Raw genomic sequence first — 120,562 nt, 5'->3', positions numbered from 1 at the left:
AGGATCTGTAATTTTTATGTACCAAACAGAAATCCGAATTTAAGTATGTTAGACTGGTTAGGCTGGTTAGGAAATGTGCTTCTCTAGAGGAAGAAGGTTTTTAAAAAAATTTTTTTAGTATCTGCACAATTAATTGCAAGCATGCCTCTTTCATTTTAAATGTAAGTCAAAGTGTCTTGTATTTATACCAGCGACTGGGATGGCTTTGTACAGATTCAAGAGGCATCATACCTATGGACTCTAACATATATCTCTGATCTTTGACATGTATCTCTGATCTTTGACATATATTGAATTTCCCTTATCAAGGCTGTAATATCTCTGAAGGACCCCAGCAAATTAGTCAGGAATGGTTTTTCCTGCCAACAACTGAGGCTGTTCTCTGTAATTAAACTGCTTTCCCAAGTGTTCCCTGAAGAGGGTTTCTAAGATTTTTCACTGTTAGTCTCTAATTGATAGCTCTTTAGTTTGTTTTTCACTCTATAATGAAAGAGGGGTACTTGCTTTACCAGTTTCTTTTGTTTACTCCCTAACTTAATATCTAACCACAACATAACTTAAAGCAGAATGTGTGACCAGTGGGTCAATTAAAGAAGTACCACTTTTTAAATAATCTACACAGTTTCTTAAAGGTAGATCTGCTCACCGAGACGTTAGGTTTTGCTTTCCTGATAAAAGGCACAGATGTGGCTATCACTACTGCTTTCTCTTCTATCCCCACTTTTTTCCTTGAATGTGGTAGTGATGCCTGTAGCTGTAGCAGTCATCTTATAACCTTGAGGCTATGAGCCCTTGATGCTATTCAGCTGTGGGCAGTCATCCTTATGAATTTGATTTCAAAAAGATAAACTATCATTTGTTTCAGGTTTTATTAGCTAAAAGCATTCCTAATTAACATATGATAGTCATTGACTACTCTCAGTGAGATAGAGGAGGACAGAGATTTCCACGAGGAAAGGGTTTCTCAACCTCAGCATTATTGACATTTAGTATTGGGTAAGTTTTTATTGTGGAGGTTGTCCTCTGCATTGTAGGGTTTTAGCAACATCCCTTGCCTCCTGTATTCCTTAGATGACAACAGTAACCTTACATACCTTTCATAGTTCAACTGATGAATTATCAGGTTTTGTTTGCTTGGAAATGTCTTTATTTGTCCTTCATTTCTGAGAGGCAGTTTTCTTTCAGCACTTTGAATGTATCATCCCACTCTTTTCTGGCCTGCAAGGTTTCTGCTGAGAAATCTGCTCATTGACTCATAGGGGTTCCTTTATATGTGAGGAATTATTTTTCTCTTGCTGCTTTTAAAATTCTTTGTCTTTGATTTAGATAATTTGGTTATAATGCATCTTGGAAAGGATTATTTTGGATTAAAATTTTGGGTGTGGTTTACCTATTCGCTTTATGAACTTAGAAATCCAGATCTCTTCCCAGATTTAGAAATTTCTTAACCCTAAGGGGGGGTAATCAGAAGGGGGAATGAAACATGAGAGACTATGGACTATGAGAAACAAACTGAGGGCTACAGATGGGAGGGGGGTGGGGGAATGGGATAGACCGGTGATGGGTAGTAAGGTGGGGAGGGCATGCATGGTGCACTGGGTGTTATACACAACTAATGAATCATCGAGCCTTACATCGAAAACCGGGGATGTACTGTATGGTGACTAACATAATAAAATAAAAAATCATTATTAAAAAAAAAATTATTATACAGTCAAGCAGCTCTCCTTAGCTGCATTATTCTCCCTCCCTACAGTTCACCTCACCCCTACCTACCGTTATCAGTTTGCTCATTTTAGGCTATCATCTGGACAACTTTCTGAATTTTGTTTTATACTTACGCATTGAGGGCATTGACTCTTGCACATTTTAACTTTATAGAACTTTAAACTTCTTTAAAAATTCTTCTACAACTTTCCCTCCCTCTTTCTCTCCTTGTGTATGTGTATCTGGTTCATAAGTCTTCAATTGTCTTTGATGATTATAAAACAATGTACACATTTTCTCACTGGTGGATACTTAGGCTGCTCCAAATTTCTGATATTAAAAATGTGTCATAGTGAAAAGTATTGCACATGTCATCTTCTTTGCAGGGGAGAGCGCTCCTGCTGCCTTCCCATGCACTGAAGAGTGCGTGCGCTGAGAGGACTATCCCAGCCCGTCTGCAACTCGACCAGGCAGCAGGAACGACCTCTGCAAAACACGGGTGCCAACTACAGTGCCACAAGTGGCTTGGGTTCTGATGTTCTACACTCGTCCCCAAATTTGAAAAGAGGAAATAGTTTCAATTTTTATTTTTAACAAATGGGGTTTAAAATTACTTACCCTGGATTTTATTGGTAACTAGAAATGTTGGGCATAGGATTATTTTTTGTGAATCATGTGGATTTCCTCCATACTGAACTGTCCTATCATATTGTTTGGCCTTTTGGTGGGGGGGGTTGCTTTACCTTATTAATTTTTAGTTCTGTGTGCGTTCTGGATACAAAGTCTCTGAATTTACATTGTATGCGAATAATGTACTTAATTCCTTGTTCACAATTGTCTCAAATCAGTTTTCATACAGTCAAATTCACCCATCTTTTTATGGTTTCTGTTTTCATTCTCCAATATTTGGTACTAAAATACAAACCTGGCTATGATATGTTTTTATTTATACATCTTGGATTTGATTGCTAAATTGTCAATTTAGGGAATCAATGTCCATAAGTATATTAATTCTGTAATTTTCCTGTTTTACATTTTCTTACTATAATAAGACAAGGCAGAGTTACACAATGAGTTTGAGAGTGTTTTCTAATATTTGCTTCTCTGGCAAGTTCTCTTGATATTAGACTCTACGATCGGAACTGCCTGTCAGAAGCAGGGATTGAATGAAACATGAGAGACTATGGACTATGAGAAATGAACTGAGGGCCTCAGAGGGGAGGGGGGTGGGAGAATGGGATAGACCAGTGATAGGTAGTAAGGAGGGCACGTATTGCATGGTGCACTGGGTGTTATACGCAACTAATGAATCATCGAGCCTTACATCGGAAACCGGGGATGTACTGTATGGTGACTAACATAATATAATAAAAAATCATTTAAAAAATGTTTAAATTTAAGAAGCAGCATTGTTCTAAGCAGCCCCTAAACTGGAAGCAAACCATAAAAACCAGAATTCATAAATAAATTTTGGCATATTCTTAGAACATTGTACATCAGTGAAAATAAATGAACTATAGCTACTCAGAACAAAATGGCTGAATCTTAACTATGCCATGTTGGGAGAAAGAAGCGAAATACAAAAAGTACATAGATTATATCTGTTTAAATAAAGCCCAGAAATGGTCTTAAAAAAAAAAAAAAAAGAATCAGGGATTGGTCAGGGGCAGCCTGTCAGAGGGGGCTGGGCAAACAGGAATGCACGAGGAGCTGGAAGTTACATCCAAAGTCAGGCAGCAGAGCAGGGGCACGGATTCACCAGGAGAAGAGGCCCCTGCCATCCACTACCCCACTAAGGCTTTTCCCTTCACTCTCATCCGGTTACATTGTGCTGAGTCAACAGAGAAGGAAAGAGTCCAACCTCACTTAGCAGATGGGTTTGCTCGGTATGGGGCACTGCCACTCTATAGTCAAACCTCGAGTAGTTCTGAGGGCAAAGCCTAGGAAGGTCCACCGGACGGACATGACTTCATCACAGTGTCTGAAAATAAGGATGCATCAGAAAAGGCTGTATATCAACTTATGACAGTTATGAAGCATGTGGGTGGCTGTTCAGTGGCCTGGACCAAAAATGTCCTGAAAACTGGAGACAAGGAAGGCTTGGGGAGCAGTCACTCTGATGCATTAAGAAGTAGAAAATGTCCTGAGTGTAGAGGACAAGTTGTCCCAAGGCGAGGACATTTGTGTGATCCACACCCAAGTGAGGAACTGAATTTCCCTCCCGCCCCGTCCCATGCCCACTCCCCAGCCTGTTCCAAGACCGGAGAGGTCCTGTGAGTGTTCAAGTGTAAGAAGTGCATTTCAGTCTTGACTGTGATCCTCTGTCCCCACAGCACGGTCACACGGCACACCGTGAGGGGCATCACAGATGTTCCAGAAGGACAAACACCGCAGCCCCAGACAGAAATGAATCAATGCCAATATCGCTAATGGGCCCGTAACGATTCTAAGGTAACAGTAAATATGTTCCTACCTTTCCTCAAACATCACATTGAAAACTGAGTTTAAAATTTTGAAAGGAAATGTTACATAAACATGTTATTACAATTATATAATTAAAGTACAAAGTAGCAAATCTTTAAAGAAGAAATAAGAACTAAGGTAAACTATTTTCAGCAGTAAAATCATGCACAGCCTTTACGAATGACAAGTACTAGAGTTAGATGCAGGATTCTATTATTTCATATATGAGAAATGAATAAAAGCATGTGTTCTGGAGAAGAATATCAGAAGATTATGTGCTTTATCACAACAAGTAAAGGTAGTTAATAGATTTCTTTTTACTCGTTTTAAGGTAAACTATTGACATTAAAATTCAAAAATTGTTGCACATTAGTGCATTACAAACAGTATTCACTGGAATAAGAAAATTTAGAGCTGAGATCCGATACATGAATCTATGAAAGTTTGTACCTCTTCCCACACCTTTCCCCAGAAACAGTATAATTTTCCCTAAGAAAAACGTTTTCCAATATTCTGTATAGTTCTCTTTACCTAGTATTTTGAATTACCAATGAATCTTAACATTCACAACATGATAGTTCTCAATGATCACTCAGGATGTCTCCAAATGCCACCCCAAGTAAACTATAAAGAAAGCCGTAATTACATCCCTAGTCTCACAGAGTGCAGCAGACCATTAAGGTCAAACAGCTCTCCAATGCACTGAAGAGCCGTATTCAGAGACATTCAGGGAACTTCCTACTCTCCGCCTTCAGACGCTTACACAGTACCATCTACTACCATGTTTAAGATGGCCTGACACTTTTTGAAATGTTAATTAAGCTTCTATAATAATTTAGGCCATTCTGTTGGATTCTTAAGTATGGGCAAAATTCCGTAGTGCTGTTTTCCTCTCAGCCAGTAGAGGAAATGATGAAGGAGAAAACAGAGAAATGGCCAGAACACAAAACCACAGAGGGTATGAACAGATTTTTACAGTCTGGCAATCCTCAGGCCAGCCGTGCCCAGTGTTCCCCCATCATCAGCAACAGACTGATCATGCACAATGCCAGTCATGCTCCCAAGCGTGGGCATCAGGTTGTCTAAGAGTCACTGCCCTCCCTAGTAGTGAAGTGTGAGTACGTGAGGGTCCTTTACAAACATAACCCTGCAACAGGTACTCAGATGCTGCGATGCATGGATTTCTGCCGGAACTCGAGGACCCCTCGGGGACAGTGACACGGTCTATCCCGGTACAGGCTCTGCAGGAGCACTAAACCCTCAGCATGTCTCCAAACTCAGTGAGCTGGCAGCTATGAATCAGTGCTGGCATGAAACACATCATTGGTCCTCAGACTTTCCCTTTCTCGACAGTGTTTATTCTGTGATTTCCTACTTACAAGTCCTGTGACACCTACACCTCATTGTCATCATATGCCTTTTCTGGCCACGAACAACACATTGTGCTAACAAGTACAGGTTCCGTGAGCCACAACATTACTGAGCTGTAAACAAGAACTGTTCTTATTTATGGAAGATAAATATAATGAAATATAATATTAGCTTTTCTCCCATAATAATTTTAAAAACAGAAGTTCAACTTCACTTACATTTTAAATAAGAAATATGTTTTTGTTGGTAACAATTACTAATTTTTAAAAAGCTCAATAGTTGGGTTTTTTTTAAGATACACTGGGTAGCTCATTTAGAAACAGTCTAAAAACGAGATAATATGCATTTAAGAAAGAGCTCAGATAATACTTAAGAAATAACCCAAAAAGTTGAGAATACTTTCACAGAAAAAAAAAAACTGAGAAATTAATCTTTAAGAAGCAAGGTAAAAGTCTAAAATGACCTTTGAAAACTGTGAAGTTAACAATTCTACACATCATTAAACATTTTATATAAAATTTATTTTATAACCAAGTCAGGAATGTACATGCTACACTTTCAAAAAACTGGATTCATATGAAACCCTTGGATTTTTAGAACCAGCCTCATTTTTCCCCTACAACACCAACCAAATTTCATCACCACACCAGCTTGAAAATCACCTGGAATTGCTAGAATATATTTATCCAAAGTGGTCTGCATTATACTTTTGAACAAGACAAAATAATGGTAAGTTCCATGATTGATAATTATGTGGTGTTTTCCCCAGATATATTAAGTACTGTTCTCTGAAAAAGCACATTCTAGAACAATGTGACTTGAGGCGGCAGCAGATAGGATGTTTCCAAATATCCCGCTGGATCCACGTATGACAGAAAGAAATTCCAGGAACTGAGTGTCACTTGATTGCCCTAAGATCGGTCTCTCGTGAGGTATATTTTAAATCAATTATCTCATGGGGACAAGAGGAGAGAGGCATGTATTTTCCCAGATACCAACAGCTGCCACTTTTCTCTCTTCTTGAATCTAGGAGTCAGTTTTGGAGGACGAGAAAAAGAAAAGCAAGTAGGGTAGTTAATGAAACAAGAAATTAGTTCCAATATTATTACAACTTCAACATCTGCTAGTTACAGAGATTGCCCCAGTTTAAAATTAATTCTTCAGTTAAGATACTAAATGCCATTTTGTGATTTTGAGTCAGGGGGGCCTCCCAGAATACTCAGAATCAACCTTTTGTTAAGTCATTAACTGACCGAACTTTTTGCATTTGTGCTTTTCAGTTAACATTATAACCCATTCCCCCACAGACATCCTTTGATTTTCTGTCATATTCATGGGGCTCTGGTTAGACACACTTACAGTCTCAAGGTTAGTAGCAATCATAATTTTACTTAACAATGCATCATGGCATTAGCATTTTAGGGCTTACTCTTCCAAGTAGGTGTTATAACAAAGCATTTATAAACACAGAACTTCAGCTTGGGTGAAAATTTATTAACTGAATGCCACTGTTGGCCCCAATTTGCTAGTTTACACACTGCTCATTAATAAAATGGAAATAATTTTATCCACACAGTTGTTCTAAGGATTAAACCAGATATTTTTTAAGTATTAGAAATCTACATGATAGAAAAAAACTTGCAACCTATTTTTCCACGTTTATATTTATAGACGTCTCAAAACTTGTTTAGCATAACTGAGAGTCCATTTTTCAGAAAATAAATGAGAGGCATTATGGCGTAATAAAAGTGGTTTAGAATCAAGTAGACCTGTATTCAAAACCCAGGTTTGACACTTAGCCAAGTAATACGTTGAGCTTCTAATGGGTATGCCTGGGAATATCGGGTTGCTGAGACATTTAATTAAGATAATATGCAAGAAATCAGTGTTCAGCAATAGGTGGGCAAGAGTAAACAAACTAAGTGATATTTATAAGTAAAAATCAAAAAGACTCAAACAATAGCAAATAAAACTATTTAAGTGATATTTAGAGATTAAAATAATGGAAACCGAGTAGTATTTAGACTCAAAATTGAAAGGACTTTGTGAGGAATGATATGTGTGAGGAAAACAGAAGGATGCATTGGTTTTTTGGTTTATATAACTGGATGAACAGTGATATCATTCATAGAAATACTATAAAAAAGCCTGGTTTAAAAGGATGAAATTATGAGTTTGGCTTTGAACAAGCTGAACTGAAAATATCATTAAGACATCCAAGAGAGGCCATTGTGTAGCTAATGGGATAATCTGAGTTAACACATTAGAATTATTTAGAAGGAGTTCTGGCATATTGTAGTTGGTTTAATGCCATTTATTATTATTATTGTCATTCACAGATTCCAAGCTTAGAAGAGAAACTTGAACAGGAAATATAAATTTCTGAGTCATCTGCACACAGCCTCCACAAGGAAAAAGTATAGAGCAGCTAAAACAACCCCAAACTGTCCAGCACCGGACAAAGGTGATGAGGCCTTTACACCTGTTCTCCCTCAGTCACTGCACATGGGCTTCTCTGAGATGGACGGAATAGGCAAGGCAGCTCTCTACTCTAAGGGATCCCTGGAGGAAGGGGCAGGGGCTGACATCTACAGAATGTCTGCAGACAGCACTCCTTAACACGAGGGTGACCATCCTTCCCTGAAGAGGGATTGGGACAAAGAATCCCCATGCCCCCCTCCAATTCCCCCCTCACCTAGTGGTTTACCGTGCTCAGGTTAATATTTTTTAAACCTGGTTGCTCCTAAGCTACTAATATCCTGTGTCTATGGAGTATACTTTGGGAAATACTGCTCTATTTTTTTTTTTTTATTTTAAAGACTGTGTATGATAAAAGGTATTCAGGTTTAAAAGGAAGAAATACAACTGTCTTCATTCATAGACGGCATTATCACCTATGGGAAAAGTCCAAAAATACTGTGAAAACTAATAAGCAATCCAAAACAAGGTTTTCAAGATGTAAGGCTAATATGCAAAAATAAATCCTTTCCTATACACCTGCAATAAACAAGTATAATTTGAAATTAAAAACAATACTATTTATATTAACAACTAAAAAAATAAAAACAAATATAAAGCTAAGAAAATATGTACAAAATATATGTTTTTCTGTGTGAGAAAAACTAAAAACTCATGAAAGATCTCAAAAAAGCTTCAAGTAACTTGACAGCTGTTTCATAGTTCATAGAAAGGAAGATTCAAAAATGTAAAGATGGCAGTTCTTCCCAACTTGACCTACAGACTCAATGTAATCTCAAAGTCCAATAAGTTATTTTGTGGATATGGAGAAACTGACTTTAAAGTGTACTGTAAAGTTTTATAAGTGACAAAAGACCCAGAACAGCCAATATGATCTTGAAGGGGAGGAGCTAAGTTAGAAGACTGACATCACCCGACTTTCATAAATGCCATAAAGCTGCAGTAATCAAGACAGTGTGGTCAGACAAAAGAACAGAAAAACAGATCAATGGAATGTAAGAGAGTCTCAAAATAGACCTACATAAACTGATAGTGATTTCAACAAGTGGTACCAGAACAACCGGGCATCCAAATGATAAAGAAAGAAAGAAAGAACCTAGACACAGATCTGACACACCTCACAAAAACTGGATCGCAGACCTATATGTAAAACACAAAACTATGAAAATTCTAGAAGATAACATAGGAGAAAGCCACATGACCTGATCTACGGGCGTCTTTTACATTAGAAAACCACAAACACAACCTATGGAAGAAATAATTGATATGCCAGACTTCATTAATTAGAATCTTCTGCACTACAAAGAATGCTGTCAACAAAATGAAAAGACAAGTCACAGACTTGGAGGAAACATCTGAAAAGGTTACAGCTGAAAAGGACTGTTATTCAAATTACATACAGAACTCTTAAAACTCAAAAATAAGAAACTCAACAATAAGAAAACAAACAGTTAAAAAATGGGCCAAAGACCTTAACAGACACTTCATCAAAGAAGGTATACAGATGGCAAATAAGTGTATAAAAAGATGCCCCACATCATATGTCAAAATGCAAATTAATACAAAAATGAGATATCACTACACACCGATTACAATGGCCAAATTATGGAACATGACAACAGCAAATGCAGCAGGAACTCTCTCATTCTCTGCTGATGGAATGCAAAACTGCACAGCCACTTTGGAAGAAAGCTTGGCAGTTTCTTACAAAACTAAACATACTCGAACCATACAATCCAGCAATCATGCTCTTTGATATTTGCCCAAAGGAACTAAAATATTATGTCCATACAAAAATCTACACATAGATGTTTATAGCAGCTCTATTCATAATTGCCAAAACTTTTGGGTTCAACTTTAGGACCAAGATGTCCTTTAGTAGGTAAGTGGATAAATAAACTGTAGAACATTCAGACAGTAGAATGTTATTCGTCAGCAAAAAGAAATGAACTATCAAGATACAAAAAGACTTAAATGCATCATCAAGTGAGAGAAGCCAATCTGAAAAAACTACCTACAGCAGAATTCCAATTATATGACATTACGGAAAAGGCAAAACTATAGAAACAGTGAAAACATCAGCGGTTGCCAGGAATGGGAGAAAGGAGGAATAAATAGGCAGAGTCTTTTTGTCTGTTTGTTTTTTATGGCAATGAAACTCTTCTGGATGATATTATAATGTTGGACACACAATTATACATTTGTCCAAACCCACAGCATGCATAACACCAAGAGTGAAACTGTAACATAAACCACAGACTTTGGGTGGATAATGACATGTCAATGTATTCATCAACTGTGATAAAGAGGATGTTGATAATGGCCATACATGAGACAGAGCAAGGAATATATGAGCATTCTCTTCACCTTGCACTCAAAGTTGCTGTGAATCTAGAACTACTCTAAAAGAGAGTCTATGAAAACATTAGATATTAATCACAACACTTCTTGTAATGATGAAGAGTTGGAAGCAACCTAAATGTCCATCAATAAAGTGAATGAACAAAAAATGATTCATCCTGTGGCAGATGGTAAATTGGGTCACAAATTCTTCTCCTCCCTGCCTCTACAGCCTTCCAGTGTGATGCCACCAACAGCCCTGAGGTTCGTGGACGTCTGTTCCCCTGCTCCTTGAATCTGGTCTGAATGTGTGACTACCTTTGGATGGGACACTAGCGATATGAAACAAACAGAGGCTTGAGAGATGCATGAGACAGCTCATCAGAAACCAATCAGAGTGGTTAGAACAGAGGAACTGTGCATCTGACCTTTTCAAGCCAGTTTGGGTGTGGCTTGAGTCACAGCAACAGACAACTATCTATAGCTATCTACAGAATCACAGAGCAGTTTGAAAGAATGAGGGGAACATATGCATATTAGTATAGTTACATGGAAAACGTGTTGAGACAAATTAATAAGAAAACAAACATATAAAAACCAGGAAGACTTTTTAATTCTACAGGCTATCCTATAACCTTCCAATAAATTCCTTTTCCTCTTACAAAAAATATGATTTTACATGGGTTAGGGGTCATGAAGAGAGTAGAATTATCTGTGCAGAAGGATGCTTCAATGCCTTCAAACAGGCAAACAGGCAAACAAAGACAGGAAAGTGTCCATTTATTCACTTGTGGAAATTTAAATTCTTTTTTTTAAAAGCAAACAAACAAATATTTCCAAGTTGTACTGAAAGACTCAAATACGTCTTTGATTTTTCTTACAATTTCCTCAGAAAGAAATAACAGAAACAACCACCTCAAATGGAACACTGCCGTGAGAATATCTTCAGATCATTTTGTTCTGTTGCTGAGGAAATATGGGCAATTTATTATGTTCTACATTTCCAAAAGCAGTCCTATTTTTCTCAAAATAATCTATTTTCAGAAATAGGAAAATACGAACTTCAGAAAAGCACAGTAATCAAAATGTAAACTCATTCAGAATAATCTAAAAGCATGAACCTATGTCTGTCACTGTCTATGAATCATCACCTAAATACTTGTAAACGTTTTTTAAACAAAAGATTACTCTTTTGAGGCAGGAGGGAAGACAAGAATAATTATTTAGGGGGGAAAAAACTTATAAGTTAACACTGCCATTGGGGTGCCTGGGTGGCACAGCAGTTAAGCGTCTGCCTTTGGCTCAGGGCATGATCCCGGCATTATGGGATCGAGCCCCACATCAGGCTCCTCCGCAAATTTAAAAAAAAAAAAAAAAAAACACTGCCGTTGTTTACGATTAAACATGCTTTTTCCTAAGAAAGCAAAAGCTCAGAATTAACCAAAAGATAGATAGATAGATAGATAGATAGATAGATAGATAGATAGATAGATAGATTTTAATGGGAAAACAGTTCTTTGTTCTCAAATATGGGGTAGTAAGAAGAAAATTTCTCATCTGAAATTTTTGCAGATTGTTAAATTGTTCATGGCAATGGTGCGCTTATGAATTGTTTCTCTTGTTTCTTAAAAGTACTAGAATCACACGCTGCATTCCTTTGAGAGTTTTATCTGTAACCACCATGTCAGGAGAGGACGTGGTGAGTGAACATAAAGAGCCACTATGAAGTAAACAAACACTTTAAAAAGGTTCTTCAGTAATTTTTAAGAACAAAATCATTGCATGTGAGCTAATGCTGCTTTCTCGGTAGTTTGGAGCTGGTCTGCATAGGTTTCCAATACTGCACTAGAGTCTAGTAGGCATGGTATCCAACCTAAATCTTACTATACTTATTTTATTATAAAAATATTAATTTAGTTTAAGATTGTGAAAGGTTTGATTAATTCTAACATGATAAAAATATTAATTTACTTTAAGATTGTAGAGGTTTGATGAATTCTAACATGATAAATTGGCTCAGGAGCCAATTTTTTCCTTTAGGAGCACATCTCGGAAATTACATTGTCAGTCACTAGGAAAATATGGCTTGATATTCAGAGAGCATAAAGTCTGATTTATACATGACTTTTAAGAAAGCTTTGTATAAAGTAATATATATTTACTTATGCTGGGAATATAGTGATTTATACTACAGTGTGTAATTTACCATTATATATGTGTGTGTGTGTGTGTGAGTGTGTACGCACGCACGGTAGTAAATATGTGGGCAAAGCAGAAAATGTCTTCCAATGCTACCAATTTCCATTCAGACCTAACACAAAGCCTGACTTTCTTAAAACAGATTTTTAAAAATAAATAAATAAATAAATAAATAAATAAATAAATAAATAAATAAACAAAAACAAAAACATACTTCATTTTTGTCACCACTTCCTTATTAGCTAGCTGATTTGAACTATTTCTTCTTTCAAAATGACATTATCTGTTTACCATGGTATTAACAACAGCAATAATCATAACTTTCAGCTCTTTCTGATACGCTAAAAAAAAAACTGGCAAAGGGCACTATTACAAAAGTGATACCTAAAACAAAATCCTCTAAATGGTTTTCATGCAAATAAATGTGAGTTGATTAATAAATTCATAGTTCTCATATAAATACGAAATGAATCTTAAATATAAAAACAGGTAATGAGCAAATATCACACGATGATCAGGTAATGCATCTAGAACTGTACAGAGAAGTACTTCCACATAGTACACAGCAAAGGACACCACGGAAGCTTCTCACAGAACAGCAACTGCAGCGAATACCTTCACTACTATCCCTTCAAAACGACTTATAAGGTAGAAAATCATTATTATTTTGTGAGTAGCACACTGTCCTTGCTTTAGGTGGAAATCATTGCACATATGAGAAAGCTGCATACCCTAGAACGTAAGTGTAGAGAGATGAGCGACAAATAGATAAACATGAAAATAATGAGGAAGCAGGCAGGAGCTGGACACAGACATTCCAGTTACACAAGCCTGAGCATAATTGTTTGTGCCAACCTGCCCTAGATTTTTAAAATTTATATTTCATTATCATATGCATCGTATCTTTGCAAGGTGATAGAAGTCAATGTAGGGAAACCAAGTGCGACATATGTCCACCAAGATATAATTCACCTGCCAATGTTCTTGTTCTTGCTATAAATCTCCCCCCAAAAATTCTGATTTTAATTAAAATATTAAAATTAAAATTAAAAATATCATTTATTCTTTTACAATATTATACATATATTACAATATTATATGAAGTTGCAAAATATGTTCAAGGAATAAATGTTAAGGAGCGGATGAGGAGAGTTAGATAATAAACAAGTACAGGATATATCGTAGGGACTTCTGCTGTGATAAAACATAATGCGGGTAAGAAAAGAAACAGTGACACAGGTGGCAAAAGTAATATCTCAGATACCTGAGCAAGTGGGTTCCCTTTTAGCAGAGAGCTGAGTGAAGTCAGGGAGAAGGTGTGCTATTAGGCAAAAGAGTGTCCGCACAAGCGGCAATGATGACATTTTTTTTAGTGTTTTTTTATTATATTATATTAGTCACCATACAGTACATCCCTGGTTTTTGATGTAAAGTTCGATGATTTATTAGTTGCATATAACACCCAGTGCACCATGCAATACGTGCCCTCCTTACTACCCATCACCAGTCTATCCCATTCCCCCACCCCCCTCCCCTCTGAAGCCCTCAGTTTGTTTCTCAGAGTCCATAGTCTCTCATGCAATGATGACATTTTAAAGTTCCAGAATGGGGACGCCCGGGTGGCACAGTCGTGCAATGATTTCCACCTAAGCGTCTGCCTTCGGCTCAGGACGTGATCCCGGCGTTACAGGATCGAGCCCCACATCAGGCTCCTCTGCTAGGAGCCTGCTTCTTCCTCTCCCACTCCCCTTGCTTGTGTTCCCTCTCTCACTGGCTGTCTCTATCTCTGTCAAATAAATAAATAAAATCTTAAAAAAAAAAAAAGTTCCAGAATGGTGTGTGTTTGCAGTCCTTGGAGAAGAGAAGATCAGCATGGCTGAAGACAAGAAGTATAAATAGGAAAAGACATCGGAGAGGCAGCTAGGCTGAATGCACTGATGTATGGTGTGACGTAAACTCATTTTTAACATTTTCGTAATTATTAAATTGCATCTTTTACAATCCAACCTGAGGGAGAAATGCACTGTTACTAGGGGCAGAGGAGACAAACACCTGTCTCGAGAGAGGAAGCGCCACCATGTAGCAGGGAGGGCGCATGCTTTGAAAGCATAAGGCTGCAGCTGGGGAGGTAATGAGTTTCTCTCTTATTGCTTCTTCATAACTGAAAAAGAGCCGAGTAACACGTAGATGATGAAAATTCAAAAATTTTAAAGAAACAAAGGTAAAAGTCATTAAATGGCAGGAGGGTTCAGCCGCCACCCAGCAGCATGGCTGAACTTGAAAGGAACAGGAGACCAACTGTCATGTCCACTCCCTTGTTTTCCAGCAGGGGATGCATAGTAAATGTTGGGCTGAAAATATAGCGAGACACCTGGGTCTGGTTTCCAGATAAAAGTCCTCAGACCCCCTACACTCAACACCATTAACTCCAACAGACATCCCTTGGGTCCTTCACTGAGTCTATGGAATTCTATAGCCTCACTAGGAAGCTGGCATATCTGAAAATAATGAAATGTAATAGTTTGTTCCAATGTTGTTAATGTTTTAACTATTTACACAAAATAAAATCAGAATTAACAATATTTTTCATATGAAATATCAAATTATATGCTCCCTTGAGAGGCATATCTTTCAACACTAATGCTAAAAAGGGATGCTTACTCTTTTGATAGGCTTTTGTTTGATGCTGTCTCCTGCCATGAACACACTCTGAACCACAATCTGTGCAAAACAATACACGTTCTGCGATGTTTCCATCTGGCATCTGAAGTCAATGATTTGTAATATTGTTTTACCTACTGTGTGTCAAGATAAACATAACACATTTACTTTTAATATACTAATAATAGGCTAATGTTTCCTATGAAAATCATTAAATGAAAAACAGGTTAGCATGACATGGTATCCTTATTAATGCGACATAACATTGCAGCAAGATTGGAGATCTCTCCTTGGTGTTGTTGTAACATACAAAAAAGTAAATTTTCACCACTATGGAGATAAAGAGACACAGAGAGATCTTGTTCTGAACCTTGGCTTTCCCACCATATAATCCAAATCCCATTATCACATTGGAAATATACAAAATTCCAAAATGTGGAATCAAATCACAATATAACGTCAGGGTGCTATGTATGACTAGTTGTCAAACTCTACAACTGTAATGAGGAAAGAAAGGGAAAACATGGTTACAATAGTTTTCACAGCACCAGCAATGTCATGGGAAGGATCTCCTGCCCCTGGGTCAGTGCAGCTGCTGTGACAGGTACCTGCACTTACAGATAAGTCCCACATACACTGGTGATGGTGCGGTCACATGGGTCTTCTTGTTGTTACACCTCCAGTCTCCTTGACAGTACCTCATGAAGAGCAGACTTTTAGTTAACATCTACCGACTGCATGACTGAACCCAGGAGATGTGTGGTCATTTAAAAAGCAATTATTTCCTATCTATACTTCTAATAAGTCATTATTTAATGATAAAAGACATGATCCCTCCAAATTATACTCAACTCGGAGTGCTCACTCAAGAAATCAGAGCTCCTCCTGTGCTCTCTCCCTTCACCTCTGGCTGTAAGGATTGCAGTGGGAGTAATTAAGCACCATTTATAATGATCTGAATGAGTCTAGTAATATAATAGATTCCTATAGCAGCATGGCTCGCTGATATTTGAAACAGCTGAAGTCATATTGCTCCAAACTCGATCCTTCCAAAGCAAATGATTTCAACTAATTCATGATTAATATATTGAACTTACAACTTTATAGTGACTTATAACCTATCCTTACCCCAGAGGTGAAAAAAGATTGATATTATTTTCATAAAAAATCATGCAGGTTGAGTTAATGTCAGAAACTTCCCAATGTAGAATTATTTGCCAAATAAAATTGGAAGTATATAAAAAAAAAAACTTTATTTTGCATTATTTGATATGGTGATGTTAGAGGTGTGGCCAGGTGATACCATTAATTTACTCCCAGACACTAATCTCCAGAGAAAAATCACATCCATAGTTGGAAGTGAAGCACCTATAACAGTATTCTTTGCAGGACTTATTTCTAATCAAAGAGCTGAAATATCAATAAATGTTAGCACTCCCAAAGCCGGAATTGCCATTTTCTGTTCAGTTGTCAAGTGTACCTGAACAGTACATTTCTCTTCAAGATTTTGTTTTCCTTTCCTGAAAGCAACAAAAACATACTGCACTTTACAATTGTCAGACACTTGAAGAATCACGTGACCAACTCTCTTTGCATTAGAAACAGACTATGATACTTGAATATCAGCATTACTTCTTCAAGGTACTTAGAAAAGGTCTTCCATTCAGAAAAAACTAAACCAAATAAAATAGACTTTCTTTGCAAGTTGTACTATCTCTTCACCATGTAACATGCCTGAGAACAAGCACTCACTCGTAGGTAGTATGACCAACAGTGAACCATCCACATATACTCTGCTCCCCACCTACCGAACACCCTTGGTTCATCTGAATTGAATATGTTACATTTTGTGATAAGGATAACGTGTGTTTGCCTGTTTGATGCAAATTAAGACTTCGAAATGTATTTAATACTTAAACTCAGTAATGGTAAAATTCTCTGTAATATTTATAATCACAATAACAAATTCCATTCATCTACAGGAAGATATTTTCATTTTCATATCAATATAAACCATTTTAAAAAGAACAAATGCTTTCTGGTTGTTATGGACTGAATGTTTGGATTCTCCCAAAATTCCTTTGCTAAGATCCTGACTCTGGACGTGATAGCATTAGGAGGTGGGACGTGAGAGGTCATGAGGGTGGCGCCCTCATGCTGGAATTGGTACCCTTGTCAGAAGAGCTCCCAGAGCTTAATCCCTCTGCTCTCAGAGTCCTCTGTAGACCAGGGGAGCCTCCCACCAGCACCCCGCCATGTTGGCACTCTGATCTCAGGTTTCTCAGCCTCCACAATGGTGAGAAATTGATTTCTTTCGTTAAGTCAACTCATCAGTGGTACATCTTATTACAAAAGTCTGAACTAAGACCAGGATTATATGGATTTTGTCCCAGGCTATCGTTTCTATACCTAAATAAATAAATAAATAAATAAATAAATATAACAGAAGCCTCAAAAAAATGAATGCTTCAAAATGAAAAAAGCCAAAATGCCCTTCGGCAGATGAACGGATAAAGAAGATGTGGTCCGTATATACAATGAAATATTACTCAGCCATCAGAAAGAACGATTACACAACATTTGCAGCAACATGGACGGGACTGGAGGAGATTATGCTAAATGAAATAAGCAGAGAAAGACAATTATCATATGGTCTCACTCATTTATGGAACATAAGGAATAGCAGGGAGATCGTTAGGAGAAGGAAGGGAAAAATGAAAGGGGGAAAATCAGAGGGGAAGACGAACCATGAGAGACTATGAACTCTGGGAAACAAACTGAAGGGTTTTTGTGGGGAGGAAGTGTTAGCCCGGTGATGGGTATTAAGGAGGGCACATATTTCATGGAGCACTGGGTGCTACATGCAAATAATGAATCATGGAACACCACATCAAAAACTAATGATGTACTGTATGGTGACTAACATAACATAATAGAAAGAAAGAAAGAAAGAAAGAAAGAAAGAAAGAAAGAAAGAAAGACAAAAACATAAAAAAATAATGGTGGACAAAAATAATGAATAAATGATCTATTATCTAATTTTACTTAAACTCCCTTAAAGTATGCCCTATTCTCATTTCGTCTCCAAAGGAATTACAGAATTTTCAAATCTCTCATAAGATAAATCTATCATGTGTGTGATTAAATAGTTCTAAGTATATTTCAGAACAAAAACTTAAAAATTATTCTGAAAACATTGGGGACTGGCTAAAATTTATTCTTCACATTTGATTTTCATACATACAAATATATGAAGATCAAGAAATATTTCATATTTAATATTTAAATATTGTATTATACTAAATTCTGTGGGGATACCTAAGAAAAAGGAAGAATAATTATATTAAGTCAGTCATTATGAGTTTACCACTTGTTCTAGCTGTACTCACAAGAACTTGTATTCTATTTAATAGCATGTATATTATTATTGTCTCTGTAGTGACTATTTTGAAGACTGTTTATAGCATTGTTTTATATGAAGAAAAAACATTGTTCTGGGGGAACCCCCATCCTCACACAGTGAAAGACAAAACAGAATTAAATCAAGTTAGATGCGTCAACTATCAGTGGTTTGAATAAAAGTAGATTTTTCAGGCAAGGATTAATGTTAAATTCACCTAGAAGACCAATCCACATAAACTTTCTCCAGCAATATTTTAAAATATGAATCAGATTGTTAACTTGCTGATATTTTGCACACAGAATTAAGTATAATGGAAGAATCCTGTCATGCAGTCAATTCAGTAACTGTACAATTTCTAAACCCTTGAGAAAAAAGAAACTTAAGCCTTCCTTAAAGAGTCAACCTTGTAATTAAAGTAGCACTAAAGATATAGGAGGGAGAGAGTATGTGCTACTTTTTCAGTCTTTTGCGATAAACCATAATGAGTTAAAAGTGAAAAGCCACCAAAATATGTTTAATTTTATGAATCTACACAGGTAAGATTAATATCACTCATGATTTCAATAGACATGACAAGTAATTTAGGATCTTCTAAATTGCCCAAAATTATGGAATAAAGCAGCATTAAAAGCTCAAATGACCTTGGAACACAATACTCTTCAAGTGACAATTCCCAACATGTCATTAATTATATGGGGTTCAAGTATACAAATGATGCTTTCACTGCTGCTGATTTTCAGTTTTATCTGTGAAAACAACAAATGAACTATTTTTTTTTAATTTCAGATTTTAATTCTGAATTATGTTTATTTTTCCAAACGTGTATTTTGGTAGCAAAAGACAATCACCAATACTTTTCTAATTTTATCATTTTCTTATATAGCAGGTGTTAACATAAAGAGATTTGCTTGTTTATTTTTTTATATTCAGCCGATGAATTTAGAACTTCAATACAGAGAATTACATAAAAGTATTGTATCAGTATCACAAATATCCTTTTGCATTTTACTTTTAATATGGAAACAATCATAAAAATAATTATAAATGGACTTGAGATTAATCAGTGGGTAGATGACATCATCACCAGAGAAATAATGGAGATTTTAAACTACTGCAGAAGGATTAAGAGATAGACATCTCAGCCCTGAGCTTCTGCAGAAGTCACTCCTGTTACGTTTCACACGCCCCTGGGGCTCAGCCTTGGTCCTCGGTGCCTCTCCTCTGCTCATCTTCATAACTGCACTGAGCCTGTTTCTCCCCTAAGATCCTGAGAGATGCTCTCTCTTGTGCCTCCTTATCAGCAACAATCAAAGTGCTTAGGGCTGGCACAAAACAGGCGTTCACAGACTACTTCCAAAAGGAAGTGAAAATCTGTGTGGCTAAAACTAGTAAATGACTAACATGTCCAAAGTATCCATGATGACGGCACAAACATTCTATGAAGAATCTGTAATCAATATGCTTTCTGTTCGTTTTTTTTTTTTTTAATTGACTTATTTATTTTTGTCATCTCTGCCCCCAACGTGGGGCTGGAGCTCATCACCCCCAGATCGAGAGCCGCGCTGCACCGACTGAGCCAGACAGGCGCCCCAGTAATCAGTACGCTTTGAGTTGATGTCGCTTTGTTAGTACCCCTCACTCCTATTTCCTCTCCACCCACAGACCACCGTTCTTTCGTATCAGATTTGTCTCTTTCTGTTTTTAAGTTTTCTTGCAAAATGTGTATTGTTGTTTCACACTGCTATTTGTATTCATTCCATTTTCTCAACTCTGACTCTACAACTCCTTGTCTTTCCCGCACCCATGCTGACAGGGCTGACGTGGAGAGGACTCCCAGGTTGCTGGCACAAGCTGCCAGCTGGCTTCCTCCCCAGGGCAGTGCTGTACCTCCAACCAGCCCGCGCCCCAGCCGGCTCACCCCATCCCCAGCACCGCCGTTCCAGAAGTTCTTGCCTTTGCTTTCTGTAATCTTAAGAGGGCTGGAAAAAGAAGACTCAGCACCCAGTCCGTCCTCCTGAGCACTCCAGCTGTCCTCCAACCACAGAAACGCCTTCTCTGTCCCTTTACAAAACCAAGGTGATCATGCACATATTATCATGCAGCTTATGTGATGCAACCAGATTCAGGTTTAGTTTGAGTGAAGAGGAATCGAGTATAGCATGTGACTTAATGAGGATTACCAGAAAAAAAAAAAAAAAAAAAAACACAGGGACTTATTTATGCTAAAATGTAGGGATATATTTATACTAAAAAAAAAAAAAAAGGAAGGAAAAGAACAAAAAAAAGTGAGAGTGGTTTATCTGAAATTAAACTGGGCATCCTGTATTTTCAAAGGTAAATCTGGTAAATCTAACATTAATAGTGTCTGAACCACAGGTTAGCAAGCCAAAAATACACTTATTAAATGTTCTCTAAACACTTAAAAATGAGGATTTGAAGAGTTAATACATTTGAGAGGCAGTGGCTATCCCAGAATGATGTCTCCAGTAATGTGACGTGATGAGAAAGTCATTGATGGATACTTCACTAATGATCTAAATCATATTTAAAATTGAACACAGATTAAGGTTTTGATAGTTTAAATATAATTGGCATTAAAATACCCATGAAATATTATTAGGCATTTAAATCATTTCTAATAAGTTATCATGAACAACTGACATAAATTAAGGCGATGGATAGCAAATTCTTTCTCCATAAATTTCACCATCACATCTATAATACCAAAATGTATTTACATTTTTCCTATAAATAACCAATCTTTATTAGGAAAAGAGGTACATTTCTAATAAAAAATTATGAATCTTCATGAATGATTAAAATGGAATTATAAAAATTTAACATCCACTCTTACTATTTTGCACATTAATCACTGTGCAAACATAATGAGTATAACAAACATTAAAACCAATTATATGTTTATAATAAACTGGAAATATTGAGGCCAATGATTAACGTTTTCGCAGGAGAAATTATGCAAATGTAAAGAGTTTGCATCTTTAACATGTTCCATTAATTTAAATTGCTTCAATAGAATTCAGTCTGACCCAAAATGCTTCTCATCAGCTCCTAGTTCCCACAGTTTGTGTAGTGAATGTTCTACATACAGAACACAACCCTACTGACAAAGGCAATCCCATATCACCCATTTCATAAACCCAATCTTCCTACCATTTTCAGAAAAATTACAGTAACAAAATTCTGAAACTATGTTATGAGCATCTTCTAAAAAAACAATGTTATATATGTTTATATATGTTTTCTAAATATAGATGCACTTTTTATTATTTTTTAGGGGATGGAGTTTGTCTGACTCTACAAGTTTTGGAGATCTTCAAGGTCAGGCCTCAGTAGATGAGCAGGAGAAAATCATATTAAGGTAAACAATAAACACTGTCAGAAGTGTCAAGTTGGAATTTTAATTCAGGTACTTTCCTTAGAAAAAACAATTAAAATTCCAAGACTTCAGCTTTCTCACCTGTAAAGTAGGGAGATAGATACACATATATAAGGATGTAAATTTGCATATAAATGCCCTATATTTATTAGGATATTATTGAAGATCAGAGTTGAATGTATTTCAGATTTTGTAAAATGTTAGGTTGCCAATATATGGGTGATTATTACATTAGTACTTAATTAAACATAAATAAATTATTTTAGGTACTTGAAAATAATATTTTGACTCATAAGCAGTTTTATGACATCCCTGAAAAGTTCTGACATCCTTAATTCATTAAAAACTTATTGCTTAGCAAGATAGAGTTGATCACAGAATATCAGGACAATGGTAAGCACGCATCACCCGTGTCGTTGGGACTCTGTAAACCAGCTTCTGTGATCTGTTTCTATAGAACTTCTGTCCTCATTTTTCATCCTTCCTGTGACCAGCCAACTGGAAAAATGAGCAAGAATTTGGGAGGCACTGAGACGTGGTAACCTCACAGCCTATCATAGCATTCCTGGGAACACTTCTGTTCACTTTTCCTGGGGTAAAGAGTTAGTGCGAGAACAGAAACCACATGTCCGTGATAAACATCCACACCTCCCCAGACTGACAAGAGTCATATTCTCAGCTGTGTCTTCCTTTATGGACGCGGACGCTACAAACCGCACATTACCCAGATGTGAACTTCCAACAGCACACTTCACTTCTCTCTGGGGGCAGTTTTGTCGAGTGAAAAAAAAAAAAAAAGCTTAACTACTGTTCTCTTTGTCAATTCCTGATCTTAGTCCGCCACTCCCATCTTTTGGGGTCTTTCTGTAGCACAGGTCTCTGCATTTGGGTTTAAATGAGAAGAATCTCTACCCAGGTCACACTTACGTGCCTGACTTCGGCCTAATCTGTCTAGGCACCATCATCATCATCATCATTGTCACTGGCAAAATAATAACACTCCCCTTTACCAAATACTTGCTGTATTCCCAGTCTTTAATGAAGGATCATGTGATTCAGTATGTACAGAAATCCCATGACATAGGTACTGGGGTCACTCCCCTCTCATAAATGTGAAAAGTGAGACTCACAAAGTTACTCACTCAAGATTACATAACTAGAAAGGGACAGAGCTAGTTTTTGAACTCTCATCGGACTGCAGGCCTGAACTCAAACATTATTCCAGCCTACATTTAAAAGGAGTTGATTAAAACCCATTTACCTTGCTTTCTTTTTCCATGATGAATGCAATCGACCAGCGCCTGGCCAGTCTTCTCACTGAAACCCTGTGGACTCAAAATCTATTCCAAGTACTTAACTTTCTTCTGCAAATTCCCTCATCTATAAAATTGAGAATGATGATAATTGCAGAGATGCCAGGGAAATTTATAATCATTAATGAGCTAAGCCTTTTGAAAATATAAAGCAGCATTAAATGTTAATATTACTAATCTTCTTAATTAGGGGAAGTGGCAAATGTGTCCAAAAAGTCTGTAACTAACTTCATTACTCTTTCATTTATGTAGCTAAGTTTAAGCCCTTCAAAATGTGTTTTATGTTGATTAAACATATGGTTGGCTGCATTTATAAATGTCCATTACTAATATGCTATACTATGGTAATTCTGTTTCTGCTGTTATGAATAGAGAATGATGAACTTTGATCAAAATTTTACATCTCAATAATTATATGCTCTTCTATTTTTATTTTATTTGCAATAAACATGCATTTATGTATTTATTCATACGTTGGTATTTTTCTTCAGTTAAGGATTTGAAGGAACTTACACTGAGAATATAGGCATTTGAGGACAAACAGGATCTAAACTAGAGTTTAAGAATCTAAAGTAAAGTGAAGTTAAGGTGGGACAGAAATACAGTGATGACAAAGGCCAGTGCTTTGCCAGTGCTCAAACTAGGATTTCTTTGTAAGCTTCCTGGCTGTTGAAGACTTACAGGCACATGCCCTTTGTGGTCCTGTTAGCTGGGAGGAAACACACTAATAGAAAGCTGTTTTATATATTATACTTGTCATACATAAAACAAAGATTATATAGTGAAGATAAACATTTTTATAATCACAATTCTTCACTATAAAAATGCTCATATAGTAAAGATATAGGTCGTATTATCAGACTCTCCTCATTACCTACTTTGGTGTTCCTGTTAAAATTAACATGAATGGTAACAGTATTCATATTGAATACCCCTTAATTATTTAAATGGGTTCAAATTCACCATATTCAGGACTGACAATGAGCAGCATGTTTTATTTTAAAATCAAATTGATTTCTATCTCTTGATCTGGATTGCACAGAGAGAAGGCATCCAAGCTGTTGTGCTGGGCACCCTCACACATATCTCCTCACCAACAGTCAGGGATATGGAATGCATAGTGTATTTGATCATTCTTTCACTATAAGCAGAGGAGAAACAAACAATGGGATGAGATCTAGAACATTCCTTCAGCAAAAGCTATTAGTCTACTACCGGGGCTTGTTTTTACAACACCATAAAGGATTCCAATGTAGGTATGTATTTATTTTCTGGTTTTATTTATTTATTTGACCATGTTTTTAATTGAGCATGGTTGACACAGTGTCATATTACTTTTAGGTGTACAACACAGTGATACAACATCTCTATGCATTATGCTGCACTCACCACAACTGCAGTCTGTCACCACATGACACTGTTACAATACCATGGACTCTATCCCCTGAACCGTTCATCCCATGACTTACTCATTCCATTACTGGAAGCCTGTATCTCCTATTCCCCTTCACCCGTTTTGCCCATCCCCCCCCCCACTTCCCTCTGGTGACCATCAGTTCATACTCTGTGTTGATAGGTCTGTTTCTGCTTGGTGGGAATGTAAATTGGTGCAGCTACTGTGGAAAACAGTATGGAGTTTCCTTAAAAAATTAAAAAGAGTGACCCAATAATTCCACTACTGAGTATTTACTCAAAGAACATAAAATCACTAATTTGAAAAGGTACATGCATCCCTATGTTTAAGGCAGCATTATTGACAATTGCCAAGATAAGGAAGCAGCTCAAGTGTCCGCTGAGACATGAATGGATAAAGAAGATGTGGCATGTGTACACACACACACACACACACACACACACACACAGTGGAATATTACACAGCAGTAAAAAGGATGAAATCTTGCCATTTGCAACAATACGGTTAGCTTAGAGGATGTTATGTTAAGGAAAATAAGTCAGCCTGAGAAAGACAAATACCATAGGGTTTAACCCACATGTGGAATCTAAACTACAAAACAAATGAGTAAACAATAGATTCAATTTCATATTAGAGATCTGCTTGTATATTTTTTATATTTAAGAAAACAAATTCATTTTTTGTTTTAAAATTAATTTTGGGGGCACCTGGGTGGCACAACGGTTAAGCGTCTGCCTTCGGCTCAGGGCGTGATCCCGGCGTTATGGGATCGAGTCCCACATCAGGCTCCTCCGCTGTGAGCCTGCTTCTTCCTCTCCCACTCCCCCTGCTTGTGTTCCCTCTCTCCCTAGCTGTCTCTCTCTGCCAAATAAATAAATAAAATCTTTAAAAAAAAATAAAAAATAAAATTAATTTTGCAACCACATCAAAAGCTGAATGATCAGTTATGCTTTCTACCAACTATTTGCAAGAATTACTTGTGAAGTCACTACACATTACACTTATTTCAATGGTGGTCAAGATTGTAGAATCTACAACCTGACTATGTAGGTCCAAAATCTGGCTCTGCTACTTGGAATCTGGACCAAGTTATTTGAACTCTGTTGCTCAATTCCCTTGTCTCTAGAATGGGAATAACCATGGCACTTACTTCAAAAAGTAATTAAGGGAATTGAATACATAGTACAGAAGGGGAAGCTGAAGGACTCCGTGTGAGAAAGGCTCTGTCTCTGCTCTTTTTCTGCTGGTTCCCATAGACTCACGTTCCATAGTCTGCCTCTGAATAAGCCCAAGAAGGTATGTTCCCTCCTCAATGGGGAAGCAAGAAGGTTCATCATTCTCTGAGTTTTGTCCTAGGCCCCAAACACCTGATGACACCCAAGAAGAGCCAGATCCCAAGCGTGTTCCAGGATATTAGCTTCAAGCAAACCTCTGCTAACACTGGCATCCACACCCCCACCTTCAGTTATTTATAGAGTAACACCTCTTGTTCACCTGACACTTGCCTTTTATTGGACACTACCATGGATTCCTGGATGAACACAGACCCTAGACTCCTTTCCAATATAAATCTCTAACCCCAAACGACGACTAGACTCATTCTTCTCTCCTTTCTGAGTCTCCCAGACTCTTCATCTGCTATTCTCTGTCTGTCACTCACACTATTCAATAAACTCTGTTTTCACTTCCTCTGGCTCACTTTTGATTTCTATCCTGCACGCAGCCAAGGACCCTTCTGGCTGGACCTGTGGGACCTTCCCCTGGGTTCTCAGATCCAGCTTGCCTGCCTCAGTACTACCTATGGTCGGATCGCCCAGTGCCTGACATACACTAAGTGTTAAGTATATGATTCCTATCAGCATTAGCAGTAATTGGCCCTGGAACTGAAAAGATATGAATTAGCTCCGTCCTTCAGGGATTCCATTAGGTGCTATGGTCTCACGTTTATGCATGCCTGCCTACCTCTCCCTGCTCTTGGTGTCCATAATATTTCAATAGTTATCCTTCAGAAATAATCCTGGTCATCCAATAACCAATGCATCAAAATCTTATAGAATTAACACAAGAAAAAATATCAATAAAGATTATAACTAAAGGAGACTTCTCAGTCTTAATAACTTTAAAGACTGTATTTCACAATGTGGTTTAGATAAAACGATCATTTAGATCTATTTACAATGCAAAAAGCTTATTGAGATTTAAAGATTTGTATGCTATGTTAAATGTTTTCCTCAAGATTTTTTTCTGTTAAGGGGTCATTTGGTAGCTTTCAGGTTCCTTGAGACTTGGATCTGGCAGACAACTGATGCTCAGAACACGTGTGCGGGACATGTTTGTCGAATTGAACTGAAGTCATGTCAGTCACATCCAAAGAAGGTTAAAGAAAAGGAAAAGAAATAAAGCAGAACAAAAGACAGCTCTAATTCTAACACTTCACAAGTTCTGAATCCACAGTATACGGCCAAGAGATAGGCAATTACATGAGTGGGAAAGATAGATTAATTGGGGCTGACCTTTTCCTATGGACAGAGCAACTTCAATCCTTGATTTTAAAGCTCTTCCTTACTTTTGATGGAGGAGGCGTTATGTTACTTGGTGCTGCCTTGTCATTGGCCTCTGATATCCTATGAGCAAAAGCCAAACTGGTTTTTCTTGACCATCTGCTAAATATTTATGGCAAAGACATCTATAAAGTAAGAATTTCATAACAAAAGTTGCTGACATCTGAGACTGTTTTATTATCTAAATGATAAAAAACACAAAAGCTTCTAATGCTTTCTGTTATAGAAAGCCCATATAAATTTAGGGTAACTATTATAGCTGGCCAACTAGCTACTCAACAGCTGATGATATGTATTACAAATTAATTAATTAATAGAAGAAGAAAGCCTACCCAAATGCTAGAAGCCCATGGGAGTATATTTTTGTTTTAGTCCTGATATTATAAGAATTTATTTGAATTTCAATTTACAACTACATTAAGATGAGAGTCATAATGATTATGTACCATGTGAAAACATTTGAGGATCTCAAAGAAAACACAGAAGAAAAGACCACTAATATTACCAAACATTTGCCATTTTATATTTTCTGGGGAAAAAAAAAAAGTCTGTAGAGTTAGGGGAAGTAGGGACATTCTAAGAGGGGAAAAAAAGGGAAAAATGAATATTTGTCCTAATAGCATTATGAAATACTGTCAGTAATAAAGAAGTAAAATAACAAAATCTCACAAAAAGGTTCCATTTCCTCAGTTTGTCCAGTTAAATAACAACATTTAATTTCCCACTAAATACACAGAAGACAGATTTCTTTTTAGAGATTGGTTTCTTCGGCATTGTACCTACATTACTTCAGAAAATCTTTAAAATAATCTTAGGCACTGCCATCATTCACATTTTTTTCAGTAAAGAAAAAAAGCAAAGGTTCAACAATAAAATTTCAACCAACAGTTAAAATGTAATCAAATTTATTGATTAAAATAAAGTGTAAGATTTAAAGGAGTAACTTATTTTTAACCAGGGGTTGATTCTTTGAAAAGAGCAACAAAATTGATAAAAATTTAGCCACTTATTTAAAAAAAAATGACTCAAAATCAGAAATGAAAAAGGAGAAATAACAAGCAACACCACAAAAATACAAAGGACTATAGGAGAACATTATAAAATATTATATGTTAACAAGCTGAACAACCTAGAAGAAATGTATAGCCTTCCAAAACTGAATCAGGAAGAAACAGAAAATTTGAAAAGACCATTTACTAGCAATGAAATTGAATCAGTAATCAAAAAACTCTCAACAAATGAAAGTTCAGGGCCAGAGGGCTTCGCAGACTAACTCTACTAAACATTTAAAGAACAGTTAATAGCTATTCTTCTCAAACTCTTCCAGAACAAATAAAAGAAGAAGGAAAACTTCCAAATTCATTCTGTGTAACCAACATTACCCTGATACCAAAATCAGATAAAGAAAGGCACTTCAAAAAAGAGAATTACTGGCCAATATCTCTGATGGACGTAGATGCAAAAACCCTCAACAAAATGTTAGCAAACTGAATCCAACAATACATTGAAAAAAAAAGTCATTCACCACAATCAAGTGGGATTTATTCCTGGAACGCAAGGCATGGTTCAATATTTACAAGTCAATCAACATGATACACAACATCAGTAAGAAATAGGACAAAAACCATATTACCATTTCAATAGATGCAAAAAAAGCATCTGACAAAGTATAGCAGTCAGTCATGATATGAACTCCCAACAAAGTAAGTTAAGAGGAAACATACTTCAATATAATAAAAGCCATATATGAAAACGCACAGCTAACATCATACTCAATGGTGAAAAACTGAGAACTTTTCCTGTAAGATCAGGAACAAGATAAGGATGTCCACTCTTCACCATTTTTATTCAACATAGTACTGGAAGTCCTAGCCACAGCAATCAGACAAGAAAACGAAATAAAAGGCATCCAAATTTGTAAGGAAGAAGTAAAACTTTGACTATTTACAGGTGACATGATACTATACTAGAAAACCCTAAATACCTGACCAGAAAACTATAAAGATAAATGAATTCAGTTAAGTGACAGGATACAAAATCAATGTACAGAGATCTGTTGCATTTCTATACACAAATAATGAAGCAGCAGAAAGAGAAATTAAGGAATCAATTTCATCTACAACTGCAACAAAAACAGTAAAATACCTAGGGATAATCCTAACCAAAAAGGTGAAAGACCTGCACTCTGAAAACTATAAAACACTGATGAAAGAAATTATGACACAATAAATGGAAAGATATTCCATGCTTATGGATTGGAAGAACAAATATTATTAAAATGTCTATACTACCCAAAGCAATCTACACATTTAATGCAATTCCCATCAAAATACCAACAGCATTTTCATTTCTTAAAATTTGTACAGAAACACAAAAGACCCCAGATAGCCAGAGCAATCTTGAAAAAGAAAAGCAAAGCTGAAGGCATCACAATTCTGGACTTGAGATTCTATTACAAAGCTGTAGTGATCAAAACAGTATAGTACCGGCACAAAAATAGGCATATAAATCAACAAAACAGAATAGAAAACCCAGAAATGAACCCACAACTATACAGTCAATTAATCTTCTACAAAGCAGAAAAGAATATCCAGTGGGAAAAAGACAGTCTCTTCAACAAATGGTGTTGGGAAAACTGGACAGCAAAATGCAAAAGAATGAAACTGGACCACTTTCTTACACCAAACACAAAAATAAAATCAAGATGGTTTGAAGACCTAAATATAAGACCTAAAACCATAAAAATCCTAGAGGAGAACATAGGCATTAACTTTTTTGACATCAGCAGTAGCAACTTCTTTCTAGTTCAGTAAAGGACACAATCAAGAAACTAAAAAGCAACCTGTAGAATGGGGGAAGATATTTGCAAATGACATATCTAAAAGGGTTAGTATCCCAAATATATAAAGAATTTATAAAACTCAACATCTAAAAATGAATAATCCAATTTAAAAAATGGGCAGAAGACATGAATAGACATTTCTCCAAAGAAGACAACCAGATGGCCAACAGACACATGAACAGATGCTCAACATTATTCATCATCACGGGAATGCAAATCAAAACTACAATGAAATGTCACCTTACACCTATCAGAATGGCTGAAATAAAAAACACAAGAAGTAACATACATTGGTGAGGATGTGGAGAAAGAGGAACCCTTTTGCACTGTTGGTGGGAATGCAAACTGGAGCAGCCACTCTGGAAAACAATATGGAGTTTCCTCAAAAAATCAAAAATAGAGCTACCCTAGAATCCAGCAATTGTACTGCTAGGTATTTACCCAAACAATATAAAAATACTGATTTGAAGGGATATGTACCCCAATGTTTACAGCAGCATTATTTACAATAGTCAAATTATGGAAAGAGCCCAGATGTCCACTGACAGATAAATGGTGAAAGAAGATACAGTACATACATACAATGGAATATTACTTAGCCATTAAAAAGAATGAGATCTTGCCATTTGCAGCAACATGGTTGGAGCTAGAGAGTTTTTTTCCAAGTGAAATAAATTAGAGAAAGACAAATACCATTTGATTTCATTCATATATGGAATTTAAAAAACAATAAATGAACAAAAGGGGAAAAAAGAGGAAACCAAAAAACAGACTCTTAACTACAAAGAACAAACTGTTGTTTACCAGAGGGGAGGTGGGCGGGGATGGGCGAAATAGGTGATGGGGATTAAGGAGTGCGCTAGTCATGATGAGCACTGAATAAAGTACAGAATTGTTCAATCACTATATTGTACACCTGAAACTAATATAACACTGTATGGTAACTATACTGCAAACGAATGAATGAATGAATGAATGAATGAATGAATGAATGAAAGAAATTTTAAAAAAGAAAGAAAAATCCTATTTTTACCAACTTTTGCTTTCCTTTTCTGAAAAATTTCCCCCTGAAAATAATGGATGAGTTTGTGGAATGGCATAAAAATGAATGGGTAGGCAGAGCTGCCTAGAGGGGCTTCTGTTAATATCTAATTTCACTTATTTTATAAATAAACATAATAATCTACCAGGATATGATGTGCAGGCTTCATCATCTAACAGAAATTGCCATCAAACTGACATAGGTCCTTTCCACTGCAAATAAAGACATAATACATTAAAAAAAAAAAACTAGTAATATGTGCTATATCCTTAAATATTGGGGTTGCATATTATTATTTAGGTTATTAAAATATTTCGAGTATACATAACACACATATATTAGATGTACATATATGTCTTGTCTTTATAGATGATGAGTTCCACCTACGCAAATTCAATTGATTAGGATTTTCAAAGTCTCACTGAAAGTAACAGCCATGAGAGTAAAAATCATATACAAATATATGTAAAGTATTTCAAATAGGAACATGACCTCTGTCAGTCTAGAAGCAGTCATGAAAAAAGAATGTAAGGAGGAAAATATCTGCTGAGAATCCCTACAGTGCAAGATATCTCTCATGTCTCTGCCCCAATCCCATCACCGTGTCCCTCACACCCACTCTCCACACTCAAGAGGTGAAATATAGCAACTACTTCTTGGGCTCCTCTGCTGTGTAACTTGGGCTCATTCAGCCCATGGGAGGCACCAGCAGAAGACCCCATGGGGAGAGAAGTACCCATGTGGCTTTCCTATAAGATCGCATATCCTTGTATGTCACAGCATGGAGCTTCTCAAATTACCTCATTTGATTGTACCAACAGTTCCCTATTAGGAATCTGAGTGTACTCCTGCAATATCCAGAAATTTAAATACTTTGTTCTCTGCATTTTTATTTCTTTTATTTATTTAGATTCTATTTATTTATTTGAGAGAGAGCGAAAGAGCATGAGCAGGGGGGAGGGGCAAAGGGAGAAGGAGAAGCAGACTCCCCACTGAGCAGAGAGCCCAACATGAGGCCCTATTCCATGACCCTGGGATCATGACCTGAGCCGAAGCCAGACATTTAACTGACTGAGCCACCCAAGTACCCCTGTTCTCTGCATCTTTAAAAAAATTACTTTAGGAACTGACTTGATAAAGATCTACCAGAATACTTTTTGGAAATATCATTAAAACTGTATCAACCTATTATATAATAGTTAGGTATCAAAGCTATTGTTTTATCTACTTATATTTATATTTCTTGTGTATGGCATGCATATCAAGACATATTCCATGCAACTTATGACACAAGACATACATAAAATTGGTCCATTAAAAGAACGTACATTTTCTAAAGGGGATTTTAAACATGTAAGTCAAATGCCTTAATATTTTTAATACCCTTCTAAGAAGTAATACCACTTCTGAAAATGTGCTCTAAAGAAATAGTATTGGATGTGTGGTTAGATTTAACTACAACAAAGATATTCAATATAACCATTCTTTAGAAGTGAATAATTAAGGGGCACCTAGGCGGCTCAGTCAGTTAAACATCTGTCTTCAGCTCAGGTTATGATCCCAGGGTCCTGGGATCCAGTCCCCTGTTGGGCTCTCTGCTCAGCGGGGAGCCTGCTTCTCCCGCTCCCTCTGCCTGCTGCTCCGCCTATTTGTACTCTCTCTCTTTCTGCCAAATAAATGAATAAAATCTTTAAAAAAAAAAAGGAAGTGAATTAAAATCAATCTAAATGTCCAACTTTATTATTGCTAGTTATGGAATACCAAGGAATAAAACCTATGCTTTTAAAATAGTTCTCAGTTGCCCTAAATACATGTTCAAAATAAGTGAAGAGGAAACAAAAGTATGTTCTTAGAGCAGATAGGATTTCTTTTTGAAAATGTATGTTAATATGAAAGTTATGACATTCAAGGAAACTAAAAAACAGTGTTAGGTAATATTTTCATTAAAATAAAATTCTTCTTTCTTGCAATTGTGTGGGTTTTTTTTTTTTTTTTACTTTTCCCACTGTTTATCTATACTGTATACACTGAACGTGTATAATTTATGTATCAAGATAAAATCAGTAAGTTCAACTCTTAAAATCAAAATGAAAAGCCACATAGAAGAGGAGAGGAGAGAAAAATGAGTTCTGCTCTTCTCATCAGATGAAAAAGAGTGCATGGTTTACAAAAAGAAACAATTTTCCCTCTGTTTCCAGCTCTAAGCTATAAAAGGAATTTGTTGTGTAGATTCGGAAATAAGAGGTACTGAATACCTAACACACATTAAGATAAATAACTGTTTTAGCTTTTTTTGACAAAATAGAAATATTGCATTATCACTTACTATATCAACCACTGGAAAAGAAAATTTCAAAAAATTATTTAAAATTGAAGAGTTGTGTGATTTTGCCAAAACATCGAAAGCCATTATCTAAGATTAAGCAAAGAGCTTTCCAGGGATCTTTCTATGGTGCCTACATCTACCTTATGTGATGCAATTAGGACAATCGAAAAGATCCGGATGGCTGGATTGGCATTTGGAGACTAACACCATCATGCAGCTCAGTTTACAAGTTTCGCTCATGTATTTAGTATTCACTGGGAAACATACATGCACACTAGATGTCAGATAGGAGGATGACGTAAATATCTTCAGAGTGCTTGTGTCCTAGTCTGAAAGACCTGTGTTAGGAGTCTGGAATTTCAAGTTGCTTCTTCTCTATGCTTGCCAAGTTCATGCTATTAAAGCTACTGCTGAAAATTGTATAATATAAATACAAATAATAATGAAAAAACGATTTGAAAATATGCTTCCACTTCATAAATAATACTTAACACTCTTTAAGAAAGGATTGCGTGTGATGGTAGGGTAAACCTCCTCCCTGCTGAATCATTAAGAGTCAATTCTAGATTTGTTAGCATTTATTCAGATAGGTGGTTAATCGTGCATGTTCTGCTTACAGTTGTTCGATAGGAAATAAATAAGAACCAATTCAATTTTTTAATTGAACTTCAATTCCAAAAAGGATGAAAGGAAAAATGAAGCCATAAAATAAAATATAAATTAAAATATTTCAACTGAAAAAAAGTTAAGCTATCTCAGACAATGTTGGAGGGTGGGGTTGGCTCATACCACAGAAAAGCTGCTAATTCTCATAAATAGTCAAACAGAGATATAGATATTATACAGGCGTGACTGCAAGAAACTGGGATTAATCAAAGAACCCAGCATTTTCCATGCTGCAAAAATTACAATTGTAAACACTTTTTTCTACTCTATCAAATGTTATGTGGATAGTAAATGAGTTTGAATAAAATCTACTGTATTGAACAGAATTTTTACTGTGGATCACGACTATTGCAGAGGCCAGTTATTATCTCCTTTGTGGTGCACTTGACCCTGCCCTGGACTGGGGACGTGACAAGAAAGGTCTTCTGCTAGACGGAACGGCCATGGTAGGGAGATTGTGAAGACACTCCACCCCTGGATTCTGGAGCCTTCTTCAGATGGTGGCACAATGTCCAGATCTAGTGGGGACTGGTTCTTTCACTTAATAAAACAGTCTTGGCAAAGGAATGATCATATATATCATCCACGGATTATTGATTTTTAGTCATTAAAATTCACTGAAATATGTTGAACATGAAAATTATACAAATATAATTTTGTTACATTAGAGTATCTTTCAGATTCTCCAGAATTTCATTCTAACCATCAACCACTATAGTATAATATTGAAAAGGTTAACATATACTCATAGGTTCAATGTTCTGAAAGGTTTATTTTTTCTTTATAATTATCTTAAGATGATCTTTCTTCTATAAAGTGTTAGTATATCTGGTCAGTGAGAGTCTATTTACTTTACAGCAATATCTGTATTAACCAGCTTTATATGACCAACAACAGCTCCCAAATTTAAAACACTATATATTAATACCTTCTCTTTATACCTGGCCTCATAACAAAACACTAAAGTTGTTCACAAATTTAGGTTCACATTAGAATAAATTGGAAAAAATTTTTTAATTATTTATCTGAGAGAGAGAAAGAGAGGAAGAGAGAGTGTGTGGGGTAAAGGGTGAGGGAGACGGAGTCCCAAGCCAACTCCCTGCTGAATGCTAAGCCCAATGCGAGGCTCAATCTCACGAGTATAAGATCATAAACTGAGCTGAAACCAAGAGTCAGCACTTAACTGACTGCACCACCCAAGTGCCCCTTAAATGGAAAACTTTTAAGATCATGATGAATAGGCCATATCCCAGACCAACTCACACCAAATCTCTGGCCCTAGCACCCAAGCATCAGTATTTGTTTTAAATTCTGCAGGTATAATCACAGTTGAGAAACACTGCACAAAATAATAAATGCAACTCACATGTGATTAAAAAAAAAAAAAAAACATTGAGTTGATGCCAACGTTTGTACAGATAGTAGCAAGCTATGGCAATTCATCCATGTGTCAAGAATTCATCTCAGAGCCGAGATTATAAAAGACCTGGAAATTGAGGTGTTTGTATATACATTCTCCTGTAAATATCAGAGAATGCTGATATTCATCTTTATTTTGATTCTTGGGAATATAAATAAAAATTTTACATTCATTTCAAAAATTCTAAACTTATTTTAAACATACAATTCTATTTTTGTTAGCTCCTGTCCATAAAATAAGTCTTCTGTTTTGAAGTAAATAACTTCGGGGATGCCTGTGTGGCTCAGTCGTTAAGCATCTGCCTTCAGCTCAGGTCATGATCCCAGGGTCCTGGGATCGAGACCCGCATCAGGCTCCTTGCTCAGCAGGGAGCCTACTTCTCCCTCTGCTTGCCACTCCCCCTGCTTGTGCTCTCTCTCTCTCTTTCTCTCTGACAAAAAAAATAAAATCTTAAAAGAAAAAAACAAAGTAAGTAACTTCAATCAGGATTTATACTCTAGTGCCCATTACACAAGTCTAATTCTAATAATAATGCTTATACTGCTTACTACTAGGGTGAAAACATGCATAGTTATTGATCCTAACTGCATAATCAACAGCCATCTAGAGATGAAGGTATAAGTACAGACACAGGAACTGAAAAATTGTAAGAACTGTTAAATTTAACTTCTGGTCAAATCTTACTCTAAAATTATGCTGGATGATTGTGATTAAACATGTGTGATTAGAACTACCTGATGTGTTTGTTGATTACACCATCAGGCAGAAATACAAAAACTAATACATTTAGAAATCATGGAAGGAAAGTAATGTAACATTTTTTGGGCTACAGGGAATTTTTTGAAAGCCTAAACCTACCAAAACATTCTGGCTTGCCTAATTTCATCCTGTTTATTTGTGTGTCTGTTTGCTTTAACAAAAAAATAAATCAATATCTTGAGAAATGTCTCAGGAAAACTGAATATTACACTCAGTCCCCAGGCCTCACTTTAAAAAAAAATGAGGTACTGAAAATAATCAAGTTTTAGGTCTATAGTGCTGTGGCTCAGTAATGCAGAGAAAGGCATTTAATGTATCATCCTCATTTTGAGCCTGCTTAAGACAGGGAAAATCAGGGGCACCTGGGTGGTTCAGGCAGTTAAGCTCTGCCTTTGGCTCATGTCATGATCCTGGGGTCCTGAGACAGAGTCCTGCATCGGGCTGCCTGCTCAGTGGCAAGTCTGCTTCTCCCTCTACCTCTGCCCCTTCTCCTGCTCATGTTCTTGCTCTTGCTCGCTCTCTCACAAATAAATAAATAAAATCATTAAAAAAAAAAAAGACAGAAAATCATATCTACTCCACCTACCCCATAAGATTATTCTAAAATATACTGAGATAGAAAATCACCTTATAAAGTTGACAGTGTTGTTTTAAAAATAAAGTATGATTACATTTTCTATTAATAGTAGCTTTTTATTCATCAAATAATGCGTTCTCTAATGCTCTCATAAACTTTAGGAGTTTCTGTCAGTTTACCAATTCATGCCAGGAGAAAAGGCACCATTATATTCAGGAACTTGAAAAATCACTTTATCTGAGATATCAACTTGAAGCAAATTCCCATGCAAGATGACACAAACTTGCTTTTTAAATAATTTACCATTTTTTTCTAAATACACTGGAAAGCTTGAATTCAATCTTTCTAACAGCCTTAAATGCCATCACGAAAATGTTTACCAACTATTTCTTTCATTTATGAATGGGCATAAAGATAATGGAAGTCACTTGGCTAGTCCATGAGTTTGTGGGGCCCGAGTCTAGGTCTCATGAGTTCCAGGCTAGCGAGCTTCCATGCAGATACACAACCCTTCTCCATTACTCTCAGCCCCTAATGAGAGAAAGTCTCATCCTGGGAGCTATGATAAAATTGAGGCCAGGATGTTTTCATACATATTAATGGCAGTTTCCCACCTCTCCTGAGGTCTGTGAGCAATGAAAGTACAAAGCTGGCTTCTTTTACCTTCTCCATGACCTCTTATAGTTTCGGTAAACTATGCAGGGCAATTTATAATGCCTTACGTTGTGCTGTGTTCAAGGACTTCACAGAGGAATTACACAGTTCCTCCCTACAGAGAGCTCTTAGTATAAGAGGGGGACCAAGTGGGCAAAGAGAATATCGATAAAATGCAGAAGTACTAGGAGAAAGTTGTGAACAAAATGATGTGACAACATATAAATAGTATACTGAATTCCATCTAGTGATTAGGAAAGATTTCCCATACGAGATGACATGTAAACTGGATCTTTTAGGAAGAGAAATTTAACACGAGAATTAGAAGAGGATTTGATGGAAACAGGGTGACTAAAGTTGCCTTCACACAAGTGATTTTGGTGGAAAGCCACGGGTTGAAGGAGAGCCACAGATGGGAATAATGAGAGAGACCTGAGCTGGGAGAGGTAGGTTTGGACTAGATAATGCAGATTTATGTGCAAGACAAGGATTTTCATGCGATGTGTTGTAAATAATGAGAAGTCAATGAGGTTAATCAAGTGGGTTGTAATAGCAATGTCTAGAAAGATTAAACGAATAGATAGGTGATTAATAGAGCATGGCAATGTCATGGAGAACAGAGTAGAAAAGAAGTGTTAAGGACATCAGCAAGATGGTAGAGTAGGTAATACCAGCTATCTTTCCCTCACATAAAACAACTAGACAGCTATCTGTGACTGAAAGTAGCTCTGGGAAAGCTCAACAGTCCAGTTAGGAACATACAACAGCACAGTGAGCACAACATGGAGAATTACCTACGTTAAGGACTACCAAGGATATCAGTTTAGCTGAGTTGTCTGGGGATGGTCAGGAGCAAAGAAGGGTGGATGTTCTCAGTGTCAGCCACGTGGCAGATGCCACTGTGGTCCCTAGTGGCCTGCTCTGCAGGACCCTGGCAGCTCGCATGACAGCCATAAGCTATTTATAGCTCTCACAGTGGAGGATCCCATAGTGTTCACTGGCACAGACTCCAGAAGCCTGCTCTGTAGGGCACATGGGCAGCGTTAGCAACTGAGGAAGCCAACAGCCATTGCTGCCACTCACCCCCCAGAGACAGAAAAGCTGCTACATCCCCCAAGAATGAGCTGCTATTGCACCACCCCAGGACCAGGGCTGCCACCCCAAGCCCCCTACATGTCCTAGACTCCAGAGCTGTAGCTGTTCCATGTGCACCCATGCTCCCGAGCCCAGCTCTGTGGCTGCTCTATGCACAGTTGTGCTTCAGAATCTGGCCTCACAGGTGCTCCACATCCACTCATGTCTCAGGCACTGGACCCACCACCTTGGTGAGCTAGGTAAGCCCAGAGCTACTGTCACTCCATAAGCACTTACTCTCCAGAACCCAGGTCCATGGCAGCCCATGGGCATGTGCACACCAGACGTCAGTGTCATCACTACTATGAGGGTACCTGTGACCTGACCTCGTGCCAAGGCGGGATCCCTCTGCCACGACAACTCTCCTGGGAGAAAAACATCAGAAAGTTCCCAGCAGCCATCATCACTGAAGACCCAACAGCCCTCAATACCACTGTAGATACACATAGCCTCGGCCCTGAGAATCCCTGCAAGCTTCACTGACTCTGACCTTGGCTGACTGAGCTACATGGACACTATGTGGTCGGTCCTCTCCTGGAGCAGAAATCACCACACTCTACCCAGCTGGCATCCTCACACCCACTCATAGGTAAAAGTATATCCCCACTGAAACCAAGCCATAAAGTCAGGAATAGGTGACTGTTCCATCAACTATGCAGACATCAACACAAGCTACAAGAAACATGAAAAATCAAGGAAACATGACACCTCCAAACACAATAATTTTGCAATACCAACCACAAAGAAATGGAGATCGACAAATTACTGGACAAAAAAAATAATTCAAAATAATTGTTTTTAAGGAAGCTTAGCAACCTACAACTAAATGAAATCAGGAAAACAGTACATGAAGAAAGGAGACATTTAAAAGAGGTACAGGAATGATAAAAATAAAGTAGCAGAAATTCTACAGCTGAAGAATACAATGAATGAAATGAAAAAAAAAATGCAATAAAGTTCATCAGTAACAGACCTGAATGATCAGAAGAAATATCTGTGAACTTAAAAACAAGTCACTTGAAATTATCCAACGGAGAAAAATGACCATAAATGAATAAATAAATAAAGGAAGGAAGAATGTTGAAAGGCTGTGAGAATTATGGAACAACATCAAGCATAACAATATTCACAATGTGAATATGATACAGAGAGAGAAAGAATGGGGCAGAAAACATATTTAAAGAAATAATGGTTGAAAACTACACAAATCTGGGAGAGATATGGACATGTAGTTACTCAGTACTCAAAACTCATAGGTCCCCATACAGATTCAACTCAAAAGAAAGAGAACTTCACCCAGGCACATTATAATAAAACTGTCAAAAATCAAAGATAAAGACAATTTTGAAAGCAAAAACAAAACAAAACAAACAAAAGCCTCATTTCTTACAGTAATACTCCCATAATGTTATCAGCAGATTTCTTAAAAACCTTGCAATCAGGACAGAATGGACTGATATATTCAAAGCACTGAAAGAAAAGACTGCCAAACAACATATTTTACTTGGGAAAGCTCTCCTTCAGAAATGGAGAGAGAAAAACTTTCTCAGACAAGCAAAAGATGAGGGAGTTCATTACCACTAGACCTGCCTTAGAAGAAATGATAAAAGAAGGTCTTTAGAAGGAAATGAAAGGATGTTAATTAATAACATGAAAACATTTGAAAGTATAAAACTCTTTGGTAAAGGTAGGTATACATTTAAAATTAGAATATTTCAGTCCTGTAATAGTGGTATATAAATCACATCACTCTAGTAAAAAGGTTAATTACTAAAGTATTAAAAGCATATACCAACAATAATTTTAATTGATAGAAATAATAAAAAGACATAAATTGTGACATCAAAAACGTAAAACGTGGGGAAGGGATAATTTTTGTATATGATTACAGTTAAGCTGTTAGCTTAAAACAGATTGCTAGTATAAAATGTTTTATATAAGCCTCATGGTAATCACAAAGCAAAACCCTACAAAAGATACACAAAAGAAAAAGAAATAAGTCAAAGCATACCACCAAGGGAAATCATCAAATAAGAAAAGACAGCAAAAGAGGAAGAAAAGAATGAAAGAGCTACAAAATAGGCAGAAAACAATTAACAAGGTGGCAACAGTAAGTCCTTACTTATCAGTAATTACTTTAAATGAAAATGAATTAATATCTCTAATAAAAGACACAGACTGGATGGATGTATAACAAATAGCAAGACCCAACTCTATGCTGCCTCTAGAGAATCACTTCCAGCTTTAAAGACACATGTACACTGAAAGAGAAAGGATGGAGAAAAACTGTGGAAATGGAAACCAAAAGAAAGTATGGGGAGCTATATTTCTCCCAGACAAAATATACTTTAAGTCAAAACCTGTTCTTAAAGACAAAAAAGTCACAATATAATGATAAAAGAGTAAATTAATGCAGAGAATATAACAATCGTAAATATATAAATACCCAACATCAGAAGGCCTAACGTATTAAGCATGTTAACAAATCTGAAAGCAGAAAAAGACAGCAATGCAATGATAGTAGTGAAATGCAATACCCAACTTTCAACAGTGGGGAGCTCATCCAGACAGAAAATCAATATGGAAATACTGGATTTGAACTACATTTTAGACGAAAGGGAACAAACAGACACATACAGAACGTTCCATCCAACAGCAGCAGAACACACGTTCTTCCGAAGTATGCGTAGGCATTCTCCGGTATACATCTCTTGTTAGCTCACAAAAAAGTCTTCACAAATTTAGGAAGATTAAAATCATTATGAACAACTTTTCCAACCTCAACGGTATGAAACTAGAACCCAATAATATGAGAAAATGTGGAAAATTAGCAAATATGTGGAAATTAAATAATACTCTTGAATAATCAAGGAAGAAATCGAAAAATATCTTGAGACAAATGAGAACAAAAACACACCGAAATGTGTGAGATGAAGCAAAAGCAGTTGTAAGAGAGAAGTTCATAGCAGTGAACATCTAAAGAAAGAGAAAAGACCTCAAATAAACAGTCTAACTTTTCACTTCAAAGAACTAGAAAAAGGAGAACCAACCAAGACCAAAATTAGCAGAAGGAAGATAGTAACAAAGATCAAGCTAAAATTGAAAAAGGAGATGTAAAACTGATATTGCAGAAATATAAAGAATTCTAAGAGACTACTATAAATAATTATATACCAACAAACTGGATAACTGAGAAGAAATGGGTAAATTCCCAGAAATTTACAACCTACTAAGATTGAATCATGAAGAAAGAGAAAATCTGAATATACCTATGAATAGTATGGAATCAGTAATCAAAAGTCTCCCAACAAAAAAGGTCCAGGACCAGATGACTTCACTGGTAAACTCCACCAAACACTTAACAAGAAGTGATGTCAATCAGGGAACATTCCCAAACTCCAGTGAACATGGGAGTGCAGATACCTCTGTGAGATTCTGACTCCTGGGAGTCAAGAAACGGTTCCATTCTCACCAGCTCGTTTTCTGTCTTTCTAGGCTAGTTACAAATCAGATCAGTTTTCACACGAGTAGATTTCAAAATATGGATATTCATAACTAATACACACACATATTATGTATGTTAAGTTACCCAGATATTTTGTATATACTTATATATAATACACACACAATACTTGGGAGGCTTTCTTTTCTGAACTTATGTTCATTTCCAAATTCTTCACAATAGGCTATTCTAGAAGATAAAAATTAAATCTTAACTGATTGCGAATAGGGGCAATTCTCATATATGCAAAAGACATGAGGGAGATTTTGCACTTTTTCAGATGACCTTAACCAACCTAAATTTACTGCACTGTATAAAAAAGACACTATACCAGATTTCAAGAGATGTGGTTCTCAATGGCAGCTCTGGGATTACTGCATGAAATGGGTTTATAGTGTGCTTTCAACCTTGGTCCTTATGTCTATAAGTAGGCATAATCATACCTGCCCTAACAACCCCACAGCTGTCCTAAGAATGATGTGGGGCAATATATGGAAAGTGCTTTGTCATCTGTAAAAGTCTGCTAGGTAATTACTGAAAGCTGTACTCACTGTCCAGACCTTGATATCTCCCTGTATATCGAACCATTGGAATCCCATGTCTAAATGAAAAGCATCTTCTTTTACATATATGTGTGTGTGTGCGCACGTGTGTGTATATATATACACACATATAAAATCATAATCACATATTTAAGCCAGATATTCACTGCCCATACATAACATGGATTATGCAAGATTAACACTTATGAAAACCCTTTAGACATTTAATCATGCTATCTCTAAACAGTATGATAGTATGCTTATGCCCAAGCATATGTATGATACAGTAAATAATTCATGAAATGAACTCACACTTCGCAGTAAATAATCTTGCTATTCTGCACAGAAGTTTCATGTGTAGAACTGCTCTGTAAAACTAAGACTTGGAAAATAAACATCAATCATACTTTGTTAACTGATACAGAAGCAAGCAGGAATGGCTCTATAAACAGTATTTAAGCTGTCATAATAAGGTGCAAAAAAGTCACACTATCTTTAAATAATAGGCAAAATAGGATATGCTCTTCAAACATTATGCGCTTTATAGTGAAAACTTCTGGAGATATCGCTCAGGTAATTATAACACCAAACATAAATGAGCAAGCAAAATTCCTGGCTGAAACTTATCACTTGGAGATTCCACGGCTGACTCTAAACCAAGAGGAAGTGGCAGCTCTGAAATAAACCTTGGAAGGCCCAACAGTCAATATCAGGGACTCCCCAAAACTGAAGGAAAACCTGTTCAAATGTGTTTGGCAAAACCACATTTTCAAACTAACTTTAATTTATTCCTAAGAGGTCGGTTACACTTGTTCTTTTTAAAAGGAAACTTCTTAATTAGAACTAAATCATTCATTATTCACTGTGATACAGGTTTTCTACCCTGAGGTTTCCTGTGATTATTCACATGTGCAGCTAACTGAAAGGGAAAAAGCTATTCTGATGACTGAGCTTGGCTTTAACTCACTGGTTTTTATCTCCTTTAACTTCCAGTCTCGGTTACAGATGGTCTTAAAGCTGGGGAAAACAACATTCTGGTAGATGGTAAGGGAGAAGTACAAGTCATTTCGAAGTGCTGAAGCTTTCATTAAATACGGCAAGCTCTTTCAAATCCTAAAGCTATTTAAATGGAGGGCTAAGACTTTTCTGTTGGTTTTACTTAAGAGCATAAAAGGTTCTGTTCAGAATCCAGCAGTCAACCTCCTGAATGGTGTGATTAGACATTTATTTTGACAGTGCTCAATGACAGCTCAATTATGCCCCCAGAGTCAGCCTTGCACATCATCAAAATGTCTAATGATTTGAGTGTTTATGGGGTAACAACAACCCACATACTCAACAGTTTGCCAGAATTCTGTCATTATGACATCTAAATGGAGCATTTGAGTGTTTGTGTAATATACCTAAATCTAATATGGAATTTTAGCTGAAAGAAGTGAAATCATTCCTAAGCACTTCATGCAAGTTACCAGAAGAGAAGATATTCTTGAATAATAAAATGCCTATTTGTAGAATCAAAGAATGTCAGTATTAGAAGGAACATGTTAGGTCATTTAACTCAGTCTTTGTATTGTTTCATTTTGGAACTGAAATTCAGACATTTTATAGGGCTTATCCAAGATTAGAGAAATGATAAAAAAACAAGGCTGAGCCAAGAATACAAAGCTTTTAATTCAGACTTTTTTACTTTCTTTCATTCATGCCAAAGTATTTCCTGGAAATTAAAAATTAAATATAGTATCTCCAAAAGAACGCATCCCCCTAAGATAGGAATTTGGGGGTAGTGCTGCATATAACCTTCTATTGTCTAATCAGCTACGTATGATAGTACCAGAGGAAGAAAGTCAGATATTCTAAAACCTTCAAAACATGGAGTTCGATTTAAGGTGAATGACATATGCACAAGGGTGTTTGTTAAATTCCTGAAACTAGAATCTGTCAAACGAGCAAAGGATAAGTATGTTTTAGGCTCTAGTACTGTATACAAAACGGCAGAATTGTCTCAATGAAAAAATATTACAAAGTCAGAAATCTTGGTATCTCACTCATGTCTCTATAACTCATGGTAATTTGCTTAAACTCTTGGAGCATTGCTTTTAATAAATCTGCATGTTTCCCCTTTGATTTCATTGATTTCAAGTATTCCCACTTTATACTTTAAAACAATCACCTAAAGTTCATTATCAAATAAGCTACGGAACAATGCTCTCAAGCTATCATATCACAGTAGTTTCTCTCTATGGAGAAAGTAGAGATTCTCCAACACATATTTATTCCCAAAACAGAGTTCTCTTGGAATCCCCAGATGGGTCTGGTTGGTAATCCATGACAAGTGTTGCCTTGGGTGGCCTCGCCTCCTTCTATCTTGATCTCCAGGTAAAGATAGCTCACGGCTCATTACCTACAGCCTCTGAAGGGAGTTGGTGGCACCACAGACTTTGTCTGGCCACCACCTCACCATACAGGGTTCCCAGGCTCCCGTGATCTCTCTCGCCAGAGTGTGTGGGCACCACAGAGGCAGTGCCAACAAAAAGCGTAACTGGGACGTATACTACTTTCATACTTTGGAACATGTGAATAAGTAATTCAACTCTCAAACAGGTAAGCTCTATATGAAACAACAATACCTTTCCTCTCTTTTATCCAAAGGATTTGGTAGAAAGCAAAATGTAACACACATTATATATATTAGGATAATTATTTGTGGTAATTGTGACAATGATCTTAATTTCTCCTCCTGCTTTTCTGAACTTGCAGACGCTCTGCAAACTAAGTGTCTTGCTGATATAACAGTTCCCATTCTAAGTCCCTAGCATTATTCTTCCCTATCCTCTAGAAGGTCCTATTCAGGTAGCTCCAAGCAGAATAAAAAAGACATGCATTATTCAAAAGACAAATGTTAATGCAAGTTTCAATTATTAAATGTATTTCCCGCCCATTATTGATATAAGTGGTATGTAATCAAGGCATGGTATATATTTCTATTCCAATAGGAAAGGTAAAAAAGAAAAAAGAAAATTATTTTTTAAACTTTTTAAATTATTGAAGTTTTATTTTAATTTTGAAATGCTGAAGGGGTACTATTTAACAGTGAATGAGTGTAAACTCCTCTGAGTAGATATTACCTAAAATAGAGATGTGTGTTTTCCTAAACTCATTTTAGAATAGAGACCCAGCAGACAGAGGGAGCCATTCTTTGTACAGATTGTAATGAATTCAAACATACTCATTAATTTTATAGCAGCTCTTTTGGTTTCACAGAGAAACATAAAAAGGTCTACCTTATTGGAAAGAACACCCAGTAGTTACCTTGATACTTGATAAGAAGGAATTTGTTCTACTGTTTTAAATGCATGGGTGATAAAGCAAGACTTAGAAATATTTTTGTTAGACAGTTTCATTCTAATATATCTTCTTTAACAGAAATGACCTATACTAAAATAATTCAAAATACACTCTTCTGAAGGTGATTTCCACATAAAATTTGAACACAATTTTAAATAACCATTACTAGGAAATGAATTTGAATGACCTTTGAAGGAATAACATTTTCTGCTGATGTTAAAATTTGCTAATATATATTTTGTTAAAAGTGGTTTGGTCATTGTTCCTGTATGATCGACCTCAAACCATCAGTGTTTAAATAAACCAAAGTGCTCAATCTATTTCTAACAATCATCCTGGGGGAATTCTATAGCTTTTTGTCAAGTTTGACTTAATAAGGAGTACTATATTAGTTGTACAAGTTAGTGGGACATCCAAGGTTATCTTGGTAGGAGGGTGACATAATGCCCATTAATAAGAGCTGATAAAATACACAAGATGTCTTATGCAAATAAAAGCAAAGTATGCCTTTTAAAAGAACATGAAATAATTTTCCTCTTATAGGAAGCCTTCACATTATTTTGTAACTATATTCTTATATAATTTAAACTATTCCACAAATGGTCATTAGCTAATTGATTATTTGGAAATTTTTTAAAAAATCAGATCCCTATAATAGCTTACATTATAATTAACCCAGTCTGTAATGAAATAAAAACAAAATTTAAAAATAAAAGACATAAATGTGAATATTCAAATAATTAAACAATAAAAGAGCTCTTTATGCAAATCCTGAAAGGTAAAAGTAATAGAAATATTAATAGATCTAACATAAAAATCTAAACAATAAATACATTCAAATATACCAACAAAAGTTAAAGATGTCAAATTGTGAAAAACAGTAATAAGAAATATAAATAAATCGTTTGGAAAACTTCAAAATTGTATGAAGTCATTTCAAAAATAAATGTACATAAAAAAATTATCATATATTTAAAATCAATCTCACCATTAAAAGACACAATGTAAAATTGCAAAAAATTGGGCAATATGTTAACCTAGTGAAAGTGTAAATTGCTCCCTCTCTTTGTATATTCTTTAAGCCAATAATTTTCTACCTCTAGAAATATAGAAGAAGAAAATAATTGAGGACATACACCCAGTGATATACAGATATTTCTAGAAGCAATATTTCTAGTACTGTGAAACGAATGCCGCGCTAAGGAGGGGTACCTAAGACCAAGGTGGGTGGTGACGGATGTAATATGGAGAAGCATGCCCCTGGCGCAGCATCTCCTACCCTGCAGCAAAGCTGACCGACTATTTCTGAATCTTCCATATTTTCAAAAGAAGAAGAAAACTCCAAAAATCTTCAAGTTACAAGTATCAACAGCAAAGACAACTTTAAAAAAAACTGTGAACGGTAACCACAAAATCCATCATTGGATCTAATTCAGCCCAACACCAGGTTGCGACCTCAGATCATGGGACTGCGTAATGTGGTGCGACAGAAAAATATTGTCATAAAAATGTTCATAGTAAATTTATAAATGACAAAAGCCATCTATTTTATTTAAAGGAAAAATGAGCTTGAGGCGCCTGCATGGCTCCGTTGGCTATGCTAGGATTCTTGATTTCGGCTCAGGTCATGATCTCAGGGTGGTGAGATCCAGCCCCCATCCTGGATGTGGAGCCTGCTTGGGATTCTCTCTCTTCCACTGACCCCCCACCCCCACCACCATTCCCCACACTAGCTCACTTGCATGCAGGCACATGTGCTCTCTCTAAAAAATCAAATCAAATCAAATAAATAAAAATAAAGGAAAAATGAGTTTGACAAAGAATTACAGGCCACCAGAAATGAGCAAGGATATCTTTCAATGGTAGGATTGATAACATATTTTTTTCTTTATTTATTTTTCTAGATTTCATTATTGGGACGTATTATTCTGAAAGTGGGAGCGGGAGGAAGGAAAATAATACTGTGAGTGATACTGAACTTGGTACTGAGAAGTCAGGTGTGTTGTAGCAAAATCCCATCCAGGAGTCCGCAGGCAGAAAAGCAAGAAAATCGTTTTGGAGCCTGGGAAGGTGACCCAGGGGGCATGGCGAGGGACCACTGAGCCCACTGTGCACTGAGACAGCATTGGACGTGAGCCCTACCTAACCAAGCCCTGGTACTAGAACTATGGGGAGGTCACAGGATCTCAGTAGTGCAGGACAGCCGGCACCTGCACTGGGAAGCTCGTACAAGGAAGAGATGACTCTGGGAATAAATGGTCAGTTTGCAAGCAGGAACCAAATGGAATATCCCACAAAGATCATTGTCTGAGACGCATCTCATTCTTTTTCTTTCCAAATAGGGGTGTTTATTCTATTTAATCATTTGTCCCTATTTCATATTATACTTTGAATGTGACGTAGAGCAGATAGATTTTATCTGTAAGTTCTAGATCAAGAGGAGACTCCATGTAGAGACTTATACTACAGAAAACTCATATTACTAATGCTTCTCTAATAAAAAGGTATAATCACTACAATTACTGCAAGCAACAAAGGACTCCAAAGCAATAGGTAATGTGTTCATGAAAGCCCAATAAGGTGCCCATATTTTTGCTGTTCAGAAATACAAAAAAGCAAATTATTAGTCTGTAGATGAATGAGTGCCAGCGGGATTACATCATCAAATGTCTCGCTGGCATAATCAGTCCCACGACAGTGCAACCCGTTGCCCTTACAATCTCTCTCTAACAATTGATGCACACAGAATCAGAGAAATGGTATTGGTCCCATATTGTTTTAGAGGGAAGCAGTCTAATAACTTCTCTAATGTTCTGCCTTTTAATTCTTACCCTCCTAATTATCTGATAATGACCATTTAAATTGGGAAAGCTTTGATTACATTACATCCTTCCGTTCAGCATGGCCCAACTCTTTGGCCCCACATTCAAGGCTGAAGACTTCACCTGAGACAGGAATCTCTCTTGGGGAGTCATCAGCTTTTAGAACTGAACACAATTCTAAGACTTTGTTTTCCTTCTCGACTTTTAAGTTAATTCTATTCTAACTTTTAATCGATGCTACTGAGTAGTAAAGAGGCCTGAAGGCCACTGTTTTGTTCTGAAAAACAAATGAACAAAGAAAGACATGTAACTCTAATGAAATCAAGGTAGGATACCGAATCCTTATTTAAAAAAAAAAAAAAAAACACAATTATTTCTAATAACAGTGCTTTCATTTCAGATGGTTTTCAACAAGGATAAGGACACCGAATAAATACAATCCTAGGAAAAAGCCAGGTTGCTTTTTTTTTTTAATTGCTTTGTATTTATTTTTTAGTTGCAGCTACTCAAAGCCAAGGAAATGCTGAATGCCCATAAACCTGCCATCTCTGCGTTCATCGGTCTTGTTTTGTTGTTTCATTTTAAATTGAACCAGTCATTCACTATGAATATTCTCTTAGGTAAAACTTTTTCAAGTATCTCTCACAAGAGCTAAGGTCAGGTGTTATTTGTGGTAGCTTTTTGTCTGTGAATCTATTTTCCTAATGCTGGAAAACTTCTTATGCCTGAGACTGTCCAAAGAGCAAAAGCAAATAAACAATAGCAATTGTATTTTCAATTAAATATATAAAAATACACGTTTTCCCTTTTGGATCATGACATGCATTTTTATTTGTAAGATGATATTTCTTTTTTTTTTTTTTTTTAAGATTTTATTTATTTATTTGACAGAGAGAGAGACAGCCAGCGAGAGAGGGAACACAAGCAGGGGGAGTGGGAGAGGAAGAAGCAGGCTCATAGCAGAAGAGCCTGATGTGGGGCTCGATCCCAGATCGCCGGGATCACGCCCTGAGCCAAAGGCAGACGCTTAACCGCTGTGCCACCCAGGCGCCCCGTAAGATGATATTTCTATGCACATAAAACTACCAGATAGTCATATGTGATATTATACTTTTCTACTATACTTTTCCAAACACTTGTTCAAAATGTTCGCCTTTCAGCAGCCTGAACTGTGTGTCAAGCATGGCCATAAACACGTTCCTTGAATTATCTCATTAAAGTCTGTTAACACTCAGGAGGTCCTGTCAGGAAGAAAATGAAGTAAAGACGCTTTCAGGAAAAATGTCCAGTTTCAGAGCAACTAAACAGCGGAGCCTGGAAGTGCAAATACCCACCCTGTATTTTGTACTGACCCAAAAAGGCCCAGAGAAGGTGAGTCTGCTAGGACCTGTGCCATCCAGAACACCACCTGATCTGCAGGAGCCGGGTCTGGATGAACACACATGTAGAGAACATGCCTAACGTGAGGACAACAGAATCAGGATGAAGAACTTGTACTGAGCCTTGGGAAACAGAAAGGAGCTCAAGAGAGTTCAGAATTAAGTTACAGATCAGATACCAGAAAACACTAAATGTGTGATTGTCAACATACTCTGGTTGGTGAAACTTTTTTTTTTTCAGAAAAAGGTATTTATACCTTACAAAAAAAGGCACACACATAATGTTGATGTATTGAATTCAATATTCCATGTTACTTAAATGCTAAAAATAAGAATTTCCTTCGTGAAGAAAAAAAAAAGGAGTCATACAATTAACCTATAAAATACAAAACACAGAATCACAAGTTGAGGGCAGTACTTTTTTTCATATAATAAACGTGAAAACTGTATCAGAATAGAAAAATCCTCAAAGTAAAACGGGTGCTGGCAATCAGCAGTCACACACTGCTCGAGGTGAAGTCGGCAGTGTCTACCAGCAGTGTTAAATTGTGGCTGGTGGCATTTATAAACACCATCAAGAACCGTGAGGTTGCAGACGTCAGGAACACGGACTCTTGATTCAAACTCCATCTCTTACTGGCTGACTTCAGCCCAAGGTCTTAACCTTACTGAGCATGCATTTTCTTATCAATAAATTGGGGAAATAATAAGATTTACTTTATGAAGTTAATAGGAATTAAATGAGTAGGTAAATGTAAAATTCTTAAAATAATAACTGGCATAAAATAAGTTGTCACATGACAATTTATTATTACTTTTGCTAATCTTATAATTTATTGTTTAGGCTAAGCATAGTTATTGTATGAAAATAAAAATATTACATATTTTTTAAATTTCCAAAGTGTTTTTGACTACTTATTGTGCAGAAAAATATGGCTTTCTAGAGCAGTATTTAATGTAGGAGTTACATGTAATATTTATTTTATAAATACTGGAATGCCATAATTTTTAATCAGTTACAGTATCATTACAGTAAGTCTTCATTGGGCAACTTTTTATTTATTAAATTTTGCCTAGAGCAATTAGAGCCCTCCTAAGATGAATTTCTAAGCATATGGTCTTTTTTTCCCATTAGAAAGATGAGTAAAAGTACTACTCCACCATTCTTTTTAATTAATATGTTCACAATGAACACAGACTCACTGCATTTTTACCAAACTTAATCTGCTATTTTTGGAAACAATGTTTATAAATGGATTTGTAATTCCTTAATCCATGCCAAATGTCATCAGTATGTCATGGCCGGATGGATTCTAAATGCCAACAGAAAACCAATACCTAGAGCTAAGCACACATCATATATTTTAGATTTTGAATAACTGTGGGGAGTCTGGTGACCACGGGCATTCTTTAGAAATCATTATTTGTGCATGTATATGTGTGTGTATGTCGTGCATATCTGCATAGGGTTATTATTTTTATACCTCTAGATACCAAAGTATAGAATCAAATTATATTCCCTCACCTTGTCACACAGTGACCAACAAGAATAATGTATATTTGTACCTTAAAAATTTACCATGGCATATTCAATAAGCCAGTATAATACTTTTTAGAGGAAATGATATCACTCCTCAAAAAATGGAGTATTAGGTCTCCAGGTTTATTGCTAAGTCATAGCTGATATAGAATTTAGCTGTCAGCGCTCCTGGGTGGCTGGGTTGCTTAAGCCACTGCCTTTGGCTCAGGTCATGATCCCGGGATCCTGGGATCAAGTCCCGCATCAGGCTCCCTGCTCAGCGGGGAGTTTGCTTCTCCCTTTCCCTCTGCCTACTGCTCCCCCTGCTTGTGCTCTCTCTCTCTCACTTTCTCTCTGCCAAATAAATGAAATCTTTAAAAAAAAAAATTTAGCTGTCGTATAGTAATTAGTATGTTATTTTTTCAATTATATTAATTTTTCAGGATTCAACACCTGTAACACTTCTGTTGGCATTAATTTTTCAGGATTCAACACCTGTAAACCTTATAAAATATAATGCAAATAATGATATCAGCTCAACTTTATATATACATTTTTGTATGTAAAGACCCTTTTAATAATTTAAAATTTTAACATTTATAAACTCATTTAAGAGAACATAAAATGTTATGCAGATGCTAATTTTATATATACTGCAGTACCTAAAAATTGTTCTGAATAATGTATATTGTGTTAATGTTACAGTATTATTTTTAAAACAGTAATACTGTTTTAAATAGTTATGTACTGTTTCAAAAATGCAGATTTCACTGATCCATCAAATGATTAAATCACAATATTGGTGAATTCAAATTATTTTTACTCTTCCAAGTACACTGAAATCTATCAGAAAGTACAGAATAAATAATTTGAAGAACATTTGACTTACATGTTTTAGCAGAGTTAAAAAATAAGAACTGGAACATTATGGATTTTTAATTTATACCTATTTGATTATTAGTTATTGCTTTAAAAATATTCTTAGAAAGGAATTTTGAATCAAACCATTAGATTAATCCATAATTGACTATTTAATTTCTCAGAGAAGTCTGTCCTTGATAGCAATGCGGAGAGGGCTTCAAATGAAAAGGGATAAATATGGCAATGAGAATAAAGTTCAACAGGAAAGTTCTACATACATATATATATATACATATCTATATTGGTATATATTATATATATATATATATATTATATATGCATTTCTAAAATATATATAAAATCTTCTTATTGTTACCTGAAGCATGTAAGAAGAAAAACAATATTAGAAAATAACTTTAAGAGCCTTTTTTTACATTGTTCCTTAATATCTTGGATGTGCTTCCTTTCTCTTCCTTGCTTCATTCATGAAAAGATTCCATCACTGAGAAGAGGTAGGTATTTAAGGGAGTAATTCACAAATAATAACTGTAGGAATGTTAGAAAACACCTAAGTCACAGAAATCACTTCTAATTTTTTTAAGTTTTTTTTTCTTTTTCTTTTTCTTTTTTAAGATTTTATTTATTTATTTGCCAGAGAAAGAGACAGCCAGTGAGAGAGGGAACATAAGCAGGGGGAGTGGGAGAGGAAGAAGCAGGCTCCCAGTGGAGGAGGGAGCCAGATGCTGGGCTCAATCCCAGGACCCTGGGATCATGCCCTGAGCAGAAGGCAGAGCCTTAAGGACTGAGCCACCCAGGCGCCCCACTTCTAATGTTTTATTCATCTTTAAAACGGAAGCCAGCATTTCTGTTTTACCCTACTGTGTGCAGCTATAGGACACAGTCCGGAGACTATTCTCACACCAGTTTTAAGACATTTTATTTAAATGAAGTCCTTGACCTACCACAGCCATGTTGCTCTATCAGTAACCAAGGAGATGCAATTCTTAGAAGACATTTATGTTAGGATTTTAAGAATTGAAGAAAAGAATGAAGAATTTCTTTTATCAGGAATGAAACTTGCAGTGGCCATCCTATAAGATAATCTCTCAAATGTCTGGCAAAAGAAGACTTGTAAGATACAGGTACACAAACGTCCTCTGTCCACTCTCAAAGACAATACGGACTGGATCAGACACGGTAAGTTCTCCTGTGCCTTCCATTTGTTCTTTCTTCCATAGTTGTGTCTTCTAGTGTGATCCCACTGACAAACCATGCCAACGGCAAACCAAGAAAGACAGGATCTAGTATGTGGTCTCCCTAATGTGTCCCTAGTCCCTGGATTAGTGGTAATGGCCCGCCTTTCTTGTCCACATCTCAGCAATGTACCTAACTGGTTTGTTGTGTGCACTGAAGTCTCTGGGAGGCTCTGGCACGCCGGTCATAAGATGACCAATAGGGAAGAGGCTGTAGAGCTGGCCTCATACACCTGTGACTGTGGTCTGATAAGCATTAACTTTTAGGAATTTTTGTCTAAAGACCTGAAAACCCTTACGGGAAACACGTGTTAGGATTTGTCTTCTTCTAGGAGACCCTCTATTAAAATGCAAATGACCTGTTAAGGTATCCATTAGGTCACTGACTTAGTGTGAATGGATTTTTTCTGGTAGCACAGAGGAATTTGAGGTAAACACAGATGGTGTGCAAAGAGGAGCCATTCTGATATTAAGAACATAGAACAAAGATGAGAATATATTTAACATTGTAGTTGACGAGAAAAGTATTTATCTAGTATATGTGAAATCACTCTAAGAGATAATATCTTCTATCTATGGAGTGGTTTACATCAGAACACAGGGCAGGAGAGTGGAAAAAATATAGGAGACATGGCTTCTAGGTTTTCTTGGACAGAGATTGGGAAATGATTTTTTTAAAAGGCCATCCTTGGCAACAATGGGCACTCGGACCTAATAAATAGTATGTTTACTAGGACAATACTGTCAGAAAATTTATCATTAGAGAAAAGTCCAATGTCTCCATTGCTATATGTGTAGCTAAAGACAGTTCAAGGGTAGAATTATGTAAAATATTATTCATCACAATAGTGCCATCATGTGGGCTATTCTCTCTTTCATCCCATGGGGAGAGGGGCTATATAAGAGGAAAAGAAGTTTCCAGAACTTTCTAAGTAAAATTCCACATATTTTTTAAACACGGAAATAGACTGTCTTTGCTATCAGTGATGTGATCGTTTTACAAAAAGTCTTTAAAATGTGGCAGGAATCCTGAAACATGTGGACTACATTTCAATCTCTGTGAATCAGTCATAACATCTGTGATTTGGGGCTAATATGAAGCAAAACCACAGCTTTCTTAGGTTGAGGTTATCTTGCTAGGATGAAACTAGTTCTGTGATTTCCTTCCCAGATTTCCCCCATCTTAGCGTGTCATCAACCAAATATCCAAAGAGGTTGTTGGAGTTTCGACAAAAAACAAAAACAAAACTCAATTCAAAAATTAACATATAATTCATATTAATCTCTGCTGTAAATCACCTGAGAGGTCATGTGTTATTAAAACATGCAAGCTGCATTTTCAAAAACTTGCAACATGTACATAATTTAAAATAGTAGTCAACCCACATATATACACAATTGGATAAAGAGGTTTTTTAAAGAAAATAAGCAAATACAATATCCTCTTCCTTTAACCATATGTGATGTTGTGCTTTTATGCTGCAAACTTTTTAGTAATAGAAAGCTCTAAGTGCTTACTAATGTGAAAACGCGTTCTTTACAAGCCACATTGTAGAGAAAGTACGATAAAACACACACACACACGTGAGAACTCTGATAACAAAATGTCAATGAACACCACACATCTTGAAGACCATGACAATGAATGATCAACTTGCTCTGGCTGCAAAGAATGGGAAAAATTAAGAATTTCATGGAAATGTCACTTGCAAAATAAGACTTTAAAAAACGACCAATTTTTTTTCATTTTTCATTTCCTTCACTTTTATGTCCTTTGTTAAGTTTTATTAATGGAGAAAGTAGAAAACATTGATTGTAGAGATTTTTAAGTTCACTTTCTCCCTTTATAATATCATGTAAGCTACTTGAATTACTTGCATTACTAGCAAAAAATGTAAATATGTAAATATATGAAATAAAAAGATTAACATTTTAAAAAGTGGCCTCCCTCTGGTGAAGAAGAGATAATCATGTTTACTTAACCAAACCATCAAGTACATTGTCTTTTTTTAGACATAATATCTTAATCCTGAAGCATTTCTGTCACCTCAGTGACAGAGGCACATTAGTGCCTCCTGGTTTTAATCTCAAATGGCCACCATCCATCATTTCAAATCCACAAACAACGGAAGTTTGATATTTGAGAACAGCCATCTCCTAACAGGACAGATGTGACCAAAAAAATGACACTGATAATGGGAAACAAGGAAAATTCAAAAAGATAACAAATACTAGGAAAAAACCTCAGATTAACATGATACCCTCCCTAAAAGCAAGTTCATTAACGCTAAGCCTGTATTTTTCACAGAGTAATTCTTGAGCTAGAGAACTGGAATCACCCACAGTGTTAAACATGCAGTTAACTGGATCCTCTTGAACAAATTTCTCATGTGTCTGGGGTCATAAATCTCCATTTTTATGCATCCTTAGGCACTAAAATTTGACAAAAACTGTCTTAGACCCTAAGACTACAGAGTTTATTTGGAAGTCCGTAAGTACAAATGAGAGCCCCTTATTTCCTTGGGATTCCCAGTTCTTTTGAAAGCATTTATCAAGCAAGGAGTCTGACCTTTGCGATGAACCTGCTCATGCAGATCTAAGATAAGACTGATTCCTGCTGAGAATCCAACCTCCACACACACACACCCCTCAAATTCTAGCTCTATTCCTTCCTGTCTGCCCTGCCCCCACTTTCCTTCAGTATGACCCATGCTCCTAGCTTAGTAGTGCTGTTTCCCCTCGCCCCCACCCCACACCTGGCATAGCAGGACACTTGCTGAGTACACAAGCGCACACCATCTACTCCTGGGGTATCAACATTTCAGTTCAGAGCAATCCCAGCTCAGGGCTGCCCTGCGAGAAGGAACGCACTAGGGACAGAGCTTTACTACACAGACATTGAGGTTCACACTGGAAGCCACAAGTGCAGAGAAGCAAGAGGGGGAGGAAAAGCGGTGGAGGAAGGAGTGGGAGAAGCTCCAGATTCCACTGGTGGCAGCTCCTGTGAAGGATTCCCTGTAGTGCGGACCTGGCAGTGTGGCCTGGGGCTAGGTCCTGGACCTCAGCTCTTCCTGCAGGACATCCTGGCATGGACAGCACCCGGGCGTGAGGAAGTAAATCAACCCATCCAACACAGTTCTATTCCCACAAATGAGGTCAGAAACGAGATGCAACAGCAGCCTTTCAGGTACTGCAAGCTGGGAATACTAACTGATCATTTATCTCCCTGACTACCATCTGTAGATAGGAAATCCCAGTGATTGTCAAAGAAACCACCCTCTCTCTGCAAGTTAACTTACCTTTCTGGTTTCCTCTATGCATCCATATTCTTGATATGTAAATTTTGAGAATGATTTTTTAAAATTTCCCCACAGTCCAAAAACACTGTTTGGCAAAATATCAAGGGCTGTTTCTATCCTCATGCAATTTATGTCATTAGTTAACATGCAACTATAGGGATCAAATACACACACAATATACAAAATCTTACCATGCTGAGTTACACCCCAGATACTAGTTCAGTCTTACCCCAAATTACCTCTTTTAACTAAAAAAGATCAGGTATTTAAATAAAAACTTTGGGCAAGGCTGGAAACAGCAAGGTATTTCATCATTCCTGCAGATTGTAAAAGTGTTCCATTCTCTCTACGTTCATAAGCTTTGTTACATGGGCAGCATAGGGAAAAGGGAGGGAAGGAAGGGAGGAAGAGAGGTAGGAAGGAAAGGAAGGAAGACAGGCAGGCAGGCTGGTTACAATGTCCTTGACGTACTGCACTTTAAAAATAGGGGAGCCTCCTCCCCAGTTTTTCTGTAATAAAGCAAGCCAAGCCTCCATGCATTACATCCGGACATTAGGAAAACTTGCATGGGGAAAACTTTTGGGGTAAAATGAAGGTGATTTCTCAGCTGGATTGCAGTTGTATATGACACTGACATTTATTTCCCATAATTCTTGCCCACAGGAAACACATCCTTTAAGAAACTGAATGAAATCAAGTTGGACCTTCTCAAAATCTGCAAGCTTTCAACTTCCCCGGGAAGCCCACATACCCCCAACATCCAGTGCCAGGAGCGAGGCATTCAAGCGAGGAGCGGTGGAAGGCAATCCACCTTGAGAGTGATTCCTGAGCCTGAATCCGACGCGGGGAGGGCGCGGTGGTAAAGGAGGGACAGGGGAAAGCCTCAGCTGGAGGAAACTAGACACCGCTTTGGAATCTAGGCTGAGCGCTACAACCCGGATGCCACCCCCTAGCCTACCTCCAGGCTCCAGCAGCATCCGCGGCGTCCTCCCGTTCGCTCCCTCCGCAGCAGCGGACACACGGATCCCGAGCAGCCGGGAGCTTGGGTCCCGCAGAGCGCTCGTGCCAAGCGCTGGTCTCGATTAGTTACCACAAGAGAAAAAGGGGATTAAATCCAGTTTCCAGGCACCCGCGTCCCAGAAGATTCCAGCTCCTGCTCAGCGCTTTTCGCAGCTCTTTCTCCCGGCGAGGGGTGACCGAGGGGCCCGGCAGCAGCTCCTCTCTCCTGCTCTGGCTGGCTGATCGCTCCGGTCTCCGCCGCCGCCGCCACACGGAGCGCCCCACTATCCACTCACCGCGCAGCAAGCAGGCCTGGCCGCGACCGCGCGAGGGAGGTGGATGGATAGAACCCAGAGATTTTTCGGGGAAGGAAGGGAAAACTTTGACGTTGGAACCGCACACGCAGGACTGAGAAGACACCAAAACAAGTTGCAGGTGCCGGGGCGGAGAGGACGCTTTCACCAGCTCTGGTAAAAATCACCCCTCCCCAAAATCCAGGAGACGAAGCTCCCTGCTCCTTGGGCCATTCCCGAGCGCACCTCGTCAGCTCTGGTCCTCGAGCCCACCGGAAAAGCACAGGGCTGGGGAAGCACCGCGAGTCCTCTCCTGGGGTGCAAATACCAAACGCGCCACCCGCTGGAGAGGCTGCCGTGGACGCGGCGCAAACAGAGAGAGGGGAGCAGGAGCGCAGAAGCGACTCCCTTCAGGCAAAGTAACTGCTACAAAGTGTGCTCCCTCCTGCGCAAGGACCCACACGTTTAAGGGCCCGAGCGGACGTCAGCACCAGCTGAGCCGGCGGGATGAAGCGCCCAGACTGCCCGCCCCGCGGGCTGGAGCGCGCAGATCTGCTCGCGCCCGGAAAGTCGCTGTCTTCGGGGAGTACGCAGGGCTGGGGGCGCTGCGGAGTGTCAGCTCCCCAAGCCCATCATCACAAACCGTCTTCCGCTGGCATTTGTGCTGTGGGTGCTCTTGACGAACTGAGCAGAGCCTGAGCTGCGTGCGGAGCGATCTGACCACTCTGCGCGCGCGCACCCAGGATTGGGTCACCGAAGCGCTCCAAACCTGGTTTTTAGGGAAATCACTCTCCTCTTTAGCTGTGGTCTGAGTCATCATTCTGATTCATTTTGCAAAGTTAGTTGAAATCCACGGGGACGCCTGTTAGGTGAACGGGATTGGATTGCCCAGATTCGAAATCCCAATCCTGACAATCTCACATCTTCCCCTAAACCCTACAGGCTTCCTTCCTGATTCAGAATCCTATGAATACACGAAGCTCCTCGAAAAGTTCCAATGATCCTTACTCTTTTCTCTGAGATGATTTTCATGCTTAGATGCCCATTGGGAACCCACGAACCTTTCTTTGCACAGGGAAGTAGCAATTCTTAGACTCATACGTTACTCTAAGTGGCATTCTCTAAGATTTTTTCTTATTTCCAGGTTGGTGTCGAGGAATTAAATTCAAACTCAAATATCATGGGGGGAAAAAGGAGTTTGTTTCTTCATCCTGTGTAAGATAACTGATTCTGTCCCCAGCTGAGTTTTCCTTTTTTTTTTTTTTTTTGGCCAGAAAAATGATACACCGACAGTGTTTTTAAAAGTATAAAGTAAGATGAAACGGAGGGGGAGAAATAATTCCGAAAACAGGAATCACATGTCCGCGGCCCCTTCCTAAACTCTCCTTCAGGACAGAAAGAAATGACAAACTGAGCACACTTGTTAGCAGTCCTGGCTGTGTTCAGAGCACGCGGAGACTTGCAGTGTCCAGCTCAGTGAAGAAAGGGTAACAGAACGGGGATCCCCAAGCCCAGAGAAACCTGCGGCTGTCAATGGCCAAGAACCCCTGTATTCCCCAGCTCTGGTGCGCTCCAACCTCACTAGGGTAGACTCCCCTGGACCACAATCACTCGAAGTCTTTTTAAAGTAGAAAACTGAAACTCCGCCAGAGAGCTACTCCATGTTTGCTCCAACTCGCGCGGGGGCCCGGCAGCCCTCCCTCTAGCGGCCGAGCGCGGGAAACACGCAGGGTGCGTGCGCGCGTGTATGCGTGCTGCGCGCGCGCCTGTGCGTGTGTGCGTGCCGCGCGCGTGCGTGCCTGTGTGCGTGGGGCGGGGGGGGGGTTCACCGTGAGCGCTCCCGGACCTCTGCGGCTCCCCTGACCCCGCTTCGCCCCAGCGGGAACCGTCCCCCTAGGGCCCTCGGGTGGCCCTTCTGGAGCGTCCTCCTCCGAGCGCTCTACGCTGCGCGGGTCCAAGCAGACCTTATGGAGACGCGTCTGCATCAAGGCGCTTGAAACTTTAGAAACTAGCAACGACCACAGTGTGTGTGCTTATTGTAGTGAATATACCCAGAAAGAGCAGAGACCTGGGGATCGGGGAGGAGAGCAGGACGGGAAAAGGCTTGAAAATATCAGTAACAGAGATCAACTATTTTTTTTCTGCAAATAAACAGGCTTCCCGTGAAAATCCCTAAGAAGTCAGGGGACAGAGTCATTTGTTGCTTTGGCACCTGCACCCTGCACTCCCGCTAGGTTCCGGGTCTTCCAAACTTAGGGCTCCCTCCAAATGCTTTTGGGATCTGGGGAGGGCTTCGTCACACGGTCCCCAAACCCATCTCCATGATCTGTGTGGCTTTCTGAGCGGCCGGTGACTGTAGGAATCACCACTTGTGACCAGGACAGGCAAGCGTAGGCAGTCTCCCGGTTTCATTCGTGACTCAGGGTACGGAGAGGGGGATGAACAGGGACCCGGGTGGGGACGCCGGCGCGCCCACGTCTCCAGCACGGCCCGAGCAACCGGGGAAGGCGCTGGGACCCCGTCCCTGCCCGCCGGGATGCTCGGGTGCCAGCTGGGCTCGGGGGAGGAAGGCGGCAGTTCGACGCTCTGGAGACGGATCCTCACAGGCCCCACGGCCGGGCGCTTAGGGGCCCTCTGAAAGGTGGGCGGAGAAGGGCGCCCTGGGCCGAGTGGACCCAGCGCGCACCCGCACGTTCCGCCTCCGGGTGCGAAAGCTCGACCCCGCGGAGCTGCCGAGCCCGCAGCTGCGAGCTAGGGGAGCCCAGCACCCGCAGCCTCTGCGCGCCCCGGTGCCCGCGGCGGCCTCCGCACTTCCTCCCGGGCAGAGACGAGCGCGGGCGGAGGCCGGGGCGCCCTGAAGCTTCTCCCGCGGACCGAGAGATGGCGCAGGGCAAGCGGGGTCCCCCGGGAGGCGCCGCCCCGGGAGCACAGCCACACGGTGCCAGCGAGGTACCCCCAGGAGGGCGCGCCCCCCGAGCACAGCGGGAGGGCTGGCACGCCGGGCCCGCGGGTAGCCCCCCGGAAGAGCGCGCCCCCGGAGCACAGCCGTGCGGGGTTAGCGGGGTCCCCCCTGGGGGGGCGCGCCCCGGTAGTATAGCGGGAGGGCGGTCGCGCCGGGCCAGAGGGGTCCCGCCGCGAACACAGCCGCAGGGGTTAGCTGGTCCCCACGGGAGGGCGCCCCCCCAACACTGTCGGAAGGATGGTACAACTGGCGGAGGGCGCCCCCTAGCGGCGCCGGGCGGGCGGGGGAACTGTGGCCCGGGGTCCCTCCGCCAGCCACAGCAGGGCGGGCGCTGAGGAAGAGCGCCTGGTGAACGCAGAAGGCCCGCACACCCGTGGTGCCTCCTCCCGCATTTCCCTCCGGGGAGGCCAGTCTGTTCCCCAGAGAGCTTCCCCGCTCCTGCTGGTTCCTGTGACTCTGACCTGGATTCACGTGCACCCCCGCCGTGGTAGTAGGAGACCTTAGGGTGGCACAAAAGCAAGAGGAAACAAACTTCTTCCTGAATAAGCCCCCGAAGATCAACTTTCTCTGAAGGTGCCATCAGAGCAGAGCGAGCTTCACTTAGCTTTTGTTATTCTCATGCTTTGACAAGTCAAAGATGCAGATCTGTGGTATTGGATAGACTCAATTATTTTACGTTCTATAAGCTAATCGATACCTTTTATTTATTTTCTGTCCTAAAATAGTGAAACTATCTTGGTGTGATACATAGAAAAGTTACATATTAATATTACTTAATTAAATTGGCATGATAGTAAACAATATTGAATTGCCATCTATTATAACCTACTTTTGTTAAAATTTAAAAACAAATCATTTCCTTGGATCTAGAAAAAGCTCACCTAGAACATTAAAATAGAAATACTATTTTAAAAATATCATTCAATTAAAAATACATTTTATGTATATCGATATTCTTATAGATTAAATTATAACTTAGTGATCCAGATTTTAAAAATGCTAAAAATAAATCTCAAAAAGATTATTGGAGAAATGGCAAGGAATTTGGAGGAAAACATTTAGGGAAATATTATACAACTGAAAATATGTACTTGGATTGTTTATATAGAAATTTTTTTACAGTTGATAAAATGATTAACATTCTTTTATTTTTAATTATGGTAAATACATATTACATAAAATTTGCCATCTTAACCATTAAGTGTACAATTGAGTAGTACTAAGTTTATGTACATTACTGTGTGCATAAACAGATCTTCAAAACTTTTCCATCTTGCAAAACCACAAGTCTATACCCATGAAGCCCCTTCCCCTCTCCCAGCCTCTCTTACTCTGTCTCTTTGCACAAGCACAGAAGAAAATCCATTTTTGGATGCAGCGGGAAGGTCATCATCTGCAAGCTGGGAAGAGGGCCCTCACCACACACCAAGCCAGGTGGCCCCTCGGTCTTGGGTTTCTCAAGCTTCGGATTTGTGTAACAGGCTTCTGTTGATTAAGACACCCAGTCTGCTGCATTTTGTTATAGCAGCCTAAGCAGACTAATAAATATGCAAATTCTATTTTAAATTTTTATTAGGAAACACATTACTGTTTTCCACAGCAGCTGCACCATTCTGCATTCCCACCAACAGTGCACAAGGGTTCCAATTTCTTCACATTCTCACCAACACTTGTTATTTTCTGTTTAATTGATAATAGCCATTTATCAGGATATCTCATTGTGATTTTGATTTGCACTTCTCTAATGATTAATGATATTGAGCATCTTTTCATATACCCAGCCGTTTGTATTTCATCTTTGGATAAATGTCTGTTCAAGTCTTTTGCCCATTTTTTAATCTGGTTGTTTGTTTTTGTTGTTGTTGAGTTGTAGGAGTACTCTATTTTTTCTAGATTAATATGAAAATTTTGTCTTAACTTGTTCTATATCTTAAAACATTATTTGGTTGTGGCTTATTTTACTTATTACTGAACTGTTGATGGTAATGATCTCATACTTTTTAAAATTTTTTGAAAGTTTAATATACTTCACACAGAGAAAAGTAATATATTTGTATAATGAGAGATCTGATTGTTTTTAAAGTTACTGTAAAATATCCTACATATAAAATGAAATATTTGTATTTTTTATTTTTACTATAATGAAAACTTCAAGCAATCCAAACTTTTTAAAGAAAGGAATGGTCCATTTGATAAATAATAATAATAATAATAATAATAATAATAAGTACAGTTTATCTATGTTGAATTGTAGGCCTAATTATTCTTCCAAGTGATCATTCTTTTGCATTCTTAATTGTGCTGCAGGCATATATAAAGTTCATATTTTAACACTTTCAAATCCATGTAGAACTAAGATGTTCTTGACTACACAACCTGGTGTTCTCTCTAAAGCAATTCTTGTAATCACTAATTTTATGTTTTTTTTTTTCAAAGCTAGGTAATCTGACCATATGAATGATTATATAAGACTTAGGGCCCAAATTAATGGATAAGCATATTTTATGTATCTTTTATAATTCAGTTGTGTTAAATATATGTATATAATTCTAGGAGGAGGAAAGAAGTAGAATATATTTATCAATTCATATTTAAATATAAAATAATTTACTTAAGTTAATATTTTCTATTTAAGAGATCCAGCTAAGTTTTGATTGAAGTATTAAACTATTTATAGGTTTACATGTTTAAAATAAGTTTGGATTATATTTTGTTGAAGACTTTGCTTTCCCTAATTTTAAAAAATACAGCGATCTTTGCCAATCTATTAATCTATGTGTTTAGTCTCCTAATTAATGTCAGGTTTTTCAGGGACATCCTTAGACTGTGAACAGCAGAGTCTGACTCTTCTGGTGAGAAGCAAAATAGGAAGATCTGTGGGCAACCACAGGCTGTTGTAAATGGCACTTTTAAAAGTCTTCTGCAGGCATTTGCATGTTATCTTTCTTTTTTCCCTGCTTAAAGTCCTAACCTGTTTTCTTTTTGGACAACCATCATAGATTTACTATCTCCAGCAAAGGCCAGAAATTCTTAGAGAAACCAAAATGTTATGCAAGCTGATACAGATGCCGTTACTAAAACTAAATATAATCAAGAGGAATCATTATTGCAAATCACATTGACAGCAATAGCCATCTTTGAGATGATTAAAAGGATATTGAATAAAACACTAGATGTAGGGACTGTTTGCAGTAAGTATAATGTGCAAATAGAATGTTACAGGAAAGTTACCTTCTGGCTCACATTGGGTGCTTAGGAGATCTGGTTCAGTAGCAGTAAGCTCTATCAAATTAAAGGGAAAATAATTTCTTATTTATCAACAAATGTCTCATACCTAAATCTGCTCTCTCCTCTTTATAGCTCCTGGTCAGTTACAAAGTTTGTGTCCACGTGTGCAGCCATTCTCCCATTTGTTATTTTCAGAATGTTCCAACATTAATGGTGCCCTACGGTTATTTTTACATATCGATTATGTGGACTGGGTGAAATTTTGAAAAGCTACTATGGCAGTCCAGCTTCTACCCAGGACTGATAAAATCACTTCAGGAAGAGCCCCTGGGAAAATCAAACCTAGCTAGGATTTTCTCAGGTGCTTGAGAAGCAGACTGTCTTTGATTCTGTTGAAGAACTCCTATGTGGTTGAACTAACTTACCAAGGTCATTAGAAAAAACCAAAAAACAAAAAACCTTTAAAAATTGAAGGTACAGTATTAATTTATGTACACATATCTTACACAAGCTGCATTTCAAGTACACAATAGATGGTAAGTTTGGTCAATAATTGTAGCGTTAAGTTTTACAATGAAAGAACTGTTATTTCCTCTCTTTTTCCTTTTGCTTAAAAGTATTATCCCTTAGAATTCAATGAGAGCAAGCCATTAGAAATCAGACACAATACATGTATTCACAGGTAAATCAAAATAATATATTTCTCGGTTGCTAAAGGTGTGTATTTCCTATAAATCTCATCTCTTACAATAATTTTTAAAAAGTGCTTTGACAAACCAAATATGTTCTTAAATATGTGAGCAGCTTGCGTTGATTTTTTTTTCTGCCACCTTCAGTGACTGTCACAGAAAACAGATGCAAATAGCATCTGCTTCCATGACAGATGCCAAGGTGGCATCAGCATCCTCGAGATGTCCACAGGGTCTGTCTGGACAGTGATTAGCTTTCATGCTATTAACTCTGCAGTAACAGAAATATTGTTAAATAATCTAATGTTTTTATGATTATCAATTTTGTCTAAAGTACTAAACTGCAAAAAACAATATTAATGACATACTTCTCCAAATTATATTGAAGCATATCCCAAGTACCTTTACACTATTTACAGCTAATTAGCAAATTACAAAAATTCAGGAGGAATAGATAAAAACATGTATACTCTTTTTTTTTTAAGATTTTGTTTATTTGACAGAGAGACACAGCGAGAGAGGGAACACAAGCAGGGGGAGTGGGAGAGGGAGAAGCAGGCTTCCCACTGAACAGGGAGCCCGATGCAGGGCTTGATCCCAGGAGCTTGGGATCATGACCTGAGCTGAAGGCAGACGCTTAACGAACGACTGAGCTACCCAGGCACCCCAAAAACATGTATACTCTTAAGGATATTTTTCTTTTTTCTTTCTTTCCTTTCTTTCTTTCTTTCTTTCTTCCTTCCTTCCTTCCTTTCTTCCTTCCTTCCTTCTTTTTTTTTTTTTTTTTTTTTTTGTATTTTTTAATGACCAAAACAAAATAGATCTAAATCTGCAGCTTCTGGAACAGCCATTTGTTGGAGCTGGTCTTGCACCTCTCCTCGAACTTGACCTTGGCCCCTCATTGGGCCTCCCATTTAAGAGCAGAGTCTCTAAAGACATCCGTGTTGACCACGGTTTTGTCCAAGGGGATATCCACAGAGTACCTTGTGGGCATGAGGTGATTGTAGTTACAAACTTTCACAAAAGATTTGATTTTTTACTTCTAGGCGATTTTCTTCTTGCCTATGGCAGCTGTCACCTTGTGGGGATAGTGGTTAATTCCAGCCATCAGAGTGTGGCTATAGGAATGGTCTGAGGTGCTGTCATCAATGCTCTTCACGATTTGCTTTGGGTCCGAAGTAGCATCTGGCGAGGAAAAGCACCACCTTCCCAGGTTTCAGGAACTTGCCCAACTTATCCCGTTACTTCCTGACAACAAATAAGCAATTTTACAGATAAGGAAATTGAATCTTTTAAAGAAACAATCCTGTGGACAAATTCTAAGAGCTGGAGCCAGGATGTGATCCAAGTCTGAAGTCAGGATGTGACTGGTAGGTCGAATAATCACCCCCAAAGATGTCTGCCTCCTAATCCCTGGGACCTACCTATATGTGAGATGACATGGCAAAAGGGATTGTCATTGGAATGAAGGCTGACCTTAAAATAGGGAGATCATCCTGGACTAGTGGGGTGATCTTGAGAAAGAAGCAGAAGAGGAAGTCAGAGCAATGCTATGTGGGATGGACCCAACCTTCTCCTGTAGGCTTTGAGGGTGGAGAATGAGGGCACGGGCCAAGGAATGGTGTGGTCTCTAGAAGCTGGAAAAGGCAAGGAAACAGGGTCTCTAGAGATCCTCCAGAAATTAATGTACCCTGCCAAACTTAATTTTAGCCCAACAAGATCCATGTCAGATTTCTGATCTATAGAATATGAGATTAGAAAGAAACGTGTGGGGCTCAGTCAGTCAAACATCCAACTCTTGATTTTGGCTCCAGCCATGATCTCGGGATCGGGAGGTCGAGCCCCGTGTTGGGCTCTGCGCTGAGCATGGAGTCAGCTTCAGATCCTCTCTTTGCCTTTCCCTCTGCCCCTCCCCACCTCTAAAAAAATAACGTGTCCTGTTAAGCCACGAGGTTTGTGGTGATTTGTCACAGCAGCAACAGGAAGACACTACACGGATCCAGGTCTTTCTGCCTCGGTACCTCACTTTTAACATCTACATTTTTCAGTCAGTGGCCATCTTTTTGGTATGAAGAGGGTTATCTATAAGGACCAAGTAAGAAATTCTCTGGAGATAAAAGAAAAGAATCGGGGAGGTTTGACACCAATTCCATTTCTCCTACACTAGCGAATGCACATACATTTTGCGGAAGATAGAGGTCAACAGTACACTTATACACATCCTTTGTGGTCACTTCACACAAAAAAATCACTTTATATAAAATCATCTGGGTTATTCAATCATTTATCTAGTTAGTTATAAAACTGGCTTATTCTAAAATAATACATATTTAAGCACATAACCTAGCAAGCAAAACAAACTGTCGAAGTCAGGGAAAGATCAAGGGGAGATAAAAATTCAAAATTAAGGAGTTTATAGTATAGTAAGTAAAGTGCATAAATCACTAAAAAGAAAAATAATCACAGATTTTAAAAGGGGGAGGACTTCTTATGTTTCTTGTAAGAATCACACGTTATATATAGGGACCGTAAAATGTTAAAAATAAATAAGTAAGTTATACTCCAGTCAGGACATAGAAAATCACAGGAGACCACTGCACCACACCTAGCAAAGGGGGTAATGGTAGATAGGCTGTCAATTCATAGTTTCAGGGACCCCATCAGAAGTATGGTGATGCAAGAGATCAGAAAAAACACTAAATTGCAAAAAGGATGGGCAGTTCTTGGAAGAAGTGAGTTCCACAGTGGTGACATGAGATTAGGAAAGGGAGATATACCATAGAGGAGGGTGAGAAGGAACACCTTACATTTCAGCACATTTTTACTGTGACATATGAGCGAGCCTGTAGGATTAGAATCCAAAGAAGCCAAACTTATCTGATGTGAATACACTTGCCAGTTCTTCTCAAATGGCATTTATGAGTGCACAAGAGTAGTGTGATAAATGCTGGGCGAAGAGCAAAAGACCTGAGAAACACATCCCCACAAGGTGTAGGGTTGTGTTCGTCCTTCTGAGCGGCTGTAACAGAATACCACAGACCAAGTGCTTCTCAATGACAGACATATATTCCTCACAGACCTGGAGGCTGGAAGTCCAAGATCTGTGTGCCAGTGTGGCTGTGTGAGGTCACGGGCTTTTCATTATATCGCAGGTGGAGGAAGGGAAAGGGATTTCTCTGGGATCTCTTACAGTAATGGATGCCTCCTCAAGGAGGGCTCAGCCCTCAGGACCTCATCTCATACCAAAGTCCCCAGCACCTAATGTAATCACTTTGGGCATTGGGTTTTTAACATGAATTTCGTAGGGACACAAGCATTCAGACCATAGCAAGCATCTTCAGGAGCTTAGTATAATGGTGCCCTACAGGTGGGCTTAGGACAAGACAGTGAGAGAAATACCAGATAAGAGCTCAAGGCCTTCGCTGAGTCAACAGTGGCATACCAGCTGGGGACCTTCGCCCTAATGTCTGGAAACAAGTCATCAGATCAGACAGAATTTTTTTCCTAGGTACAGAAAGAAGGGGGCTTCACTAGAGAAAAGACAGAACCCCTCCCAGCTGCCCAACATCTGGACTAAAAGTAGAGCTAGAACTCTGACATCTCCCTGATGATTGGATATCAAACATTACCAGAGTTTTATCTGCCCTTGAAACAGCTGAATGGTGGTGAACGAACGTCCCAACAAGGCCTAGATCCCACTGAACGACGCATTCGATGGACTCAGCCTGACCGAACCCGAGTCACCTAATAGGACTAAATGCACTTGGCATTCAGTCCGCAAACGCTATTTACTGTCCTTTCTACTGTCTTTTTCTACATATCCAGAATGCATTTACAAAATATAATACTTTAGGAAAAAATAAGCAAATATATAATCAAGGGGAAAAAAGTAGTCAGTAGAAGCAGGTTCACAAAATACCCAGCTATAGGATTACTACACGAGGACTTTAGAACAGCTATTATAAATATGTAGAAGGGATTAGTAGAAAAGGAGTCAAAACGTGTGAACATCCGAGGAATTTTCTAGAATATTGGAAACTTAAAAAAAACTAATTGGACATTCTAGAGCTAAAAAATAAAATATCAAAGATGGATATAGCCACGGACTGGACTTGGCTGCAGAAATCAGGGCACCTTGAATACTAGTCCATACAAATTAACAAACCACAAGCACGGAGAGAAAAAAAGAAAATTATGTCTAAGACATATGGAACAATATCAAAATGAAAAATAAAATTCTAATTATATATCAGAAGGAATAAAGATAGTGAGTGGGCAGAAGACCTATTATATGAGATAATGCGTATGCCTTTTCCAAGATTGATGAAGCTCAGCAATCTCTAAGTGGCACAAATGCAAAGAAAACCACACTGAGATACATCACAGTCAAACTGCTGACAAAGATAGAGGAAAACAGCAATAACAGGAGTCTTTGTGCACTGCTGGTGGGAATGCAAACTGGTGCAGTCACTGTGGAAAACAGTATGGAGGTTTTGCAAAAAATTAAAAATCGAATTACCCTATGATCCAGTAATTCCACTACTGGGTATTTACCCAAAGAAAATGAATACACCCATTCGAAAAGATATACGCACCCCTATGTTTGTTGCAGCATTTACAGTAGCTCTTAAAATATATATTGACATATTCTGTATCCCTGCCCTCATTCATCTCCCAGTCTTGTTGCAACAAAGGAAAGATACTTCTTAACCACCTACCTCTGCAGGCACAAAATCTGTGAAGAGCAAGAGACAAGGAATGTAATTCTCTTGTGTAGTGAGCTATCCTGCAACATTATAACATATTCAATATTTAAAGACCTGCAACTCAAAACAAGTAAGATAAATAGAAGTGTTGTGATTTAAGTGCAAATTAAGCTCTCAGAAGTTTTAAAATATAGGTTTTGTATGTAATTAATGAAGCAATGAGAGTGTAAATATTATGTAGTAATTAGATTCGTCAGTGGTAAAACTGAGGTAACTGGCGATTTATTCTCTTATGTCAGGAACAAATTTTAAAACATATAATAAACAGCAATTACTGCTTTGTGATTATAAATAAAATCATATATTTAGGATTTGAAGCCTCACTTCACCATTCCTAAAAAGCCGTTTCAAACCTTGAGTCTCTCAGGAGTACTTTAGTCTGAATTATTACAACTCTCCAGTTTAAGAGCATTTCCCACTGATTTCAGGTTTAAGTTGTCCTATAGCCCTATTTTCAGGGGCAACCACTTTTATGTTTTGCAAAATTTAAGTGTGGACAAGCTATTTACTAATTGACAAGTTTATAAGATAGAATTTTGACAAAACAAGGCATGTTGTGATTATGTGGCTTAAAAAGGTCAATTCCTGGGGCGCCTGGGTGGCTCAGTCGTTAAGCGTCTGCCTTCAGCTCAGGGCGTGATCCTGGCGTTCTGGGATCCAGCCCCATATCAGGCTCCTCCGCTGGGAGGCTGCTTCTTCCTCTCCCGCTCCCCCTGCTTGTGTTCCCTCTCTCGCTGGCTGTCTCTCTCTCTGTCAAATAAATAAATAAAATCTTTTTTAAAAAAAAAGGTGAATTCCTTTTAAAATCATAATAAATCAATCAAATACCTTACCATCAAAAATAAAGAGTACAGTTTATGTGCTTTTTTCAAGTGAATGATCCGTTGTTAATTAAAAGAAATAAGAGGAGTATGATTTTCGATTAGAAGCCAGGCATTTTCAGCTTTTCTTCTTGTTCTATTAGGAGCTGAAAATTTACACTAACAAACATGCAGACCCTTAGTTCTGTTTTCTCTATTACCTCCATGTCATTTCCAACCTCTCCCTCCACCCATGCTGTCCCCAAATCACACTCAGCCTCTGATGTGGGATTCTCTAATACATTCTCCATCACCTGTGCTCCCCATCTTCTCTGCGAGGACAACCTGCCCTCCTTCTTGCATCTGATGGCTTACCGTCTCATCTTTCTGGCATCATCTGAGCAGGCATCCCCACTACGTCCTGGACTCCCCTTCCAGCGCTTCCTACACACACCTATGTGAGCGTGTGAGTGTGCAGCAACTAGTATACCAGGGTGTGTAACCGAATGCGAAGTGAGATCTTTGGGGGGGCAATCAGGATGAGAAGGGTGAGCGCAGCAGTGAGTGTTAGGGTTTGGTTTATAATACCAGGTGTATTCCATTATCCGGCATAGCATACACAGTAGGCACCATATGTATACATTTATGGAACGTAGGAATAACCAAATATATAACATTCAAACTATGGACCTTTGGTTTGCTTCTTATAAATCAGTTTCCCTGTTTTGTGTCATAGTTCTCTCATAGACTTCGTGAAATTTTCCTGCTCTCATTTCTTTGTTTTCTTAGGCATCCTTAGGTCCTTAACATTTGAGAGAACCTGAAGGGACCCATGAATCTTACTCTCAGAAAATGTATATACCCAATATTTGCATACATTTTTTTTGCAAAATGTATGGAAAGCATAAGGTTCCAGCTTTAATCATTCTTGGTGGGTAATAGCATCAGTCCATGTCTTATCATTAATCACCTTCCAAGAGTCACCTGATAACACTGATATATATATATATAATTTAGAACTCAAAATGAGGTGATCATGGCAGTAAAGGATTGTCAGTGAACACGGAAAGATATAATAAGCATTTGGTGATCTGATTAAAGAATAGCCTGAAATGTGGTTACAAAATTGTAATATCAAAAGATAATCTGTTTAGTCAATTTATGAAAGAGGTCCTTCCTGGTCAGGTTAGCAAACACGGAGCTCTCTGTGATTAGCCGTGCCCACACTTTCTGTTAAATATAAAATGCGGCGTTGGGTCTCAATGGCAGCTGTGTTCGTGATCTGCTGCTGTACAACAAATTGCCCCCTAAAATGGAGCGGCTTCTAAACAGCCACCACAGAACCGAAGGCTGATGGTCCCAGGAGTACAGGGATACCTCGTGCTGCACCGCCTCAAGCTGGAGGAAGTTCCCTCACTCGCAGGAGGACCAGCCTTTTGTTCTCTTCAAGCCCCAGCTAACTGCATGGGACCTGCCCACATGAGGGAAAATGAACATTACAAGAACTATGCATGCTATATTTACTGATGAGCATGTATTATATTTTAATAAGTTTATTTCATAGTAAGTTTAGCTTTTATCATTTTCAAATTTTAATAAACTGTAAACTCTTTTCAATGAAAATAAAGGTTTTCATTAAAAAGCACAAAGGAGGGGTGTCTGGGTGGCTCAGTTGGTTAAGCTTCTGACTCTCGGTTTCCGGTACGATCATGATCTCAGGCTCAGGTCATGATCTCAGGGTCGTGAGATTGAGCTGCCGGTAGGGTTCTGCCCTCAGTGCAGCTGAGTCTGCTTGAGATTCTCTCTCTCCCTCTCCCTCTGCCCCTTCCCCTGCTCCTGTGTGCTCACTCTCTCTCTCTCTCTCTCTCAAATAAATAAATAAATAAATCTTTAAACATGCACACAAAGGAAAAATTACTACCACTGTATGACCAGCATGTTTTGCATTTCATTTGAGGTTCAGGGTTAGAGACATCTTGATGAAGAGAAGACTAGAACTAACTTTGCCTTTCCTGACTTTAACACTAGGCAACACATTAGATTATAGAGAGGCAGCGTGGTCAGTCTCCATGGTGATTAAAATTCTATATTTTGGATACAAATGACAGGCAAAAGGGAAAATGTTATAACTATTCTGGGAAGAGATTGTAGAGAAAGCACCTGGATTATATCAAATAAGAAGGACCATCCAGGAGAGGGAACCAGCAGCGATGGTCTCTTGAGAGATGAACCTCAGTAATACCTACGGTTGAGTTTAGGGCCTAAAACATGAAGTGGGGAAGTAAAAATATCCTCCTCAATGTTCTAGAATGCATTTGATCATTATATGAAATAAGTAGGCTGGCTCTCATTGTCAGAGAGCAGGGAAGAAACTTGGTAGAGTATTTGAAAAGTAAAGATAACTCTATCAAAATGCTATCCCCCTCGATTTATAGGTTTAAGTGCTTTGCAAGACTAAGAACTTACCAGGAGTGGAGTAGTCCGACACGGATCTCAGTCAGGACATCAGTGAATCCTGCCTCTTCACATGCTCCAACTTTTCTGAGTGCACTTTGTAGGGTCCTATCCAGAATAAGGCCCTGCTAGCTCTTTTCCGGGAATTGGGAGGTAGCTGGTGTTCTTCCATTTCCAAATAACCCCTCTCTTCAGTGCCTACTTCAAAACCTTGCTGAAATTTAATTACTCCAATATACATGTAAAGGGGTTCAGAAGAAGCCCCCCCAAAAGATGCCACTTTGGCATGTGGATTATTCTGAGCTGAAGGCAAGCACAGCCCAGCAGACTCTCCCTTCACTGCCTATGAGAATTTAGCCAGGGGGCCTGGACCAGGAAGACCGGCTATGCCAGAGATAACTTCTGTATCAGAAAGACTTATGGCATTTATTTATTTATTTATTTATTTATTTATTTATTTATGCCAAACACTTGCTCTTTTCATCTTTCCATGACTTGTTTTCCTCCCTTTGAAGCCCCCACTCCTTTTCCTTAGCTCAGGATGGCCCATCACCTCAAACGCCTGACTGCCTGTGAGCCTCAGGTCCTTATGGGGCTCTTGTATGTCAGTAATTGGATTTGTTTTTCTCCTGTTAATCTGTTTTATGTCAATTCAATTATTAGGCCCGCCAAAGTACCAGGAATGGAAGAAGAGGGAAATTTTCCACCCCTACACATTTATAACTATGTCTTCTAAATTTCTTTAGCACTGGTTTGAAATCACAAACAGGATATTCAGAGATAGAAATTCACTTCTGCTTTTGTGAACTCATTTAAACAACTAACATTTATTTGGTACTAAGCTTTATTCTTTCAAAAAGAGTTCTCACAAGCACTCAGGGAATGGATCATTCAGTCAGAGGAAGGGTTTATTCCTGAGTGTTTTGCAATAAAACTTGATAGCTCTGTTGAGATGTAGACCTGTATAGACAATATTTCTCAAGCATCTACTATATACTTAACATTGTGTTTGCTGTTGAGATTACTAAATAAATAGGTAAATAAAGAATCACTTTGTGAAGATCCCCCAGACTCTTGTTAGAGAGAGGAGTAACAATACATTAAATAATTTTAAAACTTTATAGAATATAATTATATACTATGTCATTATAATTTAGAAGGAGAAAATTAATGACAGATACTCTTTTCTTATATTCCATAGACCTTGAACTTCAAATGAACAAATATTACATATTACAACTATAACTATATATGTCATTGGTAATCTGCACCTTTACTCACAGACATATCTCTGGTAATCTGCACTTTCCCCAGTACCAGGAGCAGCCCGCCACAACTGCAAAATCACACTGTTTTTACTGCTGTTCTTAGCTTAATATTTTTCCAAGTCTAAAGTCTTTGTTGCATCCAAATCTAATGTTCTAAGTTAGTACATTTCAAAATTTCTGCCTTAAGGCCTCTGGGAAAATATAAAATTCTACTCATAATATAAAAATAAATGCCTCAAATGTCTAAAACTTCCACATATGTCCATGTATAGCCATGGGGAGAAATAGTGTATAATCACCTTCTTAAGATGCTTTATTTTTCATTTTTGTAATTTTAAAATAAGTTAATTAAAAACAAATAGGGAAAAAGTAATGATTATAATATGTTTTATAAAGTCACATGCAGAATTTGTGATTAAAACTCAAATAATTCACATTGTGAACTTCAGGATCAAACTCAGTATTTTTTGCCCAAAATGAAACTTTTGTTTTCTTTTTTGGTTTTTTTTTTTTTTTTTTTTTTTTTTTTTTTTTGCCTCCAAACCATCCATATGACAAGGGATCAAATAAAGAAAAATTCAGTGGAAGTAAGAGTCAGTTAAGAATGTAAAGTCCAAGTGCACCTTACAAGCTTGGGTTACAGGTTCTGAAGAGCACCCAGGAGACTGTTCTCAAACACAGAAGGATGTGCTCACGCACCACAAGTAGATTAAAGCAAACACACAAACAAAACCCGAGGTTAGCAAACCTGACATCCCTTGCTCACAGGTCATTTATATAGTTCAATGAGTCCCTGTCATCTCAAAGATTACTGTGAATCAGCCCAAAAAACTTTCTGAAAATCATCAATGTCAAGATACAAGAAGGCGGGAAGAAGCACAATAAGACTTTTATGAGTAGGCAGAGTCACTGTATGACATTAGATATAATTTTGTGATTTTTTAATTTTTATGAACATTTATAGATATATACGCATATGCAAACAAATACAAATGTTCAAAGTAGATTATTGAATGATTAATTAAATGTGAGTTTTGTGTACATTCTTAGTTAAAAAGAAAACGTGAGAACTAAGGAAATGCAGAAAATGTGATATTTTTATATATTTTCTATTTTTTATATATTTTTATATTTTTATATACCTGTATTTTTATATGCTTAAAATGAAACAAAGAAAAAAATACTAGTATTAAATGCTGACAACCACATGGAGCAGCCAGAACTCTCAGACACGAATGATGAGAATATGAATTGATTTGGCTACTTTCAAAAATGGTCGAGTCCTATCAACTGTAGCTGAATATAGCTGAATACACATACCCTACGAACAGGACGTCTCTTCCACCTCGAAGTAAATTCAACAGATAGGCATACATGTGTTCAATAGCAACAATAAAGCTAACTGAAATATTTATAACAACCATATTTACAATATCTTATCATGGGAAACTACCTAAGTATTCATCAGGAGCATACATAAATTGCATTACATTCATACCACAGAACTCTATTCAGCAATGGAGAAGACCCCAGGCATAATCAGACACAAAGTGTGAAGCAAGTTCCCAAACATAATGTTGAGCAAACTAATTCAGAGAATATGATGTATAACTTCAAAGAGAGACAAATGTATGCAGCAGGAACAGAAGTCTGAAGGGTGGTCATGTCTTCAGGGAGGCAGCTGGAGGCTGGAGGGAAGCAGGAGGGCAGCACCTGTGTGTAGAGCACTACCGGACTCTTACTGGGGAGTCACATTCGGTTCCTGAAAAATGTACAGAGCTATAAATTATAAACTGGGCACATTTCTGTTTTGATGTATTTTTTTCTACAACAAGCTGAACATGAAGAATTGGGTTTTCTACGATATTTGTTAGAGGAATGTTAGATTTGAAATGCGTCATTTCAAATAAAAGCCATTTTTAGCCAGTGAATGTGAACAGCTGTCTAAGTCCGTTACTCGATTAATATGTCAACTGAAGATGCCATACTGCCTAAATTTCTGGGTTTGATAAATCAAGGCTACATAGATTACCTTGAAAAAGTAGTTCAGTTTGTATAAATTCTACAGAACGTTTTGCGTAACTTTTCTCTAAAAAGTGAATCTGGAAGAGAAACTCCATTAGAGTGAGACTGTGCTCTGGTATCAACCTTCACCTCTGGTCTCTGTCGCCAAGATACGAGCTCCAGAACAGACCGACGCGGGGGAAATGCACACGCGGGAGGCTGGTCCTGCACATTGCATTTACACAGCGGTTTTACATGAAGAGTATTTTGCCGTTATATTGCTACTTTTGGTGTCTGTAAAGAATTTACTTGTATTAATAAATTTCAACCTAAGTTGGCTATTCCTTGCCTTTAGTTCTTTTGCTACAGAACTATAGTTTTTGAAGGGAAAAACAAATGTCATAAAAAGCGGATTTTCAAAATGCTAAAGCACACTCGACAGCTTTATGCTTCTTTCATAAATTGAATCTATTAATTTGTCAAACATATTGCAATTCTGTGTTTGTAACTGCAATTCCTAAAATATATATATGCAAAATATGTATATAAGGCTTACTAGAGCAGCACTCTCAGATTTCAAAATAAAAATTCAACAACCTTCTCTAGAATTTAATGCAAGACAGCTCTGAAATGCTGAATTCTCTGAGGTACGTGCTTTCCCTTGAGTAATGCAGCTCCCCCTTGCTGGGAAGCGTTCCTCCTAGGCTCGGGGTGGGGGTACTGTGACAGCAGCCCCCCATAGGCTCATCCCTGCTCTCAGCCATGCCGGCCCTTCTGGGAGACTCTGAGCTCCATTTATTTCCTGGCTTTCATAAGCAGTTTGCCGTCTCTCTCTCCTCCCCTCAGGACATCTAAGATTATCTTTGCAGTGGGTGTTTTTTGCTTTTGTTTTTTCAAAGAAAAGAAGGGAACTCTCCAATCTGTTATATTTTCAGGTCAGAAAAATAAGCTCTTAATCAGGGATGAACAAATGGATCTGGTTCAATAGATGCAATGGTGGGGGCGGGGGAAATACAAGGAAGTTTAAGTCAACTGGCATTTCAGTAAGGTACGGGTCCAAGGTGGCTTTTGTACACTTTGCGCATTCACAGTTGTTCACGAGCACCTTTGTTATTCACGATGAAATGTTCCGTGCTAGACTATCAGGAAATGGGAACATAGGTTGTGATAAGTAAAAATAATTCAAAATATATTTTCAATATTTTTAGATGTCTAGCGACCTCTCTGAGGTCAGGTACCCAGAATGCTTTGTTTTTGCATCCCTCTCAGCATTTGGCAAGATATTCATAACTTTTTTCCTTTTTAACACATATTTATACACAAAAAAATGTACCTTGGGAAGTGATTGAATGACTACTCTCTAGCTGCCATTCAGAAGGTACAGCCTGGGGCAAGTGGATTGGTTGTGCGTTTTAAAAAATCATTTATTGGGGTGACTGGGTGGCTCAGTGGGTTGAGCATCCCACTCTTCATTTCGGCTCAGGTCATGATCTCAGGGTCCTGGGATTGATCCCATGTGGGGCTCTGCACTGGGTGTGGAGTCTGCTTGAGGTTCTCTCTCCCTCTCCCTCTGCCCCTCCCCCCGATTGTGCTCTCTTTCTCTCAAATAAATAAATCTCTAAAAAAATAAATAAAAATTCATTCATTATGTTACTATACAAATACATTCTTTTTTTTTTAAGGATTGTCTTTATTTATTTGAGAGAGAGAGTGAGAGCATGAGCAGGGGGAGGCGTAGAGGCAGAGGGAGAAATAGCAGGAGAGCTCCCCACTGAGAAGGGAGCCCTATGAGGGACTGATTCCAGGACCCTGAGATCATGACCTGAGCCAAAGCAGACACTTAACCGACTGAGCCACCCAGGAGCCCCCTATACAAATACATTCTAATGCAGGAATTCAACAAAATAAATATTCATCTGAGTTTTGACGTGGAGAGTAATTTTGTTTTCCCTCTCCTGATTCATATTTAAGTTTTTTTCTCATTCTAGATTTATTGACATGCTCTGCTTTGCTTGGTTTTATGTATGGAAAGTAACTGAAACTTTCAGTTTTTGAAACTTTCAGATTGAGTAAATATAAGCAAGCTGACTCATGTTAATTATTAATTAAAATTTTTCTTTTGAGATAATCGTAGATTCACATGCAGTTATAAGAAATTATGTTGAGAGATCCCTGCTACCCTCTACCCCGTTTCCCCCAATAACACCAGGATAATAGTCCAACGTTTCAGGAAAATTCCATCTCCACAAGGACCCTGTGTATTGTACTTCTTCTCTCATTCTTCTCACTCCTTACCCTCTTCCCCAGTTCTGACAATGACGAACCAGTTCTGCATTTCTGTGATTTTGTCATTTCAAGAATGCTGTAGGAGTAGAACCATGTTGCTCCACATGTCCATGGTTTGCTCCTTAGTAAACTAGTTTACTTGGCCATTCACCGATTGACAACAATCTGGGTTGTTTCCAGCGTTTCACTATTACGAATAAAGCTGTCAAAACATTTATGTACGAGTCTTCGTGTCAACATAAATTTTCATGTTTCAGAGATAAAAGATCAAGAGTGCTGGATTGTAGGGCAATTCCACGTTTAGATCTTTAAAGAAACTTCTCAACTCTTTGCTAGAGTGGTTGTTTAACACTTTATATTCCCACCCTCAATGTACGTGTCCTTACCAACATGTGGTGTTGTCGCAGATTTTTAGTTCAACCATTCCAAGAACTGTGTAGTGATATTTCACTGTTTTTAATTTGCATTTCCCTGATGGCTACTATTGCTGAACATCTTTTCATCTGCTGGTATGCCATCTGTATATACTCTTTGGTGAAATGTCTGATCATGTCTTTTGACCATATTATAACTGGATAATTAGTTTTTTACTACTGAGTTTTTAGAAATTTTATATATTCTAGGTATCAATTCTTCATCATATATGTTGTTTGCAAATCCCCCCCCCCCCCGACTGGCCTTAAAATTTCATCTTCTTAGCAGAGGTGCTTGAAGAACATTTCCCATTTTGATGAAGTCAAAATTAACAAGTTTTCTTCTCAGGGGTCAATCTTTTGCTGGTGAGATGAATCACTGTTTGCTGAGCTCTAGACCTCAGAGACATTACCTTATATTTTTTTCTAAAAGACTTACATTGTTACATTTTATATGTAAGTTTCATTTTGAGTTACCTTTTGTACAAGGTGCAAGACTTAATGTCTATTCCTTTGCTAATGCTACACAGCCTTAGTGAGAGTAGCTGTGTGATAAGTCTTAACAGTAAGTAGACTGATGACCCTTGCCTTGTCTATTTCAGGATGTTTGGGGCTATTCTAGTTCCACTCCCTTCCTTTCAATATAAAATGCTTTACCTTTGTAAGTTTTAATTCTAGTTCCTTCGCCTTTCTCCTATATCTGCAAAAAGTCTCACTGGGAGTTGGACAGGAATTGCAGGAAACATGTATAATTAAGGGAGAACTGACACAGTCGCTGTTTGAGCATTGTAATTATGAGCCTGTTTGTCTCTCCAAATTCTTAAATTGTAAAATCTGATTTCTTTCATGAGAGCTTTGTAGCTTCTAGTATACTGGTCCCATACATATTCTGTTAAGTGTAAACCTAAGTATTTGTTTATTTGAATGATTGTAAATGGAATCATATTTTTAAGTTTGGTTCCCATATATTAATTGCTGGGACAGAAATACAATAGACTTTATTCTTTTAAAAGATTTTATTTATTTATTTTTTGAGAGAGGGGAGAGAGAGAGAAACCCATCAGTGGGGGGAGGCAGAGAGGGAGAAGCAGGCTCCCCACTGAGCAGGAAGCCCAACGCAGGGTTCCACCCCAGGACCCTGGGATCATGACCTGAGAGGAAGGCAAACACTTAACCAACCCAGGCACCCCTACAATGACTTTTATATGTTTATTTTGTTTTCTTGACTCCACTAAACTCACTTATTAGTTCTACAATTTTTTTGTAGATTTCTTTGGAATTTTCTATGAAGATAATCATGTTATCTCCTAATATAAAGTTTTATTTCTGGGGCCCCTAGGTGTGTCCTGCATGGGGCTTCTTCCTCAGCAGGGCTCCTGCTTCTCCATCTGCCTGCCCTTCCCCCCCCCATGCACTCTCTCTCTCTCTCAAATAAATAAATAAAAATCTTTTTTAAAAAGTTTTATTTCTTTCTGTTTCATCTGCACACTTTTTATTTCTTGCCTTTCTGCACTTCTCCCAGTCTCTAGTACTACATTGAATAAGAGGTATTGACGGTTCACATCCTTACCTGATTCCAAATCTTAGGAGCAACAATCACATCTTTCATCATTAAGAATAATGTTGGCTGTAGGTTTTTTGATCTTTACTAAGTTAAGAAAGTTCCTCAATATTTGTATTTTTCTGAGTATTTAACTCATGTGAATGGCAAAAAATTTTCACAATTTCTAGAATGTTATATGAATTTTCACAGCTTTATTTTTGCCTAATCGGTACAATCATATGATTTTTCTTCTTAAGTATGCTGATATGATAAATTACATTGAGCAATTTTAGATCAATAAAATTGATCTAACCTTGCATTGTTGGAATAAGCTACATGGCCATTGTCCATGGTATAGTTATGTTTATATGTTACAAAAGTATATTTACTAATATTCTGTGGGGTTTTTTGTGTCTGTAATCATGAGGATTATTGGTCTATAATTTTTATGTATTTATTATTGTTATTTATTTATTTATTCACTTTTGGTCTGCCTGATTTTGATATCAGAGTAATACCAGCTTCAAAAAAAAATGAATTGGGAAATGGTTGTCTTCTATTTTCTGGAAGAAATTGAATCTAATTGGTGTTAATTTTTCTTTAAGTATTTCATTAAATTCACCAGTGAAATTATTAGGACCTAGAAATTTCTTTTGGATAGACTTTTAATTAGAAATTTAACTTTCTTTAGTTGTAAAGCTATTCAGTTGAGAAATAACCTGCTAACCTTCTGTCACGTTGAGGTCCCAGGAGTCTTCTTCAGGGTCACCCATGACCCCCCATGTCCACCTGCACTGTGTGGAGTTTCTGTCTCACATCTTCATCAATCCCTCACAGTGGCTCCAAACACCAGGCTGATGTGACTTCTGTAGTAAGGACTTTCACAATTCTCCTTATTTTCTTCCTCTTACCCAAGCAGGGATCATATCCTTTCAGTCTCATGGTCACTTTTTCCCCTTCAGGACGTCATGGTCTTCTAGCCCCTTCATTTCTCTTCTCTGCACACCTTCAGAGATTTTTTTTGGCTGGAAAAGCCCTCAAGACATAAAGACAGCTTATGTTTGTTACTGTCCCACTATATCCCCTCAATTAATGTAGCAGAGATGAATATGCAAGTTTAAACGGATGGGGGGATAGGGAATTAAATATTATTAATTAACATACATATTTTAAATCTTATTTTTTAATCATCAGTCCATTAAATTGTATGAATAATATGGAAAGAGAATGAAGACAAACATTTGATAAGAAAAAAAAAAAAACCTTTCCAATATTTTATATCCAGTTGTTCAGGCAACCTCTTGGCAGCTTCTGGTAAGCTTTCTGAAGACTGGCTTCATCTGGGGGGAAGGGATTGGATGAGAGAGAAATGAAGGTATTTTCTTATTTTTAATTTTTATTCTAAATATTTAAAAACCTTGTATCTTATGTATTATTAAAGCTCTACAAATCCAAAACAATCCCTTTACTTCTTCTGAGAGTATATATATTGGTGTTATGAAATGTCTATAGCTTTACGAAGAGTGGAGATTGTTTAAGCTAACTTTGTTTTGTGGAAGAGAAAATTGAGCTCCAGAAAAAATAAATGACAAAAGTGAGCCAAGTGTTAGTCCCACTGGTATATCTTTTCACACACTGATTTCTGTTTTGAATCAAGATGAAGTATGTTGGAGTAATATTAATTACATGTGATTTACCTTCCCAAGAATTAATTCTGAATCCTGGATGCATTTTAAAAATCATGTTTTATGATTGGAGCTGCAAAAATGTTATTCTCAAATACTTTAACCTTATTTCTCACAGAGTAGAATTTTATCACTTTTAGTTAAGTAAGACAAAAGTAAAGAAAGTGGGTTATTAAATACTGTAAGTGATCTCAGTTTAATATTATATCCCTGAATATTATACTTCTTAACATTTTAACAAAATTTTGAGAAACCAAAAGAAATATTGTATCTTCATTTTTTTGTCTAAGTTATCAAATGTCTTAAGCAATCACATTATAAACATGCAATTTTATAACTGGCTTCCCTTTGGACACATTTGGAATGATATGGTTGATAATCAAATCAGATTTCATCCTTTATTTCTTATTGCATCACAATTAAACTAAAGCATAATTTTATTTGACATACCAACAAAATTGGCATTCTGCAAAATACCTCATAATATATATTAAGACCATGTAAAATGAATTGTTATTGTAACTAATGTATGTGCTGTGAAATGATTTATTCTAGTCCTGCTTAACAATTACAATAACATAGAAATGATGGGCTCTAAAGAACAGTGTAGAATTAGAAACAGAAATGACTGTACGTCACATTGCCATTTCATATAATGCACTGTAGCCTGCTGACAGTAATCTTAATGAGGATTACATTAGCGATATCAAAAATATATGTTGTCATCCATTAACAATCAGATACTCCAAGATATTTATCTTGTGTCTACATTTGCATGCTACTTTTAAAAGGCTCTTATTTCAATTAACAGAATGTTGAAATCCCATTTGAAAAGAAATTTGAATGCTAAATTAAACCATCGATAAAATTCAACAGAGACAACATAATGGAGAAATGCAGAAAATATGAATGGTATTGAAATTTTGATTGTGAAGGACAAATTAAATTCAACTGGGAAGATGTATCATCTGGTACTGACATTCAGAAAATTATGCAGGATTTGGGCATTGGCTCGCCAGACAGATAATATGCCTTTGTGTACCTCTACTCCCACAGGATAAGCAATCATATAATTAGTGGTCTATATCTGCTGCATTGCCATTGAAGAACCTAAATGTATCTTTCAATTTTTAGGACCCTGTCAGTTAAACATATCAAGGATCCTAATTTAACTGGGGCACCTGGGTGGCTCAGTCTGGTAAGCGCCTGACTTTTGGTTTCCACTCAGGTCATGATCTCAGGGTCGTGAGATTGAGCCCTATGTGGGGCTCTGCTTTCAGCGGGGAGTCTCTTGAGAGTCTCCCCCTCTGCCCCTCCCCCGCACTCACATCCACTCTCTCTCTCTAAAATAATAATAATAATAATAAATCTTTAAAAAAATAAAAGGATCCTAACCTAAGTAATAGAAGGCTAAGGTTGAGGGTAAAGTTTATTGACCAAATGCAACCAAGAAACTGAGTAAGTCAACAAAAAGGCAGGGAGAAAACTGGACCAAAAATTCATTTAGATCTCAAACTCTGGTTTATCTAATTTGCTTTTCTCTGTTTGTGTTAGCTTTTTATTTTTTCACATTTTTTCTTACACATGTAAACTTGACAAACACCACCTTCCAAATTCCTACTTTATAACTTAAGCTTTTACTCATTTCAAAATTTTTAATGCTAGGTAAGTTTTCTAGTTTTCCCAGCTGGAGTTTGGTTCCTATACATGACCAGGATTTTGTTGGATAATGGAAAAATGAAGAAGTTATATTGTGGGCAAATCTGTTTGGAATAGCATGAAGTTCATAGAGGGGGTTATTGTTCTCAGAAGAGGAAGACATAATAAGCACACCAAATATTTGTTGTCTTATGCACATTCTTGTAGTTGCATTCAAAATTATATGCATATACAGAAACTATCCTCAGGTCTCTGTTTAGGTTAATTAATTCACCCAAAATTAGTTAGTGAGTACTTTCTGTGTGTTAGAAGCTGTGCAAGGCACCTGGGATTCCACAGTAAACAACACTGACAGCTTCTTTGCCCACAAATAATGTGCATTTCAGTGTGGAGAAGGCTAGACTACAGGTTAACAAGCAAATATAGAAACTTTAAATAGTCATAGGTATCATGTGCTAAATAAACAAGGAATTGAGATGAAGAGTGGTGTAGGGTGGCTATTTTACATAATACAGCCAGTGAAGAACTTTCAGAGGCATCCTTCGAGACAATGAAAGAGAGGACAGCAGGTGCAAGGGTGTGGGTTGGGAAAGGTGGGGATCCATTCAGACAAACCCATGGTCTATCACTAGTGAAGTTTGGAGGAGTCTTAGTGAGGGCTGGAGAAACCATCAGATCAAACAAGACCTTGAAGGCCTGGAGTATGAACGTTATTCTCAGTGCAATGCGTAGTCTTTGAAGCATTCACTTCAAGCTAGGGAGCAACATTATCTCATTCATATTTTAGAAATAGCACTCTTGCTCTTATGTGGAGAACGATTTGGGGTGACAGATGAGAGAATTTATTTGGTGATACACTGGATGTGGGAGTTGTGAGAAATTAAACCTAGAATAATTCCTTGCTTGGTAACTGAGCAGAGAGATGGCGCCACCTAGCGCTAAGACCAAGGAGACCTCTGTCTGCAGAAAGAGCTGGGCCAGGTTGAAATGGAGAGTGCACTGTAGTGCAAGATGTTGACGTTGAGAGAGACACAAATGGGGGAAAAATCAGGGAATAGATACCGAGTCTAGAAGTTAAAGTGAGGACAGGAGCTGCTTTAAAATGGCCTGCTGTCTCTCATGATGATTCCATGGCCTTGATTTTCTTTCCTTTGCCTTCACATAATTTTGGAATTTCTATTTCATTAAAATGAGTCATTGCTTTATCTAAGCTTCAAAGAGAAACCCTAACAGCATGGTAGCATCACCTACGAGGATTATTGTCAGGGTGTTAAATTTTGTATCATAGGATGAGTCCCCTGTATCAACAAACCCTCCCCTTTTCAATTTTATCATCTCCCTGATCTATCAAACACTCTCAAGATCCAGTCACAGCTCCTGAAAATACCTATCAACCAGATCTTGAAACATTTTGTTTTTATTACCTCTTCTCCCTTTGAAATCCTAGCTTCTGTTCAGTCGGGCTATGTTAGGTTTGAATTTCACTATTGATCTAGTTGCCCAGAAGGGACAGGAGGGTGAGTCCTGAGTCAGAAAAGCTTTGTTTTGTCAGGTACCCTCACGATCTCCAAACAAGGAAAAAGACACTGTCTTCCAATAGGGGTGATGTGGCACTTTTGTGGGCTCACTTAGTTCAGAGGAATCTGCAAGTAGAAAGTTCCCAATTGTCCCTAGGCTGCCATCCCCACACTAATCATTTTCTATTAGATCTCTGTTATTTTTGGTAAAATCATAACATTAAATATTTACTGAAAGGGAAAGACTTTCTAAAGCAAAAGATTACAAATATAAATTCATGGAAATATAAAGAGATTACTTATTAGCCAAGTGTGCTTCATTTTAAAATAAAAGGAAAGAAGACAATGAAATTACTCTACTGAAGATTTTTTTTTTAAGAATGACCATAATCCCCAGGCTCCTGGGTGGCTCAGTCAGGTAAGCATCTGACTTTTGGTATCAGCTCAGGTCATGATCTCAGGGTCAGGAGATGGAGCTCCGCACTGGGCGTGGAGTCTGCTTAGGATTCTCTCTCTCTCCCACTGCCCCTCTCACCCCTACTCACACTCTCTCTCTTTCAAAAAAACAAAACAAAACAAAAAGACAACCTCTTCATCATAAGGAGATTCCTATAACTCAGAAAGCAGTGACTTTCATATAATATATTGAAATAGTCAAATGAAATAATATATAAAATGATCTTGTATGGCTATATATTATGAAAATAGATATTAGAGAAATGTTTGTCTAATGTGCGGTTAATTTGTGACATTATGGTGACATTAGGACAATTATTTCAGTTCTCTGATACTTGGTTACTCATCTGAAAGTTGTGATTAAAAAGAACACAACTTCATAGTAGTTTGCTACGAATATTAGAAACAAAATATGTAAGGATCTTGGTACATGGTACATGGTAGGTACTTAATAAATGTTTCTTCAATAAATGAATTTAAATCATTCAATGCAAAATAACAATCATGTGTATGATAATTATGAGAGGAATTGTGTCTGACAGAATTCTTAAAAAAATATCTTATTTTGATTATATTGGGGGGAAAAAGAAGAAAAAGACAAGCCTTTTACATTACTTTCTTACACTTCTCTTCCTAGCAGGTCTTAAGATTTGTAATATATTCTGAGTGAAAAGAGTTGAGGTGTCAGACCTTAAGGCACGGAAAATTCAATTGACATTTTTTATTGCATTCCATGCTGAAAAATAGCTCTAACAAAGAAATGTAGAAGTTAAAATATAGACTTAAAATTTTTTTATTTATTTAACTGATTTATGAAATCCTATGCATATTAATGACCCTTTCCTCTGTAATAATCTAGGTGCTACATGGTGTTTTGATGATGCTTTTATTGTCCCCAAACTTTTTAGAATATCTCTTCAGATTCTAACTTTAGAACTAATATATGAGAATACACAACACACACACATATCTGCATGCATTACATATATTACATATAACCAACCTTTATTTCTTAATAAAAACTTTATTACCCAGTTCAGTCATCCACCCACTTTATTCACTCACAGACACCATACATATTTGACAAGATACATATCAAACAAGATTAAATAGGCTCAGACAAATGTGTTAAAATGTGAAGGCAAATCTACAGAGAATTCTAAAGCTTGCTTTGGCAAAAGTGGCATCCTTGAAATAGGTGTGTGACCAATCAAGGCAAAATCTTGGAAGCCAAATGGTCATTTTCACACAACATTCAGTAAATTTTAAGTTAGTTTATTCAAATGGGCTATATGCTCTCTAGAAATCTACTGTCTCATTTATTTCCACCTAGAGTAAGGAGATTTTATGCTACACATTATTTTCATATGGTATTGTGGTGACCAATGGTTCCTTGATGGATATGAACTTAATATGTTTCTGATTACAACATGGATTTCGAACAAGAAATTAAATTAATATGGTATATATTTTATTGCTCAATAGCACACAAAAATGCTCATGCTAAAAAGAAATCATAGGTAATGGTTTCAATGTAGAAAAGATCAATTTTGTCTCAGTTATTAACACAAAACAACCTCAAAACATAAAACTGTATTATACACATTCAAATTCTATCAGTTCAATATTTTTGAGGAAACAAATACATCAAATAAAAATGCCTCCTCTTATCACTTCAGAAAGAAAGCTACTTTCCTGAAGCAGAAATCTGAAGACCAACAGAAGGATATTGGTAAAAAACATTAAGGACCCTACACAACCAGCTAACTCCAGCACTATTCTAAGTTATTCTTTTCAACTTTTATACATGTAACAATTTTTGTAGGTAAGAGTAATAAAATGCCCAGTTACCCACAATATCCCTGAAGAATAGTATATAATAATGATTTGGAAGACCTAGATACGCCTCTCTTAACTATGTTTCTATTTCTTCACCTCAAAATAATGTTTTGTTTTACTCATTGCCATGATTTTCAAAATTAGTAGAATTTTAGAGCAATGTTTGCTTTAGAGAACAAGTGAACAGGAAGTTGAATTCCATATATATGGTCTTCCCCAGCTCCCTGCCCCTCCCGTTTCCCCTATTATTAACATCTTGCTTTAGGGTGACATGTTAGTTATGGTTCGTGAACCAATACTATATTAGGGTTCACTCTTTGTTTTGTACAGTTCCAAGGGTTATGACAAATGCGTATGTCCTATACCCAACCTTACCGTATCATACAGAATAAGTTCACTGCTCCAAATATCACCTCTTCTGTAGCTATTCATTCTGTTCCCAACGCATGTCCCCATGCCTCGCCAACCTGGACTCCCTGGCAACCACTGACTTTTCATTCTCTATAGTTTGTTCCATAATGTACATATTTGGAATCATAGAGTATGCAGGCTTTTCAGACTTGCTTCCTGGACTCGACAATATGTATTGAAAGTTCTTCCCATGTCCCTTAGTGAGCATGATCGCTCATTTCTTTTTATCATTGCATAATACTCTACTATATAGATGTACCACATTTTGGTTATCTATTCCCATACTGAAGGGCGTCATGGTTGAGTCCAATTTTTGACGATTATGAATAAAACTCCTATAAACATTTGTTTGCAGGTTTTTATATGTACATAAGTTTTCCATTCATTTGCATAACACAGTTGCTAGTCATAATCTAAGAGTTTGTTTACTTATGTAAGAAAATGTAAAATTGTCTTCTAAAGCAGCTACATCATTTTGCATTCTAACCAGCAATGAATGAGTTTCCTTGTTCCATATATTCATGAACATTTGGTGTTGTCAGTGTTTTGGATTTTAGCCATTCTATTAAGTGTGTAGTGGTATGTCACTGTAATTTGCAATTTCCCATTGACATATAATTCTGAGCATCTTCTCATATGTCTACTTGCCATCTGTATGTCTTCTTTGGAGAGGTATTTGTTCAGATATTTTACCTACTTTTTAGTTGGGTGGTTTGTCTTCCTATTATTGAATTTTAAGAGTTATTTGTATAGATTTGATAAAAGTCCCTTATTAGACATGTGTTTTGCACAAATACTCTCCCAGTACGTGGCTTGTCTTTTCATCCTTTAAAAGAGCAGAGTTTTTATTTTTAATGAAGTCCAGAATACCAAGTCTCCTTTCATGGACCATGCTTTTGGCGTTGTATTTAGAACTCATTGCCAAACTAAGGTCACCTCGATGTTCTCCTATGTTATTTTCTTGGAGTTTCACAGTTTTGCATTTTACATGTAGATCTATAAGCCATTGTGAGTTAATCTTTGAGCAAGGTGCAACATCTGTGTCTGGATTCAATTTTTTCTGCATGAGGAGGTCTTGCTGCTCCAGCACTGTTGTTTGAAAAGCTGCCCTTTCTCCGTTGAGTTGCCTTTGCTCCTCTGTCAAAGATCAGTTTACTCTATTTGTGTGGTCTGTTTCTGGCTCTGTGTTCTGCTCCAATGATGTATTTGTCTTCTTTTTCTCCAATACCCCACTGTCTTGATTACATAGCTGTATAGTAAGTCTTAAAGCTGAGTAGTGTCAGACCTCCAACGTTGTTCTTCTTCAATATTTATCAGCTATTTGGTGTCGTTTATCTTTCCATATAAAATTTAGAATCAATATGTAACTATCCACAAAGTAATTTGCTGGGATTTGGGTCAGGATTGCATTGAACTTGTAGATCAAGTTGAGAACTGACATCTTAATAATTTTGAGTCTTTCTATGCATGAACATAAAATATGTCTCCATTTATTTAATTCATCTTTGGTTTTGTCCATCAGACTATTATAAATTTCCTCATATAAATCTTATACGTATTTTGTAAGATTTATACCTAATTAGTTCATTTGGAGGGGGGTATTAAAGTAAATGGTATTGTATGCTTCTAATTTCAAATTGCATTTGTTCATTGCTGGTATATAGGAGGCAGTTGACTTTTATAAATTAAAGTTATATCCTAAAAACTTGCTGTAATTAGTTATTAATTCCAGAATTTTTTTTTTGTTCTTTGGAATTTTCTTTACAGATGACCATCTCATCTGAAAACAAAGAGTTTTATGCCTTCTTTCTTGATCTATGCAGTTTTTATTTCCTTTTATTGTCTTACTGTGTTAGCTAGGATTTCCAGTACCAAGTCTAATAGGAGTGGCAAGAGGGAATACCCTTGCCTTGTTCCCAATTATACGAAAAAGCATCTAGTTTCTCATAGTTAGTAATGGTTACTGTAGGTTTTTGTAAATGTTCCTATCATGTTAAGAAAGTTCTTTCTTTTTTACCTACTTTGTTGAGAACTTTTATCATAAAGAGGTCTTGGATTTTGTCAAATGCTTATCCTGAATTTACTGATGTGATTCATAAGATGTTTCTTTTTATCTTGTTGGTAGGATGGACTACTTTAATTGGTTTTTGAAGGTTGAACCAGCCTTGCATACTTGTCCTTATAAATAGAGAGTATTCTCTCTGCTTCTGTTTTCTAAAATATAGTATCATTTGTTACTTAATTTCTGCCTACTAAATCTGTTCATTTGTGATAGAGGCATGTTAAAGTTTCAAAATATAATACTACTTGCAGTTCTATCAGTGTTTTCTTCATGTACCTTGATGCTCTGTTGTGTCAACCCTAAAAGTAAGTTCTACCAGCAAATGGATTTATTCATGAATAGCAGAGGAATTACAATTCAGGACAAGTAAGCTATAGCAAAGCCACAGGCAGTCAGGTAATCAAAGGAGAGGAACTTCAGAGAGAAAAGAAGAAAGTTGCGAGGAAGGGAAGCTGTTCTTAGTGGAAGTCTACCAGAGTTCACAGTGGTGATGGTTTCTCACCACTGAGGGTGGCATTTTCTTACTGGCTGAGCTTGTTGCTGGGCAAGGACAGTCTTCCTTCCTCCTGCTTGTGGGATGGGGGGTGCAGGGCCGGGGGGTAAAGTAGGCTCTTCCTGCTGGGAACGCAACTGAAGACAAGTGGTAGGTAGGAGAGCTCCCCCTCAATTTCACAGTTTTTAGGCATATACACATGAAGGATCGTTAAGTCTTCTTGATGCATTAATCCCTTTATCATGTAATTGTCTTTCTCCCTGACACCTTTCCTGGCTCTGAAGTCTGCTATGTCCTATATTAATATAGCTACTCCTGATTTTCTTCCCATTAGTGCTAGCATGGTATATCCTTCTTCATTCCTCTACTTTAAATCTATCTGTATCTCTATATTTAAAATGAGTTTCTTTTAGACAATATGTAATAGTGCCATGTTTTCTGATTCACTCTGACAGTTTCTGTCCTCAAGCTGGTATATAGAGTCCATTTATATTTCACTTGATTATTTACATAGAGTGATACTGACCATATTTATAACTGTTTCCTACTTGTTGCCCTTATTATTTGCTTCTTTTTTTCCTCTCACTCTTTTCCTGCCTTTTATTATTTTTATTGGACATTGAATATAACCTAATTTTCTTTCTTCTGTTTGCATTTAATGATATCTCTGCTAATTCTTTTAGTGGTTGCCCTTGAGTTTGCAATAGATAATTACCACTGATCGTGTTCCACTTTCAACAGCACTATAGCATTGCATGGGTATTGCAAGTACCTTATAAATATGTCTCCCCAGTTCCTCCCTCCCATCTCTCATTTAAATCATTCATGTATCCATTAATTGAACATACTGTTATCTCTTAAGAATATGAAAGAATAAAGGATTTTACTTTGTTTTCATTTATTCCTTGAAAACTACTCTTCCTTTATGTAGATCCACGTTCTACTCTGCATTATTGTCCTTCTCTCTGAAAAAAAATTCTTTTAACATTCTTTCAAGTCAGTACTGCAGATAACAAATTCCCACAACTTTTGTTCGAGAAAGTTTATTTCTGCTTCACTTTTGTAGGATAATTTCACCGGATACAGAATTCTAGGTTGTTGTGTTTTTTTTTTTTCTTTTCGATACTTACATATTTTATTCTACTGCAGTCATTTTGTTTGAGTTTCTGACTTCTCTTGTGGCAGCTATTGTATTGGGTTTGAACAGGGTGAAAAAGGTATCAGGAAAAGACAACATTTTACTTCTTAGTGACAAACACCTGCTACTTCCAAATCCCATTCCTGAATCTATGGCTGCCATCATATATCTTACCCTAGGAAAGGTTTCAGAACACAGCATTGGTGTATTTTCCCGCAGTTCAGGGCACCACATCTGATTCAAGTTCTTCTTACAAAGCAAGCAGTTATTTTTTATGAGATTCATCTTCTTTGGTAGAATTTGCTACTTCCTCCAGTCCGGTAGCACACGATCCTATAATCGCATATGGAAACACTCAGATGATCAACCACAGACAGCCATCTCCACTATCCTTTGCCTCAACTGTGAAGCATCGCAATATAAGGCATTATTACCATCTATTTTCCAGTTTAAGTTAATCCATTATTGAATTAGAAAATAGAATTAGCTTAGAAAACTTCTGATAATGTTTCTTTCCATAACATATGGACTCTCATTCTACTGTTTTATGTAGGTTGGAATTTGAAGAAATGAAAACATCCTTCTTTCTCTTCCTGAGTTATGATTTGATATATTCTTTTATTTATAATAAATATAATTAGGGATGATGACTTAGGTTTATGACAAAGGAGACTTCCTAGGACTTACTTCGAAGCTGAACTTAGTTCTTACTCACCATCAAAGACTACAACTGCAGACCTATAGGACAGGGACAGGTTACCTAACATAGGAGACTCGGAGAAGTGTGGATTTTGAAGACACAGTAATTTAAAACAGGAGAAAAGGAAATTGATTCTCACATTTTCACATTTTCTCCCCAAATCTCTAATGAGATGTATCCGTACATGAGGGATGAAAAGGTTATCTCCCATTCTTTTTTCCCTCTAGGAAGTAGAGGGAAGTGTTCATCTGTCATGGAAATTTGAAGTAAACTTTATCACTTAACAATAAGTGTCTGACAGCTCCTAGTATCTGGTCTGTGATGACTCTGTCAACTTCTCTTCAAGCTTAAGGGGAGTCTGTGCAGTACTGCGTCTCTCTGCAGTAGCACTAGTAATGAATCCACACCCTCCAGGGAAATTTGAAGAGCAGCCAATGTTAGTATGAATATTGCTAACATTCAGGAGGAAACTTTGAAGTTCTGCATGCTTCACTTTTTTTGTGTGTGCTGGTGATTTTTAGGGAAGAATGAAAACACTTCCTTTTCTGGAATATTCCAGAAAAAAATTAAATACCAGAAAAATAATTCAGATACTTGACTGAATATAGAACCAAATAGTAATTAACAAAAAGTACCATGTTATTTTAATACAAGAGGCTTTCTTATATGAAAACTATTACTCTCAAAGATGCTCTCAATAAATAGTAAGATTACCTTGGGTTAACTAGAACCATTTTTTTAATGAATATTTAATGGAATGGGGAAATTGCCATGATATAATGTTAATTTTCTTATACGTTTATGTATTTTGTCAATATTAAGCCAACACATACATGAAAATACATTTACATGTTCATTATTTTTTTTTAACGAGAAGGAAATATATTTACACTTTTTAAAATGATCTCCTGCATGGTGAAATATGGGTGAATTTTGTTTTGTGTCATATCTCTCTACATTCTCTGATCTTACCTGGGCTTAACCTAGGGATTCTGAGGAATTCTCTACATCATTAGCATGGCATCTCCTAACTGCACAAGTGCACTAATTTTGTTTTGAGTTAAAATTACCTTTCCATGTAAGCAATCACAAAAGGACACTTTAGTTATTTAGAGGATAGCTTTAATTTTATTCTAATTTTTTGATTTACATTAAAAGAAAATATTCCCTTCAGCATAAGCTGAAGATTAACTGTAATATTTTCAGGATAATTGTTAGCTCATTTGTCACAATAAAAGCAGTACGGGGAGAGGTTAAGAGTGCCGGCCAGCAGTCAGAAAGATCCAGGTCAGAATCCTGGTATTGCAGATTCTAGTTCCATGGCTTTGGGCAAACTGCTGATCCCACAGAGTATTGGTGAACAGCAACTGAGCCAATGTATTCACACTAAGTTCATAGTCTTATTACTATTGTAATCACATTCCAGAAAATTAAGCTTAACTGAGAAATAGTGAAGAATTTCTTTAATAATATCCGTGTCCGGGGCGCCTGGGTGGCACAGCGGTTAAGCATCTGCCTTCGGCTCAGGGAGTGATCCCGGCGTTATGGGATCAAGCCCCACATCAGGCTCCTCTGCTATGAGCCTGCTTCTTCCTCTCCCACTCCTCCTGCTTGTGTTCCCTCTCTTGCTGGCTGTCTCTCTCTCTGTTGAATAAATAATAAAAATAAAATCTTTAAAAAAAATATCCGTGTCCATTATGTAACATCTTCTCATTTAAATATAAAAATCCCGGGGCGCCTGGGTGGCTCAGTCATTGGGAGTCTGCCTTCGGCTCAGGGCGTGATCCTGGTGTTATGGGATTGAGCCCCACATCAGGCTCCTCGGCTGGGAGCCTGCTTCTTCCTCTCCCATTCCTACTGCTTGTGTTCCCTCTTTCTCTGGCTGTCTTTCTTATTGTCAAATAAATAAATAAATCTTTAAAAAAATAATAAAAATAAATAAATAAATAAATAAATAAATAAATAAATAAATCCCTTCCCCAAATGAGTACACATTTTACCATATTGTTTTCCAGGCAGCTTGTTTTATTATGATATATTAAAATACTATTCCCCAATTTTAGAGACTTTCTAGTACATACTTAAAGAGAAAGTTGTTTGCAGTATAGATTTTCATTTCTCTATTATCTCATTGTGCAAATGTTATAATTGGCTGACTATCAACTTTTTGGTTAAGTGCATCAATAAATTATTGTACTGTAAGTACTGTCTGCAAAACTTTGGGTTTGCACACTATACAAATATATGCCAACATTCTAGGAATGTCTTTACAAAAACAAAATGTAGAAAAAAGTTTATGCCGCTGAAATACTTAATTTTTTCAAACATTTGTCTTATTTATATATTTTGATATATCCAAATATATAATTGACTTAAGCATGTAAAAGTATATATCTGAATGTCAGAGAAGTAAATATATTTTAATTACCTTACTTAGAAATAGATTAAAAGTATGCAGTGTTTTGAGGAACCAACGATAGGAAAGAAATGTTGTTGGTTTTTTTTTTTTTTAAATCTCAATTCCAGTATAATTAACATACGGTATTATGTTAGTTTCAGGTGTACAATATAGGGTTTCAACAATTCTATACATTACTCAGTGTTCATCATGGTAAGTGTGCTCTTAATCCCCATCACCTATTTCCCCCACGCTCCCACCCACCTCCCCTCTGGTGACCATCACTGTCTTCTCTGTAGTTTAGAGTCTGTTGTTATTTGTCCCCTTTCCCTTTGCTCCTTTGTTTTGTTTCTTAAATTCCACATATGAATGAAATCATATGGTATTTGTCTTTCTCCGACTGACTTATTTCCCTTAGCATTATACTCTCTAGCTACATCCATGTCGTTGCAAATGGCAAGATTTCATTCTTGTTATGTCTGAGTAATATTTTCTTGTATATATACACCACATCTTCTTTGTCTATTCATCAGTCAATGGACACAGGCTATTTCCATATCTTGGCTATTGTAAATAATGCTGCTATAACATAGGGGTACATATGTTGTTTTTTTTTTCAAATTTGTGTTTTCATATTCTTTGGGTAAATACCCAGCAGTGCAATTGCTGGGTCATAAGGTAGTTCTATCTTTAATATTTTAAGGAGTGTCCATACTGTTTTCCCCAGTGGCTGCACCAGTTTGCATTCCCACCAGCAGTGTAAGAGGGTTCCCTTTTTCCAAATCCTCACCAACACCTATTGTTTCTTGTGTTGTTGATTTTAGCCATTCTGACAGGTGTGAGGTGATATCTCATTGTAGTTTTGATATGTATTTTCCTGATGCCGAGTGATGCTGGGCAGCTTTTCATATGTCTGTTGGCCATCTGGATGTCTTTGGAGAAATGTCTTCTCCCCATTTATTTTTATTTTTATGTTTTAAAGATTTTATTTATTTATTCGACAGAGATAGAGACAGCCAGTGAGAGAGTGAACACAAGCAGGGGGAGTGGGAGAGGAAGAAGCAGGCTCATAGCAGAGGAGCCTGATGTGGGGCTCGATCCCAGAACGCCGGGATCACGCCCTGAGCCGAAGGCAGACGCTTAACCGCTGTGCCACCCAGGCGCCCCATTCTCTCCATTTTAAATTAGATTATCTGTTTTTGTTTGGGTGCTTTTTTGTTTGTTTGTTTTTTTGGGTTTTTTGTTTTTTGGGGGTTTTTTGGGTGTTGAGTTGTATAAATTCTTTATATATTTTGGATACTAACCCTTTATCAGATATGTCATTTGCAAATATATTTTCCCATTCAGTAGTTTTTCTTCTAGTTATACTGATGGTTTCCTTCATCGAGCAGAAGCTTTTATTTTGATGTAGTCCCAACAGTTTGTTTTTGCTTTTGTTTCCCTTGCTTCAGGAGAAATATCTAGAATAAAGTTGCTGAGGCTGATGTCAGAGAAATTACTGTCTGTGCTCTCTTCTAGGATTTTTATTGTTTCAGAAAAAGTTGCGGCTTAAAGGACATGGATATTAGTAAAGTTAAAAAAAGAAAAACATTATTCAGGCTAAATTTACCATCCAGTTGTCACGGCAATGTGCATTTTGCCTAATGGAAACATTTGGAAAACGAAAAAAAAAAAAATCTAACTTCTGGATAGTGTGTTGTTATAGGATATGTGGCTGATACTTCACACTGTGTTAATCAATTTTAATTTAAATATTATTTATTTGCATCATAGCTGACTAACTCACAGAAAACTCGGATTGATTCCAAGCTATCTAGGGCATTACATTATTTTCTTAGTTTTATATTATCATTTGAAAATGTGTCTTTTAATCTCTAATGAAATCACTAAATATTTCCAGAAGTCAGTTTCCCCTAATTAAACACTTCAATTAGTTAAAACTATCCTACAAACATGTAGAGATGTACAGGAAAAAGAAATGTTGGCATTTGTACCTGTTTAGGTTAGAACTGAAATTAAGTATAGAGGAAACTCTTTTTTAAAAAGACACATTTCTTTCACAACATCTTACTTCACTACAAAGAAAGACATGATTTGGGCTAAAGTCTTCTCATTAATGTAACAGTTCTATATTTATTAAACATGGAAAACACTCAGTTGTTAATTTTCTTTACTGTTTGAATCACTGTGCCACAAAACTTTTTGTTTTTGCTTAATTATTTTTATTTTTCCCATGAAAATGAGTGAAATTTGCTTTTGCCTGACTTTTTTTCTTATTGCTCCCTCTGATTTGACTACATTGATTGTGAGGTTTATTGTCACAGATGGCTGATGCTGCTTGTGAAGGACAGGCACAGTCTTACAGCACTTCAACGATTTCCAGGTCACGCCGTATTACCAACAGGAATGGACGATGTCTAGCAAATTATAAAGCATGCACTCCTTAACCATTTTCATTGTTTCCTGCCACCACACGCCTCTTGGTTTGCAACCGGTCCACGAGGTGATACGGCCCAAACCACTGAGGAAATGAGGAAGAAGGAAAACAAAACACAAGCAACTGGCGTTTCAGAACCTCACAGAGCGACCACAGGCTTCTCACCGTAGTGTGGAGATCTCACAGGTAGAACTGCCTCGGCAGGGCTTCCGTTCCGGGAATAAATTCATGCTGCTCGCTCATAGGAACAAGTTGACACTTTACAACGGAAGTCTGCAAAGTTGAAACATTAGTCTAGAATGTAACCACCCAGGAGGAGATTCAGCGAAACTTGGAGTCTGAGCTTTCCTGCTAAAATTTGTCTGACCAGCAGAACAAATTCCTTGGAGCTAATGTGTTAAAAAATGAGATTTTAACCAAAGTTTTTCTAATCCTCAATACACAAGATAATCCATTATGGCACATTTTCTCTCTTTAAAACCAGAGTAAGTTACATTATAGTACCAGCCTCCCTGTGCAAAAACAAGAAAGCATCGCAGACTTCACTGTGGCGGGGAAAGGACATGGTCCAATTAAAAGAATACTTTTAAAGAGAAGTGGATAATCACGTCTGTGACAGAGAATTTCTCTGTATTTATTTTTTTTTAAGATTTGTTTATTTATTTGAGAGAGAGAGAGAGAGAGAGAGCACGAGCAGGGGAAGGGTCAGAGGGAGAGAGAGAATCTCAAGCCGACGCCCCGCTGAGTACAGAGTCCCATGCGGGCTCAATCCTATGACCTCGAGATCAGGACCTGCGCCAAAATCAAGAGTCAGACACTCAACTGACTGAGCCACCCAGGGGCCCCAAGAATCTTGCTTTTAAAGAAGGCTGGCTAAACAATATTACAGACCTATTTTCAATTTCCAAGACCTATTCTTCAAGATTCTGCAAAACTCCAAAAAATGGCATTTCACTATTACATCTTATTGACATGTTTTATTTTCTGAAATTATATAATTATTTACATTAGTCATATCTGACTTTGTTTTTGGTGGGAGACATGCTCATCTCTCATTAATACTTCTGCAAACACTCATCCAGTTCTCAGATGGGCAATGCTGTCCCTGAAACGCATCCCAGAGTCTTCTGGTCTCAACATTCCTGGCAATACAGCCCATGTCAAGACTGGGCACCCCACAGAAGAGCCTAAACTATTCTCTCTTCACATTTTTTTAAAATAATTTTTTATTATGTTATGTTAGTCACCATACAGTGTATCCTTAGTTTTTGATGTAGTGTTCCATGATTCATTATTTGCTTATAACACCCAGTGCACCATGCAATACACGCCCTCCTTAATACCCATCACCGTCTCTTCACATTTTTACCCCAAATGCTAATGCCCATTTTCCTGCTCCCCTGCCTAAAGTTCAGAGGGACATTGCAAAGTGCCACGTGGCTGGCTTCTCCCAGGGATGATGCCACAACTCTCATTTAATTTTCCAAACCCAATTTCTCCTCCACTGTCACTGGCCATCCTCAGCTTCCCACCCTCTATCACGATTCTAACTTCATTGTGTGGTAGAAGTATCCAAACTAAGTCTAGCTCTTCCGTTCATCTCAGATACTCTACCGGGTGTTTAATGTTTCTGCAATCCTACCCCTTTCACTCTCCTTTGTAATGAAGATATGATCACCCTGTTTCAGAATCTTATTTGCATTCTGGGAAACCAGAGTCCTGTTGAGGCACCGATTCCCCTAGACACAACGGCTCGTCCAAATAGACAATGAGGGCCACAGGGAGCATGCTCACATCTGAATTGCAATGTGCTATGCAACCATCAGTTCCTAACCCTGGTGCTTGGTTCCCTCCATACCAGGGAATGCGGTTTCTCCCCAAGGCTTACTTGGCCTTATCATCCTCACACAGTAAATTACAGTAAGTCTAGATTATTTCCAGTTTTTAAAAAGTCTATTCCATGGTTACTAGCTTCTGTGACTGTTGACACATTTCACTTTGCTCTCATTATTTCTACTTCCCCAAGCTATGAAGAAATCCCAAATGTCCTTAAAGATCCAGCTCAAGTGATTTATTTTCTCCTGAAAATGTTTTTGTTTAAAGCAATCTCTCTTCTTCTGAAATCCCCATGGATTCTCCATATCTCTTATCCATTTACTGTGTTTTATTGGACATTAACATCATCTCCCTAATTCTATCCTCTTCATAATCACTCATAACCTGAGCAACTTCTCATATTTCTTCCTATATCGTGCAGTATACCTTATATAAGGCCTTGAATATTCAATACAAGATTGCTGAATAAATAAAATCATGATGCAAATCAGACATTGATATTTGTAAGGTAGTAATATTCTTTATATATTCTATCTTTAAAGCTTTATTCTTTATATATATTTTTTATATAAACATTTTTTCTTCTCTCTCAATTGTTTCAGTCCTTTACTTTTCCTGGTCCTTCGAACCTCCTGTAATCGAGTTTAGTGCCCTCTGGCTACACATTTTCCAATGTGCCCCATGCTGTCTTAGAATAGCTATGTCATGGGAAGGGCCCTTCCTTGATGTGTGTTCATCGCTCTGTTACATCATAATTGTTATTTGACCAACACACATTTATTGTCCATCCAAAAAATGCACAACTAACACTGATGGCTTAAAATAGCCTTCCTTCTATTTTGCACAATAAATTTGGTAAAATATGCATTACTCTTTCCACACGATGGCCTCTGTAAACTCAAAACAGCAATCTCCCATTTTAATGACAGCTGAGATGTCAAAATAATAAACATTTAATATAAATTTTGAAGCTGCGGATGGAACCCTGTGATGACGGATTACTATGACAGAATAATTTTTTTAAAACTCAGATAATAGGCATAATAGCATGCAGATCAAACAGAGAAACCAACAGAATTTTTAATTCTTTCCTTGGAAAAGGGGGAAGGCAGGTAAAACTTGTGAAAAAAATCTTTTCAAATGACAAATCCAAGACTGGTAGTGATAACAAAGGCTAAGAAATAAATAATTTATTATTAAACTTGAGGCTTTAGATGTTAAAGGTGGGGAAAAAAAAGAGGAGAGTGATCCATAATTTATGACCATAACCACTTATCACATGAAAACTGTGTATGGAAGACAAAACTGTAGCACAGAAAAAATTAGTTTAAAATCCATGTGGCCACTTTGAAACTGAAACCTCAAATAAGTAACACTCATTGACCTTGTTTTTCCCAATGCACCAGAGGTCAAAACATCCACGTTCCCTTTTCACAAGAAGACCGTCACTCCCAACTCAGAAAGTATGGAGAATGCTTTCGGGTTTATGTAAATGTATGATATTAGCTTTTGGTTCTCAGATAAATAATAAATTTATATGAACTCATTACTGCACAGCAGCAATCTCAGGAAGAAAGATCAAGAACTGCAAGGTCCATAAAGATTTTTTTTTCTTATATTTTTTCAAATAATCAGAAATAATTTTGTGTAGAGCATTTTATTTCCCTAATAATTTACATTCACTGAAAGAATTCTGACTAGTATTTGTGGTATTATTCTATTCTTTTTTTTTTTTTTTGATACTGTTATATTCTACTTGTGTCCAAAAATATCATTTCTAGTGACGTAAAGGCTAATCATATAATATACAAATCAATCAAATCTAAAAGTTCTCTACTTATGCGAGTAAACAAATGTATTTTCCCTCTTTCATTTAAAGTGTAGACATTGAAGCGCCTGGGTGGCTTGTCGGTTAAGTGTCTGCCTTCAGCTCAGGTCATGATCCCGGGGTCCTGGGATCAAGTCCCACATCAGGCTCCCTGCTCAGCGGGGAGTCTGCTTTTCCCTGCTCATGCTCTCTCTCTCTCTCTCTCAAAATAAAACCTTCAAAAAACAAAAATTTAAAAAATTAAAAAATCAGAGTTTTCTGCTTCTGTCCAAAGTAAAGTAACTGATGATAGACTCAGTTCATGCCATCAAGAAGTGTGAAACTGGGTGAACGGTTTTCAGATGTTGGACAACAAGCTCATAGGAAAAGGATCATCCATGCAATGGCAGATCCCACAATGAGCCCCAGGATAACGGTTTTCAGATGTTGGACAACAAGCTCGTAGGAAAGGCATTGTCCATACAATGGAAAGTCCCGTGGTGAGCCCCAGGGTAACCCAAGCTTCCTGACTGCAGGTTCTTGTTGACCTCATCCCAAGGAAATGGGCCCAAACAGCGTACTGATCATGCTGAGCCCAAGAATAGGAACCAGGAGTTCTCAGGTGCTGACATAGCTGAGATTTCAGGCAGTGTACCAGAAAAGAGGAGTTTTTCATAGAATACCCCTGCCTGAGGTCCCTTCATCACTGTCCAAATACAGCCGTCCATGCACGAATCAGGAGCACAAGCAGGTGGGGAATGGTTTCCAAGGTGGTGTGGATGTATCAGAGAGTTGGGGAACTCGATGCTACATGGAGCTGAGAGGCAGGAGTCCTGTCCAGGCACAGTGGGGAAATCTTACTGAGCATGAAGGCCATTCCTGTGAAACCCCAGAAATGCCATTCTCTAGATTCTAGGCTTGAGCCCTTAAATGCTAGGTTCACAACCACTCTAGACAGATTCGGCAGCTTAAAAACAATCCTTGAAAGGATCAGCCAGATTCAAGTGTTAATGAACCACATGTCAGAACACCATCTAACCCTCTTTAAAGGAAGAAAACAAACTGCAGATACTCAGCACAGTAGTACCCACAAGCTCCTACATGCAAAACCAAATAAAACAAAAAACTTCGTATGTGTAGACAAAGGAAAATCTGACCAATAACCAGCAGACAAATCATCAATAGTATCAAGAGAATGACACATGTTGAAATTAGCAGAAGCATACTTTAAAATAGCTGTTACATACCATGTATGAACAAAGATTTAAGATCAATGTAAATATAATGGAAAAGGAGATAGGGAATCACAGTAAAGAACTAGAGACGAACAGCTGAGCCCCAAGCTTCACATATGAACGGAAGAGTTCAGTGGCTGTGTCTAGCGGACTGGCTGTAGCAAGTGAAATCAGCAGCGGGTTTAAACTGTCCAAACTGAACCACAGAGGAAACTAATTTGAGCAAAAATGAACAGAGACCCAGTGTCTGGTGGGACAATATCAAGCAGCCTCACATTCATGCAACTGAAGCTCCTAAGACGGGCTGATGGCCTAAAGTCATCTGAAGACATAAAGCAGGAGGGGCTCCTGCTTCTGGCCGCGGCAGCACAATGGTCCCAGGTTAGGCTTCACGGTGCCGACAACCATGAGACTGAGCACAACGTCAGAGGCACTGCACAAAAGACAGGACGAGACATAGTCCACAACAAAGGGGAACTTACAATGTCACCCCGAGATCCAACTCTGTGTTGTTTATAAGAAACCCACTTTAAATATAAAGACACATTAGATTAAAGAAAGGCCACCAAGGAAGATACAGTAATCAGAAGAGAGATTTATGTGCTTATGACTGCAATTTAGACCAGGGTAGCTGGACATTCCTGGCAACAGTTTGGTGGCTCGTGTGACCCATTCTGCAGTCACCTGCAGGCAGCTAGGTGCTACTTGAGGGTCCAAGGCCTCAGTCTCATGTGTGATTAGCCAGGGCCGTTGCCACGTGCTGTCTTGCAAACCATCTCCAGCAGGGCGGTCCAGGTCTCTTGGTGGCAGCAAGTCCGAAGGGTCCTGGATCGCATGTGTATATCAAGCCTCTGCTTCAGAAAACAGAGTGACAGAAAATGTGGGAAAGAGCTCTGCCATGTGGTAATGAGTATTACGTAGTCATTCCCGAGGCTGAAACAGAGCTCTGTTATATAGTCACTAAAAAAAATGTAATGAAGCTTTATCAGAAATTAAAACCTCAATTTTCTCATGTTCACAGTGACCAAGATACCCATCTCACACACACACACTCACACACACACTCACAGAATATGCATATGAAAAATTAAGTGTTTCATAGATGGATGAACACATACTAGACTGTTTTTAACTTTGTTGACCTTAGATAGAAGGAAGCATGGGAAGGAAAAGCCAAGTATGAAATGCTTGTATGCAATGCATTATATGTATTATATATTATATAATAAATAATTATTTATATATATAGATATAGATATAGTATGTTATATGTGTACATATGCTGATAAAATACTTAAGCCTATAGTTTTTTTTAAATAAAAATAGACCATGATCACAAAGGGCTTACCCGAGTAATGAAAATATGCTATTTTTTGTACATCAGATAGTCAAATTAAGTGTTGTATTAGTATAATTACTACAGTAACACTTTCCACTAGAAATCAGGGAGAGAGAATAGTTTTATTTAAAGAAGAATACCTTCTAGAGAGGATATCCGAGGCCCTTAGACTAGTTATCAGTGTATCTTAGGAGCTTATCTTCAGTACAAGGACGGGAGACTTTGGAGCTTCTGGGGACAAACCATGATGGAAATGATGAGAGACAGATGGGAAGCGAATAGGAGAAAAGAGCTAAAGCAAAGCTTGGGAACACTGTATGCTCCATGGAATCCTTCTCCTGTGGCCCCAAAACTATTCATGGAATTTACTAAGACAACTGCCCTGGAAAACAGTCCACTTAAGACATTTATACACAAAACCTTATTTTTTACTGAATACTTTAAAACTGAAAACTTACCCTAACTCTACAATTCACACACAGCCCATATCCTCAAGGGCATGTGGTTTAAGTCTGCTCGATGTGTAGTCCTTACACAACAAAATTTCATTTTACAGAACCCTGCAAAAATAGTGTAGATATTTACATTTTGTCGATGGATTCATAAGGAATTACCATTCTATAAATGAGACTTTCTCTATGAAACTATCCTCACTCTAGTTTTTTTGATCATTTTCTCCACTTTGAACTTTACGAATATAGGACTTTCTCTTCTGAAAATGTAGTATTAGAACTTACTAAGTTTGTCATTCCAGCACGGACTTCCATCAAATTAAGTGACTATAATGGCAGTTGCCAAAATTCTGACTTGAGATATACAATTATATATAGAATAACTTCCAGTGGGACTATAAGCTCACTTTAACTTTGAGTCCTTCTATGAGATCACCAGTTAAATATCCTTAGACTAGTCTGCTAATGAAATCTGAAGACAGGCAAAATCTGTTTGATCTACTCTAGGCGACCATTTATAATTTCCATTGCCTACAAATAAAGTCTTAGAGGTATTAATGATCCATATCTCTAGTAAACTGGGATCTTTCATATTTGTAATTCAAAGGGAATGAATTCAGAACTGAAGTTAATATTTGTTGCCTATAGATGAAGTCTCCCCACAAGTAACTGCTCGATTAACCTGCCTTGACTTCCTTTGAAAGACCATAAATTCAATTGCTGTAGCTCTCTATCAAAAGTTTTATAAATAATCGAAAGGAACATAATTGTCAGGGAAATAGATTACATATTTTAAAGATTAGGTGTTTTGCCATGCTGTCAGGATAAGATATCATAATTAGTTGAAAAAGAAGGAAAAGTATAAAAAATACTTTGGAATTTCCAAGTTTCATGTATTTTTATAAAACCCGACATTGCTATGGAATTCTAAAGGCAATATCCAAGCAATAACCCTATGGAATTATTTTTGCTTGCAGCTTTGAATGTTCTCAGTGAGTAAAGTCAGTATAGAAGCCATATGGCAAGCGGACTTACCTAGGCTCAAGACACCCACTCACTCTAAACATTTACAAATCCATATTCCAGAACGGTAGCAAAGAAGTTAATTTTAATAATACCCCGATAAAGTCATGGTTTCTAGCTGAAAGTTTATTTTCTACGGAGTTAAAAGTCACTGGTTTCGAAATCAAAGCTGACATATTTGATGTATTTATTTCTTTAGATTTCTGAGTACACGAGGTGACCTAGGTGTCATGAGCCAATTTATTCTGATTAAGGTATCACTAGGAGGCTGGGCTATGACTGTAATACTGTTTAGTGTGCTTTTGTACTCATGTATTCTTAAACTGGGTATAAATTAATTCATGCTGATGTGACATTTAAAAAGAAAATCTAATTTTGAGGACACACACACACTCACACACACACACCGGCTATGAAAATTAGGTGTCTTCTTTTACTCAATCCTAAACAGAATCTACAAAGAGCTAAGGGGAATTTCATTAAAATCAAGAATCCTTCCCAGTATAACCCCATCCTTGGCTCGGGCATGTCAGGCTCTTAAGAAATTTAGTGTCAAAACTTCTTTCAGATGGCTTACTTCTCTTGCTACTCCACATAAGGTATCTATTCGCATTTTACTCAGAAAGAATGGAGGATAATCTCTTAAAGCAAACTTAATCTTCAATCAAATTTTACGGGCTCTTAGTGCCACAGTCCTTAGAAAAACGTATGAGCTACAATTTGCTACAAGTCTAATTTTTAATAAGACCTCTCACTTCCATCAGTGGAGAACATCAAGCAGGATTTGTAATACTTGCAGATCTTAATCGTCAAGATTTTGCTTTTCCAAAAATAAAACTGTGCACTGAAGTTTTACATAGAACACTTACTTTAGATTACTCCCAACAAGTTAAACATAAACTTGACTTAGGACACCCTATAAGTCAACATTTTAAAAATAAATATATTATTCGCCTTGAATAATAATTGTTACCTAGTGACACCATCTATAAGCCTATACAAAATTGAATTAGGCACAAAAATTCCAAATTTAAATGTACTAGAATGTTTACAATCTATAGTTTCTACTACTGTCTTTTGTTCTCAGAAATTCAGGAAAAAAATAACAAATGTCAAGTGCATAAATAAATAAAAAGGCACTCTATGTACACGGTCAAATGGTCTCTATCAGTTCTATTAAAAAAACTAGAAAAAAATAAATATTTTACCAGATTAATATTTGATTAGAAAATAATATCTTTTTCAGACAAGAGAAAAATTTTGCCTGTCCTTTGGAGGAAAGTTGGTGAAGGACCACAGCACACTTTCATGCTGATTATCACCCACACTAATCCTGATTTTCTATAAAAATTGCTCCTAATGGATTAGGAGTCCTCTGTGAGAAGGAATTACAAAACCTAGATCTGATAATATATGATACCTGCTATCAAAGTGTAAATGGCAAGCAGGCTTTTATCTATTGTATTTATATATGATTTCGGAGAGGCTAAGTTACTTTTGTGGATTTAGGATATGCAGGGAGATCATGTATCTTGATCTAATTTTAAATTGTATTCTCGGCCTTCACGGGACAAATTCGTATTATGCTTTAGTGTGTACCAGTACACACCGCACAAGGGGAGTGTCTAACTCTTCACAAGTCACCGGTATTACAGCTCATTTTTGACGCTGACTCAAGATGAAATGCGCCATTGATTTGAAACCTTTGCTTCATATGTGTTAAGTTTCTAATGACATGTTCACCTTGCTTATTTTAGATATATCTATCTTCACACCTAGGAGTCCACATTTGCTAGCCATTTTTTTTTTTTAAGTTTGAAGCACTGTTTTAAATTGTAAGGAAAGGGAAGCTGAGCATGCTTATCTATATTAACCTCTGGTTACTTTGTTTCAAAATTGCATTGATTAATATGAAATTTAAACCTTAAAAATAAAGAAGAGAAGCATATTTGTCTTCTAGGAATTTCTACTGGCTTTGTTAACTTACTGTAAAAAGGGGGAAATAAGTCACTCTGATCATATAGAATTGTTTGGGAAGAAACAAAGATGGGCAGTGGCCAATGTCCATTTTATAACTTTACTATGTTCTGATTTATTTTTGAGATGGGGATCACTTAAGTAAAAGACAAGCTAGAATGTACTGAGTTTTAAAATTTCTAATATTAGAATCCCTATCTCCTCTCCTGAGGGAAACAAATGTATGTTTCCCTGCCTTATTTGAAAATGACAATGATTTTATGATTTTTATATTTATGGTTTTTAATGTTTGTATTTGTGCAATATATAAAAATAAATTGATGTTTATGTTTTATATTTGTGGTTTTCCTACCCAATCATAATTTCTCATTTGCAATCATGTGACTGAGAAAGGAAGCCAGGCTTTAAGAGGTGAGTCATGGTTTTCTCCTGTTGAACAGAAACAGTTTCAAAGATCACCAACACCAGCTACAGCCACTCTAAATCACAATCAGGATGGACCAAAATAAGACCAATCCTCTTAATCACGTCTGAGCATAGAAAAAAGGTAAGAACTTCATGCAAACCACACAGATGACCAAGCATTCGCCTTTTCATCACGCGAGTTACTGATACTTCTCTATCAATTACAGCTTTAGACCTGCTGCATTTCTCTACCATCTACAGAAAACATTTTTAAGATGCCCAATGACAGAACTGCCTTTGCTCTCCCACAGCACTCAAGGCAGAGCAAGACAGGGCCAACCTAAACCGTCTCCAAAATCACCCAACAGAAGCCCAAATCTTGCAACAACCTTCTTCTAACAGCCTCTCGCCAAGAAGCCCCTTATTTCCTCATGGTGGGCTGTCTACCTTGTTGCAAGGAGCTGATAAACTCTACCTCAGTTGCCGGCATATATGTTCCTAATGACCTTTGGCTAAAGGGCAGTAGCATGATGCATGGAAAGGGAAGCTGAGCATGCTTATCTATATTAACCTCTGGTTACTTTGTTTCATAGTAACCTCTGGTTACTTTGCACACATATGAATATGCCCATGCATGGCCATCTGTCAACATGTAATCCATTTCTTTGTGTCTCCATGACTTAACTGTAGATGACCTCTCTTTCCTCTCACATTTGTGTGTACATGACACTATCAGAATATAAACTTAAACTTTGATTTGTCCTTAATTGACCTGTTGTAAATACATTAAACAGGTAAATGCATTCAACAATTGTCTTTCATTTTTTTTTTTTTAGCATTGAAGTATAATTGCCAGACAATGCTTATTAGTTTCAGGTGTACAACATACTGATTATACTCACTAAGAGTGTAATCACCATCTGTCACCACACAACATTATTACAATATTATTGACATTCCCTGTGCTGTACCTACCATCTCCATGACTTATTCATTTTACAATTCAAAGTCTGTGCCTCTTAATCTCCTTCATCTATTTCCCCCACCCCCATACTCCCTACCCGCTAGCAACCACTAGTTTGTTCTTATTTAAGAATCTGTTTGCTTTTTGCTTGATTTTTAGAATCCACATAAAAGTGAAATCATATGATATTTGTCCTTTTCTGATTTATTTCACTTAGCACAATATCCTATAGTTCCATCCATATGGTCACAAATAGCAAGATTTCATTCTTTTTTATGGCTGAGTAGTATTCCATTGTGGATATACACCACCTCTTCTTTATCCTTTCATCTGCTGAAGGACAGTTGGGTTCTTCTATCTTTGCTATTGTAATGTTGACATAAACATAGGGGTGCAAGTATCTTCTCAAAATAGTGTTTTCAGGGGCACTTGGGTGGCTCAGTCAGTTAAGCATCTGCCTTTAGCTTAGGTCATGATCCCAGGGTCCTGGGATTGAGCCACACATCAGGTTCTCTGCTCAGTGGGGAGTCTGCTTTTCTCTCTCTCCCTCTGCCTCTCCCAATTCTGGTGCGCTCTAGCTCTCGCTCTCTCAAATAAATAAAATCTTTTTAAAAAATCATGTTTTCATTTTCTTTGGATAGTGTGGAATTACTGGATCAAGTGATAGTTCTATTTTTAATTTTTTCAGGAAAAAATTAAAATACTGTTTTCCAAAGTGGCTGCACCAATCTGCATTCCCACCAACAGTGCACGAGGGTTACTTTTCCTCCACATCCTCACCAACACTTGTTTCTTTTGTTTTTTATTTTATCCATTCCGACAGGTGTGAGCTGATATCTCCTTGTGGCTCTGATTTGCATTTCCCTGATGATGAGTGGTGTTGAGCATCTTTTCATGTGTCTGTTGGCTGTCTTCTTTGGAGAACTATCTATTATGTCCTTTGCCCATTTTTTAATTGGGTTATTTGCTTTTTCGGCATTGAGTTATATAAATTCTTTATATTTTTTTGGATATGAACCCTTCATCAGATATGTCATTTGCAAATATCTTTTGCTATTCAGTAGGCTTTTTGTTTTGTTGATTGTTTCCTTTACTGTGCAGAAGCTTTTTATTTTGATGTAGTCCCAATAGTGTATTTTTCCCTTATTTTCCTTACCTGAGGAGACATATCCATAAATATGTTGTTAAAGCTGATGTCCAAGAAATCACTGCCTGTGTTTTCTTTTAAGAGTTTTGTGGGACCTAAAAGGTATCATTTTTAGGTCTTTAATCCATTTTGAATTTATTTTTGTATGTGGTATAAGAAAGTGGTTCAGTTTCATTCTTTTGCATGAGGCTGTCCATTTTTCCCAACATCATTTATTGGAAACACTGTCTTTTCCCCCCAAAATTATCTTACTGAGTGCCTAGCATATGCTGGCCAGTCTTCTGTGTGCTTGGCAACACTTGGAAAAATAATACGAACAATGTCCTTGCTCTCTACTTAAGACGCTACTATGTGCCAGATCCTGGTGTCTGTTAACTCATTTTTAAAATCTACATGTAATTCTAATATTGCTAAGGAAAAGGGCATTGTGTAAATAGAAGCATTAAAGTAATTGTGGAGAAGAGGGAGAGTGTTAGCATGAGCAGGTGAATGTTGAAACAATTTTCTATTTGTTAAAAGATCTTGCTCTCTAGCTGTGTTTTCTTTAATCTTGTTTTGAAATCCAACCAATTTCTGCCTGAGCTCATTTCTTTGTTGTAGTACCTTGTGGAAGGCAGTCAATAGTGTCAAAAACACAAGCACATGTACTCTTTCCTACACTTTCCTGGACCACCTGCTTCACAGGCCCGTGTTCTACCTTCCAGATGATTGCAAATGACACTTACTAAGTATTTTGCACTTTACAATGTGGGTCTCTAGCTTTCCAGCCTGCTACCTCATTGCTGCAACCCAATTCCTTACCAATGTCAAACATTTTATGGCTTTTAGTGTACCCCACTCTAAAGAACTAATTTCTCTGTTGGTTTAGTTACCACTTGCTGCTATAAATACATCTTGACTTACCATTGGCTTGGGAAGATAAGAGCTTGTTACTCATTCAGGTCAGCGCACAGGTGTTCTTGTCGAGCAGCCTTGCATCTGACCCTGCAGAACTCAGACTCCTCTCCTGTGAGGCCTCCCTTTCTAGCTCCTCAGTCCTCCCCATCATCCCGGAAGATAGGGAGAGAGCACTCCCATATCCAGCACTTGGCCCGACACAGACACAGGTAAGTATGTGCCCATGTTATTGGTCAGGACACAGGAAACTACCTCATTTAAGTGCAAGGGAAACTGTAAAATATGGCCAAACAGAGTAGGTGGTAGGAAAATGAAATCGGCTTTGGTGAACACATCACAATCAGCCACAGGAACTTAAAGGCCATTAGTTTTCAGACTGATGCTGTCACTAATAACTTTCCAAATTCACGGTAGCAAATGACTAGAAATGGAACTAAGGGAACCAAATTCTAGGGCATTTATTTTCTGGACTGTCCCATCCTTCTCTCGAAGGTCAGTTAAAGAACTGTCATTTGTTACCTGACTCATAAAAATCAGAGAGAACAACTGTGGTGCCTCAACGTGTGTGTGAGTTCTCATTTAAAATCTTCTCTTATTAGTATCAGACCAGGTATTTGTTCAGAGTATTCACAGGCAGTAACACATTTGCAGCTTTTGAGAAGATGGAGGAAAAAGTGAATTTGCCGGTATTTCTACCAAGTTCAACCGTTTCTTTAACGCACTGTGAAGCACGTGACTTAAATTCAGCTCATTTCCAATTCCCGGGGTTGAAGAAGACCCTTTGGCTTCTGCTGTGTGAGCTCTATGACAATCTGGACGGCAAAAATTTGAGCACAAAATATGCACGCTCTTCTCATTTCTGTAATAACTTCAGATTCATTTGGGAGAAGAGGAAACAAAAATGTCACCTGATGGTAACTTGCTATTTTGAATATCTGGATTGGTTTTCTCAACTGGCATACAAAATGGACGTTCCAGGAAGAAGTTTTCTAGACCATTTTCTCACAAGAAAAAAGATACTCTTGAAATATTTCCGGGTGTTTGTTTTTTTTTTCTAGTTAAGTTAAAGGCTATCTAAAATCATACACATTTAAAAGTTAGACAGTCTTCAATGGGAAGTTTACTTGCGAATTTTTCTTTTTTTTTTCTTTTTTTTTTTTTTAAAGATTTTATTTATTTATTTGACAGAGATAGAGACAGCCAGCGAGAGAGGGAACACAAGCAGGGGGAGTGGGAGAGGAAGAAGCAGGCTCATAGTGGAGGAGCCTGACGTGGGGCTCGATCCCCTAACGCCGGGATCACGCCCTGAGCCGGAGGCAGACACTTAACCGCTGTGCCACCCAGGTGCCCCTACTTGCGAATTTTTCTTTATGATCTTCTGTAGTCATGCTTTACTCTTATTATCTTTTAAAATTGTTTCCCTTGTTTACACTGGATGGTCTGAAATAGTTTAATTCCTTGTTTTTAAGAAGACATTGAGGAAGTTGGTCAGTGGATGGAAAAACTGAATAAAAAACTAAAATTGATTCATTGACTCATTTTTTTGCCGCAGTTGTTTTATGTGAGTTAGCAGGGAGAATCATTCCTCCTCCATCGCTGACACTATGGGTGTTACTGGTCAAAAAATGTCAGCAGTGGGCAATTCTCGACCAGAGGCCCCAGTTCAGGGTTTTCCCATGTCGAAGGGCATCAAAATTTGTGAGATATTAGTAGAGAATGATTTCTTCCCATTCTTACAGAGGAAGAAAAAAAACTTCTGAAGTGCTAAGAAGACAATTCAGATTTAAGCACACAAACACTAAAGTCTACGGAGATAAGTGAGGCCACTTTGAGTGACGGTCAGCAAGAGCTACACGAATAGGAGTAAAGGAATAATCTTTCTAATAATTTGGCATTCGGGTCCTTATTTGATCACTGTTCTTGACTTCAGAAAACTGTATTTAAGAAAAAAAGAAGAAACAGAAACTGGGCCAATTACAGAATAGAATGTAAATTGAAGGATAAGGAGTACAATAGATAAAAATATAGAAACTGGGCAAACATTTGAACATAATTGGAATTAAAGTACATTTTCACATATTCAAGCTGACTTGAGAAAAAAATTTCTGAGATTGAATGGAAGATCAGTTATACTTTTGAACACTTTAGGGCATCGATGAAGTAACATTTTACTCAGACTACCCAACTCAGCTTATAAAAACTTAGATTAATTGTAAAAGTAAGTCAATACAAAATGTCTGAATAGTGGGTTAAATCCTATGCATTTTATTCCATTTGCAAGGGTGGACTCTGAAAACCTTGCTCCAGACCCCCCTGATTTCATGCCATATGTTAACTTATATTTAATTATTAAAAAGCCTGGTTTCTCCTTCTGTTATTCTGGTATTCTGTCTAGCTGAGGCTCTCATTAGAAGGTATTTTAGAAACAGGAAGTGAGCGGTTTTCTTCAAACAACCCACATGACATCAACAAGAAGTAACTATCAATATTGAAGGAAACATTATTCAGCGATTTCTAGAAATTAAAATGATATTAGTCCATCTAGTATAATTCAAAAACTCCAATACCCATGAGTATATCCTTCTGTTCCTGAAAAATTATATATGATTTAATGGTGAGTCAGAGAAATCAAGAAGCATGATAAAGGTAATGCTGGGCTTACAGAATAAGTTTGGAAGTTTTCCTTCTATTTCTATTTTTTGAAACATCTTCAGAAGAACAGGTATTAGTTCTTCTTTAAACGTTTGATAGAATTCCCCTGGGTAGCCATCTGGCCCTGCACTCTTTTTGGGAGACTTTTGATTACTGCTTCAATTTCCTTGCTGGTTACAGGTCTGGAAGCTGGTTCTTTGAAAGAATTAACAAGATCAATAAACCCCTAGCCAGACTTAATCAAAAAGAGAAGAAAAAAGACCCAAATTAATAAAATTACAAATGAAAGAGGAGAGATCACGACCAACACTAAGGAAATGCAAACCATTTTAAGAACATATTATGAGCAACTGTATTCAACAAATTAGGCAATCTGGAAGAAATGGATGCATTCCTAGAAACTTACAAACTACCAAAACTGAAACAGGAAGAAACAGAGAACCTGAACAGACACATAACCTGCAATTTTTTTTTTTTATGTGACCAGTCTTGTAGCATTAAACGATGGGAATGGCTCAGGAAATCTTTTTTTTTTTTTTAATTCTGTTAAAATCATAATTCGCTAGTGTGACATTTAGCAGCCTTTACTATAGGTGTATAAAACTACTTAGAGTAGTTAGATAGTTTAGTTAGATTATATTCAAAATTAATTTATTTAGAATTCATGAAATGTCTATTTATGGCTATTTTATTACAGTCTTCTAAATTTATCTTCCTGCTCAATACCAGAAGAGGTGTCACAGAGGGACGTCATATTTTAGAATAGGGAAATAATTTTGTCAGTTGCATTTCCTAATCTGTTTGTTTTAATTTTTAGTCGTTATTGGAGAGAAACACCAGTATCTCTGATTTATCACATAGACAAGGCCCCATTTTTCTTGATCAATGTTCTTATTTTCACTTGTTTCAAGATGTACTCAGGTGTCTGTTTTTCTACATTGGTGGGTCACACTTTCTTAATATGTTTTTCACCACAGGATTTTTGAAAGTGTGTTGTCAGGCAGTTGATAAAACAATAAACTAAGGCTATTCCTGTACCTGGTGCACCATTTGAGACACTGCTTGATTTTTCTAAGTTTCCTTTACTCCCCATTTGCTACAAATTGCTTCCATTTTTCTCAGTTAACTCATTACATTTTGTCTTTCTCCCTTTGTTTGGTTCTTTCTTTTGTTCTTAGCTTGCTATCTTATACCATTATGTATATTTACCAAAAAAAAGTTTTCTGAATTTGTTTATGAGATAAAGCACATTCAGAAATGTTTCTGAAAATTCTCAGATAATTCTAACGACTCCTCTTCCTTTTTGAAACTAGTAGCCCCTGACCTCTGTAATGTGTTCAAAAAGAAACATGGGTCAGTGCTGTAATACACTACATTTTCTTGGCTCTAAGGGATAATTTACACACCATAAAATTCATTCCTTTTATGTTTGCAATTCAATGATTTTTTTTGGTAAAAATCCAGAGTTGTGCAAGCATCATCACAATCAAATTTTAAAACATTTCTATGACCCCAAGGAAAATACTCTTGCCCATTTGCAATCACTCCCAAGTTGTAGACAACCATGAATCTACTCTCTCTCTGTACAGATTTGCTTTTTATGGACATTTCATGGAAGCAAGTAATACGTAGTCTTTTGTCTCTGGGTCCTTGCACTTACCATGATATTTTGGAATTCATCCACATTAAACATAAATCAGTACAATTCTTTTTTTTTTCTTCCAAATAGTCTTCCATTGTATAGATACACCACATTTTATCTCTTCAGAAGTTGATGGGCGTATGGGCGTTCTCTGCTTTTACTATTATGAATAATTCTGCTATGAACGTGAATATACAGGTATTCGTATGTGCATATGTTTTCATTTTTCCTGGATATCTTGGAATAAAATTGCTGTGCTGTATGGTAAATTAGAAAATTATGTTCAGGGGCGCCTGGGTGGCGCAGTCGTTAAGTGTCTGCCTTCGGCTCAGGGTGTGATTCCAGCGTTCTGGGATCGAGCCCCATGTCAGGCTCCTCCGCTGGGAGCCTGCTTCTTCCTCTCCCACTCCCCCTGTTTCTGTTCCCTCTCTCACTGGCTGTCTCTGTCATGTCAAATAAATAAATAAATAAATAAATAAATAAATAAATAAATAAATAAATAAATAAACTCTTTTAAAAAAAAAGAAAATTATGTTCAAAACTTTAAGAAACTGCTAAACTGTTTTCCAGAGTGGCTGCACCATTCTGTGATCCAACCAACACTGTATGAAGTTGGCATGTAGCTGAAGTTATTTGAAAGAATGAAATCCACAGTTGTACAGTTTAAATATTCTGGAAATAAGATGTGTATGTTTCTAAATGGTACTCTATATTAAAACTCTCTGGGTACACAGCACTGAACAAACAGGCAGTGTCTCTCCACAGACATATACTGCAGCATAGCAGAGAAGAGAGCAAACACTTAGTTGCTATATACTTTCATTCTGGTTACTACTCCTGAAGAACACATCACCCCAAACTTAGCATAACTATTTTATCTGGTGGGTCATGGTTTTAGGGAGAGTTTGAATGAGCAGTTCTTTCTTGAGGTCTCATATGCAGTTACAGTCAGATGTTGGCCGGACTGCAATCATCTGGTGGTTTGTCAGGGCTGCAGAGGACTCATCACCAGCTGGCAGCTGGGAACTCAGCTCAGCTGTTCCCTGGAGTTCCTACAGGTAGCCTCTGTATGCAGGATTTTCTCAAAATAATCAGACTTTTCTCACCTGGTACTTGGCTTTTCCCAGAGCTAGCATCCACATAGAATCAGAAGGAATCTGTGTTGCCTTCTCTGGGCTTTTCTGTCTCCATAGTTATCTTGAATCACTTCAGATCTGCTCTAGTGGTTACAGGTGAATCCCCAACGTTGACCTGGATTCCAGAGAACCCACTTCTCAATGGGAGTGGTGGCAAAGGTTTTGGAAACACCTTTTTTAAAAAAGATTTGATTTATTTATTTGAGAGAGAGAGAGCACAAACCAGGGGAAGGGACAGAGGCAGCGGGAGAAGCAGACTCCCAGCTGAGCAGGGAGCCTGACTCGGGACTCGATCCCAGGACCTTAGATCATGACCTGAGCTGAAGGCAGATGCTTAACCGACTGAGCCACCAGGGCGCCCCAGTTTTGGAAACCTTTTAAAACTGTCTCGTATGTATTAACTGAGAATGTGGTAAGTGCTCTGGAGGACATGTAAAGGGTGCAGTGAGTTAGTAGAACAGTAAGACTTCATTTAGAGTCAGGGTCAAGGTCACCTTTCACAGAAGGGGATCTATTAATAGTCCTGAATTATGCGCAGGAATTAGAAGAACAGAAAGTTGGAAGATAGCTTTCCAGTAATGGGTAAAATCTGAAACAGAAAAGAGCACTCATCAGAGGAAGGCCGGTGTGGCTAAGAATTCTGGGAGACTGGCAAGGGACAGCTTGAGCAGAGAAGAGTGATGCTGGATCGGCTCAGGCAGGACGTTTTATGATTCCTCAGTGACTTGACCTTTAGTAATAAATTTCATGTTAAATTGCTAAAGTGTTTTAAATATAGAATTGCTTTGTTTTTCTGTGAGAAGCGGGGAATGGGTAAAAAGTACAAGCAGTAAAAACCAGAAATCAGAATCTCTTCTGTTCATCTCCTTTCTTTTTTTGTTTACTTTAAAAAAAATCACTACTCTTATTTGTTGATCCATAAAATTCACAGAATTCTAGAAGTGAGTGAAAAACATAGGGTCCATCCAAACCTGCCCTCTTAAATGACAAAGGTGGAAATAATAGGCCCAGAGATTAAAGCTGCTCACCGAATGTCCTCCCTGCTGCTGGCCAAGCCTGGGTAGGAGCACCAGCCTCCCAGCCCCTTCGTTCCTAAGTCTCGGTTCCCTTCCTTGTTGAGCACAGCCAACGTGAACTTCCCTGGGCAAGGACCCAAAGCTGTCCAAGAGCTTCACATTTGCAGGCAAGAAAACATGAATTCAAGATTGCTCGGAATGATTATGGGCATTTCCCTTATTTTGGAAGTTATTGATTATTTTGCCCTGGCCTCTTGTATCTGGAATGCTGAACCAACACAGCTATTAAAATGATAAAAATAATTTTACAAACCTTGAAGGTAAAATGTCTCAAAGTTTATTAGAAGCAAAAGTAATGACGAGTAAAGAAAAAACGCATTCAGGGGCGCCTGGGTGGCGCAGTCGTTAAGCGTCTGCCTTCGGCTCAGGGCGTGATCCCGGCGTTCTGGGATCGAGCCCCACATCAGGCTCCTCCGCTGGGAGCCTGCTTCTTCCTCTCCCACTCCCCCTGCTTGTGTTCCCTCTCTCGCTGGCTGTCTCTATCTCTGTTGAATAAATAAATAAAATCTTAAAAAAAAAAAAAGAAAAAAAATGCATTCAGAGAAGGCAGTTCTCTCTAGTGAAAGGGGTCAGGGCAGCATATAATAGAGAGGAATTGAAAAAGATTGAGCATTCCTGTTTGAGGTTCGTGGGCAGCACAGAAGTCCCAGAAAATAAGGAGAGTCAAGAGGACCTAAGAAGCCTGAATGGATATCATTTAAGTAGACTTTATATGTTAGGACAGTTCTCGATTTATAGAAAAATTAGGAACATCATACAGAATTAGTACCATATACTTCTTAGTTTCCTCTATTCTTAACATCTTACATTTGTCTGAGGTATTTGTTAAAATCAGTGAACCATATCAATACATTATTAGCAATGAGTTTACCCTTTATTCTGATTTTCTTAATATTTATCCAACGTCCCTTTTCTGTCCCAGGATCCCATCTGGGCCATCGCTGCACTGTTATCAAGTCTCCTGAGGCTCCTCTGGGCTGTGACAGTCTGTCATACTTTCTTGTTTGAGGGATTTGACAATTTCGAATGGTACTTGTCGGGCATTTTATAGCAGGTCTCTCGACTGGGATTTCTCCGGTGTTTCTATTGTGATGAAGCTGGAGTTCTGTGTCTTGGGAAGCACAGAGAGGAGGTGCGTGTTCAGCATCTCATATCAAGGGCACATCCGGTCACCATGACTTACTGCTGCTGGTGTTGATCTTGACCACTGGCTACTGTAGCACTTGTTGGGTTTCCCCACTGTATGTGTCCCCCACTTTCCATACTGTACTAATGAGAAGGAGGTGACTGCCTGCGGCCCCACTGAAAGGACTGGAAATGAGGTCCTCCATGTTGAAGGGTTAGATATTTATAAAAATTATCTCAAGGGGCGTCTGGGTGGCTCAGTCGTTAAGTGTCTGCCTTCAGCTCAGGGCGTGATCCCGGCGTTCTGGGATCGAGCCCCACATCAGTCTCCTCCGCTGGGAGTCTGCTTCTTCCTCTCCCACTCCCCCTGCTTGTGTTCCCTCTCTCGCTGGCTGTCTCTCTCTCTGTCAAATAAATAAATAAAATTTTAAAAAAAATTATCTGGAATTCTGCATGGGAGACTTGTCTCTTCTCCCCCAGTTATTTATGTATTTGAAACTCTGATACTTTATTTATTTTGTTGTTCAAACTGTCCCTTCTTTGGCCAATAATTGCTTCTCCAGTTGACTCCTATGTCCCTTTGTTCTGTTTCGTTTTTGAGCACTTTCTCACCTTCTCCTAATTACAAAATGCTCCAGGATCATCTAATATAGATCTTGCCTCAGTCCTAGAATGAGACATTTTTCCAAGGAGCCCTCATTCTTTTTAGTAGGAAATGGTGTTGAAAACCAAGATCCGAGTATTAGCTGTCCTCATGGCTAACGGAGTGTGGTTACATCTAGGTCTTCTCAGTTGACAGAAATAAAGATGATATGCATATATACTATACACACACACACATACACACCATATACACTATATATACCACCTGTATTTATACATATCATTAAATATTTACATATGTCAACATCTGTGTCTCTATTGGGCTAAATATGAGTTACTACTGATTTCTCAAATTCTAATTCATACCAAGTAGATCATTCCAGCTTCCTCTTCTTATCTGTAAATTCACACTCTGATGGTGAGAAACCTTGCTCCCACCATCGGCCGTACATTTGATTGTTCGGTGCCAGCCCACCTGGCAGAGGCACCAGAATCGTGAAGGCGAGTGGATGGACTCTGTGCTGTTCCTAATGCCCGAATCTCGTTGAGTACGGTCTTTCCAAAGGCACTGGATTCAGCAGCTTTCCCCATAATCCCGCCAGTAAGGTTGTTTCATGTATTTGTGATGTACTTACATACTCTTATCAGTCTGCATTCTTTACTGGACTCCACAAACTCCTAAATTATTTTTTTTTTAATTTTACATACACGAAGGTTCATTTTTAGTGCTATAAATCCTGCGGGTTGTGACAAATGTACAATGCTGGGTATTCATCATTACACTACCATAGAGAATAGCTTCACTGCCCTGAAAATTCCCTGCGTTCCATCTACTCATCTCTGCCTCCCTCTCCTCTTCCCCAATCCCAGGCAACCCAGTGATCTTTTTAATGTTTCTTTTATGGCTTTGCCTTTTTCAGATTGTTATATAATTGGAATCATGCAGGATTTAGTCTTTTCAGACCAACTTTTCACACTTACCCATATACAGTTAAGATTCCTCTATGTCTTTCTTCTAGCAAATTCCTTTTTGTGTCTTTTTATCACTCACTAGTATTCCAGTGTATGAATGTCTGGAGCTGCTTATCTGCTCACCTCTTGAAAGGCATCTAAGTTGCCTCCTGGTTCGGTGATTGTGAATAAAGCTGCTACAAAAGTTCACATGCAGGTTTTTCTTACGGACATAGGTTTTCAGATCAACAGGGAAAATATCTTGCTGGATCTTACGATAAGACCATATTTAGCTCGTAGTAAAACACCAAACCTCTCCCAAAGTGGCTTAACCACTGTGTATGACCACAGAGGGTTTCTGTTGTATCCTCACCAGCACTGGGCTTGTCTTTATTTTTTTTCTTTTCTTTCTTTTCTTTTCTTTTTTTTTTCTTTTCTTTCTTCTTCTTTCTTTCTTTCTTTCTTTCTTTCTTTCTTTCTTTCTCTTTCTTTCCTTCCTTCCTTCCTTCCTTCCTTCCTTCCTTCCTCCCCCCCCCCCACCTCTGC

General features: G+C 37.7%; 1 pseudogene; it reads right to left on the bottom strand.

Annotated features, from left to right (window-relative positions):
- Nucleotides 1–66,196: 66,196 nt before the first annotated feature.
- Nucleotides 66,197–119,656, bottom strand: LOC103661991 (annotated as a pseudogene).
- Between the last annotated feature and the right edge of the window lie 906 nt (nucleotides 119,657–120,562).

The sequence above is a fragment of the Ursus maritimus genome, unplaced genomic scaffold, assembly GCF_017311325.1.
Source record: "Ursus maritimus isolate PB19 unplaced genomic scaffold, ASM1731132v1 scaffold_7, whole genome shotgun sequence".
NCBI lineage: Eukaryota > Metazoa > Chordata > Mammalia > Carnivora > Ursidae > Ursus > Ursus maritimus.
This window is presented reverse-complemented; position numbering and strand designations above follow the sequence as displayed.